General features: G+C 47.2%; 1 protein-coding gene and 9 pseudogenes across 1 annotated transcript; 2 read left to right on the top strand and 8 right to left on the bottom strand.

Moving 5' to 3' along the window:
* Positions 1-2,334: 2,334 nt before the first annotated feature.
* On the bottom strand, positions 2,335-3,155 carry LOC149356950 (uncharacterized; annotated as a pseudogene).
* Positions 3,156-3,208: 53 nt separating this feature from the next.
* Positions 3,209-6,277, bottom strand: LOC149356949 (uncharacterized; annotated as a pseudogene).
* Positions 6,278-9,151: 2,874 nt separating this feature from the next.
* LOC149356948 (aurora kinase C-like) lies at positions 9,152-34,893 on the top strand. Its single transcript, XM_089576470.1, has 8 exons — positions 9,152-9,285; positions 15,208-15,303; positions 17,879-17,974; positions 21,520-21,630; positions 27,881-28,019; positions 30,053-30,201; positions 33,953-34,184; positions 34,789-34,893. Exons 1-8 carry the CDS (start codon positions 9,152-9,154, stop codon positions 34,891-34,893), a joined length of 1,062 nt encoding a protein of 353 aa, XP_089432596.1.
* Positions 34,894-56,060: 21,167 nt separating this feature from the next.
* On the bottom strand, positions 56,061-56,872 carry LOC149356947 (uncharacterized; annotated as a pseudogene).
* A 59-nt stretch (positions 56,873-56,931) lies between these two features.
* Positions 56,932-62,395, bottom strand: LOC149356946 (uncharacterized; annotated as a pseudogene).
* A 5,906-nt stretch (positions 62,396-68,301) lies between these two features.
* LOC149356945 (aurora kinase C-like) lies at positions 68,302-87,238 on the top strand (annotated as a pseudogene).
* Positions 87,239-87,243: 5 nt separating this feature from the next.
* Positions 87,244-106,288, bottom strand: LOC149356943 (uncharacterized; annotated as a pseudogene).
* On the bottom strand, positions 102,086-103,175 carry LOC149356944 (uncharacterized; annotated as a pseudogene).
* Positions 106,289-142,583: 36,295 nt separating the features above from the next.
* LOC149356942 (uncharacterized) lies at positions 142,584-143,662 on the bottom strand (annotated as a pseudogene).
* Positions 143,663-143,833: 171 nt separating this feature from the next.
* The window catches only part of LOC149356941 (uncharacterized), a 3,646-nt pseudogene continuing 3,300 nt past the window's right edge, over positions 143,834-144,179 (bottom strand).

The raw sequence follows: 144,179 nt of genomic DNA, 5'->3' as shown, positions 1-144,179 counted from the left end.
GTCCGATTACCCTTAGCAACAAGTGCTTCTGAGCTCCTTTTTAGAAAAAAGTTTTGATTGTACTTGAAACAACATGAATGCAGCCGTAAACTCAACGACAGAACAACTGCGAACGGTCTGCGTTTCAATGAGCGACGGCGCGGCAGTGATCCTACTCCGGTGGCGGCGCTTGGCGGCGAAAGGCCGTACTAGCCCCGACGGCGGGCTCCCATTGTTCGCCTCTCGTTCTCCCAGGCACAGAAAGTATAGAGGAGGCGCTGTCTCAGCCCATACCATAGAGAGCGCGCTGGACAAGCAGTTCTTAAGCAAGCAAGTGGCACACCTTGAGGATTTCTATTTATCACACCTGCTGCAAGCAATTGTTGACAGCAAGCAATAAACAGGTCCTCACGCCAATAAAGTAACAAGATTCAACTAATCGTCTCGTCATTAAGAACATTTTACCCGGTTTATTTGTGCATGCAACATCAGAATCGTCAAATACGTCTCTGAACATATAAAACAAATGCAGGCACAAAGAAAAAACCAACAGGCTCGTACCCTCACCTGATCCTGAACATTTCTCATCATCCCAAAAGTAAATGCAGTGAGTACAGGCAATAAATATTCAAAGAACGTCAAAGTAAGACATCTCCTATATGGTTTTAACAAAGGTTTCTATCAGGCAAGCCAATGCAGAAACTCCCCAACAAAACATTGCATTGCATTTTAAAAATCCGAAATCCACACAAACGTCAGACCTACACTGTACACCACAGCTGCAAAGCAAGTGCCCCTAAGTAAGCCGAAAACCAAACCTCAAACAGTGAGCTGCTCCACTCATAAAATGCACTGACCGATTCCACCTGTACCATTCTGCACATACAGCTATGGATGTGTGGGCTTGATGCCTTGCCAATAATGCTTGTTTCTTCAACTAACATCTTACACAACCACTGCCAGTGACAAAAATACAAATACTGGTTGTGCTCATTTTAATGTATTTTACCTGGAAGACAAGTTGATTCAGGTTAACAGCTGTGAAGATTTGCATAAATTGGATAACACAATGTAGCCACCCCCCCTTTACACAGCCTACACTGAGTGTGAGAAAGCACTTGCTTTAGTTGAAGTATCATGAGGCATTGCGTAACCATGGTCCAGAAAAAGCACATGTAAAAGCATTAAAAAATTTCTAAAGGGAATGACCTCAAACAGTGAGCTGCTCCACTCATAAAATGCACTGACCGATTCCACCTGTACCATTCTGCACATACAGCTATGGATGTGTGGGCTTGATGCCTTGCCAATAATGCTTGTTTCTTCAACTAACATCTTACACAACCACTGCCAGTGACAAAAATACAAATACTGGTTGTGCTCATTTTAATGTATTTTACCTGGAAGACAAGTTGATTCAGGTTAACAGCTGTGAAGATTTGCATAAATTGGATAACACAATGTAGCCACCCCCCCTTTACACAGCCTACACTGAGTGTGAGAAAGCACTTGCTTTAGTTGTAGCATCATGAGGCATTGCGTAACCATGGTCCAGAAAAAGCACATGTAAAGCATTAAAAAATTTCTAAAGGGAATGAATGGACTGCATAGCCCTTCAGAGGGAAAGCAAAATTTCAACAGGGAAGGTGTCAAGCTGGAAGGAAATATTTGTACCACCAGCAAGACAATGAAATAGGCTCAGAACATGAATCTTGGTAGCTCAAACGTGCTCTTCAAATGATTCCAGGTTCAGTTCCTCAAGGAGAAAGAGTGCTTTAGAGTTTGCTCTTCCTGGACGTAAGCTAGCGGACTTGAAATTTCTGGCGAACACATCGGTAATCAGATGGCATGAAAGAAGTCTCGAACGTGAGTTGTTTGTAGCGGCAAAAATAGCTCAGAGCCATTAGTGAAATAGCTAGGAAAATACCTGAATAGCATACATACTGACAGATATTTTTAGGTCATCAACAGGAGCCTGCCAGTACACCAGCATGCTAGAGCAGTTAATTCGTTGTATCTTGGAAGTATTCACCTATGGGGCAGAAACTCTGAAGCTAATGAAAATGCTTAAAATTTAATTGAGAGCAATGCGAGCTATGGATATAGATATGATTCGAGTAGGTTGGTTAAGAGAATAAATGCAATTCAATGATATACTAGTTGAAACTGATTTATCAAGTTTGCAGGGGTAAGGTGGCTACAGCTGGCCCAGAAGATTTAACTGAATGCAGGTTTGAGGAGCCTTTCTCTTGCAGATAACATTAGTGACGTTAGTCAGTGAACAGAGAACATGGGAGGTGCATAAAAGCAAGAGATGACTAGAAGATGTGGCTACTCGACATAAATCTCGATGCATCATTCAGGTGTGTTGTCTACCCCTTCCAGATGCTTGCCTGGATGCGACGGTGCCAGAGCCCCAGGCTCTGATGCATCACCATGATCTCTAATCAGATTTGGTTGCAGGTTGCAGTGCCCAGCGATGGCACGAAGTACATCATTTGCTAGGGGTTTCTTTGCGAATATACTAGCAGGGAATTGCTTCAAAATCCTGAAGCATTTGAGACGCCTAATTGATCGCTCAACATAAATCTGAAGTCTTGCCAGGCGACGCGAAGCTACTACCTCTGAACGACAGATCTGCGGCAGGCCTTTGGAAAGCTTGTGAGTGAAACTTTAACACATGGTGGCAGCAGGTCACCTATTTTAATGACATGGTCAGCGAGGACATCTCCTTGCGTCAGGTGGCCTAATAAAACCACTGTCCAAAGTGATGAAACGATCGCTTGCACGGCCACTATACGGTTTTGACATAAACTTAATAAACCCACTTGGTGCAATGACGAAGAATTTTGGCTGTATTGTGGGATTTGTAGGAACTAAGTTATATTTCTTCGGTGCAGCTGCCCAGGTCTGTCAATGAAAATTCCGAAATAGTCCACAATGCAAGTTACGGAGTAATTATCCTCAAAAACATTGGGCAGTGTGCTCCATATTATTGCCCTTGGCAGCCAGAACACTAAGTACTCTCTGGTAAACTTTGCAAGTTCTGTTACAATGAAGCAGAAAATCCTGCTAATGGCTGCCGTGGATGCACCAAAACGTAAGGCGAGGTCATTAAGCAATAGGCCAAGACGCAGCCGCGTCAGTGTAAGTAGGATTTGGTCCTCAAAGGGCATAGGGAAAGGGATCTTCAGAATAGTGGAAAGAGTGTGAACCAGTTCGTCAAATGCTACTTTTGACAGACCTGTAAAGAATAGGAAGAGACTTGGTGCAAGTGTTGAGTATGCACTGAAGATAGTCTGGCAAGCACTGTCTGCAGTGACTGGGGCCTGCTTGCGAGTGGTTGCATACACATGGTCATGAACAGCCGCTGGCTCCTCCACTTGAGTTGCTTTTTCATATGTTTCGGCAATCTTGCATCTGCAGCCACAGGCCAAGCAGCCATCAACAAGATTCTGAGCTCCTTCTATCCTGCACAACGAAGGATGTGGAGGAAAGTGAGACAATATTTAGAACGGTGGTATGAGCTAAGCGGCACACAGGATTAAATGACTATGCTTTGCAAGGGTTACACTACAGGGAAATAACTTGAGTGTTCTGACTGTATAAATGTGGGCTGCATCGTACTCCTGTAGCAACTTTCAGAAGTACTGAAAGCATTAAAGGGACACTGAGGAAAAATTGAAATCGGTCTCTATCGTTAAGGTACTGTGTTCTAATCACAAAGAGATTACAATAAGCGAACACTGAGTTTTTATGAATGGGAAAAAACTAAAATACAGGGGTCACCATCATTGGCCGTCAATATACAGAGTTGTTCCCAGTAGCTTGTTAAACACTGCTAATGCAGCAAAAATGCAGTAATGCAGCTTACAGCAGACGATGAACCTGTGCACTGGAATGGCTGAGCAATGTACTTACATACACTGACTGAAATCAAGGCTGCTCTCATGTGCATTGCTTTTTGTTTCGAATTGCACAGCAGGAAACCCCAAGCATTGTGAAAAAAGCTAAGTTCCAAACATACATAGCTGCATGTGGCAACCGGAATCTGATGGGAAAAAGAATGAAAAGATGCTAATTGCTTCATTGAAATGCAGAATGTGTACGCCTGCATAAATAGGCATAACTCCTGCGCACATGGCAGCATGAGATGCACAATCTGGGTCGAAGCCATGAATTGTAACTAGGCTGGTCGTATATGAGCGGTGGCAAGAAATTTTAATGGTAATTGAACATGACGATGCCAAAGCTGGCAAAACTAGTAAGGAAGCTCACAGTGAGCATTTCATGATAGCAGCAACTCTATTCGTAAACAGACTCTGGTGTTGAAATCCTTAACCCTTTGACACGCTATTCTTTTTTCTCCACTCAAATGAAACACTACTACCAAAAATGTATCTTCAAGCATTGACAAAGACAGTTCTCAAGTGCAAAATACTAGTACAGGTGTTATTATGGAAACAGCAACAATGAAATAATTCAACTTATGAACGATTGTGGGTCTAATTTCTATTTCGAAGGTGCATATTACGCTTGAAATTGTAAAAAAAAATGATGTAACTAATGGTGGCAAACTATATTTTCACAAAAATGGTAGACGGCGTGTTACCCCGCGGACGAGATCGCTGCATATTTGTTTACTTCATTCACTGTAAGGCACAAAAACCACCTTATTTGCGACATGAAGGATGCAAAATTCACTTCTAATGAAGAAAGGACTGCTAAGTGCAGCACACTCTCAGCTAAAGGAGCAATATCCGTAGGATACCACAGGAATAAACTGTGCATATAATTAGCGAAAGCAAACGTCCATGTTTTGCACACAAGACAGACTAGCATAAAAGCACGTATATGAGAACCCATAAAGGATAATTCACACCACTTTACTGCACCTATGTGACAGGTCCTCTGTTGCAATGTTTATGGGCAGGTGATCATAAGCTGCAGCACTCTCTTCATCTTGCTCGCCTACTGAATGCTGCATGCCCCTTTCCTTGCATGACAAAGATTGAGCTGTTGAACACGCCTCTGGCTCCAAAGTTGTGACGTCGTGCCCCTTGTGACGTGGTGCCCCCGTCGTGCCCTGTTCTGTTGTGGTGAGCAGTGTAAAGAATTGCACAGTATGAAAATACAAAAGAATAAATAAACTGCAGCTAAGAACAAACTCCAAAAGACATACCGGTGTTCCAAGGTGCAGTGCTGGGTGTGGATTGTCTTTAGTGGGACGCCCATCAATGAAATGAACTGAGCATACCTGCAAGACATGTCTATGAAGGCCACATTAAGCTCTGACAAACAGAGCAAACGAACTACGTCAAACACTACAAATGCAAGGAAATATGTAATATGTTCATTCTAACTAAACATGTAATATGTTGATTTCATGCAACTGTCCAGGCACTGCACTTCTGCTTTGTGCTCTTCAAAAATATTTCACCATAATATTTTCTCAATGCATATTTGAGATGTTTTGTTTTCTATAAACCGGGGCACACAAGAAATATTTTTCAACCGGCGTTTCCACCCACTCAAGAATAGATCAACAGCATTCATCGGCTGTGCGATGCCAAAATTCATTAACAAAAAAAATACCAAAACAATGCCTGGAAAGCTTCTGGTCGGATCCTATCTCACGTGCGCAAACACTCGCATCTCCCCGTTGTGGCGAAAATGAAATGCGGCCAGCAAGGCATGTTCGCGAAAATATTTAGAAACGAGAAGGTAGAGATAAGGTATTTACAGTAAAACTGATTTGCGCTTCAAGCGCGAATGCACAGCGGACTCGAAAGGCACCGACTAAATGCGGACATGCACATCAGCCCGCTTAGCTCGGTCCTAGATTACATTATATTTACCATTAAAACAGCAGGCTCTATGTCGTACTACCCTACTCTCAGATTAACATTGAATGCAAGGTGACTGAAACGATACTAGCAAACCAAAACCTCCCGTCAGACCATGTACAGAAATTCGTTTCAACAGCGGCTTGGGGGCGCGATCACTGACGGCTGCCGGCGTTACAGGTACCGTCAACAAACGACCCGAGCAACTGGAGTTTCACTTTTATCCTGTGTACTCACCCTACGATGAGCCGGGGTAGAAGTCTTTCCTCTGCCGGTTAGCGATCTAATGCTGTCGAATCAACTGTTCTTCTCTCCTTGCGGAAATCTGTGCATCGCGAAAGGCCTAGTACACGGACAATCTTCGTGAAGTTGAGGCCCGTGTGTTTTGCAAACAGATATGTTCCAAGCCAAGCAAATCTGCGTCGCAGTTCTTGCAACCAAACACGGAACATGTCTTGCCTCTACTTTTCCACATTTTGGCCGCAAAGCGATGCCGCAAAGCGATGGATACAGCGGCGAAGTTAGCAGCCCGCAGGCACCAGCTGCTGTCGTCTGAGATCTTTTAGGCCACTTATGTCGCGACGGCGGTGTCGCCACGAGCGTCATCTAAGCAAACTGCTCTCTGTAAACGGTCTGGAGAGAAGTCTCCAGGCGTCTGCGAACGCTTTGGAGCGGCTACCGACTGAGAATTTATCGTACGTCTTCGTTGGACTACGCTCCTGACTAAGAGGCTTTCGTTCTGTGCTTCAGTAGGTATAATCGGTACATATTGTCACGTTTTAGTGACGGCAGTCCAGTGGTCAGGAAGACACAAGTCAGTCTTGGAAACGAAGCTCTTTATTTAGGCTGACTTGCGCCCGCAAAATAACTGAATCACTCGGCGGCGGCGTAGAAAGAGAAGTTTATTTTATCTGTCATAGCATAGAAAATACAACAAAACAGATGAACTTAATTCTCTGATCATTCAAGCACATGCGCAGTGACGCAGCACTGAGCATGTCAGTAATGCAGTAAAAATGCCGATACTCGACCGCCGCGCAGGACGATAAAGTATGTCGACCATTTGCGCAAGAACTCGGCCTCGCTCATTGACAGAGCGTCCATGCATGCTTGTTCAAAGAGGCGCGTGCGCAGGCGCTGCAACATTGGGAACATTGTTCTTTGCGGACGCCCATTTAAGGATGCCACTCCACGCTGCCGCCACAAAACGAACATGCCGACACACAAGAGCATATTTTGAAACACTTCGGGAGAACTAGTGCGCGCTTCCAGGCGGGTTAAAAACATGCGTGACACTAATGTCCAAAACGTGCGCGCAACTACACACTCAAACATAGCGTGCTGCAAAGTTTCAAGCAGACCGCACTGCGGGCATCGGGTGGAGGGCGCCACGCCCCACGCCGCAAGGCGGTCTCTTGTGGGCAGGACCCGCCAGCCTCGCAGCCAGCCGAAGTCCCTGACATCTGCAGGAAGCGTAGCTGAGGTCGTCGGTCGTCGAACTACGAATGCCCGCCGCTCGCGGCATCGCTCAATTTAAAACCGGCAAGGAAACTTCCAGATAACCGGACAAGATCATCTACAGTAATCTGGAAAGACCTAGATGCAGTCTTTAATGGCTGCGATCAATCGAGATTAGTCTGGTCGCTTCTCGCGCCGCGAACAAAAGTGATAACTCTCCTTTCCTGCAGCCTTGAGCGTGAACGAACAAACACTACAACGATACGTGGCATTACCCCCCTTCCAAAGAAGCATCGTCTCGATGCTTTAAAATGAAATTGAACGGGGAGAATGCTTCGAGAACTTAGAGTCCTTTAGCGTTCCTAATAAGGTGTAAGGGCAGCGGCAAAAGCTTCAAGTCTGGCCGTGTCGTCGTCGTCGTCGGTGTTGTCGTCGGTGTTGTCGTAGTTTTTGTCGCCGTATTTGTCGTCGTAGTAGCCGTCGTCGTCGTAGGGATCGTCGTCGTCGTAGGGATCGTCGTCGTCGGAGGGGTCGTCGTCGTCGTCGTAGGGGTCGTCGTCGTCGTCGTAGGGGTCGTCGTCGTCGTCGTAGGGGTCGTCGTCGTCGTCGTAGGGGTCGTCGTCGTCGTCGTAGGGGTCGTCGTCGTCGTAGGGGTCGTCGTCGTCGTAGGGGTCGTCGTCGTCGTAGGGGTCGTCGTTGTCGTAGGGGTCGTTGTCCTCGTAGGGGTCGTTGTCCTCGTAGGGTTCGTTGTCCTCGTAGGGGGCATGGTCTTCTGTTTTCGTCGATGGAGGATCTTAGTTCTTGCGCTCAGAAGCAACCTCACCTCCAGAGGCTGCTTTATTCAGCTTAACCATCGGGGGCTGGGGGAGCGTCCACGCACTGCGTAGCCTCGGCTAGGAGATACATAGCGCGGTGACGATGGCGACGGAGAACGAGATGGGCGGCTCGGCGATGAGTATTCTTTCTGACGCAAGAACTCTTCGATTGCGGCTGGTCGCAGGCCAGGTCGGGGTCGTGGGGCGTCGTAAGGAAATCCTCGGATGCCCATTCTCCTGTATGGGCAGTGCCGGAGAATGTCACCGGCTTCTCCGCAGTGGAAGCATAGTTGGCGGCGCTGGTCGGGTGTTCTCCACTCGTCGCATTTCCTAGGCCGTGTGCGACGCTCGTAGGACGGGCGAGTTGGGGCGAGAGGGCGGCGCTCCAGCGCAGCTGGCTAATGGCGATAGGGGCTTAGGTGCCGTCGTCGAGGTGCAGGACGGCGCACTGCTGCGGCGTAAGTCATGGCTGGAGGCTCCAAGAGGCTGCGTGGTAGACTGGAGTCAAGTCCTGCGGTGAATGACTCGAAGGGCTGGCGTCGCGACTTGCTGGGGGTGTCCGGTACATGGAAGGCTACCCAGCACCTCCACCAGATGTCACGTTTTAGTGACGGCAGTCCAGTGGTCAGGAAGACACAAGTCAGTCTTGGAAACGAAGCTCTTTATTTAGGTTGACTTGCGCCCGCAAAATAACTGAATCACTCGGCGGCGGCGTAAGCAACAAACGTGCTCGTCGGTCGTCGAACTACGAATGCCCGCCGCTCGCGGCATCGCTCAATTTAAAACCGGCAAGGAAACTTCCAGATAACAGGACAAGATCATCTACAGTAATCTGGAAAAACCTAGATGCAGTCTTTCATGGCTGCGATCAATCGAGATTAGTCTGGTCGCTTCTCGCGCCGCGAACAAAAGTGATAACTCTCCTTTCCTGCAGCCTTGAGCGTGAACGAACAAACACTACACTAGCTGACTCACAGTAGCAGTGAAAGATTTTTTCCGTGGTGCGCGTCTCTGTAAGCCTCAATTCTGGTTCCTTGATTCGCAGGTGACACCATGGAGGACCCCGGTTATTGCAGCGAGTGGGTAAGCAGCGTCGACGACCTGATGCTCCAGGACACACCACAGGCGTCTACGCCGCTGCCTAAAAGCCGGCACTATTCCCAGGAGCAGTCAAATCCGTCTAGTTCGTGGGTGTCTTCCACAGTTCCTTGCACGTACTCTTGCGACGCATCAGTGGTCAGCTCCGGGTCCGGGTCCATTCTCTGTCCGCCGTGGCGACCAAAGAAAATCTCCGTTGAAGAATCTGTGTCTCGCTGCCGTCGGAGCCTACAATTCTCTGACGGTTGCACGCATCATGACAAAGGCGGGCGCGATGATACCGAGGAGTTCCCGACAAGCACTGGTGACGCGGAAGGCGCTCTTTTTGCTAATGAGTTGCAGTAGTGAAGCAGCAAAACGTCTTGGAGTTTTCTGGATAGCCTGGAGAACGACTCCGACCAGCTGCCTGCGCCCTTCCAGCGCTTCTGCCTGTGCAGTTTGCCGTGAAAGGCAGCTCCTCCGCTTCCAGCGCGATCGGATCATACTGCCACGTATCATTGCAGTGTTCGTTCGCGCTGAAGGCCGCTGAATGGGGCGCTATCATTTTTCTTCTTGACGCGTGAAGCTACCGGACTAATCTCGATTGATCACAGCCATGACTAAGTGAATCTACGTTTTTCCATATTGCTGTAGTTGATTTTGACCGGTTACCTGGAAGTTTCCTTGCCGGCTTTAAATTTAACTATGCAGAGAGCGGCGGGCATTCGTAGTTCGACAACTGACAAACACGTCTGCTGCTTACGCCCTGCCGTGCAGTTCAGTTCTTTCGCTGACGCAAGTCAGCCCAAGTAAAGAGCTACGTTTGCAAGTCGTGTTGCTGTCTTCCTGGCCGCTCGACTGCCGTCACTAGAACTTGAAAATACGAGCCCTGAATCTCCCAGACACGTCTGTCGAGCTATAACGCACTTCTGGAATCTTCAGAACCAGCGACGAGCTTAGAATCCTTGGAATAAGCTGCATTTGCATGGTAAGTGCACTATAGTTGCATAGCGTGCTTAATGCTTGCACACATTTTCTGTCAATGCCTTGGCTATGTATTCATGCGCTGCTTTATTATTATTTTCCTTTGGGATGTCGGCTTCATGCAAGACAGCTGCAGCGAAGTGCGCTTTATCCTTAGCCTGAGAGCGTAAGAATACCCTCGGTGTAAGCATGCTCCATGTGGATTTATCTATTTCAGTCGTGGGGAAGTTGTGCTGAGGGAAACGCATGCTCACACTGCGGTATATCCTGCAAAGTTGCGTGTCCGGTTACCTGTGCTTGTTATTTAATCTTAATCCGCCTTTTTTGTCATTCTTTTTCCACTGTAGCCGACATTTTGTGCTTCTCGCTGCTTGACTGAAGCGGGGACATGGTCGAAGTCTTGGTGCAGAAGTCGACTTAATATTGTTTAGCCTGTAGCAATGTGAATGCACTTAGTTTTTTTTTTCACTTCGTATTTCTGTGTGTTCTGCGTCATGCTATCTCTAATCCGCTTCCGCCTGAACCCGGCATAAGGTCTTGCCGACGGGGCTCATCGAAAGCGAGAAAAGGGATGGTGATGCGAAGGACTTCTGACTCGCCAAGTTCGGGTGGTACTTTACCCTTATACAAGCTACCTAATGATTCGTAACGGCGCTCGGCTGCTGGCCCCAAAGACGCGGGTTCGATCCCGGTCGCGGCGGCTGAATTTCGATGAAGGCGAAATTCTAGAGGCCCGTATGCTGTGCAATATCAGTGCACGTTGAAGAACTCCAGGTGGTCGAAATTTCCGGACTGCTTCACTGCGGCGTCCATCATAGCCTGAGTTGCTTCGGGACGTTAAACCCCAGTAAACCAAACCGTAACCATTGTTTTTCGGAGTTTAGGAGGGTGATGAAGGTGCATAAACTATCGAGACGCTTCAACCGCCTTAGTTATTTAAACGGGCATGCATCTACACCAGGTGAGTTTTTATTTCTGCTAGCGAGAGCTGGGCGCTATTTTGCAAGTCATTTGTATGTGCAAGATTCGTGTACGGCACAGAGGAAGAAAGATTTATCATTTCATAACTCACTACGTGCGAACAATGTTGATGATTGTGGGTAATATATTAGAGCTGGAATGACAAATGAGACGAGCTTTCACACAGGAAAGCCTACTTGGATATGGCAGCACAGTGACGTGTCTATCACAGATACCATGCTAGAAAGTCATCTGCCTCCCAAACCTGTCGATGTTCCGAGTTGTGCCTGATGTTTCCCTTGAGCAACAATTCCTTACCTAGAAATGAACAAAGCTAGTTTTCTGCTTCATTTCTCATGCTTTTTGTGCGTATTCAAATTGTATTATTCTATTTAGCTCCCGCGATCGCAATATAATAATTTTTTGCATGAATGTGGAATTCGATAGCATGATATTTGAGGTTTTCCCCTTGTTTCCTTGGAATTATCGTTCGATCAGCCGTCATATTCGAACTGCTAGCTGGAGTAGCGCATATCCGCCTTTGTGTTCCGGTGCCGAAATTATACACATCGAATTTTATTGTTGTTCATCACGACTGCTGTCTAAAAACGAGGTTGCTAACAAAAACCCGCTGGACATGTTGTCATGACGTCACGAGGTGACGTGACCTCTTTCGACCAATCAGGGCATGTTGTGATGACGTAACATGATCGCTCGACGTCCTTCAAGCAATCAGCCTATTTTCGACTCGCATATCGGCAGTGTTTTTATGTGACGCATTAACAAGGATCTGAGCAAGCGGCTTTTGTGTCGTAGCTAGTCGCTAGAGAGCGAGAGAGAAAAACGGTTAAAGCTTAAAATGGTTGGGCGGGCCTTCATTCCAGAAGCCCATTGGCTTTGGCCGCTGTTCTTGCGCGGTTCACCAACGAACGCTGGCCTTCGGAATGAGCTGGACAGCGCCGCCTATCAGTCCTCAGTTGCAGGGTTATTGATTCTTTGTGTAGTTGGGTGTTTGTGGCATGCCCATACCAAGTGAGCCACTTCACCGCAAAAGGCACAATGCGGTTCGTACCAATTTGGAAAGATATCGCTGAATTTGACTGCATATATATAAGTTTCAAATTGCCATATCCTTAAAGTGACCGCTTGTGCAGTAATGTTTAGAAATACGCGTATTACTAAACCTGGGCATTCACAATACTGTAGATGAAATTACTCAATGCCATTCGATATCGCAGATGATAGGGCTATCAGGAAGAAGGACAAAAATTGACGTACTCGATAGACTAGTGCTCCAATGCCTTTGGTCTACGGGATATCATAAGAAAAAAGAAAGGCTAATTTCAAAGAGATGTTTGCGGGCGCTATGGTACGCCAGTTAACGACAGCACCAGCCGTTCTGTTGCAAAGGATGTGGCTTAGGGCGCCGGCTTCTGAAGCCGTGCAAGCCGCCAGGCAGGCCTTGCGGGAGGAAAGTAGGCGAGAGGCTGCGCGTCGTCCAGCAGCGAAAGAACGTATGGTGCGGTGACTCTCGCCTACTAGGAGTCCTATAATGCTCTGCGGCTTTCCTGCAATGCGCCTTAGCTTTTTCGTTACCGCATCTGGTACATCAATTTATACTCTTGAGTCTCGGGGATTACGCGTCTTTTCAAGTTTTTGATCGCGCTCCGTCTAAATACGGTACAGTTGCTTTGGGTACCGGGGCACAAGGGGTTTCATTTAATGAGGTTGCAGATTCCTTAGCAAGGGCCTCTCCCTGCGGCCCAATTGTTGCTGCCCTGCCAAATTCTCCATACACAGCTGCGCTCAGGTTTCCGCAGCTACACAATATTTCAGGAATTTGCTGCCTCGGCTCTTACATCACCTCCCGGATATCAGCATCTGCTGAATCCTTGGAGTAGCAGACTGGCGCTCGCAGAGACTGGAGGTCTCTTTCACGCTTTTGGGTCGCTGGGTTCCTCTGCTAAATTTCTACCTTCACAGATCTCGTCTGGCGGCTTCCCCACTCTGCCCATTTTCTGCCGAACCTGAGACAATGGATCACTTCCTCCTGTTCTGCCGCCGCCTGTCTTCTTTGAGGAGGCGTCTACTAGAAATTCCGTTCCACAAGTTGGGTCTGCCTGTGTCCACTGCTTTTTTTCTTCCCACTGGCGCTTCTTTGCTTGGAAGAAGCAACGAGAGTGTGGGCTCTGCTATGTAAAACTTCCTTCTGGAAACACTGAGACTCCCATTCTCGAGGTTTTTTTTCTTTCTCCTCTCCGCTCTCAGTCAGAGCGAACTTCAAACATTACATGCGTTATATTCAAATTTGCATATAAAGCTATTGTCCCGTCATCGATCTCCTAGTTAACAGATCCCCTGTCGTTGCGTCGCTTAGTGTGTCAGCCTATATCCAATTACTACTCATATTTCCCGTTTAGCGCTCCTGTTTCCAGCAATTCAGCGCCTGTCTCGTGGACACCCCCCGTAGTTGGTATGTGCCATCTTCATTTGAAGCCAACCAACCAACCATATGCACACTAGCAAGACACCAGAACAAAAGACGCGAAGGAAAGCACTTTCACTGGGGCCAGACATCAAGATGCCATGGTATATGAACGGCTTGCTTGTGCGGTTGTGCACTTGACCAACTTAAAAAAGCGCGTATTTTGTGTTGTTGTCACCGTGTGCTTTGTTCTTTGTCTTCGTCAAATACAGCGCCCCCGTGATTTCGCCTCGTGCGCGAGCCAGTGCTCGCAACGAACGTCGCGGTGCTCGCGGTGAACCGAACCTCGCTCGACGGCTCGGTCCAGGCGCACTGGTGGCAGCTGGCTGGAACTGGCACGTAAGTCGGCGGCAGGTCGCAATGGCTGGCAGTGGCGGCAGCCTGTGGCTCAAATTCCCGCAAGACTAAAGCAGCGGGCACGCTTTCGCCTCTTTAGTGGTGCATTTTACGCCCAGACCATTGGTAGCTGCTCCCTGCTACTGCTCAGCGAGCGTCCACTGTCTGCACGTAGGACTCGTTCCTCAGCCTTTGTGTTCGCGTTTTACGAGGAGTTTTCTGCTGGCTGAACTGTTATTCATCATGTCGTAATGGCAGGGGCTGGGCTCGGGGCTCTGGGGAATATAAGATATGGTGGCATGGTCAAGGCTAGCGCGTAGGATATCTAGGAATCATTTAGAGCGCTACTTCTTTCTGAGTTGAGGTGCGGCAGCGCAAGCGGCAGCGCGAACGAAAAGCACAGCATCGGATGAAAGTACGGCGGTAGCGAACAGGAAGGAGGAGGAGGGTCGAGTTACAACGAGAGCGCTGGTTGAGGCACGCACACGCAGGTCTCTCGGTTGACGAGGAGGTCCACTCCCTCGCCCGAGGTCTCACTTTACGGGCCGGAGTTGGACCCCCTCCGCCATCCCATGAGCGTCTGATTACCTTCAGAGACATCCTTACCCACTACCGAGATACCCGGCGCGTTTACGCACCAGCGGCTCGCTCCGTAAACCTAACCCAGGCCTCCCACTGATGCCGACTCCACGCCCGTACCGCTCCCTACCCTATTCTCCCTCATTCCCGCTGCCGCAATCAGTTCCTCTCCTCCTGTAACTTCTGCGCGAAACCGGGAGACTTTCTTCACGTCCTCCTAACGTGCCTTACCATCCCACAGCTTTCATACCCAATCTCGGCGGAATGATACAGGAAGGCTCTCCTGGCCAACTCCGTTGCTGCTGATCAGCGCCGGATAATTACCGACGCCCGGAAGCGGATAGCCCTCCAAGGGCTGTCCTTCTGTCCTGTAAGGCCAGCCCCCTTAGGGTTGCCTCGTCCCATGTGAGAGGGGAGAAAATAGGGTGCGGTTTTCCCTTTCTTCACTGTTTGTCAATAACCTTTTTCTGAGGCCAAACGCTGCCGCCGCCGTTTGGCATTGCATTTTTCTTATGCTATCGAGTATCGTTGAAATACATCGACAAATGCGCTCAAATTTCGCAGTACCGTTTGTCGTATTGCTCTTTTCCTTAAATCCGCCCTGGGTACCTTGTGCGATAGCGAGTGCATTGCATCTTTTCATTACTTTGTCTCGTTATTCCTCAACCTGCAACGATGCATTTCGCAGCGCTCTTGGCATGAAGGAACTCGTGAGAGCGACTCGCAACGGCATGGACAAGCAGCAGGCTGCCACGAGCAGCTCGGAAGAATGCGTGGAAGAATCGTAAGCGCACAGGCTACATTTAGCCAATGTTTTCGTTGCTTTCGTGTTGTGTGTGGCGATGGAGGCGAAATTCTAGAAGGCCGTGCGCTGCGTGATGTCAGTAGAAGGAAATGGCTATGTTGCCGGCAGCCGGCGGAATAGGCGAAGAGGATGCCGGCCGCGTCGTCGTATTGGCTCGCTGGTGTCACGAGATATGCGCAGCAACGGTAAGGAGCACGAATACAGTGCTACGCTCCATCGGTTCTGTGACAGTGGATTTGCACGACTTTTGGGGACGCAAAAGACAGAAATTCACAGGCCCCGTTGAAAGGAAATTTTTCGCTAAACCACGCTTAGCTGAGCTAAACTGCAACCATTCTTCAGGAAAGGGAAATGCGTACTGCCTGACTTCTTTGCGGATACCCCAACCGCCGTGAGGGGAGGGATGAGAAGAACGTGAACGAACAGAGATGGTGCTTTGTTAAGGGCTCCATGCACTTTCACGATCTGAAATGCGCGAGGCGAAAGCCTTTCGCCGCCGCGGTGGCTCAGCGGTTATGGTGCTCGGCTGCTGACCCAAAAGACGCGGGTTCGATCCCGGCTGCGGCGACTAGAATTTCTTTGGAGGAGAAATTCTAGAGGCCCGTGTGCTGTGCGATGTCAGTGCACGTTAAAGAACCCCAGGTGGTCTAAATTTCCGGAGCCCTCCACTACGGCGTCTCTCATAGCCTTAGTCGCTTTGGGACGTTAAAACCCATAAACCAAACCAAACCAAACCGAAAGCCTTTCCACGCAACTTTGGCTGCTACTGTTTATGCATCTGATGAGTAACTAGTCATGCCTGGTTAATGACTAACTATTAATGACTGGTTAGTGATTAGTTAGTCATGAGACTCATGACTTATTTGTTGATGACTAACTAGTCACAATTGATCAACTAGATATGGTTGGTTAACGACTAACTAGTCATGACTAATTAGTCGATGACTGGTTATTGACTAGTTAGTCATGACTTGGACTAATAACGACAAGCTATGACTTTCACTTCAATATGTAACGGACGGACGGACAGTCATGGCCGCGAATACTAGCTGTTAAAGGTTTTGGCCTTGAGGAACGTAACAATGTATTCGTGCTCCTTACATTAGCTGCGCACGTCACGTGACGCCAGCGAGCCAATAAGGAGACACGGCTGGCATCCTCATTTTCCGGTATTCTGCCGGCTGCTGGCAACATAGGCACTTCTTTAAGGATATTTATACCATGCGTATCAACTGCTGGGCTGGATTGGCACAGAGACCGATTCGCTGGACAGGCCGTGAATTTCTGATCGCTGATGACAGGCTGCGCAGGATCTTTACAGCGTTAAGGGAATTAATAAAAAGGCGATAGCGCGACGTCAACCCGGTTTAAATTAGAAAAATCGGCCTCCAGGGCAATAATTCGAAGTTTCCAAGAACGCTCGAACGTGTAGATCCAGTTCCAGCTGTAGAAATACGAGTTCAGATTCCTCCTCTGTGCACCTCTCATTTGTACCTATAGTTTCGATCCGTTGTATATGTGCCAGTATAGCGAAAATTTGCATAAAGTTTGGGGGCCGCGCTTGTGGCGCAGAATATTTCAAGCGATGTCAAATGACTTGACACGTTCCTGAGGATAATATTAGTAATTGAGATGCAGCTCAAAATATGTGCGGGATTGGCAACAACAACTATTCCCGCCCCCAAACTTTGCATTCCGAGGACCTTCAGACGGCCATTACGGCTGAACCGGTTGTCACAGGGGATTCCGGATGGTGTCAAACGATTTGTCGTGTTGTGAAGCATATGTCTTAGAAATTTATTAGCTGATATTACAAGCTAATATCAAGGACATAAGGTAGGTGGCTTATATCGCAATAGTGATGAAAAATCCATGAGGTAGATGGCGTTGCTTGTGTCTTAGAAGCGAGGTTTCTGGAAAGGAAACATCCGTCGATGTTTGGATTTGCTCTTCTCCACCTTTGCTGATAACACCGACGTAAACACTTGAAGCTCCCGTAATTAACGCTTTTAAGTCCAACACTGAGGCACTGTCGGTGGAAGATTTTTTTCTTATTTCACTCCAATTTTCCTCCGTTCCCATACGGCGCGGTTGAGGAGTCCACAAAGAAGTGAGATAGTAACTATGCCATTTAATTTCCATTTTCATTTGTAGGTCACTTTTGGAGGGGTGGTTTATTGACAAAATACATTGCTTGACTTACATTCGAAGAAAAAAATGGAAGGGGGTGGGGGGGGGCGTGCTTATTAGCGCTGTGTATTTCGTGAACTTCGCCAAAGAAAAATAGCATTTGTATAAATATCCCAAAGAGAAGTCCTCGCTGGAAGATGCGCCCCCCCATCCCCCCCCGTCCCCCCCGTCCCCCCCCCCCCCCCAAGTCCGCCAGTGGGCTAATGGGGTCTTTCTAAACTAAATTTCTTGTTTGAGAGTGGAAAGGTGGGACTGCAGCTCTTTTCCTCCAATCCACCCTTCATGCCTTTGTGATAGCGCATGCATTACATCTTTTGATTATTTTGCCTCCTTATTCCTCACCCTGGAACGTCACGATTCGCAGCGCTCTTGGCACGACGGAACCCGTGAGCGCGACTCGCAGCGGCATGGACGAACAGCAGACTACCACGAGCAGCTCGGAAGAATCCGTCGAAGAATCGTAAGCGCTCGGGCTACTTTTAGCCAGTGTTTTCGTTGCTTTCGTGTTGTGTGCACCGATGAAGGCGAAATTCTAGAGGCCAGTGTACTGTGCGATGTCGGTGCCGCGCCCGCATTTTGATGGAGGCAGAGTGGAAAAGTCTCACGTTCTGTGTACGATGTCACTGTATATCAGTTACCTGTCCTTAGGTTGTCTCTGTTAATCCGGAGTCATACTCTACGGCACCTCCTTTTCTCTTCCCTCTTACACTACATACCTTCCCCGACGGCGTGGTTGAGCGGTCCATTGAGAGTGAGCCAGCTGCTGCACCTTTTCTTTCCTTTCTTTTCCTCACAATTTGTTTGCGTAATTACTGCTCCTGACACCACACCGAATCCATCCATGCACTGAAATCACGGTGACTGAAACCTTTGGAATCGTGGCAGGAGCATTTAAATTGGTTTTTAAGGAAAGCAAATGGCTCAGTAACTGTTTCAAATATCTCGGTGGGCACCGGAACCGCGCCCGTAAGGTAAATGATAAAGGAGGGAGTGAAAGAAAAAATGAAGAAAGAGGTGCCGCAGTGGAGGGCTCCGGATTAACATCGACCACCTGGGGTTCTTTAACGTGCACTGATATCGCACAGCACACGGGCACCTTGTGCGTTTCGCCCCCATCCAAATGTTGCCGCCGCGATCGGGTTTGAACCCGGGTATTCCGGCTCAGTAGCCGAGCGTCCCAATGAATGAGCCACTGTGGCAGGTATGGGAGCATTGAAGTCTTTGCATGGTTTCAAGCAGATCACACAGGTGGGTAAATTTGTTTTTGAGGAAAGGAAATGGCGCAGGATTTGTCTCACATATCTCGGTGGACACTTTAACCATCAAACAGGTTGCTCTTCAACATATGCAATAGAACATCGTTAGTTATTTCGCTTATATATTTCCTTGGCGGGAAAGAAATTTCTAACGCATGCACTCCTGCATCCGGAGGGGAATCGTCCTTCCCACTGTCCTCGTTGTCGAATCCTTAGCCCCCTTGCACGTGTGTGCTGCGATGAAACCGCCGCGGGCTCCTATTGCCTCTGCGCTTTGCCCTTGCCGTCGCCTGCCTCGAGGCCCACAGGCTCCACGTGGTTCGTGGGGAAGGAAAGCTGAGGAGAGGCCCTTGCCAGGGGGTGGAAAGCGCGAGCAACTTCCTTCCCGGCTAATTGGAAAAACCTTCTCTGAAGCCGTAACTGGTCCGCTATTAGCTATGAACGTAACTGGACAAGGAAATGGCGCAAGCGTTCGTAATAGAGCGAGGTTTAACCACAAGAAGTTTCTGAAGAGACTACGGCACCTATTTCTTTCTCTTTTCTTTCACTTCCAACTTCCTTTTTCCTTAGGCGTGGTTGAGGTAGTCATCGAGATATGTGAGACAGATATTCCACCATTCCAAAACCAATTTTAAAAGAGCTATCTCTATCACTTTTGTATTTCTGACCACAGCGGCCGTTGTTACCATCGCATATGGTTTGCGTGTTTCGTGAACTCTGCCAGTAACGTTATCTAGGGCGCTGTCGCCTGCTTTGTGCCGCCGGTCACAGACACTTTGGCGTCGCATTCCTTCGCGTGTTAGTGATGTCGGTGCCGCGACAGCTACAGTGGTGTTTGGCTGACACTGCGAATATTGCAGCGAGACTCGCGGAGATATGACGGGAAACCCTGCCTGCGCTCGCTTTCTCGGGAGCAACTGCTCATTTTCGCGCCGTGGATCATAAACTATGATTTATTCACTGCTATGATTTGATTCAGCACATCGTGGGAACTGATTGTTCAAGTGTATGCTAAGTGAATTCTATTGGTGTTCCATATATCGCCATGGACTGTGAAGGCCATTGCGTGATAGCGGTTTGCCTTCAGGAGTTTACGTGAACACTATACAATTTTTTTCAATAATCTACGATGCTAAGGTACATAGTGCGCTCATTAAATTGTGTGCACTCACTGTGCAGAAAATGATTCCTATGTATCGCATGAACGGTATGCACGGAATGATTGCACACGTATTGCTTGAATGATGCACGAACTGATGTACTTAAAATATCAGCTGCGCCATTTGGCAGAAGCTTAACACCTCTGGTGCGCGGACAAATGTTATCTGTATTTTAGGGAATAGGTGTAACATAGATGTGTAATGTATATTGAGATACATCCCTTTTAGACGTAAAATAACGGGGAGGCCATGCGCGTCAATAAAACAATGAAAAATATTTTCTGTTCTCCGTACATTGGCTCAGCGCTGCGCTTACCACTGCTGACCACCAGCGCAACCATTTTTAACCTGCCACAACAGCAAAGAAATGGTGTGCGAAAACCTCTAGCGCGTGGCCGCGGCAGAGTAGGTGGACAGCGAAACATCGGCCCACCTGCCCTAGCGTGCCCGATTTTAGACTTGTCCACGCGTAAAGTAGATGCCATCGGAGAAGGAAAAAACTCAGGGTAGGCGGTTTCGTCACATTTTTTGGCGCCGCTCCCCACTGCTTCCCCCGCTACTTGGCTGCCGTTTCAGCGCCCTTGTGGATGCGCAGAAGAAAATCTAGCAGACGACGCCGCTGCGCCCAGCGTTACTATCTGCTGCGCCGTCGGCCGAAAACTCCAAGTAGTCCTTGCGAAAGCGCGTGACCTCCGGCACGCTTTTGTTGGCGTGCAGCTCGGATAGCGAGGGCTCCTGAGCTTTCCTTCTTCCTCCATGGTATATGCCATGCGAACACCCCCCTCACCCGCGTGTTTCGGTTATCCGTTGTCATGGGGATTGATACGCCGTTATTCGTCCGCCAACCGCTATGAAGGTAACTGAAGGAAGAACTGGCGCTAGCGTCTGTAATTCGCGGCCGCTGGATTGCATAGGAAATGTCACCCACCCCTGCCCTCACTATCCGAGCTGTACGCCAAAAATACGCCGGAAGTCACGTGTTTTCACAAGGACTACTGGGAGTTTTTGGCCTATGGCGCAGCAATAGTCACGTTGGCCGCAGTGGCGCAGTCTGTTGCATTATCTCCTGCGCATGCGCCAGCGCGCGGAGACGACGCCAACAAACCAGAGGGAGCACTCACGTCTAACATCAAATAATGTGACCTAATGGCCTGTCCTAATTTTTTTCCTTCCTTCATGCCATGCTCTGAGCAATGTCATTTTTAAGACCTTTAGCTCTTACGTTTGTCAAGCACGCGTCTGTCTGCACCGAAGGTCAAATTGACCAAAACAGTAACTATGTGCACACACTGTCACATAATAACAGTGGGGGAGTAGCGCCTTAACTCATACCTATAATTTCTATCCGTTAGATATGTGCCAGTATAGCGACCATCGAAGTGGGACCCCTCCGTGGTATTACGATTTGCATGAAATTGCATCTGCCATAGAAACCTGAAGCACCTGAAGTGCGGTTAGTGGGAACAAAAGGGCAGGAAGAGGACAGGGAGGGAAAGAAGTGGGGGACCATAGAAGAAAGGATAGGGGAAGGGTGGCATTATGCACTTCACAACTTTTCATTTCTGCCCCCCTCTTTCCTTGTCCTGCAGAGTTACAATTCGCAGCGGCCTTGGTACGAAGGAACCTATGAGCCCGACTAGCAACAGCATGGACGAACAGCAGGCTCCCACGAGCAGCTGGGAAGTATCCGTCGAAGAATCGTATGCGCTCGGGCTACTTTTCGCCAGTGTTTTCGTTGGTTTACTGTTGTGTGCGCCATTGCCTCTGATTCTGTGACGCTCCTGATATTTTAAAAAAAATCACTCACAGCACACAGCGTGTTAAGACATCAGCAGAGTCGCGTCTGTACCCGTTTCGTAGAACTCCTTATACATAATGCGCTTTTGCCTGGAAAGACGCGGTCGGGAAAAAAAAGAAACACCTCAAACCGAATATTGACGGCTACGGACTTATCTTCGTACAGCGATTAAAATTGTCCTGCTGCTGACCCCAAAGACGCGGGCTCGATTCAGCCACGGCTGTCAAATTTCGATGGAGGCGAAATTTTAGAAGTCCTTGTACTGTGCGTTATAGGTGCACGTTAACCCCAGGGGGCCGAAATCTCCGGAGCCCTTCACTGCGGCTGCTCTCATAGCCTGAGTCGCTTTCGGACGTTAACCCCCCATAAACCAAACCAAACTTTGTATGTTCGGGAGGACAAGATTTCTAATTGAGATGAAGCCCGAATTATCTGTGGGATTCGCAACGACGACCTTTTCCGCCTCCAAACCGCACACTCCTAGGACCTTCAGAGGGCCATTACGGCCGAATTGTTTCTCGCAGGGGGTTCCGAATGGCGTCAAACAATTCATCGGGTTGTGGCGCACGCGTTAAGTTCATTAACTGTTATAACGAGAAAATATACCGCATATTACGAAGGTGGCTGTAAATCGCAATAGCATAGTGCAAAATATGTGGTAGATGGCGCAGCTTTGTGACTTAGAAGGGTTATTTCCGCAAAGGAAACATACCTGGGTGTTTGGATTTCGTCTTCTCCACGTTTGCTGAGCATATCTATGTAAACTCCTGAAGCTCCCGTAGCTGGCGCGCTGAAATCAAGCACTGAGGCAGTGATGGCGGATAATTTTTTTTATGCTTCCGCACGTGCACTTATGCATTGCGGAGAATCCACTTTAGCTGCTGACTGCCTCTGCCTTTCTGCTCTTCGCATCCCCTACCTCCAGGCACTTAATTTCCGCGCGCCTGTAGTAAAACATTGCCATATTTTCATGGCTCCCCATGTGCACTTATGCATTGCGGAGAATCCACTTTCGCTGCTGACTGCCTCTGCCTTTCTGCTCTTCGCATCCCCTACCTCCAGGCACTTAATTTCCGCGTGCTTGTAGTAAAACATTGCCATATTTTCATGGCTCCCCATGTGCACTTATGCATTGCGGAGAATCCACTTTCGCTGCTGACTGCCTCTGCCTTTCTGCTCTTCGCATCCCCTACCTCCAGGCACTTAATTTCCTCGTGCTTGTAGTAAAACATTGCCATATTTTCATGGCTCCCCATGTGCACTTATGCATTGCGGAGAATCCACTTTCGCTGCTGACTGCCTCTGCCTTTCTGCTCTTCGCATCCCCTACCTCCAGGCACTTAATTTCCGCGTGCTTGTAGTAAAACATTGCCATATTTTCATGGCTCCCCATGTGCACTTATGCATTGCGGAGAATCCACTTTCGCTGCTGACTGCCTCTGCCTTTCTGCTCTTCGCATCCCCTACCTCCAGGCACTTAATTTCCGCGCGCCTGTAGTAAAACATTGCCATATTTTCATGGCTCCCCATGTGCACTTATGCATTGCGGAGAATCCACTTTCGCTGCTGACTGCCTCTGCCTTTCTGCTCTTCGCATCCCCTACCTCCAGGCACTTAATTTCCGCGCGCCTGTAGTAAAACATTGCCATATTTTCATGGCTCCCCATGTGCACTTATGCATTGCGGAGAATCCACTTTCGCTGCTGACTGCCTCTGCATTTCTGCTCTTCGCATCCCCTACCTCCAGGCACTTAATTTCCGCGCGCCTGTAGTAAAACATTGCCATATTTTCATGGCTCCCCATGTGCACTTATGCATTGCGGAGAATCCACTTTCGCTGCTGACTGCCTCTGCCTTTCTGCTCTTCGCATCCCCTACCTCCAGGCACTTAATTTCCGCGCGCCTGTAGTAAAACATTGCCATATTTTCATGGCTCCCCACGTGCACTTATGCATTGCGGAGAATCCACTTTGGCTGCTGACTGCTTCTGCCTTTCTGCTCTTCGCATCCCCTAACTCCAGGCACATAATTTCCGCGTGCCTGTAGTAAAACAGTGCAATATTTTCGTGGCTCCCCACGTGCACTTATGCATTACGGAGAATCCACTTTGGCTGCTGACTGCTTCTGCCTTTCTGCTCTTCGCATCCCCTACCTCCAGGCACTTAATTTCCGCGTGCTTGTAGTAAAACATTGCCATATTTTCATGGCTCCCCACGAGCACTTATGCATTGCGGGGAATCCGCTTTGGCTGCTGACTGCCTCTGCCTTTCTGCTCTTCGCATCCCCTACCTCCAGGCACTTAATTTCCGCGTGCCTGTAGTAAAACAGTGCAATATTTTCGTGGCTCCCCACGTGCACTTATGCATTGCGGAGAATCCACTTTGGCTGCTGACTGCTTCTGCCTTTCTGCTCTTCGCATCCCCTACCTCCAGGCACTTAATTTCCGCGTGCCTGTAGTAAAACAGTGCAATATTTTCGTGGCTCCCCACGTGCACTTATGCATTGCGGAGAATCCACTTTGGCTGCTGACTGCCTCTGCCTTTCTGCTCTTCGCATCCCCTACCTCCAGGCACTTAATTTCCGCGTGCCTGTAGTAAAACAGTGCAATATTTTCGTGGCTCCCCACGTGCACTTATGCATTGCGGAGAATCCACTTTGGCTGCTGACTGCTTCTGCCTTTCTGCTCTTCGCATCCCCTAACTCCAGGCACATAATTTCCGCGTGCTTGTAGTAAAACATTGCCATATTTTCATGGCTCCCCACGAGCACTTATGCATTGCGGGGAATCCGCTTTGGCTGCTGACTGCCTCTGCCTTTCTGTTCTTCGCATCCCCTACCTCCAGGCACTTAATTTCCGCGTGCCTGTAGTAAAACAGTGCAATATTTTCGTGGCTCCCCACGTGCACTTATGCATTGCGGAGAATCCACTTTGGCTGCTGACTGCCTGTGCCTTTCTGCTCTTCGCATCCCCTACCTCCAGGCACTTAATTTCCGCGTGCCTGTAGTAAAACATCGCCATGTTTCCATGGCTCCCCACGTGCACTTATGCATTGCGGAGAATCCACTTTGGCTGCTGACTGCTTCTGCCTTTCTGCTCTTCGCATCCCCTAACTCCAGGCACATAATTTCCGCGTGCTTGTAGTAAACCATCGCCAAATTTTCATGGCTCCCCAAGTGCACTTATGCATTGCGGAGAATCCACTTTGGCTGCTGAATGCCTCTGCCTTTCTGCTCTTCGCATCCCCTACCTCCAGGCACTTAATTTCCGCGTGCTTGTAGTAAACCATCGCCAAATTTTCATGGCTCCCCACGTGCACTTATGCATTGCGGAGAATCCACTTTGGCTGCTGACTGCCTCTGCCTTTCTGCTATTCGCACCCCCTACCTCCAGGCACTTAATTTCCGCGTGCTTGTAGTAAACCATCGCCAAATTTTCATGGCTCCCCACGTGCACTTATGCATTGCGGAGAATCCACTTTGGCTGCTGACTGCCTCTGCCTTTCTGCTATTCGCATCCCCTACCTCCAGGCACTTAATTTCCGCGTGCTTGTAGTAAACCATCGCCAAATTTTCATGGCTCCCCACGTGCACTTATGCATTGCGGAGAATCCACTTTGGCTGCTGACTGCCTGTGCCTTTCTGCTCTTCGCATCCCCTACCTCCAGGCACTTAATTTCCGCGTGCCTGTAGTAAAACATTGCCATGTTTCCATGGCTCCCCACGTGCACTTATGCATTGCGGAGAATCCACTTTGGCTGCTGACTGCCTGTGCCTTTCTGCTCTTCGCATCCCCTACCTCCAGGCACTTAATTTCCGCGTGCCTGTAGTAAAACAGTGAAATATTTTCGTGGCTCCCCACGAGCACTTATGCATTGCGGAGAATCCACTTTGGCTGCTGACTGCCTGTGCCTTTCTGCTCTTCGCATCCCCTACCTCCAGGCACTTAATTTCCGCGTGCCTGTAGTAAAACATTGCCATGTTTCCATGGCTCCCCACGTGCACTTATGCATTGCGGAGAATCCACTTTGGCTGCTGACTGCCTGTGCCTTTCTGCTCTTCGCATCCCCTACCTCCAGGCACTTAATTTCCGCGTGCTTGTAGTAAACCATTGCCATGTTTCCATGGCTCCCCACGTGCACTTATGCATTGCGGAGAATCCACTTTGGCTGCTGACTTCCTGTGCCTTTCTGCTCTTCGCATCCCCTACCTCCAGGCACTTAATTTCCGCGTGCCTGTAGTAAAACATTGTCATGTTTCCATGGCTCCCCACGTGCACTTATGCATTGCGGAGAATCCACTTTGGCTGCTGACTGCCTGTGCCTTTCTGCTCTTCGCATCCCCTACCTCCAGGCACTTAATTTCCGCGTGCTTGTAGTAAACCATCGCCAAATTTTCATGGCTCCCCACGTGCACTTATGCATTGCGGAGAACCCACTTCAGCTGCTGACTGCCTGTGCCTTTCTGCTCTTCGCATCCCCTACCTCCATGCACTTAGGCCCCGCTTGCTTGTAGTAAAACATCGCCATATTTTGATGGCTCCCCACGTGCACTTATGCATTGCGGAGAACCCAGCTTGGCGTCTTACTGCCTCACCTCTCCTGCTCCTCTCTTGCCCTCTGCGTCTAGGCCTTCAGGCTGCGCGTGCAGCGATAAAAGCAGCGAGGTCATTATGCTTGCCCACCTACACTTTTGCATGAATTCAGGAGAACTTACCTTGGCAGCTGACTTCCTCTGCGCTTGTGCCCATGCTGGACCCGCTTGCTCGCTAGCGCGCCTTTTATCAGTGCCTATACTTACCGCACGATAATAGTTTGGCAGAGTTACGGACGCATTACCTCTTGCTGCTGCTGCTGCTTCCTGCTGCTGCTGTTGCTACTGCTGCTGTTGCTGCTGCTGTTCACACGGCAGAGTTAGACTGATCGTTAACGTCGGTTAAGGTCTCCACTATAAAGGAAAAAAGCGGTTGCATACTTGAGCTTAAGGGTGCCCTTGTGACAAGGATATTATTAGGCGGACAAAATAAGTGCATTGGCATTCTTTTCTTTTTTTTTGCTTGAAAGTAAAGGATATGCATCCAATAAACAAACTTGAAATTCATGACGGCCTTTTCACTGAGTAATGGTTTTTAAGCGTCCATCTGTTCTGTCGTTTTCTATGTCTGCTCTGTTATGAGTGCTGATTTAGTTAATAATCTTTAACTCGCACGGACTTCAACATCACTCGAAATTGTTGAACAGTTTGATAATAGTTTAAAGCGCAACTTCAAGCAGGCACGTGCTGATTTGAAGGAGTCACTCTACTTGACAAACGTGCGTCTCATCTTAGAATATGGTTGTGCGACTTGGGATCCTCCAACAAAAACACTTATCAGCGAACTCGAACGAATTCAAAAACGAGCAGCAAGGTTTGTGTCCGCAAACTATGAATTGACCAAAAGCTACTGTCAGATTTGCAAAAATTTGGGCTGGCCTTTACTGCAAGATAGACGCAAATACCTAAGACGTAAATACGCATGACAGGCGCAAATACCTAAGACGGCTATTTCACAATAATTTTATAGGCTCAACAGGTTTGTCTAAATATTCAGACATGAAAGCTCCCAGGTACATATCCTCCCGTTTAGATCATTTTTTAAAGGTTCAAGTATACCAGTGCCCTATAAATGTCTTTAAAAACTCATTTTTCCCAGAACAGTGCATGACTGGTATAAATTGCCGGAAGAAGTTCTTAGCCCCGCAATCTTCTTTTGAAAATGCTCTGTCGCGACTTTTGTTGAATTAAATTTTTTTTCGTCTTTCTTGCTTTCATGATCCTTTAGTTATAAGTTTACTTAGTATTGGAATGCGTTGTATTTTTATTTTTTATTGTTTGTTTGTTTCGTACGCAGTGTCATCTGCATGACAATGTATGCTTTGCAACTGTATCCCCCCTGCAAAAATGCCCTGAACGGGCGCTGTAGGTACGTGAATAAATAAATAAATAGTATAAAATGGGGTTGTTCAAACGTATGTTCAAAATAATTTCCTTTTCTTCCCTTCCCTTGTGTTGCCTTTATCTTTCAGTGCGCTCTAACACAGCGTTTGGTTTGCGAGTGACCACCAGTGCCAGACTGGTTCATTTGCCCAACGGCCACTTTGGGCCTTCCCTCGCAGGTACTCAAACATCCTGTGCCTGTACAACTGGTTTCATGACAGCACCCGTGTCTACCTCATCCTGGAGTATGCACCTCAGGGGGCGCTGTACCCCCGTCTTCTTGACGCAGGGCGATTCACCGACCAACAAGCAGCCACGGTGAGTGCCCCGTCCTTTGATCACTCGTGTTTCACCCCCGTCATGTGTCACTGCCGTCACCACAGCTTTCAGTGATGCTACAACCCCTCCTCTGATGATGTGACAATTGCGCTGTGCCTCTGGGCACAAGCCAGTAGTCTGATCTTCAGGGCTGGTTACTGATGGCGGGTGGTTCTTCTCGATAACGTTGAAGAACAGGTCAACGTAAGGGGTATCGAACAATGTGGTTGTTTGGGAGCCACAATGTTAACGCTTTTAAAAGGTTTAAAGGCAGATTAGGGCGGACACGTAATAGGCCGAATTAAATGATGAGCCTGGGAAGGAAGCCTGACCACATTTACCTTCCCATTTCTGCAGCTAATTCGTACATCCCCTATGTTTTGGTGTTGAGCTGACCTTCGGAGAAAGTAGTGGTTATAGGGGGTGTGCGCTTAGAATTTTCTCACGCCCGGATCGAATTCCAATCGACAAAAATATTTCTAATATTCTCTGCCAAAGTCAATATCCTTACAAAACTAATAACCATGCGAAACAACGAACAGCTAGCGGCGCTGCTGCGAAACAGCGCTACAGTTTGAGCTGCAGCTGTCAAGGGACGCAAGGCTGATCTCCAAAAGGAGGACGCAGCACGAAGTCCGTGTAATAACTCGATGATCATCATGTTATACGTAAAAGAAAAGTGCTGCCTCTGTGGCGGTCATGTTATCGTTTCAAGAAGGTTTCTGTTCTACTGATAAACAAAGCGGTTAAATTATCGCCGCATCTCAATCGAGGAGTGGGGTGAAAGCTGTATGAGCCACGGCCACCCAGATCGGGCATCAAGCCACGGTCTGCTAAAACTGCCTCATCCCAGCCGCGTTACCCGGACTTGTTGGCCAAGTATGAGCAGTATGATACAGCTGTTTTATACGTTCCTAATTAGGGCTATCGACAAATAAAACAGCTGTCTTACCGGTGCGCTCCTATGGGGCCGAAACGTGCAGGCTAACGAAGAGGGTTCAGTGTAAGTTGAGGAGGACAACGTAATGAGCTATGGAAAGAAAAATGACAGGTGTAACGCTGAGAGATGGGTAGCGGGCAGAGTGGCTGAGGGAACAAACGTGACTTAATGACTTGCTAGCCGAAATCAAGAGGAATAAATGAGCTTGGGCAGGGCATGTAATGCGAAAGCAAGACAACCGCTCGTCCCTAAAGGTAGCGGAGATAATTCCAAGAGGACGCAAGAGTAGCAGGGGGCGGAAGAAAGTTAGGTGGGTGGGTGAGATTAAGAAGTTGCGAGGATAAGGTATATGCAGCAAGCAACGGACAGGGTTAATTGGAGACACATGGGGGAGGCCTGTGCCCTGCAGTGGGTGCAGTCAGGTTGGTGCTCATGATGGTGATGATGGTGATGACTATGAGCAATATGAATGTCGCCAGATAAATGGACCGGATCGTTGCACTCAAGCCTCAGTACCGCGCTGTCCGATCTCGGCAGCATGCTGTGGGGCGCGGGGGAGGGGGGGGGGGGGGGCGACCTTTAGTTTTGTGTAACAAAAAAAAAATAGCCAGTTAAGACCAAGGAGCTCGTATTTTCGGCTCTCATTCCTTACAATGATGCAGTGAAAATTCCTGCATTTTCCCCTATGTTATTGCTTTTTCGTTAATCATTTCCATTTCAATAGAGATTTGTGAAGGCCAAAGAGCTGCGAATTTCCACGTGCTACTCGTTACGATTGTATTTCAGGAAGGAATTACCTTTCTGAAGAGATGGGCGCCATCACCATCTAAAAGTTAAGTGATAAAAGAAAAAGCTTAGAATCCAATATGGAGCTTTCTTCATTCATAATAAACGCTAGAAGAAAGAAAGCATGTATATGAATAGAATAAGCTCCTACTTCGTACTTAACTTACAGAACTCATTAGAGTATCGATCTACATTAATGCCATATTTACTCCCTGACTGGTCGACCCGTTGCATATTGTTGATCCCTTGTACGATTGGTCGATGTAGTTGCTTTTGTTACAAAGCGCGCACACCTTCTCCCATACAGTACACCTACCAGCTGTGCCAGGCCCTCAAGTTCTTCCACAGCCGCAAGATGATCCATCGGGACATCAAGCCAAAGAACTTGCTCCTTAGCTTCAACGGGGAGATAAAGATCGCGGACTTCGGCTGGTCCGTGCACGCGCCCTCTTCAAGGTGGGCACACTGGCTAGTTTTCGCTTGCGATGTTCGATTGTCAGCAGATGCTGTACTCGTTGACAGTACTCTGGTGTTTTTTTCGTTACATCTGCCTAGTATGCTCCGTACAGGGTGTACCGTATTGATCTTTCCGGTTTGTAAATCATCCTGCACAAACTACTGGACTATTTCGGCTCAAGCACAAACCACGAGGTAGCTTATGATAGTCTCCGTTTTCCGATAAATAATTTAAGATCGGAGCATACCTGGAATGATTAGAATCGGCGAACAACTGCAGTCGTCTGCGTAGAGGATTTTCGTGAGGGCAAACGAAATAGCCGATTTGAGAGGCTGCATCATCTGCGGTAATGTGAGGCCTGCCACAGATCCAAGCAGGGTCACTGCTTTTCTCGCAGTTCGCCAGATGGCGCAGCCTCGCAATTGGCTACTACGCTCGACTCGACGAAAATGCTCTACGCAGGCAACTGCAGTTCTTCGTCGACTTCAGTCAAAACAAGCAAGTTCCGGGGCTAAATTATTTATTGAAAAACGCACACCATCACAAGCTGCCCTGTGGTCTATGCCTGGGACCAAGTAAGCCTGTAGTTTGAGCAGGAGAAATTTTTAAATCCCGGACTTATAAATACGGAATACCCTGTCTACAGTTCCTTTGTGTGAACAAAGTACCAAAGGAGACGTTTAGGGCAAAAAACGAAATCTATACTGTTTGCTTCAAAAAACAAACCAGTAAGCTTGGTTTGTGGACTGCGCTTCGGCAGTTCTCCACTCGATACAGTAGAACAGCTCAAAGTTTTAGGGCTGGCATCCCAACCTTATCAGTTGGGATGCACATATTAAGTAACTGGTCAAAAAGCTCTCTTGCACTGTTTGCTTACCTTGCTTACCACAAACATATTGAGACATGTTTCCAACCAACATTATTTATGCTTCAAGTAAAATCTTTCACTCTCTCTTTCGGTCCCACATTAACTATTGCACATTAATTTGGGCCATGATTAATAAAAAAATAACAGTATTACATAGGCTCAGAAAAGAAACTGTCCGCTGCATTGCTAATGTTCCATACTGCCACCACACTCTCGAGCAGTTTGCTCAATTCAAGATTGGTAGTGCCGCCGCAGTGGCTCATTGTTTATGGCGCTCGGCTGCTGTCACCTAAGACGCGGGTTCGATCCCGGCAGCGGCGGTCGAATTTCGATGGAGGCAAGATTCTAGCGGACCGTGTACTCTGCGATGCCAGTCCACGTTCTACGGGGCCGAAATTTCCATAGCCCTTCAGTACGGCGTCCCTCAGAGCCGGAGTCTATTTTTGACGTTAAACCCCCATAAACCTTAAACCAACATATTTAGTATAGAGCAAATATACAATTACTGTCTTCCATAACTGCTTGGAGGAGAAATTCTAGAGGCCCGTGTACTGTGCGATGTCAGTGCACGTTAAAGAACCCCAGGTGGTCGAAATTTCCGGAGCCCTTCATTACGGCGTCTCTCATAGCCTGAGTCGCATTGGGACGTTAAACCCCATAAAACCAAACCAAACCTAACTGCTGCACTTTTCGAGGGTATGTTAGCAAGAATTCTTAAAAAAATTGTGTCGTCTTAGATTGCAAACTCACGCACATCGAACATGGTCATCTGAAAAATTGCTTGTGCCACGGCCGAGCACAAATCATCCTCTGACACAACATACTATGCACCATTTCTTACAAATAAGCTCAAAAGACGTTTTTTTTCCATTGACATAACTCGCAGAGCATTGCAAGGCATATTTGTTATTTGACAATTTTCTTAGTACTTTGCATCTATTTTGTCGCACAAATTCTGTTAATGAATATGCAAAGTGTTTGTCTTTCCACCTGGATCGTCATGTACGACGCTATACAAACAGAATGCCGCTGCTTTGCAGAGCAGGTTGATTGTTAAGTCCTTCATTGGCTTGCAGCATAATTATGTTGATAAGCGGAGTGCATGTATCATATTGTAATTTTATTCTCGCAGTTGAACCTTTGCACTGTTTATGTAAAGTCACTGCTGCCAAAATGGCTCCCTAGCCCAGTCAAGCTGTGGTCCAAGCTTTTTTGTAAGGGAAGCCATCAACATTGCACTGTCGTGCAGAATGAACCCGATTTGATTTGAAACCATTGAAAGTTTGATGAACACAGGGTTCGGCAAATGAAAATTGTACTGTTATAGGAGTTGAGCGGAGAAGGGGAAGGAAAAATGAGGCTCGTTATAACTAGCATGACGGAAAACAGTCACTCAAACCAAGAAGTATAAGGGATGTTTTCTTAACCTTTCATATTCGTCAAGTTGAGATTAAAATGATATATTTTAAAGATTATTGATTAAAAAGCAAACGAAAAAACTACATACCGCCAGTGGGATCCGAAACAAAGAACTTTGAATTTCGCGTCCGGTGCTCTACCGACTAAGCGCAGGCGACGGCTGTCTAATCTTCTGCTTTCGGGGTATTTATTTTAAGCGTAACCCGACCTTGAGAGTGTTCACCAGCGCCACCCTCGTGCATAGCGGCGGGCGCAGTACGTCATGCATCACCGCGAGGGTCACGTAGGAAGGTGATCGAACGGTGAGGGCAGAAGCTTGCGAGAACCCTCTTATGCTACGTATGGTATCAAGACTGCCAAAATCGAGGCCTTCGTTAGCTATAGAGCAGGCAAGGGAAGGCAAAAGAGGGCTCCTTATGGCATAAATGACGGAAGGCGATAGTCACTGAAACCAAGGCGCATATGCGATGTTTTCATCACTGAAGTGTCATCATAAATTACCTGCTTGTACTTAGTGCAGCTGGGCTCTTCGGTTAGCCTCACTGCAGCAATTTCATTGCTTAGACAAAGCAGCTATCGCGTCGCGACTCACAATGCCGAAACAAGGAGCCAAAAGTGGCTTGAAGAGCTACCTGCGAGCGATAGTCAGTGACTGCAAAAAAACAGCAAAACCGCTGTTTGTTGTTAACTGTTTGTTGATAGCTGGTTGGCACATGACTAGTAATAGCGAGTGATAGATTGCCTCTTAGTGCAAGCTGCAAATATAGCGGGTGTTTCAGCGAACACTTTCAAAAATTCTCATAAGTAGAATTTTCTTGGTAAAGACATGGCTTTTGCAGCATACTGTTACTAATGTTGGCGGACACCAGAAAACCGGTAAATCATATTAGGTAGTAAACTGGTTCACTAATTTTTAATAATTAACTTTTTAAGTATTACAGTTACGCGCCTAGCTGCAATTAGATATTTGTAGCCGGTCGTTAGTAATAGCCATATCAGTTTTTAGAATTTCGAAAACGTAATTACCCTCACCGCTGTGGCTCGACAAAGTCTGGCTGTTTCGTGCGAAAAATACATGCGCTATCGAAAGCATGCAGGCGAAGCATCCCCTCCAGTGCACGTAACTAGACGAAAAAGCCAAATTTTGTCGAGCCACTGCATCCAGGATAATCGCATTTTCGAAATTCTAAAAGCTGATATGGCTATTACTGCCAACCAGCTACAAATATCTAATTGCAACTAGGCGCCTAACTGTAACAGTTAAAAAGTTAATTATTAAAAATTAGTGACTCAGTTTACTACCTAATATGATTTACCGGTTTTCTGGTGTCCGCCAACATTGGTAATACTATGCTGCAAAAGCCATATCTTTGCCAAGAAAATTCTACTTCTGTGAATTTTTGAAAGTGTTCGCTGAAACACCCGGTATGTACGCATGTTGAATCTCGCATTGTTGCCTGCAGGCGACGTACAATGTGCGGAACTGGGGAGTACCTGCCGCTGGAAATGGTGATGCACCGCGCATACGACGAGAAGGTGGACCACTGGTGTCTGGGCATCCTCATCTACGAGATGGTGGTGGGCAGCACACCCTTTGCATCGGACTCATTTGACAACACCCGTGAGCTCATAATGGCGGCCAAGCTTGAGTTCCCGCACCATGTCGGTGCCGATGCTCGCGACATCATCGGAAAGGTTAGAAGCACGCATTGCGCGAAATAGTGTACCCCCTGTGTCTACATGTTGCATCCGTGTCTGTCAGTGAAGCATACGTGCTGAGTTTGTTGTGCTTTTCCGCATTGCGGATATACACTGCTGACTCAGCAGAGTTGTGTTCTCTTCACATTTGAGGCGGACCTTTTGTCTAGGAATGCTGGCATAGTGCACTGAATGAGACCTGTGCCTATACGGTTTACTTCAGAAGTAGCGAATGTGGCAGTAGGTTCTGTTAGTCGAAAAAGCGCTTACTTTATAGAAATCTATTCTGTTTTTGATAGATGCAGTATGTAAACTGAGAGGTAGGTAGGTTAAGGTATGATAGGGTAGGTGGGAGTGTAGGGTACGGTAGGGTTGGTAGGGCACGTAGGTTAACAGGTTATGGTGCCGTAGTGTAGGCAGTTTAATGAGGGTAAGTAGAATAGTTAAGGGGACGTAATAGTGGATAATATACGTAAGGGTATAAAGGCTAGGGTACGATGCGTAGGGGTTGGTAAGACAAAGCAGGTGTGTTAGGTAGGGAGATGGACATGCTGTTCAGTTTTAGATATGCGAACGACTGAAACATATCTTATTTTCGCAGCTGGCCCGGATACGTGCCGTAGACCGCATTTCCTTGGATGAGGTGCTGGCCCACCCGTGGCTCACGAAGAACGCCGACACCACAGTGGTGTCCACGACTTTCTGAAAAGATCCCCGCGGGCATCGCTCATTGCGTTCACTGGGCACGCTAAATATGTCGTGCGCATTTGACGAGGCATCTCATATTCCTTGTATCGGTTTAGGTGTTTGTTTCGTGTTTTTTTTTTTTTGCGCATTCATATTGTCAGTACATGTAGTACAGCATTTATAGGGCATTTATTGGGTAAATTTTTACTTTGTTTCGTACAGCAGGTTTTTAGAATACTCGTTATTCTTATTCACACAGTTACGAGCATTTATTTGGATCGTTTACTGGTAAAGCCTGGAGGCATTGTGTTCTGAGAACGCTAGTTATTTTTTAAGTTCTATGGTTCAACTAGTTTATCTGATCACATCCCGCGAACAAAAAATTGAACTTGATATCCTTAAAGCGACGCAGGAGGAATTTATGTTGTATCGATAGAGTACCACCTCATAACCACAAAACGATAACTCTTACCTGTAAATAAAGGTCTTGCAAGGTGAAGTACAGGTACCGCTGTCACAGGCTCATCTCGCAGGCACAAGTGCGATGACGAAATAGCTGAAAAGAAGGACTGGATCTCTGAGGCTGCCGAACGTGCTTGAAGGTTACGCGTTTGTGTATCGGACCTTCAGTCGTGTCGCACGCATGGGCACTAACCACCGGCCAAGCTCCGGGGAGCATGCCGCTATCTAATGCGCGATAACCCACTCGCCCTCTTACGCACCGAGTGGGCTATAAAAACACTCGCTGAGTAAAGCAGATCGTTCAGTGTTCTGTGGCTGCGTCCACATTTGACTTCGGCCAGTGGTGAAATGATGCTTGGTGTCAGAAGTGGGATGATACTCGAGCCTGCTGTTCGCGGATTCCACTCGTCGTGCTCACCCGCCGACGGACGACCCGGAGCAGCTTTGCAGATATGGAAAGCATCAAGCCTCCTGAACCACTTATCCTGTCCGGCCAAGCCGGAATAAGATGAAAGCTTGTCGACCGAAGTTTTGAACTGTTCCTGGAGGCAACGTCACCTGAAAAACCAAAGACTGAAGCGGCGAAAATACTCTTGCTCAGCGTACCAGGCTAAATTGCGATGGATATTTACAGCAATTTCTCGTTCTCGGAGACAAGGCAAACAGGACTTCAAAGTGGTTGTCGCCATGTTTCAGGAATACTTCACCGGAAAGAAGAACGAAGTGCACGAAAAGTATATGTTTCGTAAACGCGTGCAGTATCCGGCAGAACCTTTCGAACAATTTTGCGAGAGGTGAAGAAACAGGCGAGGTTGTGCAATTTCGAGGCCCAAACTCTCGACATGGAACATTGTAACGGACACGTGTCGTGTTCGTATCAGTGCCGCGCATCAGTGATTGCATCGCGCCGATGCGCAACAGTAATGCGCAGTAGTTACAGCGTCCCACTCGGCTCGCCCAGAACGCCGGCGCGCGTCCCGCTCGGCTTGCCCAGAACGCCGGCGCGCGTCCCGCTCGGCTCGCCCAGAACGCCGGCGCGCGTCCCACTCGGCTGGCCCAGAACGCCGGCAAGCGTTGTCCCTCCGGCTGGTTACATGGTGTCAGAAGTGGCCCTTTGAGGCCTATGGAAATCGACCCTGCGTCCGGCGTGCGATGGACCTGCTGAAGACACCAGAGCCATTGCGGCTGACTGGTAACGTAACAGAAAACTGGAAGCGTTTTAAGCAGAAATTCGAGTTATTTCTGCAGGCGACGGAGACTAAGGACCAGCCCAGATCGGATGCATCCAAGGCGGCACTCCTGTTGAGCATCGCTGGCGACGACGCTTTGGACGTCTTCAACAACTTCCAGTTTGGCGACAATGAAGACAAGACGAACTACAGCACCTTGGTGAGCAAGTTTGATGCTTATTGTGCCGAAGTTAGCAATGAAGTACATGAAAGATACGTATTCCGTTCAAGAAAGCAAGCGGAGGGAGAACCTTTTGAAAAATTTGTTCGTGACTTGAAAAAGCAAGCGGCACAGTGCAACTTTGGCACGCTGCAAGAATCGATGATAAGGGACCAGATTGTATTTGGCACGTGTAATCCTCGACTACGTGAGAAGATGCTGCGGGACAACCAGCTGACGTTGAAAAAAGCAGAGGAAATGTGCAGAGCAGCAGAGACGCTAGCACAGCGGAATGAAGTTTGGCACAGAGGGGACGACAGTGTCGACGCGATTTCGAGGCGCGCGGCTCCCTCGAAAGAGGGGAAAGAAGCAAAAAAACAGTTTCGTTGTCGTAAGTGCAACCGCTGGCACAAACCTAAGCAATGCCCAGCTTTTGGAAAGAAGTGTCGTTTGTGTCACAAGCTGAACCATTTCGCAAATTGCTGCGCGTCAGCCGGGGTCAGTGAAGTGCGAGAACAGCAAGACGCGGACTTTGACATCCTAGAAGTCACCACGGCAAAGCGCGAGAGGGATTGGATGGTCAAGGCTCAAGTTCGTAACTGTGCGATCCGTTTTAAAGTGGACACCGGATCGCAAGCAAGCTTGTTTCCTATGTCGATTTACCAAAAACTGCGGGGAGCAGAAGAACTGAAGCCGACTAATTCGATCCTGCGGGCGTATAACGGAGGCATCATAACGTGTTTTGGAACGTGTACGCTTGAAGTCCGTCTTGGGAACACTTGTGCCACAGTGAAGTTCTTTGTGGTGAAAAATGGGCGTCAAGCCATACTTGGGCTAGAAGCGAGTGAAGCTCTGGGGCTAGTCCAGCGTAGGGTATGTGCCGTAGACAAGACCGCAACGGATGACCTTCTGAAAAATTTCGGGCACATATTCCAGGGCCTCGGGTGTTTGCAGCAGGCGTACAGTATGGTCTTGTCACCTGAAGCGATACCAGTAGTGCAACCAGCGCGACGAGTTCCGGTGGCGCTAGAAGAACCCCTTAAAAAAGAACTTGACCGAATGGTACGTGCTGGCATCATTGTGAGGGTGAACGAACCTACCGACTGGGTCAGCCCCCTAGTTTTGGCAAAGAAGAAAGATGGCACGCTAAGGGTGTGTATGGATCCCAGGGCTATAAACAAGTACATAAAGAGGCAGCATTTCCCGCTTCCTAGGCGAGAAGATTTGGAAGCCCGTTTAACAAATGCCCAGTACTTCAGCTGCCTTGATGCAAATTCGGGCTATCATCAGATACCGCTTGATGAGCGGACTTCGAGGATCTGCACTTTTTCTTCGCCGTTCGGGAGATACCGTTTTCTCCGGCTGCCTTTTGGCATTTATTCCGCACCAGAGGTATTTCAACAGAGTATGAGCCAAGTCTTTGATGGCCTACCCGGCGTACTGGTATATATTGACGATATTTTAGTATGGGGTTCCAGTAGACAAGAACACGATGAGCGGTTGATAGCAGCGCTAAAAGCCGCCGAGAAAGCCGGCTTGACTTTCAACATCCAGAAGTGCAAGTTTAGGGTGAAAGAAGTCAGATTCCTTGGCGATATCATAGGCCGAACGGGCATATCGCCTGACCCCAAGCTGATCAAAAACTTGGTGAATATACCAACACCAACGTCCAAGAGTGACGTTCAGCGAATGCTGGGTGTACTTAATTACTTTGGTAAATTTGTCCCACGACTGTCCGAGCGAACAACGCTTCTACGTGAGCTTATCAAGACGCGCTCAGAATTCCAATGGACAGATAACCATGCGCAGGAGTGGAAAAAACTAACACAAATCCTGACCACCGCCCCCCTTCTTGCAATCTTTGATCCGCAACGAAAATCCAAGATTACCTGTGACGCATCAAAAGACGGCGTTGGTGCAGCATTACTGCAAGACTACAGTGGTGAGTGGAGGCCCGTAGCATACACATCTCGTGTTTTAACGCAAGCCGAGAAGAATTATGCCCAAATTGAGAAGGAAGCACTTGGGATATGTTTTGGCTGCGAAAGGTTTCACGAGTTCGTGTACGGTAGAAACGTGCTTATCGAAACGGACCACAAACCGCTGGTAGCGATAGCACGGAAAGAAATTGCTGACATGCCACCACGAGTGCAACGATTCTTTTTGCGTTTGCTAAAGTACGACTTTGTCTTGCAGTACATTCCAGGAAAACATGTCGTTCTCGCTGACATGTTGTCACGGTCAACAAAGGATCAGGTCGAAGAAAAAGGTGGCACAACACACGACGTTGAGGTTCACGCCGTCCAGTCCTTGGGCTACATGGTCACCTCCGAAACGCTGCGGTCGCTACAGCTGGAAACTGCACGGGACTGCTACCTCCAGACTGTGATAGCATGCTTGGTGGACGGGCAGCCAGTGACAGGTGAACTCAAGCCATTTTCGCACGAACTCTCTGTCGTTAATGGAGTAGTGCTGAAAGGCACTAAAGTCGTCATACCGAAAAGTATGCGACGAATCATGTTGGAAAGAATTCATGCGGGACACCTTGGGATGCAAAAATGTGAGGAGAGGGCTCGGAAAGTTATTTTTTGGTCTGGTCTGAATGGCGACATCACTGCCCGTGTGGAAAGCTGTGCAACGTGCAGAAAATACGCGTACAGGCAGCCAGAAGAACCCTTGCTAATGCGACCCGTTCCAAAATGTGCTTGGTACAGGGTTGGAGTAGATATCTTTTCCTATGCGGGCAAGTCGTACGTGGTTGCGTATGATGCATTTTCAAATTTTCCCGAGGTCGCCACGCTCGACAACAGAACTGCGGAAACCACGATCGCAGCCCTTAGCGCCATGTTCGCCCGGTATGGTATACCAGTGGAAGTATGCACGGATAACGGACCCCAGTTCTCGAGCCATGAATTTGCCACGTTTGCCAGAGCATATGACTTTCATCATATAACATCGAGCCCCCGTTATCCGCAGTCGAACGGCTTGGCGGAAAAAGGAGTGCAAATCGTGAAGAGGATCCTGAAAAAGACCCTCGACGCCCGGGAGGACTTCTGGCTTGGTCTTCTTGCATATCGCTCTACACCGCTGGAAGATGGGCATTCTCCGGGTGAGCTTCTTCAGCGAAGGCGACTTCGTTCTAACCTTCCCGACTTCGGCAGGGTGACTCGTACTACAGTAAGGAAACGCCACCAAGCCAGGGCTGGACAGCCTTTGGCAGCACTACACAGAGGCTCAACGGTGCGACTTCAGGATGCTGCTGGTTGGTCGCGTAAAGCGAAGGTCGTTGCTGAAAGCGCTCCAAGATCCTACTTGGTACAAACCAAACATCAACGTATGCTGCGGCGGAACCGCCGGCATCTGCTTAGGACGGCGGAGCAGTACACCAGTGAAAGCGACGACGACACTTGTTCGGGTTCTCAGCCCCGTACACAGCAACCTACGACACCAGCTGAATCAGGTGCACAATCCTCTAGAGTGGCCTCTGCTACAAACGGTGAGGAATCTTCTCGACCAGCAAGTGGATACAATTCTCCGTCGAGCATCCCATCGTCGCCCACCGTGAGAAGATCAACTCGGACCTCCCGGCCCCCACAGAGGCTACGCTATGACGAACACTTTAATCAAGTGCCCTAACTGTGACTGTTATATTGAAGTGTCTCATTTTGTTCTTTCCCGAGGGAGGATGTAACGGACACGTGTCGTGTTCGTATCAGTGCCGCGCATCAGTGATTGCATCGCGCCGATGCGCTACAGTAATGCGCAGTAGTTACAGCGTCCCGCTCGGCTCGCCCAGAACGCCGGCGCGCGTCCCGCTCGGCTGGCCCAGAACGCCGGCGCGCGTCCCACTCGGCTGGCCCAGAACGCCGGCAAGCGTTGTCCCTCCGGCTGGTTACAAACATGACTAAGTGGTTTTCGGCACAAACGCTCCCAAGCTACGAGAGCAAATGCTCAGAGAAAAGTATTTACCGCTCGAAAGAGCTATGACCCTATGCAACGCAGCTGAAACCGCCCCTCGCCAAAATGAGATATGGTTCAAGACATAGAGAGAACCTATGCAATAACTTCAAGAAAAGAGCATCAGCCAGCCACGTGCCCCCGTTGCGGCCGGACACATCCGCCAATGCGCGGTCCGGCATACGGAAAAACGTCGTTCGTGCAACAGGCCAAACCGTTCTACCTCGTGTTGCAGAGGCAGAACAAATGTTGGTGAGGTATAGCAAGATGGTGACTTGGAGAAAAATCCCCTTCTTGGAGAGGAATCCCCAGTCCCCAGTCTTGGGGGTGCCTTCCGTCTACACATTGTAGATCGCGGTTGGACTGCGCTCCTCACGAAGAGGCATTTGACGTGCACTTCAGTAAGTACAACCGATCCATATTCGTAGCTGACACGGAGTAGCTGTGAACGATTTTCCGGGTGCACTTATGAAAATCTGTGAGCCTCAATTCTTGTTCTTGATTCGCAGGTGACAGCATCGACGACCCCGGTCATTACAGCGATTGGGTGAGCAGCATAGCCGACCTGATGCTTGAGGACACACCACCGGCGTCTACGCCGCTGCCGAAAAACCACCACGATTCCAAGGAGCAATCAAGTTCGTCGAGTTCGTGGGTGTCTTCGGCTCTGCCTTTCACTTACTCTTGCGACGCCTCAGTGAGCAGCTCCGGGGCCGGATCCCTTCTCTCTCTGCCGTCGCGGCCAAAGGAAATCTCCGTAGAAGAATCTGTTTCCGGCTGCCGTCGGCGCCTGCAATTCTCTGACGGTTGCAGGCAACATGACAAAGGCGAGCGCGATGATTCCGAGGAGTTCCCGTCAAGCACTGGTGACGCAGAAGGCGCTCTTTTTGCTAATGAGTTGGCGCAGTCAAGCAGAGAGGTGTCTTCGAGTTTCCTGCATAGCCTGGAGGACGACTCCGACGGGCTGCCTGCGCTCTTCCAGCGCTTCGCTGTCAACGCTACTGACTGTGCAGTTTGCGGTGAAAGGCAGCTCCGCCACTTGAAGTGCGAACGGATCATACGAGCGCTGGAGCTCCCAGACACGTCTTTCGAGCTACACCTCACTTCTGGAATCTTCGGAAGCAGTGACCAGAGCTGGGAATCCTGGGATTTATTGGCATTCGCATGGTAGGTGCACCGCAGTTGCGTAGCGGATTTAATGAAGAATAAGGCAGAACACCGACCAAAATAAAAATGAACACTTAAGCGACGTTTCGGCTCCCACACGGGAGCCTTGTTCACAAACAGATACGGACGTAAAAAGACTGGCTATTTAAGCTTGAAAATGGGCCCTAGGCAGAGGGCGTATGCACTAGAATGCATAGTGCATAGCCCGCTGCCTAGGGCCCATTTTCAAGCTTAAATAGGCAGGCTGTTCCCGTCCGTACCTGTTTGCGAACAAGGCTCCCGTGTGGGCGCCGAAACGTCGCTTAAGTGTTCATTTTTATTTTGGTCGGTGTTCTGCCTGCTTCATGTACACTCCCGACAATGGGTTTCCGTCCAACCCTCGACTTCAGCATGTTTAATGCTTGCAGATATTCTCTGTCGATGCCTTGGCTGTGTACATGTGCTGCTTTATTATTATTTTCCTTTGAGATGTCGGCTTCATGCAAGACAGTTGTAGCGAAGTGCGCTTTTTCGTTAGCCTGATAGGAATAAGAAAACCCTCGGTGAAAGCATGCCCCATGTGGGTTCATCTATTTCAGCCGTGAGGAAGTTGTGCTTAGGGAAACGTATGCTCACACTGCGGTATATCCTGCAAAGTTGCATGTTCGGTTACCTGTGCTTCTTATTTAATGCTAATCCACTTTTTTCTTATCCTTTTTCTATTACAGCCGACATTTTGTGCTTCTCCCTGCGTGCTTGAAGCGGGTGGCAAAGCCTGGACGTTTTCTCGCCTGGTGGGCAGTCGAAGTCTTCGTGCAGAAGTCGTCTTAATCTTGCTTAGTCTGTAGCAATGTTAATAAACTAATTTTGTTTTTTCACTTCGTACTTCTGTGTGTTCTCCGTCATCTTTTCTGCACTCTGACATCGGCATAAGGTGTTGCCGACCGGGCTACTCGAGAGTGGCAAAGGGGATGGTGATACGAAGGATTTCTGACTCTCCGAGTTCGGGTCATATTTCACCATACACACGCCAGCTCATTCTTCATGGCGATTGTTTTTCGCAGGTATTGGAAGAGCCATGAAGGTGAATAAACTATCGTGATGCTTTAACCACCTTAGCTTTTTAAACGGGCATGCTGCTACAATAGGTGAGTTTTTTTTTCAGAACTGGGCGCTATTTTGCAAGTAATGTCTATGTGCAACGTTAGTGTGCGGTATAGAGGAAGATAAAAGTATGGTTTCATAACGGACGATGTACAAACAGTGTTGATGAATGTGGGCAATATGTAAGTGCTGGAATGCCAGAGGAGGCGAGCTCTCACACAGGAAAGCCTGCTTGGATTTGGCAGCAGAGTGACGTGTCTATCACAGGTACCGCGATCTGCCTCCCCATCCCGTGGCTGTTCTGAGTTGTACCCGGCGTTGCCATGGAGCAACAATTCCTTACGCAGTAATTTATAAAGCTAGGGCTCTGCTTTATTTGTCTGATGCTTTTTCTGCGTATTCATACTGTATTATTCTCTTTAGCTCTCGGGATCACAAAATAATAATTTGAGTATGAAAACGGAATTCGATGGCATGATGATTCATATCTTGCTTTACAGCCGTCATATTCGGTCTGCTAGCTCTAGTAGCGCATATCCGGCGTGGTGTTCCGGTGCCGAAATTGTATACATGGAATTTTATTCTTATTGAACAAGGCTGCTTCGTGGTGTTCCGGTGCCGAAATTGTATACATAGAATTTTATTCTTATTGATCAAGGCTGCTTTCTAGAAACCAAGTTGCTAACAACCCGCTTCGCATGTTGTTATGACGTCACAAGGTGACGTGACCCCTCTCGACCAGTCAGAGCATGTTGCGATGACGCAACAAGATCACTCGACCTCGTTCGAGCGATCAGCCTATTTCGACTCGGATATCGGCAGGGTTATGCCATGCATTAACAGGGAACCTGTGCTATCGGCTTTTGTGGCGTAGGTACTCGCTAGAGAGAAAAACGTTTAAAGTATGAAATGGTTGGGTTGTCCATTCCAGAAGCGGATTGGTCAGCGCGGCCTCTCAGTCCTCAGTTGTTGAGTTATTGATTCTTTGTATAGTTGGGTTTGTGTGGCATGCCCATACCATACGGTATAAGTCAGCCACTTCATTGCAGAAGGCGCGATGCGGTTCGTGCGAATTTGGAAACATACAGCTGAATTTGACAGGATTTATATAAGTATCCGATTGCAATTTGCTTAAAATAATCCCTTGTGTAGTAATGTTGGGAAATATTACTAAACATGGGCATTCACAATAATGTCGATGAAATTACTCAAGGCCATTCGATATCGCAGTGGATAGGGCTATCAGGAAGCAGGACAGAAAGGGACATACTCGATGGGCTAGGGCTTCTATGCATTTGGTCTACAGTATATCATAAGAAGAAATAAAGGCTAATCCCGAGAAGAAGTTTGCGGGCGCTATGGTGCGCCAGTTAAGGAAAGCACAAGCCCTTCTGTTGCAAGGGAAGGAGCTGAAGGCGTCGGCTCTTCAAGCCGCGCAAGCAGCCAGGGAAGCCTTGGGCGCTTCCTGTATGGAAGATACGAAAGGGGGCGAGAGGCTGCGTGCTGCCCAGCAGCGAAAGAATGTATAGTGCGGTGACCTTCACCCAGTAGGAGTCTCGTAAAATGCTCTGCGGCTTCCCTGAAATGAACTTTCTCTGCCCCCCCCCCCCCTCCGTAGTTTCTAAGGATACAAGTTCATTTGCGCTCTGCCTATATGGGCAGCGTTTTGCACCGCTTGAGTGCTTAGTCCTCACCCTTCATTATTTATAGGCGCATATATTCAGCCATTTTTACCTACTGAGACAATGGATAATTGTAATTTAGTAGAAAGCTACTCTCTTAGATGTATACCGGATTGGCGGTGTGCTTTTGACCTGGCGCCGCAACTGGTACCTTGCATGCGCAGTACGCAATCCGTAATTCTCCATGGCTGGCTTGCACTGACGTAATTGTAGGACCTATTTTGGTAGACCGTTTGAAAGGTTGCGTGCTTATCTAATCAGCGGATCGTCACCTGCTCGATATACACTGGGCAAAATTTGCAAGTTCCAGAATCATGGCACTTCTGATCTCATGTGAAAGCCATTTTTTTACATGGTTTGCACTTGTGCAGACCCGCTAATACGGAGATCTCTAAAGTTTGCATCGCTCACCTGTTTAATCTCCATTTTAATTTTCACAGCTTCAGTCAAGCCATCCGTCCATATGAAAAAACCTTTTCTCTGTCTATATCTTCATTAGTGTTCCTGCTTCATACAGACACACACGCAAAATAAAAAGGACGCTCTCCATTTCTTTTTTTTTTTGGCGTCACCTTTTCCTGAATTATCTCGTAACGCACAGAGCGAGCTGCACATAAGCAGGAGGCGATTATTGAGGAGCTCGTTGCTGTTGCGGTGATGCTCCGTCCATCGCACAGGGTGCCGTTGAGCCTGTAGTGAGGCATAAGTACAGAATTCTTCAGAAAAAGGTGGAACACTTTGCCTCGTAATGTTCCCTGAAACCAAAAGGAGAAGAATTAGCCTAGTTGGAGCTAGTTGGTTGTTTATAAAGGATGACAAACAGCGCGAAACTAAACAGAGGACAGAGAAAGGCAAGACACGTCTGTGTGCCGTCTTCCCTTTCTGTGTGCTTTTTGTGTTGGTAGTTTTTCGCTGTTTTACAATGAGAAGATGCCTTTAGTGCGAAAGCAATAGTTCACGAAGTGAAACCGCCTGACCACTTTGGGTGAAGCTTGCCCTGAAGAGTGACATTGGCCAAACTATAAAAAATTTGCTGTGGCTTCGCTCAGCTGGGCCAGGATATACATAATAAAAGGTGCGTTAGGCACCGAGCACTACATAATCGGCGCCTAACAACCACGGCAACCGGTTGCCATGGTTACGGCGCATGCGCAGTACTGGCCTGTGCCGACCGCCCGAAATGCCGCTGGCTAGAATAGTGTAGCTATCGCTACAATACATTATTAAAATAAATATTGCCGCGACTGGAACTAGAACTCGCGCCGGCGCAAACACATCAGCTTCATTGGCCCCTGTACGAGGACACTATGCCGGTCACGCCTTGTGTTCAATTGCGACACGTCTTCTTCTTCAGCAACTAATATTAATATCAAACTAATATTCGCGCTTTTAGCTGGGCGGCGGTAGTGGCAGAGGTGTGCATTGCATGCGTTGGCGTGGAGAAAGTTGTGGCAGAAGCATGGTGCATAGAGCAATACACGTTGGCATTGACAAGATTGCTGCAGAAACGCAGCTGTGGAGCGTAGACCGGTGGTGTGCATTCGGTAAATTGACATTGACGATGAAAAAACGAAAACGCCTATAACTGGCTCCTTGGGTCTGTGGACACCTCAATCGCGCTTTCGTATCTGGTACGCGGTGTGGCCTACACCAGAAAAAAAAATTGCGTTTTCGAACAATATTTGATGCTCAGGAATGTGAAATTGTCGACAAGTTTTTTGCTTATTTTACTGCTACAATTCTTTTAAAAAGGTACAATTTTCCGAATGAAACACCACTGCCTTTACATGTGTTTATAAAATGCTATATGTGGGTCCTATAAAAACTTTGCTTGCTGGGAGAAATGCCCTGTTATGGGGTTTTTTCTTTTACTTTTAAATTATTTTTATATGATCTATGATTAACTTATTTTGATAGTTTTTTTCTGCCATTGTGACTGAACGCTATTTGTCTATAAGAATTTAAGTACCTTAACTGCCCGTCTGTTATCGTTCAATTTCCTCAGGCATTCTTCACATAGTATTTTTCGTTGAGCTTCCCGTGCTGGAGCGATGGTCAGCCCATATCCCCCTGTACTCCCTCCTTTGTGGTTTCACCGTGGGTACCTAGTGCTAATCTTCCAACAGCTCTCTGATTTACTTCTAATCTCGAGTGATCTTCTCCCTTAAGCACAGAACCGGATTCCCAAAAGTGTGCCCCGGCACCATTATTCCTTCCCAAATACCTCTCAGTATTTCATAATTCTTGTACCCCCATAATGCCGCATGTTTCTTTGTCCCGGCGTCTTTTCACCCGTTCACTCTCAGAGACTGTTCGTGCTTTCTGTGTGTAGCTGCCCTTCGCTTACCCGCACCGTCGACCACTCTGGGTATTTCATTGCCTTGTATTCTAAGCACCTTATGAATTGCATTGTTGGAAATCATCACACCTCCACTCACATCAGGAAGAGGGGGCATGACTGTGTGAGTGACACGTCTGTTAATCTTTTGCACGCAGAGTACAGGTATCTCGAACACGCATTGTGAACTGATGATGTGTTTCTTTACGGCGCATGTCTCCATTTATGTATATAATCTGCTCTCTTACCTGCGAATAAATCAGATGAAGTTAGCGCCTGTCCTGTGTCTTTCCTCTCTTGTGTCCGTGTTGTTGTGCGCTTGAATTCGTTTCAAAATTAAGCTATGCTCCATCTAGCCCAAACAGAAGTTTGTTAAACACCTCCATTAGATACGCTGAAACTGAAACATAGAGCGTCTGCTTCGTCTCCACAACAATTAATTAGAATTTGCAAAACTTGCTGGCTATCTGCTCACAGTACGATATTGTCCGCATACTTTAAACCCGGGAGCCGTTGTTCGGCGACCTTTCCGCCTAAAATGCACGACAGATTATAACGTGGATTACTTCCTTGTAGCCTTCTTTCCATATTTACAATAGAAAACATAAACAGCAGCGGTGATAGATTACAAGCTTGCCTTAATCCTTTGTGTACCTCGACAGTTGTCGTACTTTTTGCCCCTTCCTATGTAATTTCAACCGCGTTATCTCCGTATATTTCCTGTTGAAAGTCAGTTACCTCATTACCGATACCTTCCGTTTTTAATATGTTCCACAGTAGCTCCCTGTTCACTATGTCGTATGCATCGCTTATGTTGGGAGGTGTGTTCTCCGCTTAAGCTGTTTCTGTGCATTGGGTAAGCACGAACAGGCTAGCATCTAAGCGACTACCCCTTCCGAAGTACTCCGAGTATCCTAATACTTTCTACCCATGGCTGCATTTTTAACTTCATCACCGGCATTTTTTCCGAGCACTCAATTTCGCGGAGTGTGGCAGTCACCAACCTTCTTAGCGCAGCAAGGCCTATACGTGACTCATCATACACGGTGCAACACCCATGATGCACCCATCTTCGCTTGAACTCAGCAGTACACAAAAAGAAAGCATACTGATATTTGGCGCCCTTTTTAAGAAGATGATTTTGGAATCCACATCTTTCTCGGAACTGAAGGCACATTTTCTTGGTAAACTCCTCTAGACCACATGCACAGAACAGAGCATTATCCCCGGAAAAGCACAGAAGCTCAGAAGCGTTTTCATCTCGTTGTTCGTTTTTAAAAAAAATTACGGAAAGTAAAGGCAAACGAAATGAAGCTGCAGAAATGAAACAACAATTCAACAGAATCTACCGCATGCGTTCCAGGATCGAACCGGGAGAACCGGGGGGAGCTCTTCTAAAGAAAACGTTGCATTTTCGCCGGAAATATCCTCACGAAAACAAAGCCCCGTACAAATGATAACTCGTGAATGATGCAGCATATGCCCCTCGGAGTATGTTCAGCCGATCGCATCTACCTGTTTTCATATTTTGTATTTAATACCCATGAACGTACAGCGTGACATCCGAGGGGGTGGTAGTTGATAGGGGATTAACCACGGCTCATTCACATTAACTGCTATTTCATGAAGATCAGTCGGTGCCGTTTTCTGGGGGTCTCTCTTAAGGGGCACGTTTTGTTCTTTAGTTACCATCTTTTTGCATCTTGCCCATGTCTAATTCTTTAATGGGCACGTATGTTGGGTAAACGGTATCTTAAAAGAATTTCATCTAATTTGTGGTGATATTCCATGCTCCCGGGCACCACTCTGGCGAAGAGCCGGACTTGTAAACTCAGAATAACCAGTCACAAAAGACAAGGGATAAGAGAAGGAGAGTTCACGCCACAACGACTCGAGTTGGTACATTGTACTTTGAAACGTTTTCAATTTACATTGTACCAACCGGCCCGCATTTCAGCTCTTGAGCCGGACTTGAACTGTGCTGTTGTAGGTTGTCATCAAGGACGAAAGAATGTCCCTGCGATAAGGTCTCCTGTAAGCGAACCCCCGTGCTTCTGGTGCTGTAAAAATGAGCTGCCCACGCGAATACCAACCGTCAGCGTATTCGTGTTCATTTTTATTTTTTTCCACTTACAAAAGTATGACATGATCGGCTTGCTCTGTAATCTAGATTGTTACAAAATGCTTTTTATTTGCAAAATCGGACACAGGGCGACCCACGCAAGCCAGCGGGTTCCGCGTAGAAATGTACTTTCATTGTACCACACCAACAATGTTAATCACTGGCATCGATTTGGCACGTTTTACAGTAGACATTTCGTGGACTAGAACAAACGATGTATGGAATGGCAGGGTATATTGCGAAATCACAGCCGATAATTGCACTAGATATGCAGCCGCTACCCCGACAAGCCCTTCGACTTCGTCACCGATAGCCAGCGCCGTGGCTGCCGTGGCCGCCGCGGTGGCACAAACTGGACCTTTCGCCAACACCGGTGGCAGTGCGCATTCGGCAGGTAGCTGCTACGGAAAATCGAGCGGCCGTGCTATAGTAAACGCTTAGTCCGACTAGGAAAAAATTCGCGATGTTTTGGCAGCGAATTTTGATACCTCTTATCAACACTAAATTAAAAACGGGGAAACAGTTTCCGTATCCCTGAAAATCCTGTTGCTGCTGGTTCTAATGACCTAAATTCTGGAAACAAGTCTGCAGAGAACAAATCATAAAATAAAATAAACAAGTTATTAATTCTGCTCTTGGTGCCTTGATAGGCCGACGGTAGTGGTGCCCCCTCGTGTGGAGCTCCCTTGCATTCCACAAGTCTGAGCGCAGAAGGAGGGCGAGGGTAAGCAGGGAATGGGGAGGAGAGAGAGAGGTATAGACGCTTTACAGCGCGGAACTATGGGCGCCGCCATATTAGGTCAGGTGACCACTCTTCCATCGTTGGCCTTCTGACTCCGCTGCCTGCCTGCGAGGAAGCTTCAACTGCAAGGACGTTCTGCTGCGAGAATACTTATTTTGCTCGCAAAATGGACACAGGATGGGTGGGTGACACCAAGCTTTGGCCAAGCTTCAGCGGCCGTGTATGTGCGCTATTATTTGTGCATTTTAGGCCTCTTTCTCTTGTTTTCGTGTGGGCCTTCACGCCACATAGTGTTGTTTGGTGACGGCGGTGTGCTCGCTGTATGTCCTTTCTCGCTTTTCGAACTTAAAAATTACTGCTGGCATTTCTGTCCTGGTGTGCTTTTGACTGTTTTCGTGCATGCGTTTGAAGTGAGAACTTCCTAGATTTCGTTGCAGCACAAGTTAGTTGCACTCTACAAACATGTACTTTCTTTGCAGCTGGCTCGTAACTGCCTCATTCTGCAAAAAATCCCCAACACCTGCGTACCAGTCGCTGACAGATATTGAGAACTAATTGTTTGTGTCTGATCGGCCGCGTCAATCAGGCTGCGACCCGCGGCATGTGTTTGCGATGGATGAACGGCTGGTATCAGCTCCTGCTGTTCGACTTTGCATCAAGTCGAACTTTTGCTTGCTTGCGGAAAGGATTTTCGAATTTAAGCTTTTTAAAACCTCCCGCAAGGAGCGCGAGATCTAACGTGCGCTCGGTTGGGAACAAGTTAGCGTTTATGAAAAGCTCTTTCGCTTTTAACCTATAGCTGTTGCGTGGCATCTCCCGATGTAATCGGTACGCCTTGCGTACGATGAGCCAAGTTTTCAGCGTGGACAGTAAGCCATAACTGGCAGCCGCTAGTAAAATACGAAGTAAAATTATCAGCAAAAGCGACAATGTCCTTTATTGCATGTTTCTGCACCCGTATTGTTAGATTAAAAAGGTTGGAGCTGAGGACGCATTTAATAGGCAGTTTCTTTTATTTTGGTTTCGCAGCTACCTTTGCTCAGAGCATAAGTGTATTATGCAGGACTTTACTAGATTTCTTGGCAACCAACTTTCAGCATGGGGACAAATTTTCTATTACCACAAAGCTAACCAACTACAGAAATGGCATATATGACGACATAGTGTACTGATATCATTCTTATTTCAGCTGTCTACAACTACAAGATTGAAATTCCCCACACAGATGGCAATGCTGCCCTCAACTACCGAAGATTTGCTGAAGGCAGCAACCTGCTTGACAGTGGCACGTTCGCGTGGCACTGCACCAGCAGAAAATGGTGTGAGCTGCATCGAGGCAGACATCAGGTCATCGCAAACAGCAAGCAGGACGTACTAAACACAAGTATATTTTGGGACAACCTTCCACAGCCAGCTGCACATGCAAAGCGGGGCTGAGTGAGCGGTGCAGCCATATTTGTGCCCTCCTTATGAAGGTTGTGAGGCAACACCCAAGGGGCTCACCGGACAGCCACCAACTGGCAAAGCATGTGCATGGAATGCGGCAACTGCGAAAAATGTGACCCCGGCAATAATGGAGCTGTTTCTTCACATAAAAGAAAACAGGAACAAAGGCGCCGCAGTTTTTATCGGAGAAAGGAGATGCTCCTTCACCTTGAAAAATGCCCTCTCGACATCACCAAGCTGCAGAACACCATGCTACGCGGGTGTTCTGAAGCCACGCAGGAAATTACCTACAGGTGGTGGTGAAGACGGCCGTGCATGTAAGAAAATTATTTCCTGATGTTGTGCATGACTTACTCGAAAAAGTGAGTCGAGTAGGCATAGAGGCTATCATTAAGTGCAAGTAAGATTGCCTTCTGGATTTTGTTGTTGCATAAGTGTACATTTTGTTTGTCTAAATGCAGTCAGTTTCTATAGAGACATTATGCCTAAAGATTTGCTTTTGCTATGTTCAAAACTGCACATGCAAGGGACATGTGCTTACGGTTGAACCATCCCAAAATACTGGCTGTAATGTTTACCCAGTAATGAGCTTTACAGCAGAGCGTGCATCTCGACATTGGGACATGCGTATAGCATTCAAAAGACCTTCATACTAATTTATACAGTCTGAGCTGTTCACCACGCGCTGTTGAATATGATAGCGCATGAACTGCAGGAGTTCATATCAAGTTGCGACGGTTTTTAGCGCGATGATCTCACGAGGTTATACTTAGCATCTGGACGCAATTCCGAAGTTCCAGGTGCACCGAGAAACAACTATTGGTCATGCTGCAGCAGATTTGATTTTTTGCAACTTCTTTTGATTTTAAAGTGCACTTATGCATGGTCCTACATTGCATACTGACTGCGTGATTTTAAGGTTTTAGCCATCATAAGCCTGTTTCGAATATGCGCTAAAAGTCGTTAAATTAACGGACCCTTCCCGTACTGCACAGTTCTCCAGCAGGATCATGGGCAGCACGACTGCAAGCTGCTGTCTCAGGCATGCCAAGGTTTCTTCATGACCAATGTGCTGCTGTCTCCTGAGCAAGCTGCAACACTGGGAAAGCACCCTCAGGGAAGTGCAGCATGGCACAAAGAAATATTCCTAAAGATAACTTCCACTGAGGCCCGTACCATTCCAATCAAAGCTGACCCTGAGAAGTGGGTATCAAAGCACATACATCCAAGATTCTATGGTAATGTCAGCACACGGTAAGGAGCCAAATATATCATTGACTGCAGCCTTTGGTGTGGTGACTCAGTTGCTGTGCATGGCACGCTGAAGTTTTTACACCTTGGATTCACAAATGCTATGGCAAGTTTTATAGTACAAGAACTATTGCTAAACACTGTTTTGCATGTGATGCTGACAATAGATTGGTTGTGACACCACGATTTTATGTTGTACAGCAGCTCTTTTGCGTATTTTCAGTATAAGCTTTCTATTACTGCATTATGCAACGTGGCAATTCGCAGGCCGGATTTGCCTGCAAAAAATGAAAGTATATTGTCTGGTTGTAAAATGTGATGTAAATTTCCATTCATTGCTTCCAACAGTAGAGCACAACTTTACTGCTTGTTCATTGCAAATCACTTGCAAGTTACAAGCCTGAAATCATGAAATTGGAGGTTGATTTTTGTTATATTGTGAGTGCTTGGATTGTATATTGGAACATACTAGTCACTGTTGAAGTTACTTTAAGATGAGGCAGACTAATTCATTAGAACATGAATGTAATTTTTACATGAAGGTATGGAAGAGATTCAGAAGCAAAAGCCCGTGCCTGGTTCAAGGAAGCAATGAACACGGACATTGTGGAATGTTGCCTTATCGTCCGACCTGCCACTTCATGGCTTGGTGCCAGCCCTGATGGCATTACTCCAGACTCGGACACAGTGCTGGAAATAAAGTGCCCGACACCATAGACTGCACTAAAGCATGGTACATTTGATGCCCCGTTTAAGAGCGGCAGATATGACGTGATTGAGAAGCACAACAAACTCATACTGAGCAAGGCCGGCAAGAACAGATATTACCTGCAAGTACAGTTGCAGCTGTTTTGCTGCGAGAGAAGCCAGCTCGACTTTGTGATTTGGGCACCCAACGAGGCATACAGGGTCTGTTCTGTAGTTGTAGGACTGGTTTTTTTCCTGGGCGAACGGGCGGACGAGAGGCGGTCTGCGCGTGCAGGATCGCTGCAGGGGGATATTAGGAATGCTGGGGAAAATCGCCAGTCGGCTCTCGGCCGTTCAAGAGCGCAAGTCGCTTGCACTGTGAGCCCCTGTCGAAACGTCTCGTCATGCAAAATCATGGAGCGTTTATCTGATCAGCGATACGCGATCAACATTTTTGTAAATCTTGGTAAAACGGACAAAGATACTCACGACATGATTAAAGAGAACTACGGTGACGCTGCCATGGGTAGACCAGGTATTTTTTCAGTGGCGCAAGCTGCTCCGAGAAGATAAGGAAAGAGTGCAAGACTACGACCGCTCTGGACGCCCTTCGACCAGCAAGACTAACGAAAATTTGTAGCGAGTGAAACATTTAGTCCACAGCGATTGTAGAATGAGTATCAGAATGATTCCTGATGACTTGAGCATTCCTCAGACCCAAGTTTTTGAGATCGTGACAGAAAACTTAGCCATTAGGAAAGTGTGCGCGAGTGTTGTCAGAGGAGCAAAAGGCCAACCGGAAAGCGATCTGCCAAGATCTTCTTCATCATGTGAATGAGGACCCCGATTTTTTGTCCAGCACAAGGCGGGAACGCTGCCTCAGCCCCCCTACAGCCCCGACTTGGCCCCGGCAGACTTTTTTCTATCCCCGAAAATTAATCCGACGTTCAAGGCGAAACATCACGGATTAGTAGAGACGGTTCAAAAGGCCGTGTCGAGGGAGCTAAACAGCATTCCGGTCCAGGCGTCCCTGGAGGCGTACGAATACTGGAAAACTCATTAGCAGCAGCATGTAGGTGTGGAAGGGTGCTACTTTGAAAAATTATAATCATTTTTACTACTCTCATGAATAAATTTGATTAAAAAAATGAGTCCTACTACTTTCAGAACAGACCTGTATGTTATCGAGGTGCCCTCTGACAAGCAGTTCTTACGCAAGCAAGTGGCACACTGTGAAGATTCCTATTTATCACACCTGCTGCCAGCAATTGTTGACAGCAAGCAATAAACAGATTCTCACTCCAATAAACTAACAAGATTCAACTAATCGTCTCGTCATTAAGAATATTTGACCCGGTTTATTTGTGCATGTAACATCAGAATCGTCAAATACGTCTCTGAACATATAAAACAAATGCAGGCACAAAGCAAAAACAACAGGCTCGTACCCTCACCTGATACTGAACATTTCTCATCATCCCAAAAGTAAATGCAGAGAGTACAGGCGATAAATATTCAAAGAACGACCAAGTAAGACATCTCCTATATGGTTTTAACAAAGGTTTCTGTCAGGCAAGCCAATGCAGAAACCCCCCAACAAAACTTTGCATTGCATTTTAAAAATCCAAAATCCACACAAACGTCAGACCTACACTGTACACCACAGCTGCAAAGCAAGTGCCCCTAAGTAAGTCGAAAACCAAACCTCAAACACTGAGGTGCTCCACTCATAAAATGCACTGACCGATTCCACCTGTACCATTCTGCACATACAGCTATGGATGTCTGGGCTTGATGCCTTGCCAATAATGCTTGTTTCTTCAACTACCATCTTCCACACCCAATGCCAGTGACAAAAATACAAATACTGGTTGTGCTCATTTTAATGTATTTTACCTCAAAGACAAGTTGATTCAGGTTAACAGCTGTGAAGATTTGAATAAATTGGATAACACAATGTATCCACCCCCCCCCCCTTTACACAGCCTACACTGAGTGTGAGAAAGCACTTGCTTTAGTTGAACATCATGAGGCATTGCATAACCATGGTTCAGAAAAAGCACATGTAAAAAGCATTAGAAAATTTCTAAAGGGAATGAATGGACTACATAGCCCTTCAGAGGGAAAGCAAAATTTCAACAGGGAAAGTGTCAAGCTGGAAGAACATATCTTTACCATTATCAAGACAATGAAATAGGCTCAGGACATCAATCTTGGTAGCTCAAACGTGCTCTTCAAATGATTCCAGGTTCAGTTCCTCAAGGAGAAAGAGTGCTTTAGAGTTTGCTCTTCCTGGAGGTAAGCTAGCGGACTTGAAATTTCTGGCAAACACTTCGGTAATCAGATGGCATGAAAGAAGGCTTGAACGTGAGTTTTTTGGAGCGGCAGAGATAGCTCAGAGCCATTAGTGAAATAGCTAGGAAAATACTTGAATAGCATATATATATTGACAGATATTTTTAGGTCATCAACAGGAGCCTGTCAGTACACCAGCATGCTAGAGCAGTTAATTCGTTGTATCTTGGAAGTATTCACCTATGGGGCAGAAACTCTGAAGCTAATGAAAATGCTTAAAATTAAATTGATAGCAATGCGAGCAATGGATATAGATATGAATCGAGTAGGTTGGTTAAGGAAGTAAATGCAATTTAATGATATCCTAGCCGAAACTGATTGGCAAGTTTGCAGGGGTAAGGTGGCTACAGCTGGCCCAGAAGATTTGACTGAATGCAGGTTTGAGGAGCCTTTCTCTTGCAGAGAACATTAGTGACGTTACTCTGAGAACAGAGAACATGGGAGGTGCATAAAAGCAAGAGATGACTAGAAGATGTGGCTACTCCACATAAATCTCGATGCATCATTAAGGTGTGTTGTCTGCCACTTCCGGATGCTTGCATGGATGCGACGGTGCCTGAGCACCAGGCTCTGATGCATAACCATGATCTCTAATCAGATTTGGGTGCAGGTTGCGGAACCCAGCGATGGCACGAAGTACGTCATTTGCTGGAGGTTTCTTTGCGAATATACTAGCAGGGAATTGCTTCAAAATCCTGAAGCTTTTGAGACGCCTAATTGATCGCTCAACATAAATCTGAACTCTTGCCAGGCGACGCGAAGCTACTACCTCTGAACGACAGATCTGCGGCCGGCCTTTGGAAAAGCTTCTGAGTGAAACTTTGACACATGGTGGCAGCAAGTCACCTATGTTAATGCCACGGTCAGCGAGGACTTCATCGCCTTGCGTCAGGTGGCCTAAAAAACCACTGTCCAAAGTGATGAAACGATCGCTTGCACGGCCAATATACAGTTTTGTCATAAACCTAATAAACCCACTTGGTGCAATGACGAAGACTTTTGGCCGTATTGTGCGATTTGTAGGAACTAAGTTATATTTCTTCTGTGCAGCTGCCCAGGTCTGTCAATGAAAATTTCGAAACAGTCCACAATACAAGTTACGGAGTAATTCTCAAAAGCATTGGGCAGTGTGCTCCATATTATTGCTCTTGGCAGCCAGATCACTAAGTACTCTCTGGTAAACTTTGCAAGTTCTGTTAGAATGAAGCAGAAAATCCTGCTAATGGCGGCCGTGGATGCACCAAAACGTAAGGCGAGGTCATTAAGCAATAGGCCAAGACGCAGCCGCATCAGTGTAAGTAGGATTGGGCCCTCAAAGGGGATAGTGAAAGAGCTCTTCACAATAGTGGAAAGAGTGTGGACCAGTTCGTCAGATTCTACTTTTGACAGACCTGTAAAGAATAGGAAATGACAGAAAGAGTTGAGTATGCACTGAAGATAGTCTGGCAAGCACGGTCTGCAGTGACTGGGGCCTGCTTGCGAGTGGTTGCATACACATGGTCAGGAACAGCCGCTGGCTCCTCCACTTGAGTTGCTTTTTCAGATGTTTCGGCAATCTTGCATCTGCATCCACAGGCCAAGCAGCCATCAACAAGATTTTGAGCTCCTTCTCTCCTGCACAACGAAGGATGTGGAGGAAAGTGAGACAATATTTAACACGGTGGTATGAGCTAACAGGCACACAGGATAAAATGACCATGCTACGCAAGGGTTACACTACAGGGAAATAACTTGAGTGTTCTGACTGTATAAATGTGGGCTGCATCGTACTCCTGTAGCAACTTGCAGAAATACTGAAAGCTTTAAAGGGACACTGAGGAAAAATTGAAATTGGCCTCTATCGATAAGGTACTGTGTTCTAATCACAAAGAGGTTATGATAAGCGAACACTGAGCTTTTATGAATGCGAAAAAAAATTAATACAGGGGTCACCATCATTGGCCGACAATATACACAGTTGTTCTCAGTAGCCCGTTAAACACTGCTAATGCAGCAAAAATGCAGTAATGCAGCTTATAGCAGACGACGAACCTGTGCACTGGAATGGCTGAGAAATGTACGTACATACACTGACTGAAATCAAGGCTGCTCTCAAGTGCATTGCTTTTTGTTTCGAATCGACGATATGCGAAATTGCTTGGCGGTCTGGCAGTACCGCGCCCAAAACTTCCAGTTTCCATCTTGGTTCGGTCGAGCGCGTCGAGATGGCGCATCGTTTGCTATGCGCACTTTCTTCTTGCGAGTGGAATTTCAACAGGCAAGCTTCAGCTGCTGCGTTGTTTTCACAGCTGATCTCTGACCAAATGTAGGTGCTTTCAGTAAGCGCCAGCTTACTCCTACAGCGTCCTCAGCTTCGCTTGAAGTCTGGCGGTGATGATCGCAATAATCGGCACTCGAAAGTGGGTTGGGAAGTCGAACCGTGACCGTGTGCTGTTGTCGTTTTAATGCTCGCATTAAAGCGCCAGTTCAAGCATCATGCATTATCATGGCTATTTTATTCTCAGGTGGACGCGAATTCATCTGGTAGGGTAGCGAGCAGTTATTTTGTGCTGAGTGCGCACGTGTGTTGACAAACTTCTGTGAAAATGCGAACTTTCGTTCGCACCGACGCCAGGAGGTTCGTACATTGGAGTATCATCACACAAGACCCTCGATCAGCTGCGTAATTCGATTCCTTTACTGTAATGTACAATGCGCATTCGCGATTTCCAACGTCACCGTTTCAGAGCCCGGCGTCGGTCGATTTTCGCCAGAATTCGTTGAAACCGCGTCCTGCTTAAGACGCAGTCAGTCAGTCGACATTAACAAGAGGAAAGAAGCATGCACATATAATTCAAAATATTGTAAGCAAAGACGCAGCTGTTTTTTTTTCCAGATAAGCACTGTGCCACCGCAGTGGCTTGATTAGAGAAAGATGCTACAGCTGTAGGTGCATGCACGGACTCGATACGCTAGTGAAGCTGTGTGTGCAGGGGCAAAATCAGCATGTTCGGTTGCTTCCGAAACTTAGTTAGCTTACTCCCAAACTTGGACAAATGGCTTTGTTGCGAAGCAAGCTGTTGGAGCTTGCCACAACGATAATAAAATCTGATGGCCTGAAGCGTTTTCAGAACACTGTTGCACGTACTTTCTAGCTTCGAAATGCGTCCCTCCTTCATAATAAAGTAGCTACATTATTCGCTTCTTTTTTTTAGATTTTAGTCGCCGCAGATATCGAAGGTATATGAATCCTCAAGCAATAAAGCATTCGCCCCTCAGTTTTTATACGTAGGGTGTATTGATTCACAAAGACTCCTTAACGCGCATAACATATGCCTATGGCCCAGAGAGTTTGCTCGCCCGTCTAAAACTAATTGAACACGGGAAAAACTTAACTGAACACGTTGCAAACTAAGCAGTAATCGGCATATGGTTCTTCGACCGAACTTATTTCGCCAGGGCATGAGCGATTGGCCCGCTCAAAAAAATTACCTTCTCTATGACGTTGTTCAAGTACGCTTCTATAATATATTCACGCCCGACCGGAGAGTTGATAAATGCACGAAATCGGCTTCTAATTTTGATCAGAGACAACAAAGGCTGTGGTCCCTATCTTAATTTAAACGCAAATCACCTCGAAAGCTTTGTCCAAAATCAGCTCAGAAAGCGAAAGCTACGCACTGATTCGCATGCTGACATATGATACCTCGCATGGCGTTTTGTGTTACTAAAACTTTGGCAAGGAGTAACAAATAGAAAAGCGAAACGCTCGAATGCACCTAGTTCTGGCACGCGTCGTAGTGTCTTTTCACAGTGGAGAGGATAGCGCAACACTGCATCGGCATCTTACCTTTCAAACGAAGCGCAGCCGTTTTAACCCAACGCTGGGCAGCGGTTTCGTTTTCTGTAGCGAACCAACATGGAGGACTTAGTTCTCGGAGCGCCGAGAGATGGCGCTGCGCATTTCGCATATCGTCTATTGCACAGCAGGAAACTCCAAGCATTGTGAAAAAAGCTAAGTTCCAAACATACATAGCTGCATGTGGCAAGCGGAATCTGATGGGAAAAAAAATGAAAAGATGGTAATTGCTTTATTGAAATGCAGATTGTGTACGCCTGCAGAAATAGACATGACTCCTGCGCACATGGCAGCATGAGATGCACAATCTGGGTCGAAGCCATGAATTCTAACTGGGCTGGTTGTATATGAGCGGTGGCAAGAAATTTTAATGTTAATTGAACATGACGATGCCAAAGCTGGCAAAACTAGTAAGGAAGCTCAAAGTGACCATTTCATGATAGCAGCAACTTTATTCGTAAACAGATTCTGCTGTTGAAATCATTAACTCTTTCACACGCTATTCTTTTTTCTCCACTCAAATGAAACACTACTACCAAAAATGTATCTTCAAGCATTGACAAAGACAGTTCTCAAGTGTAAAATACTAGTAGAGGTGATATTATGGAAACAGCAACAATAACATTATGCGACTTGTGAACGATTGTGGGTCTAATTTCTATCTCGAAGGTGCATATTACGTTTGAAATTGTAAAACAATTGGTGTCACTAATGGTGGCTAACTATATTTGCACAAAAATTGTAGACGGCGTGCTACCCCGCTGACAAGATCGCTGCATATTTGTTTACTTCATTCACTGTATGGCACAAAAACCACCTTATTTGCGACATGAAGGGTGCAAAATTCACTTGGAATGAATAAAGCACTGCTAAGTGCAGCACACTCTCAGCTAATGGAGCAATATCCGTAGCATACCACAGGATTAAACTGTGCATATAATTAGCGAAAGCAAACGTGCATGTTTTGCACACAAGACAGACTAGTATAAAAGCACGTAAATGAGAACCCATAAAGGATAATTCACACCACTTTACTGTTCCTATGTGACAGATCCTCTGTTGCAATGTTGATGGGCAGGTGATCATAAGCTACAGCACTCTCTTCATCTTGCTCGCCTGGTGAATGCTGCATGCCCCTGTCCTTGCATGACAAAGATTGAGCTGTTGAACACGCCTCTGGCTACAAAGTTGTGACGTCGTGCCCCTTGTGACGTCGTGGCCTCTTCGTGCCCTGATCCCTTGTGGTGAACAGTGTAAAGAATTGCACAGCATGAAAATACAAAAGAATAAATAAACTGCAGTTCAGAACAAACTCCTAAAGCCATACCGGTGTTCCAAGGTGCAGTGTTGGGTATGGATTGTCTTTAGTGGGACGCCCATCAATGAAATGAACTGAGCATACCTGCAAGACATGTGTATGAAGGCCACATTAAGGTCTGACAACCAGTGCAAGCGGACTACTTAAAACACCACAAATGTAAGGAAATATGTAATATGTTCATTCTAACTAAACATGTAACATGTTGATTTCAAGCAACTGTCCAGGCACTGCACTAGTGCTTTGTGCTCTTCAAAAATATTTCACCATAATATTTTCTCAATGCATATTTGAGAAGTTTTGTTTTCTATAAACCGGCGTTTGCACCCACTCAAAAATAGCTCAACAGCATTCATCGGCTGTGCGATGCCAAAATTCATTAACAAAAAAAAATACCGACAAAATGCCTGGAAAGCTTCTGGTCGGATCCCATCTCACGTGCGCAAACACTCGCATCTCCCCGTTGTGGCGAAAATGAAATGGGGTCAGCAAGGCATGTTCGCGTAAATATTTAGAAACGAGAAGGTATTTACAGTGAAACTGTTTTACGCTTCAAGCGCGAATGCACAGCCGACTCGAAAGGCACCGACTAAATGCGGACATGCACATCAGCCCGTTTAGCTCGGTCCTAGATGACATTATATTTACCATTAAAACAGCAGGCTCTATGTCGTACTACCATACTGTCAGATTAACATTGAATGCAAGGTGACTGAAACGATACTAGCAAACCAAAACCTCCCGTCAGACCATGTACAGAAATTCGTTTCAACAGCGGCTTGAGGGCGCGATCACTGACGGCTGCCGGCGTTGCAGGTACCGTCAACAAACGATCCGAGCAACTGGAGTTTCACTTTTATCCTGTCTACTGACCCTAGCCGATGCAGGTTAGCGATCTAATGCTGTCGAATGAACTTGTTCTTCTCTCCTTGCGGAAATCTGTGCATCGCGAAAGGCCTAGTGCACGAACAATCTTCGTGAAGTTGAGGCCCGTGTGTTTCGCAAACAAATATGTTCCAAGCCTTCAAATCTGCGTCGCAGTTCTTGCAACCGAACACGGAACATGTCCTGCCTCTACTTTTCCACATTTTGGCCGCAAAGCGATGCGGATACAGCGGCGAAGTTAGCAGCCCGCAGGCACCAGCTGCTGTCGCCTGAGATCCTGTAGGCCACTTATGTCGCGACGGCGGTGGCGCCGCGAGCGTCAACTAAGCAAACTCCTCTCTGTAAACGGTCTATAAAAGGCCGCGCCTTGGAGAGAAGTCCCCCGTCGTCTGCGAACGCTTTGGAGTGGCTACCGACGTACGTCTTCGTACGTCTTCGTTGGACTACGCTCATGACTAAGAGACTTTTGTTCTGTGCTTCAGTAAGTATAATCGGTACATATTCATAGCTGACTCACAGTAGCAGTGAAAGATTTTCGGCGGTGCGCGTCTCTGTAAGCCTCAATTCTTGTTCCGTGATTCGCAGGTGACAGCATGGAGGACCCCGGTTATTCCAGCGAGTGGGTAAGCAGCGTCGACGACCTGCTGCTCCAGGACACACCACAGGCGTCTACGCTACTGCCGAAAAGCCGGAACGATTCCCACGAGCAGTCAAATCCGTCCAGTTCGTGGGTGTCTTCCACAGTTCCTTGCACGTACCCTTGCGACGACTCAGTGATCAGCTTCGGGTCCGGATCCATTCTCTGTCCGCCGTCGGGACCAAATTAAATCTCCGTTGAAGAATTTCTCTCGCTGCCGTCGGAGCCTACAATTCTCTGACGGTTTCAGGCATCATGACAAAGGCGGGCGCGATGATACCGAGGAGTTCCCGTCAAGCACTGGTGACGCGGAAGGCGCTCTTTTTGCTAATGAGTTGCAGCAGTGAAGCAGCGAGACGTCTTGGAGTTTTCTGGATAGCCTGGAGAACGACTCCGACCAGCTGCCTGCACTCTTCCAGCGCATTGCTGTCAGCGCTTCTGCCTGTGCAGTTTGCCGTGAAGGGCAGCTCCTCCGCTTGCAGCGCGATCGGATCATACTGCCACGTATCATTGCAGTGTTCGTTCGTTCGCGCTGAACGCCGCAAGAACGGGGCGTTATCATTTTTGTTCTTGACGCGTGAAGCTACCGGACTAATCTCGATTGATCACAGCCATGACGAAGTCCATCTACGTTTTTCCAGATTGCTGTGGTTGATTTTGACTGGTTACCTCGAAGTTTCCTTGCCTGCTTTAAATTAAACTATGCAGAGAGCGGCGGGCATTCGTAGTTCGACAACTGACAAACACGTTTGCTGCTTACGCCCTGAAGTGCTGTTCAGTTCTTTCGCTGGCGCAAGTCAGCCCAAATAAAGAGTTACGTTTGCAAGTCGTGTTGCTGTCTTCCTGACCGCTCGACTGCCGTCACTACAACTTGAAAATACGAGCCCTGAATCTCCCAGACACGTCTGTCGAGCTATAACGCACTTCTGGAATCCTCGGAAGCAGCGACGAGAGCTTAGAATCCTTGGAATAAGCTGGCATTTGCATGGTAAGTGCACTATAGTTGCATAGCGTGCTTAATGCTTGCACACATTTTCTGTCAATGCCTTGGCTACGAATTCATGCGCTGCATTATTATTATTTTCCTTTGTGATGTTGGCTTCATGCAAGACAGCTGCAGCGAAGTGCGCTTTATCCTTAGCCTGAGAGCGTAAGAATACCCTCGGTGAAAGCATGCTCCATGTGGATTCGTCTATTTCAGTCGTGGGGAAGTTGTGCTGAGGGAAACGTATGCTCACACTCCGGTATATCCTGCAAAGTTGCATGTACAGTTACCTGTGCTTCTTATTTATTCCTAATCCGCCTTTTTTCTCATTCTTTTTCCATTGTAGCCGACATTTAGTGCTTCTCGCTGCTTGACCGAATCGGGGACCTGGTCGAAGTCTTGGTGCAGAATTCGCCTTAATATTGTTTAGTCTGTAGCAATGTTAATAAAATGATTTTTTTTTACTTCCTATTTCTGTGTGTTCTACGTCATGCTATCTCTAATCCGCTTCCGCCTGAATCCGGCATAAGGTCTTGCCGACGGGGCTCATCGAGAGCGGAAAAGGGGATGGTGATGCGAAGGATTTCTGACTCCCCAAGTTCGGGTGGTACTTTGCCCTTATACAAGCTACCTAATGATTCGTAACGGCGCTCGGCTCCTGACCCCAAAGACGCGGGTTCGATCTCGGTCACGGCGGTTGAATTTCGATGAAGGCGAAATTCTAGAGGCCCGTGTGCTGTGCAATGTCAGTGCACGTTAAAGAACCCCAGGTGGTCGAAATTTCCGGAGCCCTTCACTGCGGCGTCCCTCATAGCCTGAGTTGCTTCGGGACGTTAAACCCGAGTAAACCAAACCGTAACCATTGTTTTTCGGAGTTTAGGAGGGTGATGAAGGTGCATAAACTATCGAGACGCTTCAAACGCCTTAGTTTTTTAAACGGGCATGCTGCTACACCAGGTGAGTTTTTATTTCTGCTAGCGAGAGCTGGGCGCTATTTTGCAAGTCATTTGTATGTGCAAGATTCGTGTACGGCACAGCGGAAGAAAGATTTATAATTTCATAACTCACTATGTGCGAACAATGTTGATGATTATGGGTAATATATTAGAGCTGGAATGACAAATGAGTCGAGCTTTCACACAGGAAAGCCTACTTGGATATGGCAGCACAGTGACGTGTCTATCACAGATACCATGCTAGAAAGTCATCTGCCTCCCAAACCTGTCGATGTTCCGAGTTGTGCCTGTTTCCCTTGAGCAACAATTCCTTACCTAGAAATGAATAAAGCTAGTTTTCTGCTTCATTTCTCATGCTTTTTGTGCGTATTCAAATTGTATTATTCTATTTAGCTCCCGCGATCGCAATATAATAATTTTTTGCATGAATGTGGAATTCGGTAGCATGATATTTGAGGTTTTCCGCTTGTTTACTTGGAATTATCGTTCGATCAGCCGTCATATTCGAACTGGTAGCTGCAGTAGCGCATATCCGCCTTTGTGTTCCGGTGCCGAAATTATACACATCGAATTTTATTGTTATTCATCACGACTGCTGTCTAAAAACCAGGTTGCTAACAAAAACCCGCTGGACATGTTGTCATGACGTCACGAGGTGACGTGACCTCTTTCGACCAATCAGCGCATGTTGTGATGACGTAACAAATCACTCGACCTCCGTCAAGCAATCAGCCTATTTTCGTCTCGCATATCGGCGGTGTTTTTATGTGACGCATTAACAAGGATCTGAGAGAGCGGCTTTTGTGTCGTAGCTTGTCGCTAGAGAGCGAGAGAGAAAAACGGTTAAAGCTTAAAATGGTTGGGGGGGCCTTCATTCCAGAAGCCCATTGGCTTTGGCCGCTGTTCTTGCGCGGTTCACCAACGAACGCTGGCCTTCGGAATGAGCTGGACAGCGCCGCCTATCAGTCCTCAGTTGCAGGGTTATTGATTCTTTGTGTAGTTGGGTGTTTGTGGCATGCCCATACCAAGTGAGCCGCTTCACCGCAAAAGGCACAATGCGGTTCGTACCAATTTGGAAAGATATCGCTGAATTTGACTGCATATATATAAGTTTCAAATTGCCATATCTTTAAAGTGACCGCTTGTGCAGTAATGTTTAGAAATACGCGTATTACTAAACCTGGGCATTCACAATACTGTAGATGAAATTACTCAATGCCATTCGATATCGCAGATGATAGGGCTATCAGGAAGAAGGACAAAAATTGACGTACTCGATAGACTAGTGCTCCAATGCCTTTGGTCTACGGGATATCATAAGAAAAAAGAAAGGCTAATCTCAAAGAGAAGTTTGCGGGCGCTATGGTACGCCAGTTAACGACAGCACCAGCCGTTCTGTTGCAAAGGATGTGGCTTAGGGCGTCGGCTTCTGAAGCCGTGCAAACCGCCAGGCAGGCCTTGCGGGAGGAAAGTGGGCGAGAGGCTGCGTACAGTCCAGCAGCGAAAGAACGTATGGTGCGGTGACTCTCGCCTACTAGGAGTCCTATAATGCTCTGCGGCTTTCCTGCAATGCGCCTTAGCTTTTTCGTTACCGCATCTGGTACATCAATTTATACTCTTGAGTCTCGGGGATTACGCGTCTTTTCAAGTTTTTGATCGAGCTCCGTCTAAATACGGTACAGTTGCTTTGGGTACCGGGGCACAAGGGGTTTCATTTAATGAGGTTGCAGATTCCTTAGCAAGGGCCTCTCCCTGCGGCCCAATTGTTGCTGCCCTGCCAAATTCTGCATACACAGCTGCGCTCAGGTTTCCGCAGCTACACAATATTTCAGGAATTTGCTGCCTCGGCTCTTACATCACCTCCCGGATATCAGCATCTGCTGAATCCTTGGAGTAGCAGACTGGCGCTCGCAGAGACTGGAGGTCTCTTTCACGCTTTTGGGTCGCTGGGTTCCTCTGCTAAATTTCTACCTTCACAGATCTCGTCTGGCGGCTTCCCCACTCTGCCCATTTTCTGCCGAACCTGAGACAATGGATCACTTCCTCCTGTTCTGCCGCCGCCTCTCCTCTTTGAGGAGGCGTCTACAAGAAATTCCGTTCCACAAGTTGGGTCTGCCTGTGTCCACTGCTTTTGTTCTTCCCACTGGCGCTTCTTTGCTTGGAAGAAGCAACGAGAGTGTGGGCTCTGCTATGTAAAACTTCCTTCTGGAAACACTGAGACTCCCATTCTCGAGGTTTTTTTTCTTTCTCCTCTCCGCTCTCAGTCAGAGCGAACTTCAAACATTACATGCGTTATATTCAAATTTGCATATAAAGCTATTGTCCCGTCTTCGATCTCCTAATTAACAGATCCCCTGTCGTTGCGTCGCTTAGTGTGTCAGCCTATATCCAATTACTACTCATATTTCCCGTTTAGCGCTCCTGTTTCCAGCAATTCAGCGCCTGTCTCGTGGACACCCCCCGTAGTTGGTATGTGCCATCTTCATTTGAAGCCAACCAGCCAACCATATGCACACTAGCAAGACACCAGAACAAAAGACGCGAAGGAAAGCACTTTCACTGGGGCCAGACATCAAGCTGCCATGGTATACGAACGGCTTGCTTGTGCGGTTGTGCACTTGACCAACTTAAAAAAGAGCGTATTTTGTGTTGTTGTCACCGTGTGCTTTGTTCTTTGTCTTCGTCAAATACAGCGCTCCCGTGATTTCGCCTCGTGCACGAGCCAGTGCTCGCAACGAACGTCGCGGTGCTCGCGGTGAACCGAACCTCGCTCGACGGCTCGGTCCAGGCGCACTGGTGGCAGCTGGCTGGAACTGGCACGTAAGTCGGCGGCAGGTCGCAATGGCTGGCAGTGGCTGCAGCCTGTGGCTCAAATTCCCGCAAGACTGAAGCGTCGGGCACGCTTTCGCCTCTTTAGTGGTGCATTTTACGCCCAGACCATTGGAAGCTGCTCCCTGCTACTGCTCAGCGAGCGTCCACTGTCTGCACGTATTACTCGTTCCTCAGCCTTTGTGTTCGCGTTTTACGAGGAGTTTTCTGCTGGCTGAACTGTTATTCATCATGTCGTAATGGCAGGGGCTGGGCTCGGGGCTCTGGGGAATATAAGATATGGTGGCATGGTCAAGGCTAGCGCGTAGGATATCTAGGAATCATTTCGAGCGCTACTTCTTCCTGAGTTGAGCTGCGTCAGCGCAAGCGGCAGCGCGAACGAGAAGCACAGCATCGGATGAAAGTACGGCGGTAGCGAACAGGAAGGAGGAGGAGGGTCGAGTTACGGCGAGAGCGCTGGTTGAGGCACGCACACGCAGGTCTCTCGGTTGACGAGGAGGTCCACTCCCTCGCCCGAGGTCTCACTTTACGGGCCGGAGTTGGACCCCCTCCGCCATCCCATGAGCGTCTGATTACCATCAGAGACATCCTTACCCACTACCGAGATACCCGGCGCGTTTACGCACCACCGGCTCCCTCCGTAAACCTAACCCAGGCCTCCCACTGATGCCGACTCCACGCCCGTACTGCTCCCTACCCTATTCTCCCTCATTCCCGCTGCCCCGATCAGTTCCTCTCCTCCTGTAACTTCTGCGCGAAACCGGGAGACTTTCTTCACGTCCTCCTAACGTGCCTTACCATCCCACAGCTTTCATACCCAATCTCGGCGGAATGATACAGGAAGGCTCTCCTGGCCAACTCCGTTGCTGCTGATCAGCGCCGGATAATTACCGACGCCCGGAAGCGGATAGCCCTCCAAGGGCTGTCCTTCTGTCCTGTAAGGCCAGCCCCCTTAGGGTTGCCTCGTCCCATGTGAGAGGGGAGGAGAGAGGGTGGGGTTTTCCCTTTCTTCACTGTTTGTCAATAAACTTTTTCCGAGGCCAAACGCTGCCGCCGCCGTTTGGCATTGCATTTTTCTTATGCTATCGAGTATCGTTGAAATACATCGACAAATGCGCTCAAATTTCGCAGTACCGTTTATCGTATTGCTCTTTTCCTTAAATCCGCCCTGGGTACCTTGTGCGATAGCGAGTGCATTGCATCTTTTCATTACTTTGTCTCGTTATTCCTCAACCTGCAACGTTGCATTTCGCAGCGCTCTTGGCACGAAGGAACTCGTGAGAGGGACTCGCAACGGCATGGACAAGCAGCAGGCTGCCACGAGCAGCTCGGAAGAATGCGTGGAAGAATCGTAAGCGCACAGGCTATATTTAGCCAATGTTTTCGTTGCTTTCGTGTTGTGTGTGGCGATGGAGGCGAAATTCTAGAAGCCCGTGCGCTGCGTGATGTCAGTAGAAGGAAATGGCTATGTTGCCGGCAGCCGGCGGAATAGGCGAAGAGGATGCCGGCCGCGTCGTCGTATTGGCTCGCTGGTGTCACGAGATATGCGCAGCAAGGGTAAGGAGCACGAATGCAGTGCTACGTTCCATCGGTTCTGTGACAGCGGATTTGCACGACTTTTGGGGACGCAAAAGACAGAAATTCACAGGCCGCGTCGAAAGGAAATTTTTCGCTAAACCACGCTTAGCTGAGCTAAACTGCAACCATTCTTCAGGAAAGGGAAATGCGTACTGCCTGACTCCTTTGCGGATACCTTAACCGCCGTGAGGGGAGGGATGAGAAGAACGTGAACGAACAAAGGAGATGGTGCTTTGTTAAGGGCTCCATGCACTTTCACGATCTGAAATGCGCGAGGCGAAAGCCTTTCCACGCAACTTTGGCTGCTACTGTTTATGCATCTGATGAGTAACTAGTCATGCCTGGTTAATGACTAGCTATTAATGACTGGTTAGTGATTAGTTAGTCATGAGACTCATGACTTATTTGTTGATGACTAACTAGTCACAATTGATCAACTAGATATGGTTGGTTAACGACTAACTAGTCATGACTAATTAGTCGATGACCGGTTATTGACTAGTTAGTCATGACTTGGACTAATAACGACAAGCTATGACTTTCACTTCAATATGTAACGGACGGACGGACAGTCATGGCCGCGAATACTAGCTGATAAGGTTTTGGCCTTGAGGAACGTAACAATGTATTCGTGCTCCTTACATTAGCTCCGCACGTCACGTGACGCCAGCGAGCCAATAAGGAGACATGGCTGGCATCCTCATTTTCCGGTATTCTGCCGGCTGCTGGCAACATAGGCACTTCTTTAAGGATATTTATACCATGCGTATCAACTGCTGGGCTGGATTGGCACAGAGACCGATTCGCTGGACAGGCCGTGAATTTCTGATCGCTGATGACAGCCTGCGCAGGATCTTTACAGCGTTAAGGGAATTAATAAAAAGGCGACAGCGCGACGTCAACCCGGTTTAAATTAGAAAAATCGGCCTCCAGGGCAATAATTCGAAGTTTCCAAGAACGCTCGAACGTGTAGATCCAGTTCCAGCTGTAGAAATACGAGTTCAGATTCCTCCTCTGTGCACCTCTAATTTGTACCTATAGTTTCGATCCGTTATATATGTGCCAGTATAGCGAAAATTTGCATAAAGTTTGGGGGCCGCGCTTGTGGCGCAGAATGTTTCAAGCGATGTTAAATGACTTGACACGTTCCTGAGGATAATATTAGTAATTGAGATGCAGCTCAAAATATGTGCGGGATTGGCAACAACTATTCCCGCCCCCAAACTTTGCATTCCGAGGACCTTCAGACGGCCATTACGGCTGAACCGGTTGTCACAGGGGATTCCGGATGGTGGCAAACGATTTGTCGTGTTGTGAAGCATATGTCTTAGAAATTTATTAGCTGATATTACAAGCTAATATCAAGGACATAAGGTAGGTGGCTTATATCGCAATAGTGATGAAAAATCCATGAGGTAGATGGCGTTGCTTGTGTCTTAGAAGCGAGGTTTCTGGAAAGGAAACATCCGTCGATGTTTGGATTTGCTCTTCTCCACCTTTGCTGATAACACCGACGTAAACACTTGGAGCCCGTAACTAACGCTTTTAAGTTGAACACTGAGGCAGTGTCGGTGGAAGATTTTTTTCTTATTTCACTCCCATTTTCCTCCGTTCCCATACGGCGCGGTTGAGGAGTCCACACAGAAGTGAGATAGTAACTACGCCATTTAATTTCCATTTTCATTTGTAGGTCACTTTTGGAGGGGTGGTTTATTGACAAAATACATTGCTTGACTTATATTCGAAGAAAAAAAAATGGAAGGGGGGGGGGGGCGTGATTATGAGCATTTGTATAAATACCCCAAAGAAAAGTCCTCGCTGGAAGATGGGCTCCCCCGTCCCTCCCCCCCCCCCCCCCCCCAAGTCCGCCAGTGGGCTAATGGGGTCTTTCTAAACTAAATTTCTTGTTTGAGAGCAGAAAGGTGGGACTGCAGCTCTTTTCCTCCAATCCACCCTTCATGCCTTTGTGATAGCGCATGCATTACATCTTTTGATTATTTTGCCTCCTTATTCCTCACCCTGGAGCGTTACGATTCGCAGCGCTCTTTGCACGACGGAACCCGTGAGCGCGACTCGCAGCGGTATGGGCGAAAAGCAGACTTACACGAGCAGCTCGGAAGAATGCGTGGAAGAATCGTAAGCGCTCGGGCTACTTTTATCCAGTGTTTTCGTTGCTTTTTTGATGTGTGCACCGATGAAGGCGAAATTCTAGAGGCCAGTGTACTGTGCGATGTCGGTGCCGCGCCCGCATTTTGATGGAGGCAGAGTGGAAAAGTCTCACGTTCTGTGTACGATGTCACTGTATATCAGTTACCTGTCCTTAGGTTGTCTCTGTTAATCCGGAGTCATACTCTACGGCACCTCCTTTTCTCTTCCCTCTTACACTACATACCTTCCCCGACGGCGTGGTTGAGCGGTCCATTGAGAGTGAGCCAGCTGCTGCACCTTTTCTTTCCTTTCTTTTCCTCACAATTTGTTTGCGTATTTACTGCTCCTGACACCCCATCGAATGCATCCATGCACTGAAATCACGTTGACTGAAACCTTTGGAATTGTAGCAGGAGCATTTAAATTGGTCTTTAAGGAAAGCAAATGGCTCAGTAACTGTTTCAAATATCTCGGTGGGCACCGGAACCGCGCCCGTAAGGTAAATGATAAAGGAGGGAGTGAAAGAAAAAATGAAGAAAGAGGTGCCGCAGTGGAGGGCTCCGGATTAACATCGACCACCTGGGGTTCTTTAACGTGCACTGATATCGCACAGCACACGGGCGCCTTGTACGTTTCGCCCCCATCCAAATGTTGGCGCCGCGATCGGGTTTGAACCCGGGTATTCCGGCTCAGTAGCCGAGCGTCCTAATGAATGAGCCACTGTGGCAGGTATGGGAGCATTGAAGTCTTTGCATGGTTTCAAGCAGATCACACAGGTTGGTAAATTCGTTATTGAGGAAAGGAAATGGCGCAGGATCTGTCTCACATATCTCGGTGGACACTTTAACCATCAAACATGTTGCTCTTCAACATATGCAATAGAACATCGTTAGTTATTTCGCGTATATATTGTCCTGGCGGGAAAGAAATTTCTAACGCATGCACTCCTGCATCCGGTGATGAATCGTCTTTCCCACTGTCATCGTTGTCCTCGTTGTCCTCTGCGCTTTGCCCTTGCCGTCGCCTGCCTCGAGGCCCACAGGCTCCACGTGGTTCGTGGGGAAGGGAAGCTGAGGAGAGGCCCTTGCCAGGGGGAGGAAAGCGCGAGCAACTTCCTTCCCAGCTAATTGGAAAAACCTTCTCTGAAGCCGTAACTGGTCCGCTATTAGCTATGAACGTAACTGGACAAGGAAATGGCGCAAGCGTTCGCAATAGAGCGAGGTTTAACCACAAGAAGTTTCTGAAGAGACTACGGCACCTATTTCTTTCTCTTTTCTTTCACTCCCAACTTCCTCTTCCTTAGGCGTGGTTGAGGTGGTCATCGAGATATGTGAGACAGATATTCCACCATTCCAAAACCAATTTTAAAAGAGCTATCTCTATCACTTTTGTATTTCTGACCACAGCGGCCGTTGTTACCATCGCATATGGTTTGCGTGTTTCGTGAACTCTGCCAGTAACGTTATCTAGGGCGCTGTCGCCTGCTTTGTGGCGCCGGTCACAGACACTTTGGCGTCGCATTCCTTCGCGTGTTAGTGATGTCGGTGCCGCGACAGCTACAGTGGTGTTTGGCTGACACTGCGAATATTGCAGCGAGACTCGCAGAGATATGACGGGAAACCCTGCCTGCACTCGCTTTCTCGGGAGCCACTGCTCATTTTCGCGCCGTGGATCATAAACTATGATTTATTCACTGCTATGATTTGATTCAGCACATCGTGGGAACTGATTGTTCAAGTGTATGCTAAGTGAATTCTATTGGTGTTCCATATATCGCCATGGACTGTAAAGGCCATTGCGTGATAGCGGTTTGCCTTCACGGGCTTACGTGAACACTATACAATTTTTTTCAATAATCTACGAAGCTAGGGTACATACTGCGCTCATTAAATTGTGTGCACTCACTGTGCACAAAATGATTCCTATGTATCGCATGAACAGTATGCACGGAATGATGCACGAACTGATGTACTTAAAATATCAGCTGCGCCATTTGGCAGAAGCTTAACACCTCTGGTGCGCGGACAAATGTTATCTGTATTTTAGGGAATGGTGTAACATAGATGTGTAATGTATATTGAGATACATCCCTTTTAGACGTAAAATAACGGGGAGGCCATGCGCGTCAATAAAACAATGAAAAATATTTTCTGTTCTCCGTACATTGGCTCAGCGCTGCGCTTACCACTGCTGACCACCAGCGCAACCACTTTTAACCTGCCACAACAGCAAAGAAATGGTGTGCGAAAACCTCAAGGGCCTGGCCGCGGCAGAGTAGGTGGACAGCGAAACATCGGCCCACCTGCCCTAGCGTGCCCGATTTTGGACTTGTCCACGCGTAAAGTAGATGCCATCGGAGAAGGAAAAAACTCAGGGTAGGCGGTTTCGTCGCATTTTTTGGCGCCGCTCCCCACTGCTTCCCCGCTACTTGGCTGCCGTTTCAGCGCCCTTGCGGATGCGCAGAAGAAGATATAGCAGAGGACGCCGCTGTTCCTAGCGTCACTATTTGCTGCGCCGTCGGCCGAAAACTCCCAGTAGTCCTTGCGAAAGCGCGTGACTTCCGGCACGCTTTTTTGCGTGCAGCTCGGATAGCGAGGGCTCCTGAGCTTTCCTTCTTCCTCCATGGTATCTGCCATGCGAACACCCCCCTCGCCCGCGTGTTTCGGTTATCCGTTGTCATGGGGATTGATACGCCGTTATTCGTCCGCCAACCGCTATGAAGGTAACTGAAGGAAGAACTGGCGCCAGCGGCTGTAATTCGTGGCCGCTGGATTGCATAGGAAATGTCACCCACCCCTGCCCTCACTATCCGAGCTGTACGGCAAGAATATGCCGGAAGTCACGTGTTTTCACAAGGACTACTGGGAGTTTTTGGCCTATGGCGCAGCAATAGTCACGTTGGCCGCAGTGGCGCAGTCTGTTGCATTATCTCCTGCGCAAGCGCCAGCGCGCGGAGACGACGCCAACAAACCAGAGGGAGCACTCACGTCTAACTTCAAATAATGTGACCTAACGGCCTCTCCTAATTTTTTTCCTTCCTTCATGCCATGCTCTGAGCAATGTCATTTTTAAGACCTTTAGCTCTTACGTTTGTCGAGGAGGCGTCTGTCTGCACCGAAGGTCAAATTGACCGAAGCAGTCACTATGCGCACACACAGTCACATAATAACAGTGGGCGAGTAGCGCCTTAACTCATACCTATAATTTCTATCCGTTAGATATGTGCCAGTATAGCGACCATCGAAGTGGGACCCCTCCGTGGTATTACGATTTGCATGAAATTGCATCTGGCATCGAAACCTGAAGCACCTGAGTTGCGGCTAGTGGGAATAAAAGGGCAGGAAGAGGACAGGGAGGGAAAGAAGTGGGGGACCATAGAAGAAAGGATAGGGGAAGGGTGGCATTATGCACTTCACAACTTTTCATTTCTGCCCCCCTCTTTCCTTGTCCTGCAGAGTTACAATTCGCAGCGGCCTTGGTACGAAGGAACCTATGAGCCCGACTAGCAACAGCATGGACGAAGAGCAGGCTTCCACGAGCAGCTCGGAAGTATCCGTCGAAGAATCGTATGCGCTCGGCCTACTTTTGGACAGCGTTTTCGTTGTTTTAGTGTTGTGTACGCCATTGCCTCTGATTCTGTGACGCTCCTGATATTTTAAAAATAATCACTCACAGCACACAGTGTGTTAAGACATCAGCAGAGTCACGTCTGTACCCGTTTCGTAGAACTCCTTATACATAATGCGCTTTTGCCTGGAAAGCCGCGGTCGGGAAAAAAAAGAAACACCTCAAACCGAATATTGACGGCTACGGACTTATCTTCGTACAGCGATTAAAATTGTCCTGCTGCTGACCCGAAAGACGCGGGCTCGATTCAGCCACGGCGGTCAAATTTCGATGGAGGCGAAATTTTAGAAGTCCTTGTACTGTGCGTTATCAGTGCACGTTAACCCCAGGGGGCCGAAATCTCCGGAGCCCTTCACTGCGGCGGCTCTCATACCCTGAGTCGCTTTCGGACGTTAACCCCCCATAAACCAAACCAAACTTTGTATGTTCGGGAGGACAATATTTCTAATTGAGATGAAGCCCAAATTATGTGTGGGATTCGCAACGACGACCTTTTCCGCCTCCAAACCGCACACTCCTAGGACCTTCAGAGGGCCATTACGGCCGAATTGTTTCTCGCAGGGGGTTCCGAATGACGTCAAACAATTCATCGGGTTGTGGTGCACGCGTTAAGTTCATTAACTGTTATAACGAGAAAATATACCGTATATTACGAAGGTGGCAAAAACATGTGGTAGATGGCGCAGCTTTGTGACTTAGAAGGGATATTTCCGGAAAGGGAACATACCTGGGTGTTTGGATTTCGTCTTCTCCACGTTTGCTGAGCATATCTGTGTAAACTCCTGAAGCTCCCGTAGCTGGCGCGCTGAAATCGAGCACTGAGGCAGTGATGGCGGATAATTTTTTTTATGCTTCCGCACGTGCACTTATGCATTGCGGAGAATCCACTTTGGCTGCTGACTGCCTTCGCCTTTCTGCTCTTCGCATCCCCTACTTCCAGCACTTAATTTCCGCGTGCCTGTAGTAAAACAGTGCCATATTTTCGTGGCTCCCCACGTGCACTTATGCATTGCGGAGAATCCACTTTGGCTGCTGACTGCCTGTGCCTTTCTGCTCTTCGCATCCCCTACCTCCAGGCTCTTAATTTCCCCGTGCTTGTAGTAAAACATTGCCATGTTTCCATGGCTCCCCACGTGCACTTATGCATTGCGGAGAATCCACTTTGGCTGCTGACTGCTTCTGCCTTTCTGCTCTTCGCATCCCCTACCTCCAGGCACTTAATTTCCGCGTGCCTGTAGTAAAACAGTGCCATATTTTCGTGGCTCCCCACGTGCACTTATGCATTGCGGAGAATCCACTTTGGCTGCTGACTGCCTGTGCCTTTCTGCTCTTCGCATCCCCTACCTCCAGGCACTTAATTTCCCCGTGCTTGTAGTAAAACATTGCCATGTTTCCATGGCTCCCCACGTGCACTTATACATTGCGGAGAATCCACTTTGGCTGCTGACTGCTTCTGCCTTTCTGCTCTTCGCATCCCCTAACTCCAGGCACATAATTTCCGCGTCCTTGTAGTAAAACATTGCCATATTTTCATGGCTCCCCACGAGCACTCATGCATTGCGGAGAATCCACTTTGGCTGCTGACTGCCTTTGCTATTCTGCTCTTCGCATCCCCTACCTCCAGGCACTTAATTTCCGTGTGCTTGTAGTAAAACATTGCCATAATTTCGTGGCTCCCCACGTGCACTCATGCATTGCGGAGAATCCACTTTGGCTGCTGACTGCCTCTCCCTTTCTGCTCTTCGCATCCCCTACCTCCAGGCACTTAATTTCCGCGTGCTTGTAGTAAAACAGTGCCATATTTTCGTGGCTCCCCACGTGCACTTATGCATTGCGGAGAATCCACTTTGGCTGCTGACTGCCTTTGCCATTCTGCTCTTCCCATCCCCTACCTCCAGGCACTTAATTTCCGCGTGCTTGTAGTAAACCATCGCCAAATTTTCATGGCTCCCCACGTGCACTCATGCATTGCGGAGAATCCACTTTGGCTGCTGACTGCCTCTCCCTTTCTGCTCTTCGCATCCCCTACCTCCAGGCACTTAATTTCCGCGTGCTTGTAGTAAAACATTGCCATAATTTCGTGGCTCCCCACGTGCACTTATGCATTGCGGAGAATCCACTTTAGCTGCTGACTGCCTCTGCCTTTCTGCTCTTCGCATCCCCTACCTCCAGCACTTAATTTCCGCGTGCCTGTAGTAAAACAGTGCCATATTTTGATGGCTCCCCACGTGCACTTATGCATTGCGGAGAACCCACCTTGGCGGCTGACTGCCTCACCTCTCCTGCTCCTCTCTTGCCCTCTGCGTCTAGGCCTTCAGGCTGCGCGTATAGCGATAAAAGCAGCGAGGTCATTATGCTTGCCCACTTACACTTTTACATGAATTCCGGAGAACTTACCTTGGCAGCTGACTTCCTCTGCGCTTGTGCCCATGCTGGGGTGGTATTCTACCGGTGTCGCCTTTTGCGACATGTCGCATTAGGGCGGGGCCTAAAAAAGTGCGTACAGTTGCTCGAGGAAACGGAAAACGCCCCTGGCACTTTCGTCTGCGGTGCTTTCATTCACTCCGAGAAGCGACAATTTACCACTGCTGATTCACTAGCAGCAGTAGTTTCGTATCTTTCATAGCAAGAATATTTGCCATCACATGACGTCTAATGTTCAAAAAACATTTGCAAATTTGATATAAACTCGCTTTACTTCATTTCAGTCTATAAAACACCGCGAAAAAGCTTCAAATCTAATTTTGTTTCGTTCCGGATGGTTGTGCTAGGTTTCGGCTGCGTTTCGGGCAGTTGCAGACGGTAGCAGTGTAGCTGGAGGTCCCATTAGGCTTGCGCGCTCCAGAATCGAGAGCATATCAAAAACTAGGCTGAATTGCGGCTTAAACTTTATCGTCAAAGCAAGGTAAGGCATAGCGAAAAGCAACAACACCAGTAGTTGCCGGTAAACATGCCGACCGGAATCGCAAGGACGGTTGAATTGGCTGAAGCGGGCGGCTCTCGCTTGGAAGGACGCCGCCATGTTTTCACGCTAAGGGCGCAAAAGCCGCAGGTGCCGATTGCGTTCGTACGCTAACGGTAGCCCGTCGCCCGCGCGAATCGCTTCAGCGCATTCCGTTGTTCGACTAAGCGTAGTAAATTGGGGCGACGTCACGATGACGCAGCAGGAAGGCGGATCCGTGTCGTCACGCCGCCGTCACCGCGGCTCGAGCCAATCAGTGAAGAGCGAATGCGACATGTCGCAAAAGGCGACACCGGGAGAATACCACCCCTGGACCCGCTTGCTCGCTAGCGCGCCTTTTATCAGTGCCTACACTTACCGCACGATAATAGTTTGGCAGATTATCGGACGCATTACCTCTTGCTGCTGTTGCTACTGCTGCTCTTGCTGCTGCTGTTCACACGGCAGAGTTAGGCTAATTGTTAACGTCGGTTAAGGTCTCCACTATAAAGGAAAAAAGCGGTTGCATACTTGAGCTTTAGCGTGCCCTTGTGACAAGGATATTATTAGGCGGACAAAATAAGTGCATTGGCATTCTTTTCTTTTTTTTTTGCTTGAAAGTAAAGGATATGCATCCAATAAACAAACTTGAAATTCATGAAGGCCTTTTCACTGAGTAATGGTTTTTAAGCGTCTATCTGTTCTGTCGTTTTCTATGTCTGCTCTGTTATGAGTGGTGATTTAGGTAATAATCTTTAACTCGCACGCACTTCAACATCACTCGAAAATTGTTGAACAGTTTGATAATAGTTTAAAGCGCAACTTCAAGCAGGCACGTGCTGATTTGAACGAGTCACTCTATTTGACAAACGTGCGTCCCATCTTAGAATATGGTTGTGCGACTTGGGATCCTCCAACAAAAACACTTATCAGCGAACTCGAACGAATTCAAAAACGAGCAGCAAGGTTTGTGTCCGCAAACTATGAATTGACCAAAAGCTGCTCTCAGATTTGCAAAAATTTGGGCTGGACTTTACTGCAAGACAGACGCAAATACCTAAGACGCAAATACGCAAGACAGGCGCAAATACCTAAGACGGCTATTTCACAATAATTTTATAGGCTCAACAGGTTTGTCTAAATATTCAGACATGAAAGCTCCCAGGTACATATCCTCCCGTTTAGATCATTCTTTAAACGTTCAAGTATACCAGTGCCCTATAAATGTCTTTAAAAACTCATTTTTCCCAGAACAGTGCATGACTGGAATAAATTGCCGGAAGAAGTTGTCTTAGCCCCGCAATCTTCTTTTGAAAATGCTCTGTCGCGACTTTTGTTGAATTAAATTTTTTTTCGTCTTTCTTGCTTTCATGATCCTTTAGTTATAAGTTTACTTAGTATTGGAATGCGTGGTATTTTTATTTTTTATTGTTTGTTTGTTTCGTACGCAGTGTCATCTGCATGACAATGTATGCTTTGCAACTGTATCCCCCCTGCAAAAATGCCCTGAACGGGCGCTGTAGGTACGTGAATAAATAAATAAATAGTATAAAATGGGGTTGTTCAAACGTATGTTCAAAATAATTTCCTTTTCTTCCCTTCCCTTGTGTTGCCTTTATCTTTCAGTGCGCTCAAACACAGCGTTTGGTTTGCGAGTGACCACCGGTGCCAGACTGGTTCATTTGCCCAACGGCCACTTTGGGCCTTCCCTCGCAGGCACTCAAACATCCTGTGCCTCTACACCTGGTTTCATGACAGCACCCGTGTCTACCTCATCCTGGAGTATGCACCTCAGGGGGCGCTGTACCCCCGTCTTCTTGACGCAGGGCGATTCACCGACCAACAAGCAGCCACGGTGAGTGCCCCGTCCTTTGATCACTCGTGTTTCACCCCCGTCATGTGTCACTGCCGTCACCACAGCTTTCAGTGATGCTACAACCCCTCCTCTGATGATGTGACAAAAGCGCTGTGCCTCTGGGCACAAGCCAGTAGTCTGATCTTCAGGGCTGGTTACTGATGGCGGGTGGTTCTTCTCGATAACGTTGAAGAACAGGTCAACGAAAGGGGTATCGAACAATGTGGTTGTTTGGGAGCCACAATGTTAACGCTTATAAAAGGTTTACAGGCAGATTAGGGCGGACACGTAATAGGCCGGATTAAATGATGGGGCTGAGAAAGAAGGCTGACCACATTTACCTTCCCATTTCTGCAGCTAATTCGTACATCCCCAATGTTTTGGTGTTGAGCTGACCTTCGGAGAAAGTAGTGGTTATAGGGGTGTGCGCTTGGAATTTTCTCACGCCCGGATCGAATTCCAATCGACAAAAATATTTCTAATATTCTCTGCCAAAGTCAATATCCTTATGAAACTAATAACCATGCGAAACAACGAACAGCTAGCGGCGCTGCTGCGATACGGCGCTACAGTTTGAGCTGCAGCTGTCAAGGGACGCAAGGCTGATCTCCAAAAGGAGGACGCAGCACGAAGTCCGTGTAATAACTCTATGATCATCATGTTATACGTAAAAGAAAACTGCTGCCTCTGTGGCGGTCATGTTATCGTTTCAAGAAGGTTTCTGTTCTACTGATAAACAAAGCGATTAAATTATCGCCGCATCTCAATCGAGGAGTGGGGTGAAAGCTGTATGACCCACGGCTACCCAGATCGGGCATCAAGCCACGGTCTGCTAAAACTGCCTCATCCCAGCCGCGTTACCCGGACTTGTTGGCCAAGTATGAGCAGTATGATACAGCTGTTTTAAATGTTCCTACTTAGGGCTATCGACAAATAAAACAGCTGTCTTACCGGTGCGCTCCTATGGGGCCGAAACGTGCAGGCTAACGAAGAGGGTTCAGTGTAAGTTGAGGAGGACAACGTAATGAGCTATGGAAAGAAAAATGACAGGTGTAACGCTGAGAGATGGGTAGCGGGCAGAGTGGCTGAGGGAACAAACGTGACTTAATGACTTGCTAGCCGAAATCAAGAGGAATAAATGAGCTTGGGCAGGGCATGTAATGCGAAAGCAAGACAACCGCTCGTCCCTAAAGGTAGCGGAGATAATTCCAAGAGGACGCAAGAGTAGCAGGGGGCGGAAGAAAGTTAGGTGGGTGGGTGAGATTAAGAAGTTGCGAGGATAAGGTATATGCAGCAAGCAACGGACAGGGTTAATTGGAGACACATGGGGGAGGCCCGTGCCCTGCAGTGGGTGCAGTCAGGTTGGTGCTCATGATGGTGATGACTATGAGCAAAATGAATGTCGCCAGATAAATGGACCGGATCGCTGCACTCAAGCCTCAGTACCGCGCTGTCCGATCTCGGCAGCATGCTGTGGGGCGCGGGGGAGGGGGGGGGGGGGCGACCTTTAGTTTTGTGTAACAAAAAAAAATAGCCAGTTAAGACCAAGGAATTCGTATTTTCGGCTCTCATTCCTTACAATGATGCAGTGAAAATTCCTGCATTTTCTGCTTTGTTATTGCTTTTTCGTTAATCATTTCCATTTCAATAGAGATTAGTGAAGGCCAAAGAGCTGCGAATTTCCACGTGCTACTCGTTACGATTGTATTTCAGGAAGGAATTACCTTTCTGAAGAGATGGGCGCCATCACCATCTAAAAGTCAAGTGATAAAAGAAAAAGCTTAGAATCCAATATGGAGCTTTCTTCATTCATAATAAACGCTAGAAGAAAGAAAGCATGTATATGAATAGAATAAACTCCTACTTCGTACTTAACTTACAGAACTCATTAGAGTATCGATCTACATTAATGCCATATTTACTCCCTGACTGGTCGACCCGTTGCATATTGTCGATCCCTTGTACGATTGGTCGATGTAGTTGCTTTTGTTACAAAGCGCGGACACCTTCTCCCATACAGTACACCTACCAGCTGTGCCAGGCCCTCAAGTTCTTCCACAGCCGCAAGATGATCCATCGGGACATCAAGCCAAAGAACTTGCTCCTTAGCTTCAACGGCGAGATAAAGATCGCGGACTTCGGCTGGTCCGTGCACGCGCCCTCTTCAAGGTGGGCACACTGGCTAGTTTTCACTTGCGATGTTCGATTGTCAGCAGATGCTGTACTCGTTGACAGTACTCTGGTGTTTTTTTCGTTATATCTGCCTAGTATGCTCTGTACAGGGTGTACCGTATTGATCTTTCCGGTTTGTAAATCATCCTGCACAAACTACTGGACTATTTCGGCTCAAGCACAAACAACGAGGTAGCTTATGATAGTCTCCGTTTTCCGATAAATAATTTAAGATCGGAGCATACCTGGAATGATTAGAATCGGCGAACAACTGCAGTCGTCTGCGTAGAGGATTTTCGTGAGGGCAAACGAAATAGCCGATTTGAGAGGCTGCATCATCTGCGGTAATGTGAGGCCTGCCACAGATCCAAGCAGGGTCACTGCTTTTCTCGCACTTCGCCAGATGGCGCAGCCTCGCAATTGGCTACTACGCTCGATTCGACGAAAATGCTCTACGCAGGCAACTGCAGTTCTTCGTCGACTTCAGTCAAAACAAGCAAGTTCCGGGGCTAAATTATTTATTGAAAAACGCACACCATCACAAGCTGCCCTGTGGTCTATGCCTGGGACCAAGTAAGCCTGTAGTTTGAGCAGGAGAAATTTTTAAATCCCGGACTTATAAATATGGAATACCCTGTCTACAGTTCCTTTGTGTGAACAAAGTACCAAAGGAGACGTTTAGGGCAAAAAACGAAAGCTATACTGTTTGCTTCAAAAAACAAACCAGTAAGCTTGGTTTGTGGACTGCGCTTCGGCAGTTCTCCACTCGATACAGTAGAAGAGCTCAAAGTTTTAGGGCTGGCATCACAACCTTATCAGTTGGGATGCACATATTAAGTAACTGGTCAAAAAGCTCTCTTGCACTGTTTGCTTACCTTGCTTACCACAAAAATATTGAGACATGTTTCCAACCAACATTAATTATGCTTCAAGAAAAATCTTTCACTCTCTCTTTCGGTCCCACATTAACTATTGCACATTAATTTGGGCCATGATTAATAAAAAATAACAGTATTACATAGGCTCAGAAAAGAAACTGTCCGCTGCATTGCTAATGTTCCATACTGCCACCACACTCTCGAGCAGTTTGCTCAATTCAAGATAGGTAGTGCCGCCGCAGTGGCTCATTGTTTATGGCGCTCGGCTGCTGTCACCTAAGACGCGGGTTCGATCCCGGCAGCGGCGGTCGAATTTCGATGGAGGCAAGATTCTAGCGGACCGTGTACTCTGCGATGCCAGTGCACGTTCTACGGGGCCGAAATTTCCATAGCCCTTCAGTACGGCGTCCCTCAGAGCCGGAGTCTATTTTTGACGTTAAACCCCCATAAACCTTAAACCAACATATTTAGTATAGAGCAAATATACAATTACTGTCTTCCATAACTGCTTGGAGGAGAAATTCTAGAGGCCCGTGTATTGTGCGATGTCAGTGCACGTTAAAGAACCCCAGGTGGTCGAAATTTCCGGAGCCCTTCATTACGGCGTCTCTCATAGCCTGAGTCGCATTGGGACGTTAAACCCCATAAAACCAAACCAAACCTAACTGCTGCACTTTTCGAGGGTATGTTAGCAAGACTTCTTAAAAAAATTGTGTCGTCTTAGATTGCAAACTCACGCAAATCGAACATGGTCATCTGAAAAATTGCTTGTGCCACGGCCGAGCACAAATCATCCTCTGACACAACATACTATGCACCATTTCTTACAAATACGCTCAAAAGAGCAAACAAGGAAGGGGAATGAGGGGCTCGTTGTAAATATGACAGAAGCCAACAGCCACAGAAACCAAGAGGCACAGGGGATTTTTTTTAATTAATTTATTTATTTAGTGGTGTTGATCAATTTAGAATATTACTGAATATGTCATTGCTTAAAGCTAATTGATTTGAAAAGCAGAAGAAAAAACAACCACTGCCGCCGGTGGGATCCGAACCCACGACCTCCGAATTACGCGTCCGGTGCTCTACCTCTGAGCTACGGCGACGGCTGTCTACTTCTGCTTTCGGGGTATTTATTTTAAGCGTAACCCGACCTTGAGAGTGTTCACCAGCGCCACCCTCGTCCATAGCGGCGGGCGCAGTACGTCATGCATCACAGCGACGGTCACGTAGGAAGGTGATCGAACGGTGAGGGTAGAAGCTTGCGAGAACCCTCTTATGCTACGTATGGTATCAAGACTGCAAAAATCGAGGCCTTCGTTAGCTATAGAGCAGGCAAGGGAAGGCAAAAGAGGGCTCCTTATGGCATAAATGACGGAAGCCGATAGTCACTGAAACCAAGGAGCATATGCAATGTTTTCATCACTGAAGTGTCATCATAAATTAACTGCTTCTACTTAGTGCAGCTGCGCCCTTCGGTTAGCCTCAATGCAGCAATTTCATTGCTTAAAGCAGCTATCACGTCACGACTCACGATGCGGAAACAAGAAACCAAAAGTGGCTTGAAGAACTACCTGCGAGCGATGGTCAGTGACTGCAAAAAAAAACAGCAAAACCGCTGTTTGTTGTTAACTGTTTGTTGTTAGCTGGTAGGCACATGACTAGTAATAGCGAGCGATAGATTGCCTCTTAGTGCAAGCTGCAAATATACCGGGTGTTTCAGCGAACACTTTAAAAAATTCCCATAAGTAGAATTTTATTGGTAAATATATGGCTTTTGCAGCATAGTATTACTATAGTTGGCGGACAGCAGAAAACCGGTAAGTCATATTAGGTAGTAAACTGGTTCATTAATTTTTTAATAATTAACTTTTTAACTATTACAGTTAGGCGCCTAGTTGCAATTAGATATTTTTGTAGCCGGTCGTTAGTAAAAGCCATATTAGTTTTTAGAATTTCGAAAACGCAATTACCTCACCACTGTGGCTCGACAAAGTCTGGCTGTTTCGTGCGAAAAATACATGCGCTATCGAAAGCATGCAGGCGAAGCATCCCCTCCAGTGCAAGTAACTAGTCGAAAAAGCCAAATTTTGTCGAGCCACAGCATCTAGGATAATCGCATTTTCGAAATTCCAAAACTGATACGGCTATTACTACCGACCGGCTACAAATATCTAATTGCAACTAGGCGCCTAACTGTAATAGTTGAAAAGTTAATTATTAAAAATTAGTGAATCAGTTTACTACCTAATATGATTTACGGGTTTTCTGGTGTCCGCCAACACTGGTAATACTATGCTGCAAAAGCCATATCTTTACCAAGAAAATTCTACTTATGAGAATTTTTGAAAGTGTTCGCTGAAACACCCGGAATGTACGCATGTTGAATCTTGCATTGTTACCTGCAGGCGACATACAATGTGCGGAACTGGGGAGTACCTGCCGCCGGAAATGGTGATGCACTTCGCATACGACGAGAAGGTGGACCACTGGTGTCTGGGCATCCTCATCTACGAGATGGTGGTGGGCAGCGCACCCTTTGCGTCGGACTCATTTGACAAGACCCGTGAGCTCATAATGATGGCCAAGCTTTAGTTCCCGCACCATGTCGGTGCCGATGCTCGCGACATCATCGGAAAGGTTAGAAGCACGCATTGCGCGAAATAGTGTACCCCCTGTGGCTACATGTTGCATCCGTGTCTGTCAGTGAAGCATACGTGCTGAGTTTGGTGTCCTTTTCCGCGCTGCGGATATACACTGCTGACTCAGCAGAGTTGTGTTCTCTTCCTATTTGTGCCACACCTTTCGTCTAGCAATGCTGGCATATTGCACTGAAAGAGACCTGTGCCTATACGGTTTTCTTCTTCAGAAGTAGCGAATGTGGCAATAGGTTCTGTTAGTGGAAAAAGCGCTTACTTTATAGAAATATATTCAGTTTTTGATAGATGCAGTAGATCAACTGAGAGGTATGTAGGTTAAGGTATGATAGGGTAGGTGGGAGTGTAGGGTACGGTAGGGTTGGTAAGGCACGTAGGTTAACAGGTTATGGTGCCGTAGTGTAGGCAGTTTAATGAGGGTAAGTAGAATAGTTAAGGGGACGTAATTGTAGGTAATATACGTAAGGGTATTAAGGCTAGGGTACGATGCGTAGGGGTTGGTAAGACAAAGCATGTGTGTTAGGTAGGGAGATGGACATGCTGTTTAGTTTTAAATATGCGGACGACTGCAACATATATTATTTTCGCAGCTGGTCCGGATACGTGCCGTAGACCGCATTTCCTTGGATGAGGTGCTGGCCCACCCGTGGATCACGAAGAACGCCGACACCACAGTGGTGTCCACGACTTTCTGAAAAGATCCCCGCTGGCATCGCTCATTGCGTTCACTGGGCACGCTCATTTTGTCGTGCACATTTTACGAGGCATCTCAAATCCCTTCTATCGGTTTAGGTGTTTGTTTCGTGTTTTTTTTTGCGCATTCATATTGTCAGTACATGTAGTACAGCATTTATAGGGCATTCATTGGGTAAATTTTTACTTAGTTTCGTACAGGACGTTTTTAGAATACTCGTTATTTTTATTCACAAAGTTACGAGCATTCATTTGGATCGTTCACCGGTGAAGATTGGAGGCATTGTGTTCTGAGAACGCTAGTTATTTTTTAAGTTCTATGCTTCAACTAGTTTATCTGATCACATCCCGCGAACAAAAAATTGAACAGGATATCCTTAAAGGGAGGCAGGAGGAATTTATGTTGTATCGATAGAGTACCACCTCCTAACCACAAAAAGATAACTCTTACCTGCAAATAAAGGTCTTGAGAAGTGAAGTACAGGTACCGCTGTCACAGGCTCATCTCGCAGGCACAAGTGCAATGACGAATAGCTGAAAAGAAGGAATGGATCTCTGAGGCTGACCAACGTGCTTGAAGGTTACGCGTTTGTGTATCGGACCTTCGGTCGTGTCGCACGCATGGGCACTAACCACCGGCCAAGCTCCGGGGAGCATGCCGCTATCTAATGCGCGATAACCCACTCGCCCTCTTACGCACCGAGTGAGCTATAAAAACAGTCGCTGAATAAAGCAGGTCGTTCAGTGTTCTGTAGCTGCGTCCACGTTTGACTTCGGCCAGTGGTGAAATGATGCTTGGCGTCAGAAGTGGGATGATCCTCAAGCCTGCTGTTCGTGGATTCCACTCGTCATGCTCACCCGCCGACGGACGACCGACCCGGAGCAGCTTTGCAGACATGGAAAGCATCAAGCTTTCAGAACCACTTACCCTGTCCGGGCAAGCCGGAAGAAGATGGAAGCTTGTCCACCCAAGTTTTGAACTCTTCTTGGAGGCAACGTCACCTGAAAATCCAAAGACTGAAGCGGCGAAAATGGCGCTCTTGCTCAGCGTAGCAGGCGAAGTTGCGATGGATATTTACAGCAATTTCTCGTTCTTGGAGACAAGGCAAACAGGACTTCAAAGTGGTTGTCGCCATGTTTCAGGAATACTTCGCTGGAAAGAACTAAGTGCACGAAAGGTATATGTTTCGTAAACGCGTGCAGTAGCCGGCAGAACCTTGCGAAGAATTTTTGCGAGAGGTGAAGAAACAAGCGAGGTTGTGCAATTTCGAGGCCCTAACTGACGACATGGAACATGACTAAGTGGTTTTCGGCACAAATTCTCCCAAGCTACGAGAGCAAATGCTCAGAGAAAAGTATTTAGCGCTCGAAAGAGCTATGAGCTTATGCAACGCAGCTGAAACCGCTGCGTTGAGATATGGTTCAAGACAGAGACAGAATCTATGCAATAACTTCAAGAAAAGAGCATCAGCCAGCCACGTGCCCCCGTTGCGGCCGGACACATCCGTCATTGCGCTGCCCGGCATACGGAAAAGGGCATCAGCCAGCCACGTGCCCCCGTTGCGGCCGGACACATCCGCCAATGCGCTGCCCGGCATGCGGAAAAGAGCATCAGCCAGCTACGTGCCCCCGTTGCGGCCGGACACATCCGCCAATGCGCTGCCCGGCATGCGGAAAAGAGCATAAGCCAGTCACGTGCCCCCGTTGCGGCCGGACACATCCGCCAATGCGCTGCCCGGCATATGGAAAAGAGCATCAGCCAGCCACGTGCCCCCGTTGCGGCCCGACACATCCGTCATTGCGCTGCCCGGATACGGAAAAGAGCATCAGCCAGCCACGTGCCCCCGTGGCGGCCGGACACATCCGCCAATGCGCTGCCCGGCAGACGGAAAAGAGCATCAGCCAGCCACGTGCCCCCGTTGCGGCCGGACACATCCGTCAATGCGCTGCCCGGCATACGGAAAAACGTCGTTCGTGCTACAGGCCAAACCATTCTACCTCGTGTTGCAGAGGGAGAACAAATGTTGGTGAGGTATAGCAAGATGGTGACTTGGAGAGAAATCCCCTTCTTGGAGAGAAACCCTAGTCCCCAGTCTTGGGAGTGCCTTCCGTCTACACATCGTAGATCGCGGTTGGACTGCGCTCCTCACGAAGAGGCATTTGACGTGCACTTCAGTAAGTACAACCGATCCATATTCGTAGCTGACACGGAGTAGCTGTGAACGATTTTCCGGGTGCACTTATGAAAATCTGTGAGCCTCGATTCTTATTCTTGATTCGCAGGTGACAGCATTGTGGACCCCGGTCATTAAAGCAATTAGGTGAGCAGCATAGGCGACCTGATGCTTGAGGAAACACCACGGGCGTCTACGCCGCTGCCGAAAAGCCACCACGATTCCAAGGAGCAGTCAAGTTCGTCGAGTTCGTGGGTGTCTTCGGCTCTTCCTTTCACTTACTCTTGCGACGCCTCAGTGAGCAGCTCCGGGGCCGGATCCGTTCTCTCTCCGCCGTCGCGGCGAAAGGAAATCTCCGTAGAAGAATCTGTTTCCGGCTGCCGTCGGCGCCTGCAATTCTCTGACGGTTGCAGGCATCATGACAAAGGCGAGCGCGATGATTCCAAGGAGTTCCCGTCAAGCACTGGTGACGCGGAAGGCGCTCTTTTTGCTAATGAGTTGGAGCAGTCAAGCACAGAGGTGTCTTCGAGTTTCCTGCATAGCCTGGAGGACGACTCCGACGGGCTGCCTGCGTTCTTCCAGCGCCTCGATGTCAACGCTACTGCCTGTGCAGTTTGCGGTGAAAGGCAGCTCCGCCACTTGAAGCGCGAACTGATCATACAAGCGCTGGAGCTCCCAGACACGTCTGTCGAGCTACACCTCACTTCCTGAATCTTCGGAAGCAGCGACCAGAGCTGGGAATCCTCGGACTGATTGGCATTCGCATGGTAGGTGCCCGCAATTCCGTACCGTATTTAATGAAGAATAAGGCAGAACACCGACCAAAAGAAAAAATGAACACTTAAGCGACGTTTCGGCTCCCACACGGGAGCCTTGTTCACAAACAGATACGGACGTAAAAAGACTGGCTATTTAAGCTTGAAAATGGGCCCTAGGCAGAGGGCGTATGCACTAGAATGCATAGTGCACAGCATGCTGCCTAGGGCCCAATTTCAAGCTTAAATAGGCAGGCTGTTCACGTCCGTACCTGTTTGCGAACAAGGCTCCCGTGTGGGCGCCGAAACGTCGCTTAAGTGTTCATTTTTATTTTGGTCAGTGTTCTGCCTGCTTCATGTACACTCCCGACAATGGGTTTCCGTCCAACCCTCGACTTCAACGTATTTAATGCTTGCAGATATTCTCTCTCGATGCCTTGGCTATGTACATGCGCTGCTTTATTATTATTTTCCTTTGTGATGTCGGCTTCATGAGAGACAGTTGTAGCGAAGTGCGCTTTTTCGTTAGCCTGATAGGAATAAGAAAACCCTCGGTGAAAGCATGCTCCATGTGGGTTCATCTATTTCAGCCGTGAGGAAGTTGTGCTTAGGGAAACGTATGCTCACACTGCGCTATATCCTGCAAAGTTGCATGTTCGGTTACCTGTGCTTCTTATTTAATGCTAATCCACTTTTTTATTATTCTTTTTCTGTTACAGCCGACATTTTGTGCTTCTCCCTGCGTGATTGAAGCGGGTGGCAAAGCCTGGACGTTTTCTCGCCAGGTGGGCATTCGAAGTCTTCGTGCAGAAGTCGTCTTAATCTTGCTTAGTCTGTAGCAATGTTAATAAACTAATTTTGTTTTTTCACTTCGTACTTCTGTGTGTTCTCCGTCATGCTTTCTGCACTCTGACTTTGGGATAAGGTGTTGCCGACCGGGCTTCTCGAGAGTGGCAAAGGGGATGGTGATCGAAGGATTTCTGACTCTCCGAGTTCGAGTCATATTTCACCATATTCATGCTACCTAATTCTTCATGGTCATTGCTTTTCGCAGGTATTGGCAGAGCCATGAAGGTGAATAAACTATCGTGACGCTTTAAGCACCTTAGCTTTTTAAACGGGCATGCTGCTACACTAGGTGAGTTTTTATTTTTTTGAACTGGGCGCTATTTTGCAAGTAATGTCTATGTGCAACGTTCGTGTGCGGTATAGAGGAAGATAAAAGGAGGGTTTCATAACGGACGACGTACAAACAGTGTTGATGAATGTGGGTAATATGTAAGTGCTGGAATGCAAGAGGAGGCGAGCTCTCACACAGGAAAGCCTGCTCGGATTTGGCAGCAGGGTGACGTGTCTATCACAGATACCGTGATCTGCCTCCCCTTCCCGTGGCTGTTCTGAGTTGTACGCGGCGTTGCCCTGGAGCAACAATTCCTTACGTAGTAATTTATAAAGCCAGTCTGCTTTACTTGTCTGATGCTTTTTGTGCGTATTCAAACTGTATTATTCTCTTTAGCCCTCGGGATCATAAAATAAAAATTTGGGTATGAAAACGGAATTAGATAGCATGATGATTCATATCTTGCTTTACAACCGTCATATTCAGACTGCTAGCTGTAGTAGCGCATATCCGCCGTGGTGTTCCGGTGCCGAAATTGTATACATCGAATTTTATTCTTATTGATAAAGGCTTCTTTCTAGAAACCAGGTTGATAACAAACCCGCTGGGCATGTTGTTATGACGTCACAAGGTGACGTGACCTCTCTCGACCAGTCAGGGCATGTTGCGATGACGTAACAAGATCACTCGACCTCATTCGAGCGATCAGCCTATTTCGACTCGGATATCGGCAGGGTTTTTATGCCATGCATTAACAGGGAACCTGTGCTATTGGCTTTTGTGGCGTAGGTAGTCGCTAGAGAGAAAAACGTTTAAAGTATGAAATGGTTGGGTTGTCCTTCATTCCAGAAGCGGATTGGTCAGCGCCGCCTCTCAGTCCTCAGTTGTTGAGTTATTGATTCTTTGTATAGTTTGGTTTGTCTGGCATGCCCATACTATACGGTATAAGTCAGCCACTTCATTGCAGAAGGCGCGATGCGGTTCGTGCGAATTTGGAAACATACAGCTGAATTTGACAGGATTTATATAAGTATCCGATTGCAATTTGCTTAAAATAATCCCTTGTGTAGTAATCTTGGGAAATATTACTAAACATGGGCATTCACAATAATGTCGATAAAATTACTCGAGGCCATTCGATATCGCAGAGGTTAGGGCTATCAGGAAGCAGGACAGAAAGGGACATACTCGATGGGCTAGGGCTTCTATGCATTTGGTCTACAGGATATCATAAGAAGAAATAAAGGCTAATCCCCAGGACTAGTTTGCGGGCGCTATGGTGCGCCAGTTAAGGAAAGCACAAGCCCTTCTGTTGCAAGGGAAGGAGCTGAGGGCGTCGGCTCTTGAAGCCGCGCAAGCAGCCAGGGAAGCCTTGGGCGCTTCCTGTATGGCAGATACGAAAGCGGGCGAGAGGCTGCGTGCTGCCCAGCAGCGAAAGAATGTATAGTGCGGTGACCTTCACCTAGTAGGAGTCTCCTAAAATGCTCGGCGGCTTCCCTGAAATGAGTTTTCTCTACGCCTCCCCCCCCCCCCCCCCCCCCTCGATAGTTTCTAAAGATACAAGTTCATTTGCACTCTGCATATCTGGGCAGCCTTTTTCACCGCTTGAGTGCTTAGTCCTCATCCTTCATTATTTATAGGCGCATATATTCAGCCATTTTTACCTACTGAGACAATGGATAATTTTAATTTAGTAGAACGCTACTCTCTTAGATGTATACCGGATTGGCGGTGTGCTTTTCACCTCGCGCCGCAACTGGTACCTGGCATGCGCAGTACGCAATCCGTAATTCTACATGGCTGGCTTGCACTGACGTAATTGTAGGACCTATTATGGTAGACCGTTTGAAAGGTTGCGTGCTTATCTAATCAGCGCATCGTCACCTGCTCCATATACGCGTACACTGGGCAAAATTTGCAAGTTCCAGAATCATGGCACTTCTGATCTCATGTGAAATCCATTTTTTTACATGGTTTGCACTTGTGCAGACCCGCTAATATGGAACTCTCTAAAGTTTGCATCGCTCACCTGTTTAATCTCCCTTTTAATTTTCACAGCTTCAGTCAAGCCGTCCGTCCATATCAAAAAGCCTTTTCTCTGTCTATATCTTCATTAGTGCTTCTGCTTCATACAGACACACACGCAAAATAAAAAGGACGCTCTCCATTTCTTTCTTTTCGCGTCACCTGTTCCTGGATTATCTCGGAACGCACAGAGCGAGCTGCACATAAGCAGGAGGCTATTATTGAGGAGCTCGTTGCTGTTGCGGTGATGCTCCGTCCATCGCACAGGGTGCCGCTGTGCCTATAGTGAGGCATAAGTACAGAATTCTTCAGAAAAAGGTGGAACACTTTGCTTCGTAATGTTCCCTGAAACCCAAAGGAGAAGGATTAACCTAGTTGGATCTAGTTGGTTGTTTATATACGATGATAAACAGCGCAAAATTACACAGAGGACAGAGAAAGGCAAGGCACGTCTGTGTGCCGTCTTCCCTTTCTGTGTCCTTTTTGTGTTCGTAGTTTTGCGCTGCTGTACAATGAGAAGATGCCTTTTAGTGCGAAAGCAATAGTTCACGAAGTGAAACCGCCTGACCACTTTGGGTGAAGCTTGCCCTGAAGAGTGACATTGGCCAAACTATAAAAAATTTGCTGTCGCTTCGCTCAGATAAGCGAGGATATAGATAGCAAAAGGTGCGTTAGGCGCCGAGCACTACATAATAGGCGCCTAACAGCCATGGCAACCGGTCGCCATGGTTATGGCGCATGCGCAGTACTGGCCTGCGACGACCGCCCGAAATGCGCCGCTGACTAGAATAGTGCAGCTATCACTACACTACATTATTAAAATAAATATTGCCGCGACTGGAACTAGAACTCGCGCCGGCGCAAACACATCAGCTTCAGTGGACGCTGTACGAGTACACTATGCCGGTCACGCCTTGTGTTCAACTGCAACACATCGTCTTCTTCAGCAACTAATATTAATATCAAACTAATATTCGCGCTTTTAGCTAGGTGCTTTTAGCAACTAGCATTGCTTTTAGCAATGTGAAATCGCCGACAAGTTTTTGCTTATTTTACTCCTACAATTCTTTTAAAAAGGTACAATTTTCCGAATGAAACACCACTGCCGTTACATGTGCTTATCAAATGCTATAATTGGGTCCTAGAAAAACTTTGCTTGCTGGGAGAAATGCCCTGTTATGGGGGTTTTGCTTGTACTTTAAATTTTTTTTTTATATGATCTATGGTTAACTTATTTTCCTAGTTTTTTTGCGCCATTGTGACTGAACGCTATTTCTCTATAAGGATTTAAGTACCTTAACGGCCCATCTGTTATCATTCAAGTTCCTCAAGAATTCTTCGCATAGTATTTTTCGTTGAGCTTCCCGTGCTCGAGCGATGCTCAGCCCATATCGCCCTGTACTGCCTCGTTTGTGGTTTTACCGTGGGCACCTAGTGCTAATCTTCCAACAGCTCTCTGATTTACTTCTAATCTCGAGTGATCTTCTCCCTTAAGCACAGAACTGGATTCCCAAAAGTGTGCCCCGGCACCATTATTCCTTTCAAAATACCTCTCAGTACTTCATAATTGTTGTACCCCCTTAATGCCGCATGTTTCATTGTCCCGGCGTCTTTTCACCTGTTCGCCCTCAGAGACTGTTTGTGCTTTTTGTGTGTAGCTGCCCTTCGCTTACACACACAGCTCGACCACTCAGGGTATTTCATTGCCTTGTATTGTAAGCACCTTATGAATTGCATTGTTGAAAATCATCACACCTCCCTTAGCTACGCTGAAACTGAATCCTAGAGCGTCTGCTTCGTCTCCACAACAATTAATTAGAACTTGCAAATCTTGCTGGCTGTCAGCTCACAGTACTATATTGTCCGCGTACTTTAAACCCGGGAGCCGTTGCTCAGCGACCTTTCCGCCTAAAATGCACGACAGATTATAACGTGGATTACTTCCTTGTAGCCTTCTTTCCATGTTTACAATAGAAAACATGAACAGCAGCGGCGATAGATTACAAACTTCCCTTAATCCTTTGTGTACCTCGACAGTTGTCGTACTTTTTGCCCCTTCCCATGTAATTTCAACTGCGTTATCTCCGCATATTTCCTGTTGAAAATCAGTTACCTCATGACCGATACCTTCATTTTTTAATATGTTCCACAGTAGCTCCCTGTTCACTTTGTCGTATGCACCGCTCATGTTGGGAGGTCTCTTCTCCGCTTAAGCTGTTTCTGTGCATTTGCTAAGCACGAACACGCTAGCATCTAAGATCCTACCCCTTCCGAAGTACTCCGAGTATCCTAATACTTTCTACCCATGGCCGCAATTTTAAGTTCATCACCGGCATTTTTTCCCAGCACTCAATTTCGCGGAGTGTGGCAATCACCAACCTTCCTAACGCAGCAAGGCCTACACGTGATTCATCATACACGGTGCCACACCCATGATGCACCCATCTTCGCTTGAACTCAGCACTGCACAAAAGGAAAGCATACTGATGGTTGGCGCCCTTTTTAAGAAGATGATTTTGGAATCCACATCTTTCTCAGAACTGAAGGCACATTTTCTTGGTAAACTCCTCAAGACCACATGCACAGAACAGAGCATTATCCCCGTAAAAGCACAGAAGCTCAGAAGCGTTTTCATCTCGTCGTTCGTTTCTAAAAATATTACGGAAAGTAAAGGCAAACGAAATGAAGCTAGAGAAATGAAAGAACAATTCAACAGAATCCACCGCATGCGTTCCAGGATCGAACCGGGAGAACCGGGGGGAGCTCTTCTAAAGAAAACGTTGCATTTTCGCCGGAAATATCCTCACGAAAACAAAGCCCCGTACAAATGATAACTCGTGAATGATGCAGCATATGCCCCTCGGAGTATGTTCAGCCGATCGCATCTACCGGTCTTCATATTTTGTAATTAATACCCAAGAACTGACATCCGAGGGGGCGGGAGTTGATAGGGGATTAACCACGCCTCATTCGCTTTAACTGCGACTTCATTAAGATCAGTCGCTGCCGTTTTCTGGGGGTCTCTTTTAAGGGGCACGTTTCGTTCTTTAGTTGTATCCGACTGTAGTTACCATCTGTTTGCATCTTGCCCATGTCTAATTCTTTAATGGCCACGTATTTTTGGTAAACGGTATGTTAAAAGAATTTCATCTAATTTGTGGTGATATTCCATGCTCCCGGGCACCACTCTTCCGAAGAGCCCGACTTGTAAACTAAGAATAACCAGTCACAAAAGACAAGGGATAAAAGAAGCAGAGCTCACGCCACAACGACTGGAGTTAGTACATTGTACTTTCAAACGTTTTCAATTTACATCGTACCAACCGGCCCGCATTTCAGCTTTTGAGCCCGACATGAACTGTGCTGTTGTAGGTTGTCATCAAGGACGAAAGAATGTCCTTGCGATAAGGTCTCCTGTAAGCGCACCCCCGTGCTTCTTGTGCTGTAAAAATTAGCTGCCCATGCGAATACCAACCATGAGCGTATTCGTGTTCATTTATTATTTTTTCAACTTACAAATGTATCACATGATCGGCTTGCTTTCTAATCGATATTGTTACAAAATGCTTTCTATTTGCAAAATCGCTCGACAGAGGGCGACCCACGCAAGCCAGCGGTTCCGCGTAGAAATGTACTTTCCTTGTACCACACCAGCAATGTTAATCACTGGCATCGATTTGGCACGTTTTACAGTAGACATTTTGTGGACTAGAACAAACGATGTATGGAATGGCAGGGTATATTGCGAAATCACAGCCGATCATTGGACTAGATATGCAGCCGCTACCCCGACAAGTGCTTCGACTTCGTCACCGATAGCCATGCAGCGCCGTGGCCGCCGCGGTGGCACAAACTGGACGTTTCGCCATCACCGGTGGCGAGGCGCATTCGGCGGGTAGCTGCTACAAAAAATCGAGCGGTCGTGCTATAGTAAACGCTTAGTCAGACTCGGAAAAAATTCGCGATGTTTTGACAGCGAATTTTTATACCTCTTACCAACTCTAAATTAAAAACGCGGAGACAGTTTCCGTATCCCTGAAAATCCTGTTGCTGCTGGTTCTAATGACCTGACCGCTAGAGCAATGACCTAAATTCTGGAAACAAGTCTGCAGAGAAGAAATCATAAAATAAAATAAACAAGTTATCAATTTGGCGTTGTGAGTTCGTTCTGCTCTTGGTGCCTTGATGGGCCGATGGTAGTGGTGCCCCCTCGTGTGGAGCTCCCTTGCGTTCCACAAGTCTGAGCGCAGAAGGAGAGCGAGGGTAAGCAGGGAATGGGGAGGAGAGAGAGAGGTATAGACGCTTTACAGCGCGGAACTATGGGCGCCGCCATGTTAGGTCACGTGACCACTCTTCGATCGCTGGCCTTCTGACTCCGCTGCCTGCCTGCGAGGAAGCGTCTACTGCAAGGACGTTCTGCCGCGAGAAAATTTATTTTGCTCGAAAAATGTATGCAGGATTGATGGATGGCACCAAGGTTTGGCCAAGCTTCAGCGGCCGTGCATGTGCGCTATTATTTGTGCATTTTAGGCCTCTTTTCTCTTGTTTTCGTGTGGGCCTTCACGCCACATAGCGTTGTTTGGTGACGGCGGTGTGCTCGCTCTATGTCCTTTCTCGCTTTTCTAACTCCAAAATTACGGCTGGCATTTCTGTCCTAGTGTGCTTATGACTGTTTTCGTGAAGTGAGAACTTCCTAGATTTCGTTGCAGCACAAGTTAGTTGCACTCTACAAACATGTACTTTCTTTGCAGCTGGCTCGTAACTGCCTCATTGTACAAATAATCCCCAACACCTGCGTACCAGTCGCTGACAGATATTGAGAACTAATTATTTGTGTCTGATCGGCCGCAGCAATCATGCTGCTACCCCGGCATGTGTTTACGATGGATGAGCGGCTGGTATTAGCTCCTGCTGTTCGACTTTGCATCAAGTCGAACTTTTGCTTGCTTGCGGAAAGGATTTTCGAATTTAAGCTTTTTAAAGCCTCCCGCAAGGAGCGCGAGATCTAACGTGCGCTCGTTTGCAAACAAGTTAGCGTTTATGAAAACCTCTTTAGCATTTAACCAATAGCTGTTGCGTGGCATCTCCCGATGTAATGCGGTACGCGTTGCGTACGATGACCGAAGTTTTCAGCGTGGACAGTAAGCCATAACTGGCAGTGGCTAGTAAAATACGAAGTAAAATTATCAGCACAAGCGACAATATTCTTCATTGCATGTTTCTGCACCCGTATTGTAGGATTAAAAAGGTTGGAGCTGAGGACGCATTTAATAAGCAGTTCCTTTTATTTTAGTTTCGAAGCTACCTTTGCTCACAGCATAAGTGTATTATGCAGAACTTTACTACATTTCTTGGCAACCAACTTTCAGCATGGGAACAAATTTTCTATTACCACAAAGCTAACCAACTACAGAAATGGCACATATGACGACATAGTGTACTGATATCAATCTTTATTTCAGCTGTCTACAACTACAAGATTTAATTGCCCGACACAGATGGGAATGCTGCCCTCAACTACCGAGGATTTGCTGAAGGCAGCAACCTGCTTGACAATGGCCATGTTGGTGTGGCACTGCACCAGCAGAAAAATGGTGTGAGCTGCATCCAGGCAGACATCAGGTCATCGCAAACAGCAAGCAGGACGTACCGAACACAAGTAAATTTTCGACAACCTTCCACAGCCAGCTGCACATGCAAAGCGGGGCTGAGTGAGCGGTGCAGCCATATTTGTGCCCTCCTTATGAAGGTTGTCGAGGCAACACCCAAGGGGCTCACCGGACAGCCACCAACTGGCAAAGCATGTGCATGGAATGCGGCAACAGCGAAAAATGTGACCCCGGCAATAATGGAGGCAGTTTCTTCAGATAAAAAAACAGCAACAAAGGCGCGGCAGTTTTTATCGGAAAAGGAGATGCTCCTTCATTTTGAAAAATGCCATCTCGACATCACCAAGCTGCAGAACACTATGCGACACGGTGTTCTGAAGCCACGCAGGAAATTACCTACAGGTGGTGGTGAAGACGGCCGCCGTGCATGTAAGAAAATTATTTCCTGATCTTGCGCATGACTCACTCGAAAAAGTGAGTCGAGTAGGCATAGAGGCTATCATTAAGTGCAAGTAAGATTGCCTTCTGGATTTTGTTGTTGCATAAGTGTACATTTTGTTTGTCTAAATGCAGTCAGTTTCTATAAAGACATAATGCGTAAAGATTTGCTTTTGCTATGTTCAAGACTGAACATGCAAGGGACATCTGCTTACGGTTGAACCATCCCAAAATACTGAATGTAATGTTTACCCAGTAATGAGCTTTACAGCAGAGCGTGCAGCTCGACATTGGGACATGTGGTGTGGCATCAACAAGACCTTCATACTCATTTATACAGTCTGAGCTGTTCACCACGCGCTGTTGAATATGATAGCGCATGAACTGCAGGAGTTCATATCAGGTTGCGACGGTTTTTAGTGCGATGATCTCACGAGGTTATACTTAGCATCTGGGCGCAATTCCGAAGTTCCAGGTGCACCGAGAAGCAGCTATTGGTCATGCTGTAGCAGATTTGATTTTTTGCAACTTCTTTTGATTTTAAAGTGCACCTATTATACTGACTGCGTGATTTGCAGGTTTTAGCCACCATAAGCCTGTTTCGAGTATGCACTAGAAGTGGTTAAATTAACGGTCCCTTCCCGTACTGCACAGTTCTCCAGCAGGATCATGGGCAGCACGACTGCAAGCTGCTGTGTCAGGCATGCCAAGGTTTCTTCATGACCAATGTGCTGCTGTCTCCTGAGCAAGCTGCAACACTGGCAAAGCACCCTCAGGGAAGTGCAGCATGGCACAAAGAACGATTCCTAAGGATAACTTCCAGTGAGGCCCGTACCATTCCAATCAAAGCTGCCCCTGAGAAGTGGGTATCAAAGCACATACATCCAAGCTTCTATGGTAATGCCAGCACACGGTAAGGAGCCAAATATCTCATTGACTGCAGCCTTTGCTGTGGTGACTCAGTTGCTCTGCATGGCACGCTGAAGTTTTTACACCTTGGATTCACAAATGCTATGGCAAGTTTTATAGTACAAGAACTATTGCTAAACACTGTTTTACATGAGATGTGGACAATAGATTGGTTGTGACACCACGATTTTATGTTGCACAGCAGCTCTTTTGCCTATTTGCAGTATAAACTTTCTATTACTGCTTTATGCAACGTGGCAATTCGCAGGCCGGATTTGCCTGCAAAAAATGAAAGTATTACTGTCTCGTTGTAAAATGTGATGTAAATTTCCATTCCTTGCTTCCAACAGCAGAGCACAACTTGACTGCTTGTTCATTGCAAATCGCATGCAAGTTACAAGCCTGAAAGCATGAAATTGGAGGTTGATTATTGTTATATTGTGAATGCTTGGATTGTATATTCGATTATACTAGTCACTGTCGAAGTTACTTTAAGATGAGGCGGACTAATTCCTTAGAACATGAATCTAATTTTTACATGAAGGTATGGAAGTGATTCAGAAGCAAAAGGCCGTGCCTGGTACAAGGAAGCAATGAACACGGAAGTTGTGGAATGTGGCCTCATCGTCCGACCTGCCACTTCATTGCTTGGTGCCAGCCCTGGTGGCATTACTCCAGACTCAGACACAGTGGTGGAAATAAAGTGCCCGACACCATAGACTGCACTCAAGCGTGGTACCTTTGATTCCCTGTTTAAGACCGGCAAATATGACGTGACTGAGAAGGACAACAAACTCATACTGAGCAAGGCCGGGAAGAACAGATATTATCTGCAAGTACAGTTGCAGCTGTTTTGCTGCGAGAGAAGCCAGTGCGGCTTTGTGATTTGGGCACCCAACGAGGTATACAGGGTCTGTTCTGAAAGTTGTGGGACTGTTTTTTTTTCCTGGGCGAACGGGCGGACGAGAGGCGGTCCGCGCGTGCAGGATCGCTGGAGGGGGATATTGGGAATGCTGGGAAAAATCGCCAGTCGGCTCTCGGCCGTTGAAGAGCGCAGGTCGCTTGCACTATGAGCGCCTGTCGAAACATCTCGTCATGCAGAATCATGGAGCGTTTATCGGATCAGCGATACGCGATCAGATTTTGTGTAAATCTTGGTAAAACGGACACAGAGACTCACGATATGATTAAGGAGGCCTACGGTGACGCTGCCATGGGCACACCAGTGGCGCAGGCTGCTCCGAGAAGTTAAGGAAAGAGTGCAAGACTACGACCGCTCCGGACGCCCTTCGACCAGCAAGACTAACGAAAATGTGTAGCGAGTGAAACATTTACTCCACAGCGATTGTAGGATGAGTATCAGAATGATTGCTGATGACTTCACCATTCCTCAAACCCAATTTTCTTCAAAAACAAGGAAAGCGTGCGCGAGTGTTGTCAGAGGAGCAAAAGGCCTACTGCCTTTTGCAAAACCGCAACTGCAAAAGCGATCTGCCAGGATTTTCTTCATCATGTGAATGAGGACCCCGATTTTTTGCCCAGAACAAGGAGGGAACGCTGCCTCAGCCACTCTAGAGCCCCGACATGGCCCTGGCAGACTTTTTTCTATCCAGAAAATTAAATCGACGTTCAAGGGGAAACATCACGGATTAGTAGAGGCGGTTCAAAAGGCCGTGTCGAGGGAGCTAAACAGCATTCCGGTCCAGGCGTTCATGGAGGCGTACGAAAACTGGAAAACTCATTAGCAGCAGCGTGTAGGTGTGCAAGGGTGCTAATTTGAAATATTATTGTCGTTTTTACTACTCTTATGAATAAATTTTATTTAAAAAGAGTCCTACTACTTTCAGAACAGAGCTGTATGTTATCGAGGTGACCTATGACAAGCAGTTCTTAAGCAAGAAAGTGGCACACCTTAAGGATTTCTATTTATCACACCTGCTGTCAGCATTTGTTGACAGAAAAGCAATAAACAGGTTCTCACTCCAATAAACTAACAAGATTCAACTAGTCGTCTCGTCATTAAGAACATTTGACCCGGTTTATTTGTGCATGCATCATCAGAATCGTCAAATACGTCTCTGAACATATAAAACAAATGCAGGCAAAAAGCACAAACCAACAGGTTTGCACCCTCACCTGATACTGAACATTTCTCATCATCCCAAAAGTAAATGCAGGGAGTACAGGCAATAAATATTCAAAAAGAACGACAAAGTAAGACATCTCCTATATGGTTTTAACAAAGGTTTCTATCATGCAAGTCAATGCAGAAACTCCCCAACAAAACTTTGCATTGCATTTTAAAAATCCGAAGTCCACACAAACAAACGTCAGACCTACACTGTACACCACAGCTGCAAAGCAAGCGCCCCTAAGTAAGCCGAAAACCAAACGTCAAACACTAAGCTGCTCCACTCATAAAATGCACTGACTGATTCCACCTGTACCATTCTGCGCATACAGCTATCGATGTCTGGGCTTGATGCCTTGCCAATAATGCTTGTTTCTTCAACTAACATCTTACACACCCACTGCCAGTGACAAAAATACAAATACTGGTTGTGCTCATTTTACTGTATTTTACCTGAAAGACAAGTTGATTCTGGTTAACAGCTGTGAAGATTTGCATAAATCGGATAACACAATGTAGCCATCCCCCCCCCTTTATACAGCCTACACTGAATTTGAGAAAGCACTTGCTTTAGTTGAAGCATCATGAGGCATTGCATAACCATGGTCCAGAAAAAGCACATGTAAAAGCATTAGACAATTTCTGAAGGGAATGAATGGACTACATAGCCCTGGAAGAAAATATTTTTACAACCATCAAGACAATGAAATAGGCTCAGAACGTCAATCTTGGTAGCTCAAACGTGCTCTTCAAATGATTCCAACTTCAGTTCCTCAAGGAGAAAGAGTGCTTTAGAGTTTGCTCTTCCTGGACGTAAGCTAGCGGACTTGAAATTTCTGGCAAACACTTCAGTAATCGGATGGCATGGAAGAAGGCTCGAAAGTGAGTTGTTTGTAGCGGAAAAAATAGCTCGGAGCCGTTAGTGAAATAGCTCCGAAAATACCTGAATAGCATATATATATATTGAAAGATATTTTAGTTCATCAATAGGAGCCTGCCAGTACACCAGCATGCTAGAGGAGGTAATTCTTTGTATCTTGAAAGTGTTTACCTATGGGGCAGAAGCTGTGAAGCCAATGAAAATGCTTAAAATAAATTGAGAGCAATGCGAGCTATGGATATAGATATGAATCGAGTAGGTTGGTTAAGGGAATAAATGCAATTTAATGATATCCTAGTTGAAACTGATTGGCAAGTTTGCAGGGGTAAGGTGGCTACAGCTGGCCCAGAAGATTTAACTGAATGCAGGTTTGAGGAGCCTTTCTCTTGCAGAGAACATTAGTGACGTTACTCTGTGAACAGAGAACATGGGAGGTGCATAAAAGCAAGAGAAGACTAGAAGATGTGGCTACTCCACATAAATCTCGATGCATCATTCAGGTGTGTTTTCTACCACTTCCAGATGCTTGCCTGGATGCGACGGTGCCTGTGCACCAGGCTCTGATGCATCACCATGATCTCTAATCAGATTTGGTTGGAGGTTGCAGAGCCCAGCGATGGCACCAAGTACATCATTTGCTATGGGTTTCTTTGCGAATATACTAGCAGGGAATTGCTTCAAAATCCTGAAGCATTTGAGACGCCTAATGGATCGCTCAACATAAATCTGAAGTCTTGGCAGGCGACGCGAAGCTACTACCTCTGAACGACAGTTCTGCGGCCGGCCTTTGGAAAAGCTTGTGAGTGAAACTTTGACACATGGTGGCAGCAGGTCACCTATGTTAATGCCACGGTCAGCGAGGACTTCATCGCCTTGCGTCAGGTGGCCTAAAAAACCACTGTCAAAAGTGATGAAACGATCGCTTGCACGGCCACTATACGGTTTTGACATAAACTTAATAAACCCACTTCGTGCAATGACGAAAAATTTTGGCCGTATTGTGCGATTTGTAGGAACTATGTTATATTTCTCCTGTACAGCTGCCCAGGTCTGTCAATGAAAATTTCGAAATAGTCCACAATACAAGTTACGGAGTAATTCTCCTCAAAAACATTGGGCAGTGTGCTCCATATTATTGCTCTTGGGCCCCGCCGCGGTGGATCAGCGGCTACGGCGCTCGGCTGCTGACCCGAAAGACGCGGGTTCGATCCCGGTCGCGGCGGCTGAATTTCGAAGAAGGCGAAATTCTAGAGGCCCGTGTGCTGTGCGATGTCAGTGCACGTTAAAGACCCCAGGTGGTCGAAATTTCCGGAGCCCTTCACTACGGCGTCTCTCATAGCCTCAGGCGCTTTGAGACGTTAAGCCCCAATAAACCAAACCAAACCAAACCAAACCAAACTATTGCTCTTGGCAGCCAGAACACTAAGTACTCTCTGGTAAACTTTGCAAGTTCTGTTAGAATGAAGCAGAAAATCCTGATAATGGCGGCCGTGGATGCACCAGAACGTAAGGGGAGGTCATTAAGCAATTGGCCAAGACCCAGCCGCATCAGTGTAAGTAGGATTTGGCCCTCAAAGGGCATGGTGAAAGGGCTCTTCACAATAGTGGAAAGAGTTTGAACCAGTTCGTCAAATGCTACTTTTGACAGACCTGTAAAGAATAGGAAGTGACAGAAAGAGTTGAGTATGCACTGAAGATAGTCTGGAGAGCACTGTCTGCAGTGACTGGGGCCTGCTCGCGAGTGGTTGCACACACATGGTCATGAACAACCGCTGGCTCCTCCACTTGAGCTGCTTTTTCATATGTTTCGGCAATCTTTCAACTGCATCCACAGGCCAAGCAGCGATCAACAAGATTCTGAGCTCCTTCTCTCCTGCACAACGAAGGATGTGGAGGAAAGTGAGACAATATTTAGCACGGTGGTCTGCGCTAACAGGCACGCAGGATAAAATGACCATGCTATGCAAGGGTTACACTACAGAGATATGACTTGAGTGTTCTGACTGTATAAATGTGGGCTGCATCACACTCCTGTAGCAACTTGCAGAAGTACTGAAAGCTTTAAAGGGACACTGAGGAAAAATGGAAATTGGCCTCTATCGATAAGGCACTGTGTTCTAATCACAAAGAGATTATGATAAGCGAACACTGAGCTTTTATGAACGGGAAAAAAACTAAATACAGGGGTCACCATCATTGGCCGACAATATACAGAGTTGTTCTCAGTAGCCCGTTAAATACTGCTAATGCAGCAAAAATGCTGTAATGCAGCTTACAGCAGACGATGAACCTGTGCACTGGAATGGCTGTACATACACTGACTAAAATCAAGACTGCTCTCATGTGCATTGCTTTTCGTTTCAAATTGCACAGCAGGAAACTCCAAGCATTGTGAAAAAAGCTAAGTTCCAAACATACATAGCTGCATGTGGCAACCGGAATCTCATGGGAAAAAGAATGAAAAGATGGTAATTGCTTTATTGAAATGCAGATTGTGTACGCCTGCAGAAATAGGCATAACTCCTGCGCTCATGGAAGCATGAGATGCACAATCTGGGTCGAAGCCATGAATTGTAACTAGGCTGGTCGTATATGAGCGGTTGCAAGAAATTTTAATGCTAATTGAACATGACGATGCCAAAGTTGGCAAAGTTAGTAAGGAAGCTCACAGTGAGCATTTCATGACAGCAGCAACTTTATTTGTAAACAGATTCTGCTGTTGAAATCCTTAACTCTTTCACACGCTATTCTTTTTTCTCCACTCAAATGAAACAGTTCTACCAAAAATGCATCTTCAAGCATTGACGAAGACAGTTTTCAAGTGCAAAATACTAGTAGAGGTGTTATTATGGAAACAGCAACAATACATTTATGCAACTTATGAACGATTGTGGGTCTAATTTCTATTTCGAAGGTGCATATTACGCTAGAAATTGTAAAAAAAATTGATGTCATTAATGGCGGCAAAAAATATTTGCACAAAAATTGTAGACGGCGTGCTACCCCGCTGACGAGATCGCTGCATATTTGTTTACTTCATTCACTGTAAGGCACAAAAACCACCTTATTTGCGACATGAAGGATGCAAAATTCACTTCTAATGAAGAAAGGACTGCTAAGTGCAGCACACTCTCAGCTAAAGGAGCAATATCCGTAGGATACCACAGGATTAAACTGTGCATATAATTATTGAAAGCAAACGTGCATGTTTTGCACACAAGACAGACTAGCATAAAAGCACGTAAATGAGAACACATAAAGGATAATTCACACCACTTTACTGTACCTATGTGACAGATCCTCTGTTGCAGTGTTGATGGGCAGGTCATCATAAGCTGCAGCACTCTCTTCATCTTGCTCGCCTAATGAATGCTGCATGACCCTTTCCTTGCATGACAAAGATTGAGCTGTTAAGCACGCCCCTGGCTCCAAAGTTGTGACGTCGTGCCCCCGTCGTGCCCTGTTCCCTTGTGGTGAACAGTGTAAAGAACTGCACAGTATGAAAATACAAAAGAATAAATAAACTGCAGTTCAGAACAAACTCCAAAAGCCATACCGGTGTTCCAAGGTGCAGTGTTGGTTATGCATTGTCTTTAATGAGACGCCCATCAATGAAATGAACTGAGCATACCTGCAAGACATGTGTATGAAGGCCACATTAAGTTCTGACAACCAGTGCAAGCGGACTACGTCAAACACCACACATTGAAGGAAATATGTAATATGTTCATTCTAACTAAACATGTAATATGTCGATTTCATGCAACTGTCCAGGCACTGCACTTCTGCTTTGTGCTCTTCAAAAATATTTCACCATAATATTTTCTCAAGGCATATTTGAGAAGTTTTGTTTTCTATAAACCGGGGCACACAAGAAATTTTTTCAACCGGCGTCTGCACCCACTCAAGAATAGCTCAACAGCATTCATCGGCTGTGCGATGCCAAAATTCATTAACAACAAAAAATACCAAAACAATGCCCGGAAAGCTTCTGGTCGGATCCTATCTCACGTGCGCAAACACTCGCATCTCCTCGTTGTGGCGAAAATGAAATGCGGCCAGCAAGGCATGTTCGCGTAAATATTTAGAAACGAGAAGGTAGAGATAAGGTATTTACAGTGAAACTGATTTACGCTTCAAGCGCGAATGCACAGCCGACTCGAAAGGCACCGACTAAATGCGGACATGCACATCAGCCCGTTAGCTCGGTCCTAGATTACATTATATTTACCATTAAAAGAGCAGGCTCTAAGTCATACTACCCTACTCTCAGATTAACATTGAATGCAAGGTGACTGAAACGATACTAGCAAACCAAAACCTCCCGTCAGACCGTGTACAGAAATTCGTTTCAACAGCGGCTTGAGGGTGCGATCACTGACGGCTCCCGGCGTTACAGGTACCGTCAACAAACGACCCGAGCAACTGGAGTTTCACTTTTATCCTGTGTACTCACCCTAGCCGATTAGCCGGGGTAGAAGTCTTTCCTCTGCAGGTTAGCGATCTAATGCTGTCGAATCAACTTGTTCTTCTCTCCTTGCGGAAATCTGTGCATCGGAAATCTGTGCATCGCGGACAATCTTCGTGATGTTGAGGCCCGTGTGTTTCGCAAACAGATATGTTCCCAGCCTTCAAATCTTTGTCGCAGTTCTTGCAACCGAACACGGAACATGTTTTGCCTCTACTTTTCCACATTTTGGCCGCAAAGCGATGCGGATACAGCGGCGAAGTTAGCAGCCCGTAGGCACCAGCTGCTGTCGTCTGAGATCCTGTAGGCCATTTATGTCGAGACGGCGGTGGCGCCGCGAGCACCAACTAAGCAAACTGCTCTCTGTAAACGGTCTATAAAAGGCCGCGTCTTGCAGAGAAGTCCCCAGTCGCCTGCGAACGCTTTGGAGTGGCTACCCACTGAAACTTTATCGCACGTCTTCGTTGGACTACGCTCCTGACAAAGAGGCTTTCTTTCTGTGCTTCAGTAAGTATAATCGGTACATATTCATAGCTGACTCACAGTTCAGTGAAAGATTTTCGGCGGTGCGCGTCTCTGTAAGCCTCAATTCTGGTTCCTTGATTCGCAGCTGACAGCATGGAGGACCCCGGTTATTACAGCGAGTGGGTAAGCAGCGTCGACGACCTGATGCTCCAGGACACACCACGGTCGTCTACGCCACTGCCGAAAAGCCGGCACGATTCCCAGGAGCAGTCAAATCCGTCCAGTTCGTGGGTGCCTTCCACAGTTCCTTGCACGTACTCGTGCGACGCATCAGTGATCAGCTCCGGGTCCTGATCCATTCTCTGTCCGCCGTTGCGACCAAAGAAAATCTCCGTTGAAGAATCTGTGTCTCGCTGCCGTCGGAGCCTACAATTCTCTGACGGTTGCAGGCATCATGACAAAGGCGGGCGCGATGATTCCGAGGAGTTCCCGTCAAGCACGGGTGACGCGGAAGGCGCTCTTTTTGCTAATGAGTTGCAGGAATGAACCAGCGAGACGTCTTGGAGTTTTCTGGATAGCCTGGAGAACGACTCCGACCAGCTGCCTGCGCTCTTCCAGCGCTTCGCTGTCAACGCTTCTGCCTGTGCAGTTTGCCGTGAAAGGCAGCTCCTCCGCTTGCAGCGCGATCGGATCATACTGCCACGTATCATTGCAGTGTTCGTTCGTTCGTGCTGAAGGCCGCAGGAACGGGGCGTTATCATTTTTGTTCTTGACGCGTGAAGCTACCGGGCTAATCTCGATTCATGACTTCCATGACGAAGGGCATCTACGTTTTTCCAGATTGCTGTAGTTGATTTTGACCGGTTACCTCGGAGTTTCCTTGACGGCTTTAAGTTGAACTATGCAGAGAGCGGCGGGCATTCGTAGTTCGACAACTGACAAGCACGTTTTCTGCTTACGGCCTGTCGTGCTCTTCAGTTCTTTCACTGGCGCAAGTCAGCCCAAATAAATAGCTAAGTTTGCAAGTCGTGTTGCTGTCTTCCTGACCGCTCGACTGCCGTCGCTGCGACTTGAAAATACGAGCCCTGAATCTCCCAGACACGTCTGTCGAGCTATAACGCACTTCTGGAATCTTCGGAAGCAGCGACGAGAGCTTAGAATCCTTGGAATAAGCTGCATTTCCATGGTAAGTGCACTATAGTTGCATAGCGTGCTTAATGCTTGCACACATTTTCTGTCGATGCCTTGGCTATGTATTCATGCGCTGCTTTATTATTATTTTCCTTTGTGACGTCGGGCTCATGCACGACAGCTGCAGCGAAGTGCGCTTTATCCTTAGCCTGAGCGCGTAAGAATACCCTCGGTGTAAGCATGCTCCATGTGGATTCATCTATTTCAGTCGTGGGGAAGTTGTGCTGAGGGAAACGTATGCTCACGCTGCGGTATATCCTGCAAAGTTGCATGTCCGGTTACCTGTGCTTGTTATTTAATCCTAATCCGCCCTTTTTGTCATTCTTTTTCCATTGTAGCCGACATTTCGTGCTTCTCGCTGCTTGACTGAAGCGGGGACTTCGTCGAAGCCTTGGTCCAGAAGTTGCCTTAATATTCTTTAGCCTGTAGCAATGTTAATAAACTGATTTTTTTTCACTTCGTATTGCTGTGGGTTCTGCGTCATGCTATCTTCAATCCGCTTCCGCCTGAATCCGGCATAAGGTCTTGCCGACGGGGCTCATCGAGAGCGGAAAAGGGGATGGTGATGCGAAGGATTTCTGACTCCCCAAGTTCGGGTGGTACTTTACCCTTATACAAGCTACCTAATGATTCGTAACGCCGCTCGGCTGTTGACCCCAAAGACGCGGGTTCGATCCCGGTCACGGCGACTGAATTTCGATGAAGGCGTAATTCTAGAGGCCCGTGTGCTGTGCGATGTCAGTGCACGTTAAAGAACCCCAGGTGGTCGAAATTTCCGGACTCCTTCACTGCGGCGTCCCTCATAGCCTGAGTTGCTTCGGGACGTTAAACCCCAATAAACCAAACCGTAACCATTGTTTTTCGGAGGTATTAGGAAGGTGATGAAGGTGCATAAACTATCGGGACGCTTCAACCGCCTTAGTTTTTTAAACGGGGATGCTGCTACACCAGGTGAGTTTTTATTTCTGCTAGCGAGAGCTGGGCGCTATTTTGCAAGTGTAAGTGCAACATTCGTGTACGGCACAGCGGAAGATTTATAATTTCATAAATCACTACGTGCGAACAATGTTGATGATTGTGGGTAATATATTAGAGCTGGAATGCCAAATGAGACGAGCTTTCACACAGGAAAGCCTACTTGGATATGGCAGCACAGTCACGTGTCTATCACAGTTACCATGCAAGAAAGTCATCTGCCTCCCAAACCTGTGGCTGTTCCGAGTTGTGCCTGATGTTTCCCTTGAGCAACAATTCCTTACCTAGAAATGAATAAAGGTAGTGTTCTGCTTTACATATCTTATGCTTTTTGTGCGTATTCAAACTGTATTATTCTATTTAGCTCCCGCGATCGCAATATAATAATTTTTGGTATGAAAGTGGAATTCGATAGCATGATATTTGAGGTTTTTCCCTTGTTTCTTTGGAATTGTCGGTCGATCAGCCGTCATATTGGAACTGCTAGCTGCAGTAGCGCATATCCGCCATTGTGTTCCGGTGCCGAAATTATATACATCGAATTTTATTGTTATTCATCACGACTGCTGTCTAAAAACCAGGTTGCTAACAAAAACCCGCCAGACATGTTGTCATGACGTCACGAGGTGACGTGACCTCTTTCGACTCATTAGGGCATGTTGTGATTACGTAAAAAGATCACTCTACCTCCTTCAAGCAATCAGCCTATTTTCGTCTCGCATATCGGCGGTTTTTTATGTGACGCATTAACAAGGGTCTGAGCAAGCGGCTTTTGTGTCGCAGCTAGTCGCTAGAGAGCGAGAGAGAAAAACGGCTAAAGCTTAAAATGGTTGGGCGGGCCTTCATTCCAGAAGCCCACTGGCTTTGGCCGCTGTTCTTGCCCGGTTCACCAACGAATGCTGGCCTTCAGAATGAGCTGGACAGCGCCGCCTATCAGTCCTCAGTTGCAGGGTTATTGATTCTTTGTGTAGTTGAGTTTTTGTGACATGCCCATACCATACGGTATAAGTCAGCCACTTCACCGCAGAAGGCACAATACGGTTCGTACGAATTTGGAAACATATCGCTGAATTTGACTGCATTTATATAAGTTTTAAATCGCCATATCCTTAAAGTGACCCCTTGTGCAGTAATGTTTAGAAATATTACTAAACATGGGCATTCAAAATACTGTAGATGAAATTACTGAATCCTATTCGATATCGCAGAGGATAGGGCTATCAGGAAGAAGGACAAAAATTGACGTACTCGATAGACTAGTGCTCCAATGCCTTTGGTCTACGGGATATCATAAGAAAAAAGAAAGGCTAATCTCAAAGAGAAATTTGCGGGCGCTATGGTACGCCAGTTAACGACAGCACCAGCCGTTCTGTTGCAAAGAATGTGGCTTAGGGCGTCGGCTTCTGAAGCCGTGCAAGCCGCCAGGCAGGCCTTGCGGGAGGAAAGTGGGCGAGAGGCTGCGCGTCGTCCAGCAGCGAAAGAACGTATGGTGCGGTGACTCTCGTCTACTAGGAGTCCTAAAATGCTCGGCGGCTTTTCTGCAATGCGCCTCAGCTTTGTCGTTACAGCATCTGGTACATCAATTTATGCTCTTGAGTCTCGGGGATTACGCGTCTTTTCAAGTTCCTGATCGCGCGCCGTCTAAATACGGTACAGTTGCTTTGGGTACCGGGGCACAAGGGATTTCATTTAGTGAGGTCGCAGATTCCTTAGCAAGGGCCTCTTCCTGCGGCTCAATTGGTGCTGCCCTGCCACATTCTGCATACACAGCTGCGCTCAGGTTTCCGCAGCTACACAATGTTTGAGGAATTTGCTGCCTCGGCTCTTAGATCATCTCCCGGATATCAGCATCTGCTGAATTACTGGAGTAGCAAAGACTGGCGCTCGCAGAGACTGGAGGTCTCTTTCACGCTTTTGGGTTGCTGGGTTCTTCTGCTAAATTTCTACCTTCACAGATCTCGTCTGGCGGCTTCCCCACTCTGCCCATTTACTGCCGAACCTGAGACAATGGATCACTACCTGCTGTTCTGCCGCCGCCTCTCTTCTTTGAGGAGGCGTCTACTAGCAATTCCGTTCCACAAGTTCGGCCTGCCTGTGTCCACTGCTTTTGTTCTTCCCATTGGCGCTTCTTTGCTTGGAAGAAGCAACGAGAGTGTGGGCTCTGCTATGTAAAACTTCCTTCTGGAAACACTGAGACTCCCATTCTAGAGGTTTTTTTTCTTTCTCCTCTCCGCTCTCAGTCAGAGCGAACTTCAAACATTACATGCGTTATATTCAAATTTGCACATAAAGCTATTGTCCCGTCTTCGATCTCCTAGTTAACAGGTCCCCTGTCGTTGCGTCATTTAGTGTGTCAGCCTATATCCAATTACTACTCATATTTCTCCCTTTAACCCTCCTGTTTCCAGCAATTCAGCGCCTGTGTCGTGGACACCCCCCGTAGTTGGTATGTGGCATCTTCATTTGAAGCCAACCAACCACCCATATGCACTTTAGCAAGACACCAGAACAAAAGACGCGAAAGACTTTCACTGGGGCCAGACATCAAGCTGCCATGGTATATGAACGGCTTGCTTGTGCGGTTGTGCACTTGACCAACTTAAAAAAGAGCGTATTTTGTGTTGTTGTCACCGTGTGCTTTGTTCTTTGTCTTCGTCAAATACAGCGCTCCCGTGATTTCGCCTCGTGCACGAGCCAGTGCTCGCAACGAACGTCGCGGTGCTCGCGGTGAACCGAACCTCGCTCGACGGCTCGGTCCAGGCGCACTGGTGGCAGCTGGCTGGAACTGGCACGCAAGTCGGCGGCAGGACGCAATGGCTGGCAGTGGCGGCAGCCTGTGGCCCAAATTCCCGCAAGACTACAGCGGCGGGCACGCTTTCGCCTCTTTAGTGGTGCATTTGACACCCAGACCATTGGCAGCTCCTCCCTGCTACTGCTCAGCGAGCGTCACTGTCTGCACGTAGGACTCGTTCCTCAGCCTTTGGGTTCGCGTTTTACGAGGGGTTTTCTGCAGCCTGAACAGTTGTTCTTCATGTCGTAACCGCAGGGGCTGGGCTCGGGGCTCTGGGGAATATAAGATTTGGTGACATGGTCAAGGCTAGCGCGTAGGATATCTGGGAATCATTTAGAGCGGTACTTCTTCCTGAGTTGAGCTGCGTCAGCGCAAGCGGCAGCGCGAACGAGAAGCACAGCAGCGGATGAAAGTACGGCGGTAGCGAAGAGAGCGCGAAGATCAAGGAGGAGGAGGGTCGAGTTCCGGCGAGAGCGCTGGTTGAGGCACGCACACGCAGGTCTCTTGGGTAACGAGGAGGTCCACTCCCTCGCCCGAGGTCTCACTTTACGGGCCGGAGTTGGACCCCCCTCCGCCATCCCATGAGCGTCTGCTTACCTTCAGAGATATCCTTACCCACTACCGAGATACCCGGCCCGTTTACGCACCGCCGGCTCCCTCCGTAAACCTACCCCAGGCCTCCCACTGATGCCGACTCCAGGCCCGTACTGCTCCCTACCCTATTCTCCCTCATTCCCGCTGCCCCGATCAGTTCCTCTCCTCCTGTAACTTCTGCGGGAAACCGGGAGACTTTCTTCACGTCCTCCTAACGTGCCTTACCATCCCACAGCTTTCATACCCAATCTCGGCGGAATGATACAGGGAGGCTCTCCTGGCCAACTCCGTTGCTGCTGATCAGCGCCGGATAATTACCGACGCCCGGAAGCGGATAGCCCTCCAAGGGCTGTCCTTCTGTCCTGTAAGGGCAGCCCCCTTAGGGTTGCCTCGTCCCATGTGAGAGGGGAGGAGAGAGGGTGGGGTTTTCCCCTTCTTCATTGATTGTCAATAAACTTTTTCCGCGGCCAAACGCCGCCGCCGCCGTTTGGCATTTCATTTTCCTTATGCTATCGAGTATCGTTCAAATACATCGACAAATGCGCTCAAATTTCGCAGTACCGTTTATCTTAATCATTGAGCGATTTTTTACCTTTGACTGCAGCTCTTTTCATTAAATCCACCTGGGTGCCTTGTGCGATAGCGCGTGCAATGCATCTTTTCATTATTTTGTCTCGTTATTCCTCAACCTGCAACGTTGTATTTCGCAGCACTCTTGGCACGAAGGAACTCGTGAGAGGGACTCGCAACGGCATGGACAAGCAGCAGGCTGCCACGAGCAGCTCGGAAGAATGCGTGGAAGAATCGTAAGCGCCCAGGCTACTTTTAGCCAATGTTTTCGTTTCTTTCGTGTTGTGTGTGGCGATGGAGGCGAAATTCTAGAAGCCCGTGCGCTGCGTGATATCAGTACAAGGAAATGGCTATGTTACCGGCAGCCGGCGGAATAGCCGAAGAGGATGCCGGCCGCGTCGTCTTATTGGCTCGCTGGTGTCACGAGACATGCGCAGCAAAGTGAAGAAGCACGAATACAGTGCTACGTTCCATCGGTTCTGTGACAGTGGATTTGCACGACTTTTGGGGACGCAAAAGACAGAAATTCACAGCCCTCGTCGAAAGCAAATTTTTCGCTCAACCACGCTTAGCTGAGCTAAACTGCAACCATACTTCAGGAAAGGGAAATGCGTACTGCCTGACTTCTTGGCGGATACCCCAAGAAGGTGAACGAAGAGAAGAAGGTGAACGAACAAAGGAGATGGTGCCTTCGTTAAGGGCTCCATGCACTTTGACGATCTGAAATGCGCGAGGCGAAAGCCTTTCCACGCAACTTTGGCTGCTACTGTTTATGCATCTGATGAGTAAGTAGTCATGCCTGGTTAATGATTAACTTTTAATGACTGGTTAGTGATTAGTTAGTCATGACTAATTTGTTGATGACTAACTAGTCACGGTTGATCAACTAGATATGGTTGGTTTACGACGAACTAGTCATGACTAATTAGTCGATGACTGGTTAATGACTAGTTAGTCATGACTTGGACTAGTAACGACTAGCTATGATTTTCACTTCAATATGTAACGGACGGACGGACAGTCATGGCTGCGAATATGTGCTGTTAAAGGCTTTGGCCTTGAGGAACGTAACAATGTATTCGTGCTCCTTACATTAGCTGCGCACGTCACGCGACGCCAGCGAGCCAATAAGACGACACGGCTGGCATCCTCATTTTCGGGTATTCTGCCGGCTGCTGGCAACATTGCCACTTCCTTAAGGATATTTATACCATGCGTATCAACTACTGGGCTGGATTGGCACAGAGATCAATTCGCTGGACAGGATGTCAATTTCTGATCGCTGATGACAGCCTGCGCAGGATCTTTACAGCGTTAAGGGAATTAATAAAAAGGCGATAGCCCGACGTTAATCCGGTTTAAATTAGAGAAATCGGCCGCCAGGGCTATAATTCGAAGTTTCGAAGAACACTCGGAACGTGTAGATCTAGTTCCAGCTTTAGAAATACGAGTTCAGATTCCTCCTCTGTGGACCTCTAATTTGTACGTATAGTTTCGATCCGTTGTATATGTGCCAGTATAGCGAACATTTGAATAAAATATGGGGGCCGCACTTTTGGCGCAGAATGTTTCAAGCGATGTCAAATGACTTGGCACGTTCCTGAGGATAATATCAGTAATTGAGATGCAGCTCAAAATATGTGCGGGATTGGCAACTACAACCTTACCCGCCCCCAAACTTTGCATTCCGAGGACCTTCAGACGGCCCTAACAGCTGAACCGGTTGTCACAGGGGGTTCCAGATGGTTTCAAACGATTTGTCGTGTTGTGATGCACATTTCTATAAAATTTATTAGCTGATATTACAAGGAAATATACCGAACATAAGAAAGGTGGCTTATATTGCAATAGTAGTAAAAAATCCATGAGGTAGATGGCGTTGCTTGTGTCTTAGAAGGGAGGTTTCTTGAAAGGAAACATCCGTGGATGTTTGGATTTGGTCTTCTCCACCTTTGCTGAGCACACCGACGTAAACACTTGAAGCTTCCGTAACTAACGCATTTAAGTCCAACACTGAGGCAGTGTCGGTGGAGGATGTTTTCTTACTTTACTCCCATTTTCCTCCGTTCCCTTACGGCGCGGTTGAGGTGTCCACAAAGAAGTGAGGCAGTAACTACACCATTTAATTTTCATTTGTAGGTCACTTTTAGAGGGGCGGTTTATTGACAAAATACATTGTTTGACTTATCTTCGAAGAAAAAAATGGAATGGGGGGTGGGGGCGTGGTTATTAGCGCTGTGTATTTCGTGGACTTCGCCAAAGAAAAATAGAATTTGTATAAATATCCCAAAGAAAACTTCTCGCTGGAAGATGCGCCCCCGCTCCCCCCCCCCCCCCCCCCTAGTCCGCCAGTGGGCTAATGGGGTCTTTCTAAACTAAATTTCTTGTTTGAGAGTGGAAAGGTGGGACTGCAGCTCTTTTCCTCCAATCCACCCTTCATGCCTTTGTGATAGCGCATGCATTACATCTTTTGATTATTTTGCCTCCTTATTCCTCACCATGGAACGTCACGATTCGCAGCGCTCTTGGCACGACGGAACCCGTGAGCGCGACTCGCTGCGGCATGGACGAAAAGCAGACTACCGCGAGCAGCTCGGAAGAATCCGTCGAAGAATCGTAAGCGCTCGGGCTACTTTTAGCCAGCGTTTTCGTTGCTTTCGTGTTGTGTGCACCGATGAAGGCGAAATTCTAGAGGCCAGTGTACTGTGCGATATCAGTGCAGCGCCCGCATTTTGATGGAGGCAGAGTGCAAAAGTCTCACGTTGTGTGTACGATGTCACTGCATATCAGTTACCGGTCCTTAGGTTCTCTCTGTTAATCCGAAATCATACTCTACGGCACCTCCTTCTCTCTTCCCTCTTACACTACATACCTTCCCCGACGGCTTGGTTGAGCGGTCCACTGACAGTGAGCCAGCTTCTGCACCTTTTCTTTCCTTTCTTTTACTCAAAATTTTTTTGTGTATTTACTGCTCCTGACACCCCATCGAATGCATCCATGCACTGAAATCACGTTGACTGAAACCCTTGGAATCGTAGCAGGAGCATTGAAATTGGTTTTTGAGGAAAGCAAATGGCTCAGTAACTGTTTCAAATATCTCGGTGGGCACCGGAACCGCGCCCGTAAGAGAAGGGATAAAGGAGGGAGTGAAAGAAGAAATGAAGAAAGAGGTGCCGCAGTGGAGGGCTCCGGATTAACTTCGACCACCTGGGGTTCTTTAACGTGCACTGATATCGCACAGCACACGGGCGCCTTGTGCGTTTCGCCCCCATCCAAATCTTGTTGCGCGAGAGGGTTTGAACCCGGGTATTCCGGCTCAGTAGCCAAGCGTCCTAATGAATGAGCCACTGTGGCAGGTATGGGAGCATTTTTGTCTTTGCATGGTTTCAAGCAGATCACACAGGTTGGTAAATTGGTTTTAGAGGAAAGGAAATGGCGCAGGATTTGTCTCACATATCTCGGTGGACACTTTAACCATCAAACAGGTTCCTCTTCAACATATGCAATAGAACATCGTTAGTTGTTTCGCTTATATATTGTCTTGGGGGGGAAGAAATTTCTAACGCATGCACTCCTGCATCCGGTGGGGAATCGTCCTTCCCACTGTCCTCGTTGTCGAATCCTTAGCCCCGTTGCACGTGTGTGCTGCGTTGAAACCGCCGCGGCCTCCTATTGCCTCTGCGCTTTGCCCTTCGCGTCGCCTGCCTCGAGGCCAACAGGCTCCACGTGGTTCGTGGGGAAGGGAAGCTGAGGAGAGGCTCTTGCCAGGGGGGGGAAAGCGCGAGAAATTTCCTTCCCGGGTAATTGGAAAAACCTTCTCTGAAGCCGTAACTGGTCCGCCATTAGCTATGAACGTAACTGGACAAGGAAATGGCGCAAGCGTTTGTAATAGAGCGAGGTTTAACCACAAGAAGTTTCTCAAGAGACTACGGCACCTCTTTCTTTCTCTTTTCTTTCGCTCCCAACTTCCTCTTTCCTTAGGCGCGGTTGAGGCTGTCATCGAGATATGAGAGACAGATATTGCGCCATTCCAAAACCAATTTCAAAAGAGCTATCTCTATCCCTTTTGTATTTCTGACCACCGCGGCCGTTGTTACCATCGCTTGTATTCGTGTCTCGTGAACTCCGCCAGTCACGTTATCTAGGGCGCTGTCGCCTGCTTTGTGGCGCCGGTCACAGACACTTTGGCGTCGCATTCCTTCGTGTGTTAGTGATGTCGGTGCCGCGACAGCTACAGTGGTGTTTGGCTTTGGGCTCGCGACCTTGGAAACTGACACTGCGAATATTGCAGCGAGACTCGCAGAGATATGACGGGAACCCCTACCTGCGCTCGCTTTCTCGGGAGCCACTGCTCATTTTAGCGCCGTGGATCATAAACTATGATTTATTCACTGCTATGATTTGATTCGGCACATCGTGGGAACTGATTGTGCAAGTGTATGCTAAGTGAATTCTATTGGTGTTCCATATATCGCCATGGACTGTAAAGGCCATTGCGTGATAGTGGTTTGCCTTGACGGGTTTACGTGAACGCTATACAATTTTTTTCAATAATCTACGATGCTAAGGTACATAGTGCGCGCATTAAATTGTGTGCACTCACTGTGCACAAAATGATTCCTATGTATCGCATGAACAGTATGCACGGAATGATCGCACACGTATTGCTTGAATGATGCACGAACTGATGTACTTAAAATATGAGTTGCGCCGTTTGAGAGAAGCTTAACACCTCTGGTGCGCGGACAAATGTTATCTGTGTTTTAGGGAATGCTTAAACATAGACGTGTAATGTATATTGAGATACAGCCCTTTTAGACTTAAAATAACGGGAAGGCCATGCTCGTCAATAAAACAGTCAAAAATATTTTCTGTTCTCCGTACATTGGCTCAGCGCTGCGCTTACCACTGCTGACCACCAGCGCAACCACTTTTAACCTGTCACAACACACAAAGAAATGGTGTGCGAAAACCTCAAGCGCGTGGCCGCGGCAGAGTAGGTGGACAGCGAAACATCGGCCCACCTGCCCTAGCGTGCCCGATTTTGGACTTGTCCACGCGTAAAGTAGATGCCATCGGAGAAGGAAAAAACTCAGGGTAGGCGGTTTCGTCACATTTTTTGGCGCCGCTCCCCACTGCTTCCCCCGCTACTTGGCTGCCGTTTCAGCGCCCTTGCGGATGCGCAGACGGAAATCTAGGAGACGACGCCGCTGCTCCTCGCGTTACTATTTGCTGCGCCGTCGGCCGAAAACTCCCAGTAGTCCTTGCGAAAGCGCGTGACTTCCGGCGCGCTTTTGTTGGCGTGCAGCTCGGATAGCGAGGGCTCCTGAGCTTTCCTTCTATCTCCATGGTATATGCCGTGCGAACACCCCCCTCACCCGCGTGTTTCGGTTATCCGTTGTCATGGGGATTGATACGCCGTTATTCGTCCGCCAACCACTATGAAGGTAACTGAAGGAAGAACTGGCGCCAGCGGCTGTAATTCGCGGCCGCTGGATTGCATAGGAAATTTCACCCCCCCCCCCCTGCCCTCACTATCCGAGCTGTACGCCAAAAATATGCCGGAAGTCACGTGTTCTCACAAGGACAACTGGGAGTTTTTGGCCAACGGCGCAGCAATAGTCACGTTGGCCGCAGTGGCGCAGTCTGTTGCATTATCTCCTGCGCAAGCGCCAGCGCGCGGATACGACGCCAACAAACCAGAGGGAGCACTCACGTCTAACATCAAATAATGTGACCTAACGGCCTCTACTAATTTTTTTCCTTCCTTTATGCCATGCTCTGAACACTGTCATTTTTAAGAGCTTGAGCTGTTACGTTTGTCAAGGACGTGTCTGCTTGCACCGAAGGTCAAATTGACCGAAACAGTAACTATTTGAACACACTGTCACATAATAATAGTCGGCGAGTAGCGCCTTAACTCATACCTATACTTTCTATCCGTTATATATGTGCCAGTATAGCGACGATCGAAGTGGGACCCCGGCCCCCCCCCCCCCCCCCTGGTATTACGATTTGCATGAAATTGCATCTGGCATCGAAACCTGAAGCACCTGAGTTGCGGCTAGTGGGAATAAGAGGGCAGGGAGAGGACACGGAGAGGGAAAGAAGTGGGGGACCATAGAAGAAAGGATAGGGGAAGGGTGGCATTATGCACTTCACAACTTTTTATTTCTGCCCCCTCATTCCTTGTCCTGCAGAGTTACAATTCGCAGCGGTCTTAGCACGAAGGAACCTATGAGCCCGACTAGCAACAGCATGGACGAAGAGCAGGCTTCCACGAGCAGCTCGGAAGTATCCGTCGAAGAATCGTATGCGCTCGGCCTACTTTTGGACAGCGTTTTCGTTGTTTTAGTGTTTTGTGCGCCATTGCCTCTGATTCTGTGACGCTCCTGATATTGTAAAAATAATCACTCACAGCACACAGCGCGTTAAGACATCAGCAGAGTCGCGTCTGTACCCGTTTCGTACAACTCCTTATACAGCATGCGCTTTTGCCTGGAAAGCCGCGCTCGAAAAAAAAAAGAAACACATCAAACCGAATATTGACGGCCACGGACTTATCTTTGTACAGCGATTACAATTGCCCTGCTGCTTACCCGAAAGACGCGGGCTCGATCCAGACACGGCGGTCAAATTTCGATGGCGGTGAAATTTTAGAAGTCCTTGTTCTGTGCGTTATCAGTGCACGTTAACCCCAGGGGGCCGAAATCTCCGGAGCTCATCAATGCGGCGGCTCTCATAGCCTTAGTCGCTTTCGGATGTTAACCCCCCATAAACCAAACCAAACTTTGTATGTTCGGGAGGACAAAATTTCTAATTGAGATGAAGCCCAAGTTATGTGTCGGATTCGATACGACGACCTTTTCCGCCTCCAAACTGCACACTCCGAGGACCTTCAGACGGCCATTACGGCCGAATTGTTTGTCGCAGGGGGTTCCGAATGGCGTGAAACAATTAATCCGGTTGTGGTACACGCGTTAATTAAGCTCATTAACTGTTATAACGAGAATATATACCGGATATTACGAAGGTGGCTGTAAATCGCAGTAGCATAGTGCAAAATATGTGGTAGATGGCGCAGCTTTGTGACTTAGAAGGGTAATTTCTCGAAAGGAAACATACCTGGGTATTTGGATGTCGTCTTCTCCACGTTTGCTGAGCATATCTATGTAAACTCCTGAACCTCCCGTAGCTGGAGCTCTGAAATCGAGCGCTGAGGCAGTGATGGCGGAGAATTTTTTTTATGCTTCCGCACGTGCACTTATGCATTGCGGAGAATCCACTTTAGCTGCTGACTGCCTCTCCCTTTGTGCTCTTCGCATCCCCTACCTCCAGGCACTTCGGTTCCGTGTGCTTGTAGTACAACATTGCCATATTTTCATGCACTGCGGCGAATCTACTTTAGCTGCTGACTGCCTCTCCCTTTCTGCTTATGCACTACGGCGAATCTACTTTAGCTGCTGACTGCCTCTCCCTTTCTGCTCTTCGCATCCCCTACCTCCAAGCACTTCGGTTCCGTGCGCTTGTAGTACAACATTGCCATATTTTCCTGGCGCCCCACGTGCACTTATGCATTGCGGAGACCCACTTCAGCTGCTGACTGCCTGTGCCTTTCTGCTCTTCGCATCCCCTACCTCCAGGCACTTCGGTTCCGTGTGCTTGTAGTACAACATTGCCATATTTTCATGCACTGCGGCGAATCTACTTTAGCTGCTGACTGCCTCTCCCTTTCTGCTTATGCACTGCGGCGAATCTACTTTAGCTGCTGACTGCCTCTCCCTTTCTGCTCTTCGCATCCCCTACCTCCAAGCACTTCGGTTCCGTGCGCTTGTAGTACAACATTGCCATATTTTCATGGCTCCCCACGTGCACTTATGCATTGCGGCGAACCCACCTTGGCGGCTGACTGCCTCACCTCTCCTGCTCCTCTCTTCCCCTCGGCGTCTTGGCCTTCAGGCTCCGCGTGCAGCGATAAAAGCAGCGACGTCATCTATGCTTGCCCACTTACACTTTTGCATGAATTCCGGAGAACTTACCTTGGCAGCTCACGTCCTCTGCGCTTGTGCCCATGCTGGACCCGCTTGCTCGCTAACGCGCCTTTTATCAGTGCCTATATTTACCGCACGATAATAGTTTGGCAGATTTACGGACGCATTTACCTGGAAGCCGTATTGTGGAATGTATAGAAATTTATCCATATTAATGCAACTTTAACGAACATAGCGCAGGATTTTGGCGGCTATTATCTTGGAACCAAGAGTTTCCTTGTACTGCAATTTTTTTACTGAAGAATCTACTCAAAAAAACAGCTCAGAACGACACATGTGCATTAAGATGCTAGGTGCCACCAGCCAGGATGGTGTCACTTTTTTCCTCCCCATGTGCTTTAAGTAAACCTGAGAGGAGATATTGCACTCGTGCTCTCGTTGTCCTTGACACTATGTGGCCTTCCACTCGTTTATTGGGTGAAACTGTAACTTCTGCTGCGTCGTCCATGCTATAAGAATTTGTACGTGATTGCAGCCCCGACGAAGAAGTCAAAATCTGGTGCCTGAGTGACTTTGAGATCGGCCGGCCACTGGGGAAGGGCTGGTTCGGCAAAGTCTACCTTGCCCGAGAAAAAACGACGCACTATCTCGTTGCTCTCAAGGTGGGTAGACAGTGCGCCCTGAGATCATTTAATGTAGAGTTTGTGTCACAGCACTGCATTCGTTGAGCGAGAATTGTTTTTTTACAGCACGTCACTTCTGCCGTATCACCTACATTTTGCTTTCCGATAGCATTGTTCATGTGCTGTCAGGGGCGGCTCGATTTCCTCCTTTATATACCGGGTGATGCGCATAAGCTGTTCTGTAATTAAAAAACAAAGGCCTTTTTGAGTTAGAAGACAAAACTATCAGCGGTGCAGCGCACCAGAATAACCTAAGGCGCTTTAACTAATAGACTGCTTGACTAGTACTGAATATATAATTTTTAACTATTACTTTTAGTCCCCTTACTTCCAGGGGTGTAGCTTCGCCTTAAGTAATGTCCATATCTCTATTTAGAACTTTGAAAACGAAGTTGTCCTTGGCGCTGTGGCCTAACACTAGCAACTTAATACAGCAAAGCGTGGGTTCTTTTTTAAAACACACGCCCAATGGTGCACCAATGAGCCCAAACGGCAGACTGTTCAAACCGCATGTCTTTGCACGCAAATGCTTATGCATGGCGCAGTTTAAACACGAACATTTTTTTAGCCACCGTTGCGGCACACGTGTGAGGTCGCAGATATCACATCATCCAAGCTTCGCCTTGTCCAATAAATAAATCGTAGTTGCACAAGGAGATATCTGTTATCTATCTGTATAAAGCGCACCGAACTCAGCGCTTATCCTAACCCAGTCGACAAAAAAAAAAAAACGGCCGAACCATGCCAGGAATGCGATATTCTGCTGTTTTGTCGTAACGACAGATTTTTCTTTGTTTTGTAGCTTTTTTTCAGTACTACTGTAGCTTCATTTATAGTACTCTCTAGTCTGTGGTTCTGCAGTACATTACTGCCGTAACGATAAAAATCTCTATCGTTGCTGTAATTCATTTTGTTGTTACAACAAGATCATGAGCAGGAACATTGCACAAAATCTCTGTGACGACAGAAAATTTGATATTGTATTTCTGGATTAGGATTTGTTGCTTTTCTTCGTATTTCTTTTTCGTTGCGCTCTTGGGAAGGTATTAATCTGTAATAACGTGCCGAACTGTACGTCGTCTCTCAAAATCTGATTTTCGGCAACTGTCCAGCCTTGCGGCTCCGCCATTCTGAAGCGATTTATATAGAACGGGAACACTGTGATTGTGTGCATACTGCATTCATGCACAGAAGCCCACGGCTTATCAAAAATTAACAAAGCTAAGCACCTATTCCGACACCTGCTGTTGCTTTGTGCCAAGATATCTTTTAAGAGCTCTAAACACTCTTTTTTGCGTACATAAACAAACTCATTGAAAGTGAAAACTGACAGAGTGCACAGAACCTTTGCGTCTACAGTCTTAAGACGCTGCTGTATTTTCGAGAAACTTCATAATGTTTGTGAATGCTCGAATGCAACGGCACGTGGTATTGTCACTCTGTGACGCAATAGGCGACCAGATAATTATGTAAATATTGTAGCCGTTCGCAATGGCTTCTACGTTGTTGGAGGTTGTCGTAGTGTCGTTCCGCGCCTTATCTCTAAACTTACTCGTCACCTTTAAACTGAACGCTGTGTGAGGGCGACGATGATCCTGGCCTTCGTCGACCAGCTGGCACACTTGCTGATATGGCCGTCGCTAAGTTGTACTCATTTGCGGGAACAAGATCGCACAATAAACAGCGTTCAAGTTTCAAGCAGTTCTGCCAGTCTTCCTTGTCGACCGCCTGCCGATACCATTCCTGATTGCCTCCGGATGCCATACGTGACCATACTTTGACAGCTTAGGCTGATTGGAAGATTTTCATATGGTTGCCCTATATTGTTTGTAAATTCATTGTAAGGCTGCACATACGACAGCCACCGATAAAAGTTCTGGGGGGCCCTTTGCTCTTACTAAAGTGCGAGGAGGCGAAAGCCACTTCCGCCTCTGTTGCTGCGCCTGTTACTGTGGTGATGACGTCATAGGTGAGGTCACGAGCATGCGTCGGCAGCTACCAGTGTGGAGTCAGAGTGGCGGTCGGTGGGATGACGTCATAGGTGACATCACGCGTATGCAGAGTACATTTCCGGTTAGGACATACTGCGCTATTTTGATGATGTCATTAATTTGTATTATATTTGTGATTTTTTGTTTCATTTAGTTATTTTTATTGTTTTTCATATTTAGGTTTACTTTTGTGTTTCTCTTTTATTTGCATTATTTTTGTTTTTACAAAAAACAATGATTGTAATTATTATAATTACTACAAATATAATAATTACAATAAAATAATAATTCTAAGATTTACTTCTAATTCACTTTATTTGCACGATTATTTATTATTAGTTTTATGTTATTCTTCTTACTTTACTTACTTTCTTACGTTGTGCATGAGACGGCAGCAGTGGCCTAGCGGTTTGGGCATCCGCCCCGTAAGGGGGAGGTGCGGAATCCAGTCCCTAGTGCCGCCAGGTATAACCGTCAGTTTCCAGTTGGTGCAAGCTTTCCCCTTCCCTGGTGTCCGACTTCTCTGGGATGAAATTCTTGGAAAATGGGTCTCGGACCCCACCTTGAGCAGATGAAAATAGCGTTTGCCACGGTGCTTTTTGGCCAAAGCTTCCCTTAAACGCTGCCAACAAGCTCATCGTCAACGTCGTGCGTGCAGGTCCTGTTCAAGTCTGAGCTGCAGCGCTGCAATATGGAGCGTCAGTTGCAAAGGGAAATCGAGATCCAGTCCCACCTAAGGTGAGCTTGCTTGCTTTGCGATCTCCATTGTCACGAGTACACCCTGTAGCACACTGCTTTGTGCTACATTCTTGCTTGAAGATTATCCCGCTCGTTTGTGTTGTTTTTTTGTGTAGATGTAATTATGGCCTGAGCGTGCTCATTAACTGCAGTTCTTTATTTATCTTTGAAGTTTTAATGCGAGAGGTTTATATGACTCTGTCACGTAAGCAAAAAGTGTCCGCAATTTTGTCCGCACGATTGCGTCGTCCTTTGAAGATAAATGTGTGAAATTGTGATTGTGACACATTGTTTGTGATAAAATGTTGCCGTGGGAAAATTTGCATGATGAAGTGTAATTAGTTTAATAATTAAACGACAAAAAACACAAGAAATACACTTAGATGTTAAAACAGCCACGGACGTCGATATAATATGTGGAAGTTTTGCTTTCGCATCGCTCCAATGCAGGTCGCCGCAGTGATATCAAAGGTTTTTTTCTTCTGCGATTATATCACTTGTTTGCTGCGCCAGGCAGCTACGAAGCTGGTGGATAGTCTCCTTATACTGTCTTCTGGGCCTTTTTTTCCCCTCATTGGAAGTGCACACGTATCACGTCTGATTGCAGCCAGGCAGGAAGTGAAAAATTGATAACTGCGCACAAGTAAAGTCAACACGCTCTAAAGCGAAAGGCGTTTCACAGCCCAGGTTCCGCACACGGCTTCTTTTGACAACGCTTCATTCAGTTCGTTGGCGTTCTAAATACTAATTCTTCTGTTGTATTGGTTTTTCCGCCTCCTTATGGTGGCTCGTAGAAGATACCACGCTGTGATTTTGTACGGGGGATCTGTGCCGGTTATTTTATTATTGTCGATGTGGCAATGTAAAAAGTCTGACGTATTTATTCAAGTTACTCACAGGCTCCTTTACATTGGAGCACTGTGTGAGTGGGTCAGTACATAAAAGTTAGAAAACAGCGCAAAAAAAACAAAAACAAAACAACGACAGAAGAGAAACGTTATACAATAGTTAGCAAGATGCACTCAGTAGAATACGAACAAAGTAATACAATACACAATAATTCCATGTTTCAAATTGTGGCAACATTAAAATGGAACGCGATTTGACAGTGAAAGAACAATTGATGCGTTCTGGACGTAGCATGGTGGCTCGTAGAAGACACCACGCTGTGATTTTGTACGGGGGATCTGTCCTGGTTATTTTGTTATTGTCGATGTGGCAATGTAAAAAGTCTGACCTAATACTTGGAATTTTGAAGGAGACAGGCCCCACCAGCAGTTTTAAAATAAGATTTGCAGCGGGACATCATTATAATAAGAAGAGTACCAGAAGCCATGCTTATGTAAATTTCACACAAAAATTCCATGGCTGGATGTATGCCGTAATGAAGTGCATTTATGTGCAGAAAGTATAGCAGTTTTGATGAAAAAGTTGATTCGAGAAACCAATGCCGTCTTTCTCGTCAACTTCCATTTCGTTCCTTATTTTTATATTTTGTATTCTCAAGCAAAGCAGTCACGGTGGCTCACTGCCGCGCTTAACCTTGGTTAAGCTAACCACGGTTTTCGCAAAGCATGCTGCTGCTGTTCACACCGCAGAGTTAGACTAATTGTTACCGTCGGTTAAGGTCTCCACTCTGAAGGAAAAAAGCGGTTGCATAACTGAGCTTAAGCGTGCCCTTGTGACAAGGATATTAATAGGCGGGCAAAATAAGTGCATCGGCATTCTTTTCTATTTTTTTTGCTTGAAAGTAAAGGGTATGCATGCATTAAACAAGCTTGAAATTTATCAAGGCCTTTTCACTGACTAATGGTTTTTAAGCGTCCATCTGTTCTGTCGTTTTCTGTGTCTGCTCTGTTATGAGTGCTGATTTAGTTAATAATCTTTAACTCGCACGCACTTCAACATTACTCGAAATTGTTGAACAGTTTGATACTAGTTTAAAGCGCAACTTCAAGCAGGCACCTGCTGATTTGAAGGAGACACTCTACTTGACAAACCTGCGTCCCATCTTAGAATATGGTTGTGCGACTTCGGATCCTGCAACAAAAACACTTATCAGCGAACTCGAACGAATTGAAAAACGAGCAGCAAGGTTTGTGTCCCCAAACTATGAATTGACCAAAAGCTCCTCTCAGATTTGCAAAAATTTGGACTGGTCTTTACTGCAAGGCCGACGCAAATACCTAAGACGCAAATACGCAAGACAGACTGCAAGACAGACGCAAATACCTAAGACTTAAGCTATTTCACAATATTTTTATAGTCTCAACAGGTTTGTCTAAAGATTCATACACGAAAGCTCCCAGCTACATGCATATCCTCCCGTTTAGATCAATCTTTAAAGGTTCAAGAATACCAGTGCCGTATAAATGTCTTTAAAAACTCAGTTTTTCCCGGAACAGTGCATGACTGGAATAAATTGCCGGAAGAGGTTGACTTAGCCCCGCAATCTTCTTTTGAAAATGCTCTGTCGCGACTTTTGTTGAATTAACTTTTTTTTGCGTCTTTCTTGCTTTCATGATTCTTTTGTTATATGTTTACTCAGTATTGGAATGCGTTGTATTTTTATTTTTTATTGTTTGTTTGTTTTGTACACAGTGTCATCTGCATGACAATGTATGCTTTTCAACAGTATCCCCCCTACAAAAATGCCCTCAACGGGCGCTGTAGGTACCTGAATAAATAAATAAACAGTGTAAAATGGGGTTGTTCAAACGTATGTTCAGAATACTTTCCTTTTCTGTCCTTCCCCTTCCCATGCGTTGCCTTTATCTTTCAGTGCGCACTAACACAGCGTTTGCTTTGCGACTGACCACCGGTGCCAGACTGGTTCATTTGCCCAACGGCCACTTTGGTCCTTCCCTCGCAGGCACTCAAACATCCTGTGCCTGTACAACTGGTTTCATGGCAGTACCCGCGTCTACCTCATCCTGGAGTATGCGCCTCAGGGGGAGCTGTATCGCCATCTTCGTGACGCAGAGCGATTCACCGACCAGCGAGCAGCCACAGTGAGTGCTGTCTCCTCTTCTCACCCATGATTCACCCCCCCCCCCCCCCCTTACTGCCGCCACCACAGCTTTCAGTCATGCCACAGGCCCTCCTCTGATGCTCTTACAAAAGCGCTGTGCCTCTAGACACAAGAAAGTAGTCTGATCTCCAGGGCTGGTTAATAATGGCAGATGATTCCAGTGGAGAAATTAGTTTTGCGTTGAAGAATAGGTGAAGGAAGGGTTATTGAAGAATGGAAATGAAAACTGATTTTTGATTAAAGGAAATGGCGCAGTAACTGTCTCACTTATCTCGGTGGTCACCCGAACAGCGTTCTAGGGGAAGGAATAAAGGAGGGAGTGAAAGAAGAAAGGAAGAAAGAGGTGGCGTGGTGGAGATCTCCGGAATAAGTTCGACCGCCTGGGGATCTTCATCGTGCACTGGCATCGCGCAGCACACGGGCGACTTTGCGTTTCGCCTCGGTCGAAACGTGGCCGCCGCGGTCGGGTTCGAACCATGATACTCCGGCACCACTGAACCACCGCGGCGGGTTGGGTATTGAGCAATGTGGTTTTTTGGGGAGCCATAATGTTAACGCTTGCAAAAGGTTTAGCGGCCGACTAGGACGAGCAAATGAATAGGCCGACTTAAACGACGAGGATGAGAAGGATGGCTGATGACACTCAGCTTACCGTTTATGCAGCTAATTCTTACAACTGCTATGTTCTGGAGTGGAGCTCACCTTCAGTGAAAGTAATGATTATAGGGGTGTGCGGTTGGTGTTTTCTCACGCTCGAACCGCATTCGAATGGAAAAACAACTGTTACTAATATTCTCTGCTGATGTCCACATCTTTACAAAACCGATAACCATGCGAAAGAGCCAACAGCTAGCGGCGGTGCTGCGAAACGGTGCTACAAATGGAGTTTCAGCTGTAGCTGTCAAGAGACGCAAGGTTGATCTCCGAAGGTGGACGCAGCACGAAGTCAGTGTGATAACTATTACCGTCATGTTATACGTACAGCAATATTGCTCTCTCTGTGGCGGTCATGTTATAGTTACAAGATGTTCTGCTCATGCAGAAAGCGATTGAATCATCGCCGCATCTCAATCGAGGAGAGAGGTGAAAGATATATGAACCCGGGCGCCTAGATCGGGATCAATGCATGGTCTGCTAAAACTGCCTGTTGCCTTGCCATGTTTTCCTGTCTTGTTGGTCATGTACGAGCAATGTCATGCAGCTGTTGTATACTTTCGTCTTGAGGGATATTGGCAAATACAACAGCTGTATCTTACCAGTACTCACCTATGGGGCAGAAACGTGGAGGCTAACAAAGAGGGTTCACCTTAAGTTTAGGACAACGCACCAAGCTATGGAAAGAAAAAGGACAGGTGTAAAATTAAGAGACCGGAAGCGGGCAGAGTGGGTGACTGAACAAACACGCGTTAATGACATCTTAGTTGAAATCAAGAGGAAGAAATGGGCTTGGGCAGGGCACGTGATGCGAAGCCAAGATACTCGCTAGTCCTTAAGGGTAACGGAGTGGATTCCAAGAGAACACAAGCGTAGCAGGAAGCGGCAGAAGGTTAGGTGGGCGGAGGAGATTAGGAAGTCTGGATTGATACGGTGGCCGCAGCGGTAAAAGGACATGATTAATTGGAGAGACATGGGAGAGGCCTTTGCCCTGCAGTGGACGCAGTCAGGCTAATGATGATGATTACGAGCAATATGAACGCCGCCACACGTATTGAACGCGTCGCGGCACTGAAGCCTCCATCCCACGCTGTCCGATCGCGGCAGCATGCTGTGAGGCGGGGGTTTTTCACGGCAACAATCGTCGACCGTGATAGTCTGTATAGCAACTAAAAACTGCTGAATCAAAAAATTCTGTATTTTCAGCTCTTATTCCTCGTAGTGATTTGAAAAATCCCTGAATTTTCCTCTGCATTTTTATTTTTTTTGTTAATCATTGCCGTTTCAGTAGAGATTGGTGAAGGCTAAAGAAATGGAATTTGCCATGCGCTATTCATTACGCTTTTATTTCAGGCAGGAACTGTACGTCTGGAGAGATGGGCGCAATCACCGTCTAAAAGTTATATATTATAAAAGAAAAAGCTAAGAATCCAGTTTTAAGCTTTATTCAATCATAATGCACTTCTTGATAGAAGCTCGATGAAAGTAAGCATGTAAATGACTAGAATAACTCCTACTTCGTACTTGTACAACTAATGACAGTATCGCTCGGTACATGGCTACCATATTTACTACCGAATTGGTCAATCCGTCGTATATTATCGATCCCTTGCACAACTTGTCGATGTCGTTACTTTTTTTTTTACAAAGTGCGCTCACCTTCCCCTATACAGTACACCTACCAGCTGTGCCAGGCGCTCAAGTTCTGCCACAGCAACACGGTGATCCACCGGCACATCAAGCGAGAGAACTTGCTCCTTGGCTTCAATGGAGAGATCAATATCGCCGACTTCGGCTTGTCCGTGCACGCGCACTCTCTCAGGTGGGCACACAGGCTGGCTTTCACTTGGAATGCTCGATTGTCTGTAGAGGCTATACACGTTGACAGTTGGTCCTTTTTTTTCTAATATCTGCCTAGTATGCTGTGTACAGGGTGCTCCCTATTTATCTGGCCGCGTTGTAAAAAATTACCCTCCACCAACTAGCGGACTATTTCGGCTCAGGCGCAGACCACAGGGAAGCTTATCATATTCCGCGTTTTCCGATAAAAAGTTTCGCATAGGAACGTACCTGCATGTACTCGAATCAGCGAAAAACTGCAGTCGTCTGCGCAGAGAATTTTCGTCCAGGCGAGTGGAATACCTATTTCGAGCGGCTGCACCATGTCGGGTACTGCGAGACTTGCCCCAGCTCCAAGCAGGTCACTGGTTTTCTCGCAGCTCGCCAGATGGTGCAGCCTCTGAAATCGGCGATTCCGCTCGCCTCGACGAATACTGTCTGCGCAGACGACTGCAGTTCATCGCCGACTCCTGTCACCACGGGTAAGTTGCGGCGTTAAATTATTTATCGGAAAACGCAGACTGTTATGAGCTGCCCTGTGGTCTGCGCCTGAGACCAAATAAGCCACTAGTTTCAGCAGGAGAAATTTTTTCAACCCGGACAGATAAATACAGAACACCGTGCATACAGCTGTTTTGTATGAACGTGAACGAACTAAACAGAGGTTTAGGGCTAAATTCAAAAGCTATACTGTTTTCTTTTGTGTGTGTTCGAAAGTTTGGTGAACAAAGGGTTCGGAAAATGTAAATTGTCCTTTTATAGGAGTTGAGGAGACAAGGAAATGGAAAAGAGGGGCCTGTTATGACATGCATGACGGTAAACACTCACTCAAGCCAAGAAGCGTAGGGTATGTTTTTTTAACTTATGGAAGTCGTGAGTTTGAGATTAATGTGGTATATTTCAAATATAATTGATTAGAAAGGAGAAGAACAAACTACGTACCGCCAGTGGTATCCGAAGCCACGACCTTTGAATTTCGCGTCCGGTGCTCTATTGGCTAAGCGAAGGCGACGGCAGTGCAATCTTCTGCTTTCGAGAGTATTTATTTGCAGTGTAACCGAACCTTGACAGTGTTCATCAGCTACATCCTCGTCCATAGCGGCGGACGTAGAACGTCCTGCGCTAGCGCGAGTGCCACGTAGGAAAGTGATCGAATGGTTAGGGCGGCAGGGAAATCGAGGTCCTCGTTAACTACAGAGCAGACAAGGGAAGGCAACAGAGGGCTCTTTATCACATAAATGACGGAAGCCGACAGTCACTGAAATCAAGGAGCATAGGGGACGTTTTCATCACACGCGTGTCATCATAGATGAACTGCTTCTATAGTAAGTGCAGCTTCGCCCTTCGCCCCTCGGCTAGCCTCAGTGCAACTAATTTACGGCTTAGACACACCTGCTGTCGCGTCACGACTCACGATGCTGAAACGAGAAAGCAAAAGCGACTTGAACTACCCTCGAGCGATGGTCAGTGACTGCAAGAAGACCTGCAAAACCGCATCAGAACGGTATGGTTGGTAAGGTACGTAGGGCAAGATAGGGTTGGACAGTTCAGGGTGCTGTAGTGTAGGCAGGTTAATGAGAGTAAGTACAGTATGTAAGGGTGGATAATATAGAAAAGGGTATTTAGGTTAGGGTGCGGTGCGTAAGGCTTGGAACGGGAAAATAGGTGCTTTAGGTAGGGACATGGACGTACTGCTTAGTTTTAGAAATGCGAACGGCTGCTATATATTTTTTATTTTCGCAGCTCGTCCAGAGGCGTCCGGCAGAGCGCATTTCCTTGGATGATGTGCTGGCCCACCCGTTGATCACGAAGAATGCGGACACCACAGTAGTGTCCACCACTTTATGAAAAGAATCTTGCGGGCAATGTTCATTGTGCTCACTGGCCACGCTGATTTTGTAGTGCACTTTTTAAGAGGCATCTCAAATCCCTTGTGGGAGACGGGAGTCGAGGCCTTGTCAGGCTCAAATCAAATCTTTATTTCAGCACCGCAAAAATGCTGAGGGTCGTGGACAAAAAGCCTCTTTATGGGCTTGACTAGGCCCACGGCCCTTTTCTACTTGGCAGCATGGCATACAGCAAGAGAAAATTGTTCCATGGAAATGGAAACAGGAAACAGATATATTAGAGCTTTCAGCTATGGCCTGTTCTGAAAAATGATATTTTTTCTCGGTAATCGAGAATTTTCAAAATAACAGGACGTGACTTACTTGCTTCTTTTTTCCCTATCCTATGACATCTTTCAATGCCAGCTACCTCATTGCCGAAATATTTCGTAATGTCTTCTTGCACTGTTTTTAACAGTTCTTCGTTTGATTCAACAGTAGGCTCATCTAGACCATAAATGACTAAGTTGTTTCTGCGCCCTCTGTTTTCCAAGTCATCAATCTGATCCCGAAGCGCTGACACCTGTGATTCAAGCTTCGACACTGCAGATTCCACAATCTCGACTTTCATGCCAAGGGCATTCAGCCTCTTTAACTGCTCATCGATGCAATCAATACGCTCAGTTATTTTCATAAGTTTGTTTTCCATTTCCTTCTGCGTGCACTGTATGCCCTCAACAGTCGAACCAATCTTCTTTTGGCCTTCCGACAATTCAGACAGCATTTCCTTTTCAGATGGCCCAGGATTGGATCCAATGTCACCAAAAGATAAGAGATCGTTGGTGGGCGGCAAAACACAATTCAAAAACCTTTTAACACGCAGTGGGCAAGGCAGCAGCACTAGGGAACGGTTATCGCTTCGGTAACCATATGCTGGCAAGTAGTTACTAACCTGGACAGCGAAACAGAGCGGATTTCTTAGCATGTTGCCGTCAGTGCCGCAGCCAGGCCTACTGGTGAAGAAATGGATTGATAGATCGTTTATAGCTGGTGAAAGAACCACATGAACTGTTGCAATCGCTGTTGGTATCAGGACGCAGGCGTCCGGGCAGGTGGTGATATTGCTCATAGCCGGTGTTGCTGCGTCGTCCGCAGGGATGTAGTGCGCACGTGCAGCCGGCGAGGAACCGTCATGCGCAGCGTTGAGCAACCCAAGAAATACCTGGACAGCGAAACAGAGCGGATTTCTTAGCATGTTGCCGTGAGTGCTGCATCCGGGCCCACTCTTCGGAATGACGTCATTCGCGCGCTTTGGCCCAGTCTCCTGCGCCCTCGCGCTCGGTCCTCTAAAAGTGTTCTGGTCCCTCGCTGTTAACAGTGTGCTACGACAACCTGAGCGAAGAGGAGTCGCTCGTGGGGGTATTGAGTCTGGGGGTTTTGAGGAGTCTGTCGTGGGGGCTTGAGACGACCGCCCGAAATGCGCCGCTGACTAGAATACTGCAGCTATCGCTACAATACATTATTAAAATAAATATTGCCGCGACTGGAACTAGAACTCGCGCCGGCGCAAACACATCAGCTTCAGTGGCCCCTGTACGAGTACACTATGCCGGACACGCCTTGTGTTCAACTGCAACACATCGTCTTCTTCAGCAACTAATATTAATATCAAACTAATATTCGCGCTTTTAGCTAGGTGGCGGTAGTGACAGAGATGTGATTTTTTTGTTTTTTGCTTATTTTACTCCTACAATTCTTTTAAAAAGGTACAGTTTTCCGAATGAAACACCACTGCCTTTACATGTGCTTATCAAATGCTATAATTGGGTCCTAGAAAAACTTTGCTTGCTGGGAGAAATGCCCTGTTATGGGGGTTTTGCTTGTACTTTAAACTTTTTTTGATATGATCTATGGTTAACTTATTTTCCTAGTTTTTTGCGCCATTGTGACTGAACGCTATTTCTCTATAAGGATTTAAGTACCTTAACGGCCCATCTGTTATCATTCAAGTTCCTCAGGCATTCTTCGCACAGTATTTTTCGTTGAGCTTCCCGTGCTCGAGCGATGCTCAGCCCATATCGCCCTGTACTGCCTCGTTTGTGGTTTTACCGTGGGCACCTAGTGCCAATCTTCCAACAGCTCTCTGATTTACTTCTAATCTCGAGTGATCTTCTCCCTTAAGCACAGAATTGGATTCCCAAAAGTGTGCCCCGGCACCATTATTCCTTTACAAATACCTCTCAGTACTTCATAATTGTTGTACCCCCATAATGCCGCATGTTTCATTGTCCCGGCGTCTTTTCACCTGTTCGCCCTCAGAGACTGTTTGTGCTTTTTGTGTGTAGCTGCCCTTCGCTTACACACACAGCTCGACCACTCAGGGTATTTCATTGCCTTGTATTGTAAGCACCTTATAAATTGCATTGTTGAAAATCATCACACCTCCCTTAGCTACGCTGAAACTGAATCCTAGAGCGTCTGCTTCGTCTCCACAACAATTAATTAGAACTTGCAAATCTTGCTGGCTGTCAGCTCACAGTACTATATTGTCCGCATACTTTAAACGCGGGAGCGGTTGCTCAGCGACCTTTCCGCCTAAAATGCACGACAGATTATAACGTGGATTACTTCCTTGTAGCCTTCTTTCCATGTTTACAATAGAAAACATGAACAGCAGCGGCGATAGATTACAAACTTCCCTTAATCCTTTGTGTACCTCGACAGTTGTCGTACTTTTTGCCCCTTCCCATGTAATTTCAACTGCGTTATCTCCGCATATTTCCTGTTGAAAATCAGTTACCTCATGACCGATACCTTCATTTTTTAATATGTTCCACAGTAGCTCCCTGTTCACTTTGTCGTATGCACCGCTCATGTTGGGAGGTCTCTTCTCCGCTTAAGCTGTTTCTGTGCATTGGCTAAGCACGAACACGCTAGCATCTAAGATCCTACCCCTTCCGAAGTACTCCGAGTATCCTAATACTTTCTACCCATGGCCGCATTTTTAAGTTCATCACCGGCATTTTTTCCCAGCACTCAATTTCGCGGAGTGTGGCAATCACCAACCTTCCTAACGCAGCAAGGCCTATACGTGACTCATCATACACGGTGCCACACCCATGATGCACCCATCTTCGCTTGAACTCAGCACTGCACAAAAGGAAAGCATACTGATGGTTGGCGCCCTTTTAAAGAAGATGGTTTTGGAATCCACATCTTTCTCAGAACTGGAGGCACCTTTTCTTGGTAAACTCCTCAAGACCACATGCACAGAAGAGAGCATTATCCCCGTAAAAGCACAGAAGCTCAGAAGCGTTTTCATCTCGTCGTCCGTTTCTAAAAATATTACGGAAAGTAAAGGCAAACGAAATGAAGCTAGAGAAATGAAAGAACAATTCAACAGAATCCACCGCATGCGTTCCAGGATCGAACCGGGAGAACCGGGGGGAGCTCTTCTAAAAAAAAACGTTGCATTTTCGCCGGTAATATCATCACGAAAACAAAGCCCCGTACAAATGATAACTCGTGAATGATGCAGCATATGCCCCTGGGAGTATGTTCAGCCGATCGCATCTACCGGTTTTCATATTTTGTAATTAATACCCAAGAACTGACATCCGAGGGGGTGGGAGATGATAGGGGATTAACCACGCCTCATTCGCTTTAACTGCGATTTCATTAAGATCAGTCGGTGCCGTTTTCTGGGGGTCTCTTTTAAGGTGCACGTTTCGTTCTTTAGTTGTATCCGACTGTAGTTACCATCTTTTTGCATCTTGCCCATGTCTAATTCTTTAATGGCCACGTATTTTTGGTAAACGGTATCTTAAAAGAATTTCATCTAATTTGTGGTGATATTCCATGCTCCCGGGCACCACTCTTCCGAAGAGCCGGACTTGTAAACTAAGAATAACCAGTCACAAAAGACAAGGGATAAAAGAAGCAGAGTTCACGCCACAACGACTGGAGTTGGTACATTGTACTTTCAAACGTTTTCAATTTACATTGTACCAACCGGCCCGCATTTCAGCTCTTGAGCCCGACTTGAACTGTGCTGTTGTAGGTTGTCATCAAGGACGAAAGAATGTCCTTGCGATAAGGTCTCCTGTAAGCGCACCCCCGTGCTTCTTGTGCTGTAAAAATTAGCTGCCCATGCGAATACCAACCATGAGCGTATTCGTGTTCATTTATTATTTTTTCCACTTACAAATGTATCACATGATCGGCTTGCTTTCTAATCGATATTGTTACAAAATGCTTTCTATTTGCAAAATCGCTGGACACAGGGCGACCCACGCAAGCCAGCGGGTTCCGCGTCGAAATGTACTTTCCTTGTACCACACCAGCAATGTTAATCACTGGCATCGATTTGGCACGTTTTACAGTAGACATTTCGTGTACTAGGACGAACGATGCATGGAATGGCAGGGTATTTGGCGAAATCACAGCCGATCATTGGACTAGATATGCAGCCGCTACCCCGACAAGTGCTTCGACTTCGTCACCGATAGCCAGCGCCGTGGCCGCCGCGGTGGCACAAACTGGACCTTTCGCCATCACCGGTGGCGGGGCGCATTCAGCGGGTAGCTGCTACAAAAAATCGAGCGGTCGTGCTACAGTAAACGCTTAGTACGACTCGGAAAAAATTCGCGATGTTTTGACAGCGAATTTTTATACCTCTTACTAACTCTAAATTAAAAACGCGGAAACAGTTTCCGTATCCCTGAAAATCCTGTTGCTGCTGGTTCTAATGACCTAAATTCTGGAAACAAGTCTGCAGAGAAGAAATCATAAAATAAAATAAACAAGTTATCAATTTGGCGTTGCGAGTTCGTTCTGCTCTTGGTGCCTTGATGGGCCGATGGTAGTGGTGCCCCCTCGTGTGGAGCTCCCTTGCGTTCCACAAGTCTGAGCGCAGAAGGAGAGCGAGGGTAAGCAGGGAATGGGGAGGAGAGAGAGAGGTATAGACGCTTTACAGCGCGGAACTATGGGCGCCGCCATGTTAGGTCACGTGACCACTCTTCGATCGCTGGCCTTCTGACTCCGCTGCCTGCCTGCGAGGAAGCGTCTACTGCAAGGACGTTCTGCCGCGAGAAAATTTATTTTGCTCGCAAGATGTATGCAGGATTGATGGATGGCACCAAGGTTTGGCCAAGCTTCAGCGGCCGTGCATGTGCGCTATTATTTGTGCATTTTAGGCCTCTTTTCTCTTGTTTTCGTGTGGGCCTTCACACCACATAGCGTTGTTTGGTGACTGCGGTGTGCTCGCTCTGTGTCCTTTCTCGCTTTTCTAACTCCAAAATTACTGCTGGCATTTCTGTCCTAGTGTGCTTATGACTGTTTTCGTGAAGTGAGAACTTCTTAGATTTCGTTTCAGCACAAGTTAGTTGCACTCTACAAACATGTACTTTCTTTGCAGCTGGCTCGTAACTGCCTCATTGTACAAAAAATCCCCAACACCTGCGTACCAGTCACTGACAGATATTGAGAACTAATTATTTGTGTCTTATCGGCCGCAGCAATCATGCTGCTACACGCGGCATGTGTTGACGATGGATGAGCGGCTGGTATTAGCTCCTGCTGTTTGACTTTGCATCAAGTCGAACTTTTGCTTGCTTGCGGAAAGGATTTTCGAATTTAAGCTTTTTAAAGCCTCCCGCAAAGAGCACGAGATCTAACGTGCGCTCGTTTGGGAACAAGTTAGCGTTTATGAAAAGCTCTTTTGCATTTAACCTATAGCTGTTGCGTGGCATCTCCCTATGTAATGCGGTAGGCCTTGCGTACGATGACCGATGTTTTCAGCGTGGACAGTAAGCCATAACTGGCAGTGGCTAGTAAAATACGAAGTAAAATTATCAGCACAAGCGACAATATTCTTCATTGCATGTTTCTGCACCCGTATTGTAGGATTAAAAAGGTTGGAGCTGAGGACGCATTTAATAAGCAGTTCCTTTTATTTTGGTTTCGAAGCTACCTTTGCTCACAGCATAAGTGTAATATGCAGAACTTTACTACATTTCTTGGCAACCAACTTTCAGCATGGGGACAAATTTTCTATTACCACAAAGCTAACCAACTACAGAAATGGCACATATGACGACATAGTGTACTGATATCAATCTTTATTTCAGCTGTCTACCACTACACGATTTAATTGCCCGACACAGATGGGAATGCTGCCCTCAACTACCGAGGATTTGCTGAAGGCAGCAACCTGCTTGACAGTGGCCATGTTGGTGTGGCACTGCACCAGCAGAAAAATGGTGTGAGCTGCATCCCGGCAGACATCAGGTCATCGCAAACAGCAAGCAGGACGTACCGAACACAAGTAAATTTTCGACAACCTTCCACAGCCAGCTGCACATGCAAAGCGGGGCTGAGTGAGCGGTGCAGCCATATTTGTGCCCTCCTTATGAAGGTTGTCGAGGCAACACCCAAGGGGCTCACCGGACAGCCACCAACTGGCAAAGCATGTGCATGGAATGCGGCAACAGCGAAAAATGTGACCCCGGCAACAATGGAGGCAGTTTCTTCACATAAAAGAAAACAGGAACAAAGGCCCGGCAGTTTTTATGGGAAAAGGAGATGCTCCTTCACTTTGAAAAATGCCCTCTCGACATCACCAAGCTGCAGAACACCATGCTACACGGTGTTCTGAAGCCACGCAGGAAATTACCTACAGGTGGTGGTGAAGACGGCCGTGCATGTAAGAAAATTATTTCCTGATGTTGCGCATGACTGACTCGAAAAAGTGAGTCGAGTAGGCATAGAGGCTATCATTAACTGCAAGTAAGATTGCCTTCTGGATTTTGTTGTTGCATAAGTGTACATTTTGTTTGTCTAAATGCAGTCAGTTTCTATAAAGACATAATGCGTAAAGATTTGCTTTTGCTACGTTGAAAACTGAACGTACAAGGGACATCTGCTTACGGTTGAACCATCCCAAAATACTGACTGTAATGTTTACCCAGTAACGAGCTTTACAGCAGAGCGTGCATCTCGACATTGGGACATGTGGTATAGCATCAACAAGACCTTCATACTCATTTATACAGTCTGAGCTGTTCACCACGCGCTGTTGAATATGATAGCGCATGAACTGCAGGAGTTCATATCAGGTTGCGACGGTTTTTAGTGCGATGATCTCTCGAGGTTTTACTTAGCATCTGGGCGCAATTCCGAAGTTCCAGGTGCACCGAGAAACAGCTATTGGTCATGCTGCAGCAGATTTGATTTTTTGCAACTTCTTTTGATTTTAAAATGCACCTATACATGGTCCTACATTGCATACTGACTGCGTGATTTTCAGGTTTTAGCCACCATAAGCCAGTTTCGAGTATGCACTAGAAGTGGTTAAATTAACGGACCCTACCCGTACTGCACAGTTCTCCAGCAGGATCATGGGCAGCACGACTGCAAGCTGCTGTGTCAGGCATGCCAAGGTTTCTTCATGACCAATGTGCTGCTGTCTCCTGAGCAAGCTGCAACACTGGCAAAGCACCCTCAGGGAAGTGCAGCATGGCACAAAGAACGATTCCTAAGGATAACTTCCAGTGAGGCCCGTACCATTCCAATCAAAGCTGCCCCTGAGAAGTGGGTATCAAAGCACATACATCCAAGCTTCTGTGGTAATGCCAGCACACGGTAAGGAGCCAAATATCTCATTGACTGCAGCCTTTGGTGTGGTGACTCAGTTGCTCTGCATGGCACGCTGAAGTTTTTACACCTTGGATTCACAAATGCTATGGCAAGTTTTATAGTACAAGAACTATTGCTAAACACTGTTTTACATGAGATGCTGACAATAGATTGGTTGTGACACCACGATTTTATGTTGTACAGCAGCTCTTTTGCGTATTTGCAGTATGAACTTTCTATTACTGCATTATGCAACTTGGCAAATCGCAGGCCGGATTAGCCTGCAAAAAATGAAAGTATTACTGTCTCGTTGTAAAATGTGATGTAAATTTCCATTCCTTGCTTCCAACAGCAGAGCACCACTTGACTGCTTGTTTATTGCAAATCGCATGCAAGTTACAAGCCTGAAAGCATGAAATTGGAGGTTGATTATTGGTATATTGTGAATGCTTGGATTGTATATTGGATTATACTAGTCACTGTTGAAGTTACTTTAAGATGAGGCGGACTAATTCCTTAGAAGATGAATGTAATTTTTACATGAAGGTATGGAAGAGATTCAGAAGCAAAACGCCGTGCCTGGTACAAGGAAGCAATGAACACGGACGTTGTGGAATGTGGCCTTATCGTCCGACCTGCCACTTCATGGCTTGGTGCCAGCCCTGATGGCATTACTGCCGACTCGGACACAGTGGTGGAAATAAAGTGCCCGACACCATAGACTGCACTCAAGCGTGGTACCTTTGATTCCCTGTTTAAGACCGGCAAATATGACGTGATTGAGAAGGACAACAAACACATACTGAGCAAGGCAGGGAAGAACATATATTATCTGCAAGTACAGTTGCAGCTGTTTTGCTGCGAGAGAAGCCAGTGCGGCTTTGTGATTTGGGCACCTAACGAGGCATACAGGGTCTGTTCTGAAAGTTGTGGGACTGTTTTTTTTTCCTGGGCGAACGGGCGGACGAGAGGCGGTCCGCGCGTGCAGGATCGCTGGAGGGGGATATTGGGAATGCTGGGGAAAATCGCCAGTCGGCTCTCGGCCGTTGAAGAGCGCAGGTCGCTTGCACTATGAGCGCCTGTCGAAACATCTCGTCATGCAGAATCATGGAGCGTTTATCGGATCAGCGATACGCGATCAGATTTTATGTAAATCTTGGTAAAACGGACACAGAGACTCACGATATGATTAAGGAGGCCTACGGTGACGCTGCCATGGGCACACCTGTGGCGCAGGCTGCTCCGAGAAGTTAAGGAAAGAGTGCAAGACTACGACCGCTCCGGACGCCCTTCGACCAGCAAGACTAACGAAAATGTGTAGCGAGTGAAACATTTACTCCACAGCGATTGTAGGATGAGTATCAGAATGATTGCTGATGACTTCACCATTCCTCAAACCCAAGTTTCCTCAAAAACAAGGAAAGTGTGCGCGAGTGTTGTCAGAGGAGCAAAAGGCCTACTGCCTTTTGTAAAAGCGCAACTGCAAAAGCGATCTGCCAGGATCTTCTTCATCATGTGAATGAGGACCCCGATTTTTTGCCCAGAACAAGGCGGGAACGCTGCCTCAGCCACTCTAGAGCGCCGACTTGGCCCTGGCAGACTTTTTTCTATCCCCGAAAATTAAATCGACGTTCAAGGGGAAACATCACGGATTAGTAGAGGCGGTTTCAAAAGGCCGTGTCGAGGGAGCTAAATAGCATTCCGGTCCAGGCGTTCCTGGAGGCGTACGAAAACTGGAAAACTCATTAGCAGCAGCGTGTAGGTGTGGAAGGGTGCTACTTTGAAAAATTATGATCGTTTTTACTACTCTTATGAATAAATTTTATTTAAAAAGAGTCCTACTACTTTCAGAACAGAGCTGTATGTTATCGAGGTGCCCTATGACAAGCAGTTCTTAAGCAAGCAAGTGGCACACCTTGAGGATTTCTATTTATCACACCTGCTGTCAGCATTTGTTGACAGAAAAGCAATAAACAGGTTCTCACTCCAATAAACTAACAAGATTCAACTAGTCGTCCCGTCATTAAGAACATTTGACCCGGTTTATTTGTGCATGCATCATCAGAATCGTCAAATACGTCACTGAACATATAAAAGAAATGCAGGCACAAAGCACAAACCAACAGGCTCGTACCCTCACCTGATAGTGAACATTTCTCATCATCGCAAAAGTAAATGCAGGGAGTACAGGCAATAAATATTCAAAAAGAACAACAAAGTAAGACATATCCTATATGGTTTTAACAAAGGTTTCTATCATGCAAGTCAATGCAGAATCTCCCCAATAAAACTTTGCACTCCATTTTAAAAATCCGAAGTCCACACAAACGTCAGACCTACACTGTACACCACAGCTGCAAAGCAAGCGCCCCTAAGTAAGCCGAAAACCAAACCTCAAACACTAAGCTGCTCCACTCATAAAATGCACTGACCGATTCCACCTGTACCATTCTGCGCATACAGCTATGGATGTCTGGGCTTGATGCCTTGCCAATAATGCTTGTTTCTTCAACTAACATCTTACACACCCACTGCCAGTGACAAAAATACAAATACTGGTTGTTCTCATTTTACTGTATTTTACCTGAAAGACAAGTTGATTCTGGTTAATAGCTGTGAAGATTTGCATAAATCGGATAACACAATGTAGCCATCCCCCCCCCCCCCCTTTATACAGCCTACACTGAATGTGAGAAAGCACTTGCTTTAGTTGAAGCATCATGAGGCATTGCTTAACCATGGTCGAGAAAAAGCACATGTAAAAGCATTAGACAATTTCTGAAGGGAATGAATGGACTACATAGCCCTTCAGAGGGAAAGCAAAATTTCAACAGCGAAGGTGTCAAGCTGGAAGAACATATTTTTACAACCATCCAGACAATGAAATAGGCTCAGAACGTCAATCTTGGTAGCTCAAACGTGCTCTTCAAATGATTCCAACTTCAGTTCCTCAAGGAGAAAGAGTGCTTTAGAGTTTGCTCTTCCTGGACGTAAGCTAGCGGACTTGAAATTTCTGGCAAACACTTCAGTAATCGGATGGCATGGAAGAAGGCTCGAAAGTGAGTTGTTTGTAGCGGCAAAAATAGCTCGGAGCCGTTAGTGAAATAGCTCGGAAAATACCTGAATAGCATATATATATTGAAAGATATTTTTAGGTCATCAACAGGAGCCTGCCAGTACACCAGCACGCTAGAGGAGGTAATTCGTTGTATCTTGAAAGTGCTTACCTATGGGGCAGAAACTCTGAAGCCAATGAAAATGCTTAAAATAAATTGAGAGCAATGCGAGCTATGGATATAGATATGAATCGAGTAGGTTGGTTAAGGGAATAAATGCAATTTAATGATATCCTAGTTGAAACTGATTGGCAAGTTTGCAGGGGTAAGGTGGCTACAGCTGGCCCAGAAGATTTAACTGAATGCAGGTTTGAGGAGCCTTTCTCTTGCAGAGAACATTAGTGACGTTACTCAGTGAACAGAGAACATGGGAGGTGCACAAAAGCAAGAGATGACTAGAAGATGTGGCTACTCCACATAAATCTCGATGCATCATTCAGGTGTGTTTTCTACCACTTCCAGATGCTTGCTTGGATGCGACGGTGCCTGAGCACCAGGCTCTGATGCATCACCATGATCTCTAATCAGATTTGGTTGGAGGTTGCAGAGCCCAGCGATGGCACCAAGTACATCATTTGCTATGGGTTTCTTTGTGAATATACTAGCAGGGAATTGCTTCAAAATCCTGAAGCATTTGAGACGCCTAATTGATCGCTCAACATAAATCTGAAGTCTTGCCAGGCGACGCGAAGCTACTACCTCTGAACGACAGATCTGCGGCCGGCCTTTGGAAAAGCTTGTGAGTGAAACTTTGACACATGGTGGCAGCAGGTCACCTATGTTAATGCCACGGTCAGCGAGGACTTCATCGCCTTGCGTCAGGTAGCCTAAAAAACCACTGTCAAAAGTGATGAAACGATCGCTTGCACGGCCACTATACGGTTTTGACATAAACTTAATAAACCCACTTCGTGCAATGACGAAAAATTTTGGCCGTATTGTGCGATTTGTAGGAACTAAGTTATATTTCTCCTGTGCAGCTGCCCAGGTCTGTCAATGAAAATTTCGAAATAGTCCACAATACAAGTTACGGAGTAATTTTCCTCAAAAACATTGGGCAGTGTGCTCCATATTATTGCTCTTGGGCCCCGCCGCGGTGGCTCAGTGGCTACAGCGCTCGGCTGCTGACCCGAAAGACGCGGGTTCGATCCCGGTCGCGGCGGCTGAATTTCGATGAAGGCGAACTTCTAGAGGCCCGTGTGCTGTGCGATGTCAGTGCACGTTAAAGACCCCAGGTGGTCGAAATTTCCGGAGCCCTTCACTACGGCGTCTCTCATAGCCTCAGGCGCTTTGAGACGTTAAGCCCCAATAAACCAAACCAAACCAAACCAAACTATTGCTCTTGGCAGCCAGAACACAAAGTACTCTCTGGTAAACTTTGCAAGTTCTGTTAGAATGAAGCAGAAAATCCTGCTAATGGCGGCCGTGGATGCACCAAAACGTAAGGCGAGGTCATTAAGCAATAGGCCAAGACGCAGCCGCATCAGTGTAAGTAGGATTTGGCCCTCAAAGGTTTGGTTTATGGTTTGGTTTATGAGGTTTAACGTCCCAAAGCGACTAAGGCTATGAGAGACGCCGTAGTGGAGGGCTCCGGAAATTTCGACCACCTGGGGTTCTTTAAAAGGGCATGGTGAAAGGGCTCTTCACAATAGTGGAAAGAGTGTGAACCAGTTCGTCAAATGCTACTTTTGACAGACCTGTAAAGAATAGGAAGTGACAGAAAGAGTTGAGTATGCACTGAAGATAGTCTGGAGAGCACTGTCTGCAGTGACTGGGGCCTGCTCGCGAGTGGTTGCATACACATGGTCATGAACAACCGCTGGCTCCTCCACTTGAGTTGCTTTTTCATATATTTCGGCAATCTTTCAACTACATCCACAGGCCAAGCAGCGATCAACAAGATTCTGAGCTCCTTCTCTCCTGCACAACGAAGGATGTGGAGGAAAGTGAGACAATATTTAGCACGGTGGTCTGCGCTAACAGGCACACAGGATAAAATGACCATGCTATGCAAGGGTTACACTAGAG

This window comes from Amblyomma mixtum, chromosome 3 (assembly GCF_055824585.1).
Source record: "Amblyomma mixtum isolate Tamu chromosome 3, ASM5582458v1, whole genome shotgun sequence".
Taxonomy (NCBI): domain Eukaryota; kingdom Metazoa; phylum Arthropoda; class Arachnida; order Ixodida; family Ixodidae; genus Amblyomma; species Amblyomma mixtum.
This window is presented reverse-complemented; position numbering and strand designations above follow the sequence as displayed.

What these genes read in the sequence shown, in the direction of transcription:
- LOC149356948 (XM_089576470.1), top strand. Translation starts at nt 9,152, where the DNA reads ATGGAGGACCCCGGTTATTGCAGCGAGTGGGTAAGCAGCGTCGACGAC. An exon ending in GTGCACGCGCCCTCTTCAAG is followed by an intron (nt 30,202 to 33,952) that starts GTGGGCACACTG and finishes TGTTGCCTGCAG; the next exon opens with GCGACGTACAATGTGCGGAA. An exon ending in CTCGCGACATCATCGGAAAG is followed by an intron (nt 34,185 to 34,788) that starts GTTAGAAGCACG and finishes TTATTTTCGCAG; the next exon opens with CTGGCCCGGATACGTGCCGT.